The sequence below is a fragment of the Motacilla alba genome, chromosome 6 (genome assembly GCF_015832195.1).
Source record: "Motacilla alba alba isolate MOTALB_02 chromosome 6, Motacilla_alba_V1.0_pri, whole genome shotgun sequence".
In the NCBI taxonomy this organism is placed as follows: domain Eukaryota; kingdom Metazoa; phylum Chordata; class Aves; order Passeriformes; family Motacillidae; genus Motacilla; species Motacilla alba.
The window spans coordinates 2,371,632-2,510,664 of record NC_052021.1 but is presented as its reverse complement, the minus strand read 5'-3'; the positions used below and the strand labels follow the sequence as shown (position 1 = coordinate 2,510,664).

Below are 139,033 nucleotides of genomic sequence, written 5' to 3'. Positions count from 1 at the left end.
ACCCCATCAGGAGCCTGCTCATTGCTCTGGGTGACAATGCCACCACAGTGGGAGGGGGGAAAGCCACAGGAGCAAGGCAGAGATGGAGATTTAATTGGATAATTCTCACTGAAGCATCTCCTGGTTAACCAGCCAGAACCCCACCTGCATCTTCCCATTATTTTGCATGTTAACAAGGTCAGCATCCCAGGAAGGGGCTGGAGGGCCTGGGAGGTGATTAAACCTGGCAGCCACCACTTCCACTTCTTCTCCGGGGGGCTAAAGGATGGAGCTGGGGGTCTCTGCTGCTATCCTGCAGCCCTGGGGGAGCTGGGCTCTTCCTCGGCAAGCTCACACACATTTTTGGAGCAGAATGCAGCTTGGGCAGCTTTGGTGTCCTCAGGAGCAGACAACATCCAGCAGCAGGGAGAGGAATGATGGGGTGTTGGCCTGGAACTGCCATCACAGTGAATAAAAGGAGGTTTTTTGGTCTTTTTCCCTGCATTTGATCAATGCAGCATTGGTCAAATGGAGTTTATTTTGCCTTTTTCCCTGCCTTTGACCAATACCAGCACAAAGCAGGGTAGTGGGAGCAGAATCAAAGAATCATTTAGGTTGTAAAAAGGACCTTTAAGATCCTCAAGTCCAACAATTCCTCCAGCACTGCCAAACCCACCACTAAACCTTGTCCCCAGGTGTGGTAGTAGGTCTCTAGCTGGGTAATAATTAGCATTGACTCCATGATCTAGAAGGCATGAAAGACACTTTATTATTAGAAATCTACAGTTATTACAGAAACAATGGTGGGTCTAAGACTTGATTGGTCTCAAAGTAAAATCCTCTCACACACTATTGGTGGTTATCAATAACACACTCTAGAGAACCGTATCTATAAACAATGGTTACAGAAAGAGAGATGATAATTGTTTGAATTCCCTCCTTCTGAGTTTCCCACAGCTTCTACACAGCTTCTCAGGATTTTTCTGGGAAAGTCTGTGCCTGCTCTCTGTGGCCAGAGAGCTGCTGCCACATCCAGGTGACTTTCACATCCCTCCAGGGCTGGGGAGTCCAGCTCTCCTCTGGCAGCCTGTGCTGGTACTTGGTGACCCTTTCCATGAAGAACTTTTTCCTAATATCTGATCTAAACCTCCCCTGGCAGTGTGAGGCTGTTTCCTCTTGTTGTTTTGTACCTGGCAGCAGAGCCTGGCCCCCTCCCTGGCTGCCCCTTCCCACCAGGGAGTTGTGCAGAGCCCCCTGAGCCCCCTTTTCTCCAGGCTGAGCCCCTTTCCCAGCTCCCTCAACCATTCCTGGTTCTCCAGCCCCTTCCTCAGCTCTGTTCCCTTCCCTGGACACGCTCCAGCCCCTCAGTGTCTGTCTTGAAATGAGGAACAACTGAAAATGTCTGGAGCTGTTTGTTTTGCACTTCTATCCATCCAAAGCAGCCTGAATGGATGGGTTTCCTTCTCCCAAGGCCAGGCTGGGCACAGAGATCAAGCTGAGTGGGAAGGATTTGTACAACAGAGTTACAGGAACAAGCTTGAAAATCTAAAAAAAAAAAAAAAATCACTGGAAATTTCTGGAGCATTTCCCATCCCAGACAACCTGACCTTCAACTGGCTGAACTCCCTCCCCCAATTTTAAGAGCTGTCAGTGCAAACACTCGGTGGCTGTTCCTGGAAACACTGAGCCATCCCCCCAAGCCTTGAGAGAAATTCATGCTGCCCTTGTCCCTCCGAGGAGGCTTCATTCCAAGAGCTTTATTTATCTCAGGAGCATCACACTGCTCTCTGGGAGCTTGCCCTCTGCTGTGACCTTCAGGAAACACGTCCTGAAAGATGTCACTGGGTGGGGGAGCAGAAATGTGTTTGTCTGGAAAGCTGCAGAATGAAACCGAGGAACTGAGCCCCAGCAAGGTGCAGGAGATCCCCAACAGTCCTAAAAGCAGTGGGGAGCCATGGAGAAAGCTGCTGTAGGACCCACTTCTGCCACAGGACCCCTCAAGATGGATATTTTCCACATTGGAGGGGGAAAATCTGAATAAGAAGCTGCTAATTCTTATATCTGCCCAATTCTCACAATTAGTGTGGGTAGTTAATTAGCAGCAGCGAGTGGAAGGAGGTGACTCAAGCTGACTCAGAGGGAGTCACAGGGAGCATCCCTGTGCCTAGCCACAGCGTGGCTTGAAGCAGCCTGTCACAGGTGTCCTTTAACCAGAGGGGACCTCTCAGAATGCCATCAGGTTTGCCCACTTTGGTGCTGAGCCCTGATCTAAAGGTAATTAAAATTAATTAAACAGCCTGGCTCCATCCAGGGTTCAGGTTCCACAGGAGAAGTGGCTGCTCCAGGAGCTGCACAGCTCAGGCTGAGAAGGGGCTTTTGAAATCCCTGAAGGGCCCAGGTTTCAGCCAAGGAGCAGGGGTGGTGACAGGCTATCGTAATTGCTGGGAATGTCCCAATGAAGGAAGGAATGATGAATCTGACTCCATGCTCTCAGAAGGCTAATTTATTATTTATGGTACTATATTATATTAAAGAATACTGTACTAAACTATACTGAAGAGTACAAAAAGGATACAGACAGAAGGCTGAAAAGATAATAATGAAAACTCATGACTCTTTCCAGAGCCCTGACACAGCTTGGCCCTGATTGGCCAAAGGGTCAAAACAACTCACAGCAGAATCCAATGAAACAATCACCTGTTGGACAAACAATCTCCAAACACATTCCACATGTGAGCACAACACAGGAGAAGCAAATGAGATAAGAGTTGTTTTCCTTTTCTCTGAGGCTTCTCAGCTTCCCAGGAGAAGAATCCTGGGCCAAGGGATTTTTTCAGAGAATGTGAACGCCACAATAGGCACTAGAGACCACTCAGCAACCCCCACCTGCTCCACAGTCCCAAATTCCGTTCCAAACCAGGCACCTCCAGGCCCTACAGAGATGTCAGGATCTCCAAAACTCCTCAGTGGCTCTTGTTTTCATCACCTTATCTGAGCTCCAGCAGCTGCCACCCTCCCAGACTTCCCCCCTGTACCCAGCACGGGGTTGTGGGTGCAAACAGGGACCTTGAGCCCCATTTCAGTGTGTGAGGATGGAAATTAAAGCCTTAAACAGAGCTGGAGAGGCTCTTTGGACAAGGAGAGGGCTGGAGAGGCTCTTTGGACAAGGAGAGGGCTGGAGAGGCTCTTTGGACAAGGACATGGAGGGACAGGATGAGGGGGGATGATTCACATGGACAGAGGGCAGGTTAGCTGGGGTCTTTGGTAGAAACTCTTCCCTGTGAGGGTGGTGAGGAACTGGTATTCAATTCCCAGAGAAGCTGTGGCTGCCCCATCCTTGGAAGTGTTCAAGGCCAGGCTGGATGGAACTTGGAGCAACCTGGGATAGCGGAAGGTGTCCTTGCCACGGGAACAAGTTCATCTTCAACAAGTTCATCCTTCCAACCCAAGCCATGCTGTGATTCCATAGCCAGGAAGAAGACCAGGAAATGCAACTCCAGGCTCACCACAAACAGGAACGCACTGGGATGTGTGGCTGGAGACCTCCACCTGTGACCTTCCCAAATCCAGCCAGCCTGCTGGGTCCCCCTGCAGACCCCTGGGGTTGCTGGCAGGTAAAATGAAGCCAGGCTGTGCCTTGGGGAGCGCCACGTGTCACTCATCAAAGGATGTTCCCAGCGCCGGGCAGTGACACACATTGTTAGCAGGGCCAGGCTGAATCAAGAAAAACAAGTGAGATGACACTCAGAGATCAGTAATTCCTCCCCCTCACTCATAAGTCTGTCAGCCCTTTCAGCTGGATTGTCAAAATACGTTTGTCACAGAACAATTCCTACTCTTCTTTTATTTTCTGTGATTATTATTTTTTCCTTTCTTTCTGACGCTGGCTGAACTCATCCTTTTGGAACAAAACCCAATATTCATTTCCTCTCTGGGCAGTTGATTTTATTATTGGCTCACCTGCTCCAGCATTTGAAAAGCTATAAGACTGGCTGGGTCTTCAAAATTAAATTCTGCTGGATTTTTTTATTTTTTATTTTTTTTCTTTTCCCCAGCCTCATGTATTCCATGACTGCAGGTTACTGGCAGGGAATTGATGACGTACTTGGCAAAGGTACTTTCTGTCTGGGACAGGGATGAGCAAAACAGGAAGCCTTTTTCTCTCTAAGTCAGCATCTTTCCAAAGGCTCAGCCTGTTCCAGACCTTGCTTGTGCCTTGCCCAGCTTTTCCTGGGGATGGAGTGGAGCTGTGGGCAGCCACTGATGATGTTCTGTTGGCAAAAAGAGGTTAAAAGAGGAAAATGTGGGATACTTTGAGGGGTTTTTGAGGGGAGGAAAGCTCCAGCTCACCTTCAGCTCAGCAGCTGGTGATGCCTCAGGTTTCAGCTTTTATATTTTTCAGATTCTGTGCTGCTTTAGTGGGTGGGTCTGGGCTTCACGTTAGGGGATGGTGAGCTCTCTGCACAGAGCAGGGAGACAAAACAATTCCTTCTCCAGCTGGGGACCAAGGACAAATGATCCAAATCTCAGCCCAAGAGCACAAACGGCGCGGGCTGAAGAGAGAAAAACAAGGATGGGACTGCATGGGCTGGAGCTGGAACTGGACAAATAACTCCAGTATGCAAATGGAGCAGAACTGATCAAAGTGAGAGATCCCATGAGTGGTCGTGCATTTTGTGACCATTTTGGTTCATCTTGGGTGCAGCCCTGGCTGGGCTCTTGTGCTGCCCAAGGTGGATCCATGGAGGAGATCCCTTTAATAAATCCCTGCTTTATTCTTTAACTCTGTCCGGCCTCTGTTCTAGGCCAGCCTTCTCAGGGCATCACTGGGAGCTCAGCCAGGCTAGGCAGGACTTGGGATGATTCTTGGTCTTGGGTTTCTTCCCAGGTTCCCCAATTCCTGCCAGGGCAGGATGAATTTTGCTGCTTCAGGGACGGTGTTGAGGAGGCCAGGAGAAGTTCTGCATTCCACTGCCAGCTCTGCTTATTTTAGCAAAGAGAAGGGAAAGATCTTGGGATAGGAAGGGAGAAATCCATATGTCCCCATTGCATTGCAAGGATGGGCTCTCCCCATCTGTGGGAAATGGATTTGTAGAAAATTTTTAGAACTCCATAGAAGGTTCACACAGTATGTAGTTGTATGTAAACTTTGAGATAAGAAATGCTGACTTAGAAATGTTATAGAAAAGGACAGACATTGTTGAGAAAGAAATGGAAATAGAAATAAGTTTTAAAGGATGGCTTTATAAAAAAGACTGGATATTTTGGAGAAATAGAAATATGAAAGATGCACTGTATTAGGACTTAGGAAGAGTCATTTTAGAACGCTGGGCTTTAATGTATTTGTAGTATGGTGTGGTAAAAGTTAATAGGTTAAGAAATGTTCATAGCAGGAAACAGTTGACTTCTGATTGTGCTGGTGTGAATTATAACATCTGTATTGTCTCACCCTTCTCAGGAAACTGAAAATAGAATAAAAGTTTTAAATGTTCCCCCAAAAAGTTTATCAAATTAAGCCCCTTTATAACTCAAAAATAAAACAACTAAAAAAACATTTTAAAAACTTTTATTCCATTTTAAGTCCAACTTGAAGGCTGAATTTTCCACAAATCCATTTCCCACACCCGTCCAGCCCCAAAACGCTCCGAGGGCTGCTTGGAGAGCTGCGTGAAGGACTTGGAAACTCCGGATCCGCCTGTGCTGAATGAAACCCCTCACCTTTCCTGGGGCAGGTGATGTTATCTCCGTCCTGCAGCCCGAGGGCAGGAGCAGAGCCCCAGTCCCCGCTGGCAGCAGCTTTCACCTCCCTGGCAGAGGCACTCTCCGTCTCTCTTGTCCACGCACCCCTTTTCTTTCCGTGCCTGTCTTTTCCCCGGTGCAGATGTTTGCTCTCTGCCTGCAGCTGCTGAACAAGTGTTGCATTAAGTTTTTTTCTGATCTAGAGAGGTGTTTTAAAAACTTTTGTTCTGTTTTTAGTCTCATGCAAAGGGTGAGATGTTACAGATGTCAAATTCATGCCGTTACAATCAGAAGCTATTTTTAATTAACTATTAAAATTACTACATAGTAAAAAATTATTTAATAAAATAATAAAATTATTATATAATTGAATTAACCATTTTAAATTTTAATACATAAGTATTTCTTAACCTATTAATTTTTGTTACACTATATTATAAATATTTTTAAACTAATCATTTAAAATCCCTTCTCATAAATCTTGCTGCAATATATTTTTCATAATTTTATTTCTCTAAAATATCTAATCTTATTTATAAGGTTATTTGTAAAAACTTATTTCTGGTTCTATTCCTCTCTTAATAATATTTATCTTAATCTATATCTCTAAGTCAATATTTCTTATTTCAAAATTTACTTACAAATATATATATGTGTGTATATATGTTTATGTGTATATATAAACATATATAAAAATATACATTAAAATATACAAAAATATATAGTATATATATTCTATATTATAATATATATTCTATATTATAATATAGAATGTAGAATATATATGATGCATATAATATATAAAATAACAATATTTGTTTTATATAGAGAATGTAATTTGAATATATAAATATATATAGATGTGTATATAAACATACATATAAATATATGTTTATGTATATATAAAATATACATATGTATATTATTGCATATATAGTATATACATGTATATATTAATGTATATTATATTAATATATATGTATATTATTTATCTACACATACATACTTTATATATGTATAAATACTTTTATATATACATACATAAAAATGTTTATATATCTATATATAAAGTGTATATATATATATATGTACACTTTATATACACATACAAATATATACTAAATAGAAATTTTCTATTGAATTAAAAATTTCTGTTAAATTCTTTACAAATCCATTTCCCCCCCCAAAAAAAGGGGCCACGAGCTGACCTCATCGTTTCCCTGCAGGAAGTGGGTTTTGCCAACAACTGGAATTTTTCAGTGCCCTCGTGCCATGGAAGTTCTGCATCCTGTCCTACCTGGAAGTGTCAGCCACGAGGCAGCACTGGGTTTTTTTACTGGAAGGAATATTTTTAGCCTGGCAAGGTTAAAAAAAAAATAAAAAAGAAGTTTATTCCTTCAGACAGTCGTGCCTTGGTCTGTCACAGCGAGCGCAGGGATGGCAGCAGCACCATCCCAGTGCATCCCCAGCTGGGGATCCAGATGGATCCAGACCTGGGTCAAGGCTGGACACGTGTTAGGACACAAAATCAATCCCAGCTGAAAATGAGAGGAAGGGGAGGTGTGAAAAAACCTGGTGGGTGTCAGACGAGCCCCCCACCCCCAAGCCTGCCCTGAGAGATCTCCCAAATTCCAGGGAGGAGGCTGCTCGTGCACCCCTGGATTGCTGCCCTGGGAAATGCTGAAGGTGGGGGTGCTGGGTGATGCTGCCGCTGCTCCCCCAAAGTCCTCACTGGGCTGGGGTAGGCACAGGTGAGGAGGGCCGTGCACCCACCCTTCCTCCAGGCTGGCATTTCCCCAGTGGCCCTCCTGATAAGCCAGGGGCAGGAGGATGAGGAGCAATATCAGCTGTTATCTGAAGGTCAGCTGAAGAGCTGGCAGACGCTAATTACCAGCTGCAATCAAGGAGAGGGCAGGACCAGCCTGGTTGGTGGGACTGGGGTGGCCTGGGCTGTGCTTCTGTGCCTGCTCGCTGGGAGCTGGCTCCCGAACCAGCCTGAAACCCAGAAGAGGAGGATAAATCCCAGTGGGGTGTGTGCAACACCTGGATTTTAGGATGAGGAGGCTGCAGGAGGCCCAGGGGATGTGGAGGATGCCAGAGGATGTCTGTCTGGCTGGGAAAACCTCTCTGCCTGCGCCTCTGCCCCAGCATCTGCACTGTCAGGACACACAGAGCGGGTGCTGCCTTTGGCTGCTCTGTTATCAAACCCCCTGCTAAATAAAGACCTCCAGCCCCCCAAAATCAGCGCTCCCAGCCACCCTGCAGAGACCTTGGCTGCGCTGCCCAAGGCAGAAGCAGCCGGGGCAGGGAGTGGAGATGGGGTGGAGGATGGATCTGAGGCCCAGAGAGCGCCGGAGCAGGTGATTATTTTATTCTTTTGGGGGCAGGAGGGAGAAATTGCCATGTGGCACTGCCTGGCTTTACCTGGAGGGTGCAGCTGATGAATTGGAGTGTTTTACTTGCCGCAAGGCTGAGCCACGGAAAGCTCAGGAGAGTTTTTTTTTCCTGAGCTGCTCCATTAACACAAACAGACAGCAACGGGAGCTGCTGACACCGGGGTTAATTAAATCCATCTCTCCATCAATTCTTATTCAGCTATTATCGATGGTCATTAGATCAGCGACAAAGTGACAAGCAAACAGTAATAGACTCATCTTAACCCTTGGGCTGCTGGAGGAGGGGAAGTGCTGCAGGTGAGGGGGGAGGTGGCTTCTCTGCTCAAATTCTGTCTGCTCTCCCTTGGAGCATCCCAGCTGTATTTGAGTCCTCTGGGTGGGCCAGGTCACGTTCTTCCAGCAAGGAGGAGGAAGGGACACATTTTTCCTGTCCCTCTCTGTCCTTCTCCCACAGCTTCATGGCCCAAGGTCACACAACCCCAGAAGGGTTTGGGTTGGAAGGGACTTTGGGGATCATCTTGTTCCATCACCTTCCCCTATCCCAGGCTGCTGGGATACTTCCAGGGTCTGGGACACTTCCAGGGATCCAGGGGCAGCCACAGCTTCTCTGGGCACCCTGTGCACAGGTTCCCACAGGGGCTGCACTGTTCCTCAGGGATGCTGGGGACAGTGGATGTGACATGGTGACATGAAGGCTGAAAGCAGCAAGGTCCCACTGCCATGGCACAGAGAGAGGGCAGGATGCTCTGGGGTACCTGCACCTTATTGCTGGCTCACAAAATCCCCCTGGTCACAAAATCCCCCTGGTCACAAAGCTGCCCCAAACTGCCAGGCAGAGCAGTGGGATGATGCCACCCTCGGCAGAGACCCACAGAGCTGCTGTGCACACCTGAGCAAGAAAACAAACCATGGAATAAAAACCCCAGGATAACTCCACCTGTGAATGGACTGAGAAGAAGAATAAGGGACTATTCAGCTCCCAGAGCCATTCCTTCTAGCAGAAGGCAGAGCTGCTACCCCCTGCCCCCATGCCCATGTCCTGCAGGTCCTTCCAGTGCCACTCACACTTTTCCAGGCGGCCTGGCGGGGAAAAGCTGTGGCTGCTGCTGCTCTGCTCCCTCTTCCCCTCTGATTAACAGCTTAAATGAGAACTGAAGGCTGCCCAAGGGCTGCAATACATTTTCACGCTCCTGCCGCCGCAGCCAACAAGGCAATGTCCAGCTCCCTTCAAGGTCACTCACAACCTTCAAGTGACTTTCCAGTGCTTGTGTCCTGTGGTTTTAGCTCCTGGAGTGAAGAGATGGGAGTGCTGGGGTTTGGTGCTGGCCTACATGACGACAGGTTGGGAAATGTTAGCAGTAAAATAAACACGTAATTTTGTGCACGTAAATAACTCACATAGGATTTTTTTCTTGTCTGCCTGTCAATCATAGAATCACTGAATGGTTTGGATTGGAAGGGACCTTAAAGATCATTTAAGTCCCACACCCTCCCATGGGCAGGGACTTAGCTTTTCTATTTTTCAGGTTCTGTGCTGCTTTAGTGGGTGGGTCTGGGCTTCACATTAAGAGATGGTGAGCTCTCTGCACAGAGCAGGGAGACAAAACAATTCCTGCTCCAGCTGGGCACCAAGGACAAATGATCCAAATCTCAGGCCCAAGAGCATAAACAATGTGGGCTGAAGACAGAAAAACAAGCAGGATGGGACTGCATGGGCTGGAGCTGTAGTTGGACAATGAACTCCAAGATGCAAATGGAGCAGAACTGATCAAAGTGAGAGACCCCGTGACTGGTTGTGCATTTTGTAACCATTTTGGTTCACCTTGGGTGCAGCCCTGTCTGGGCTCTTGTGCTGCCCAAGGTGGATCCATGGAGGAGATCCTTTTAATAAATCCCTGCTTTATTCTTTAGCTCTGTCCAGCCTCTGCTCTAGGTCAGCCTTCACCAGGCACCAGCACAAGCGCCCCACCTGCACTGGCAGGGGAAGTGTGTGTTCCTGCAGGGTGTCCTGGGATTCCTGGACACAGTTCATGGTTCAGTGCTGGTTCATGGCTCTTCAGGACACGCTGCTGTTTTTGTGGGGCTCAGAGATCCCAGTGTGTGCTGCAAAGAACTTCCTTTGTGTTGCTCTTCACAGTGGCTTTCAACACCTGCAGAAGCTGCAGTGTGCTCAGAAGCTGGTGGAGAAACAATTTCTGAGCTGGTGGAGCCTTCCTTGCCAGAGTGGGCAGGCACAGAGTGACTACCCGGGGCAAAAGGAGGCTGGATGTTGCAGGGTGAATGTGTCTGTCTCCAAACACAGCCCTGCTGCTGCTGAAGGACCTCCTGGATGGCATCCCAGCACACAACAGGGATGATGGAATAGGTGATCTTTAATGTCCCTTCCAATCCAAGCCAGTCTGGGATTCTAGAGGTCTCTAATGGTTGGATTAAGCTTTTTTTTCTGACTCAGAGATGGAGCAACTGAGAGGTGTTTTAAAAATTTATGTTCTATTTTATAGAATTTATTCTATAAAATATCTATTGCTTATAAGAGATATTTTAATAGATATTTATAATAGATATAATTGATATTTATAATTTATTCTATTTTGACATCATGTGAAGGGTGGCACAATACAGATGTTATAATTCATGCTGTTATAATAAGAAGTTAACTATTTCTTCTATCAAACTTTAAGAATTCTCTACAAATTCATTTCCCACATCTAATCATCCCATAGCCAAGGTGGTATTTTATCCTTGCTGTTTCTCAGTGAAGGGAGGCAGGTTGGGCACATTAGGGAATGTCCTTAATTCCTGAGGCAGGAGCAAAAAAGCACAGGGGGATGAAAGCTGATTCCAGCTGAAGGGCTGATCTGAAGGGGAGAGTAATGCCCCCCTCAGCACAGCCCCTGATCCAGGAGAGCGCCTGTGTCTGGTGGGGATCCAGCCCCTTTTCCAGCTGGGAAAGGGAAGAAGTGGCTGGGTGTGGGCAGGGGACAAACACTGAGCAAAGCCCGAGCTCGTCCCTGCTCTGGGAAGGGACCGTGGCTCTGCTCAGCAGCTCAAACCTCACACACATCCCTCCCTCCCCCAAAGGGAAATAATTGCCATATTCATTTGTGGAGGGAAATAATTACTTCATTCACGACACAAAGTCAATTTTTTTGTCCTGAACCAGAGGGAGGCCTGCACTGACAGAGGGAATTTGAAGGAGAGCAAGAATCAGCCTGGCATTTGTATCCTCAATTAAAGGCGAGAAGGAGCCAGCGGTGAGTGGGGGGGGGCTTTTCTTTTTCCCTCTCCCTCTGTTTTTTTGCACATCAAATTAGATAACAGCTAAAATGTTCTGGCTTCTCCGGTTCAGGCTGAGGGGAGAGGAAAGGTCTCCTTTAACTTCGTTAGCTGTACTGAAATCAAAAGCTGACTGAGGCAGGAGCTCTTTCCCTCCCTCATTTTGGGGCAGCTGGGTGAGGACTGATGGGCAGATAGGGGCAACCTGCTGGTCCTTTAGCGGGGCCAGGAGAGGCACAGGCAAGTGCTTCTTCACCCAAGTGAAACTGTTTATAGGGATTAAAAGGGAAAAGATTTTTAAAGAAGCACCTGGGGCTAGTGTGTTGTGGGAGATGGTGTCTGCTGTGGGCCCAGGAATGTGGGAAAATGGGAGCTCTGGGTGAGGGGGAAAGGGAAGCTGGCATCCTGCACTGGGAGCACGAGTGCTCTCGTAGTAAATTATAAATGGGAGCCTTTGGAATGGCTGCAGAGCTCTGGGATGGCTCCAGATCCCTCAGAGCTGGGTGCTCAGCACCTCGCTGCAGAAGGCATCCCATGCTCCATGTGGATTGTCCCCTGGAGTCACTCCCATGTCACCTGCTCTGGAGGGAAGCTGGGGGCACTGCTGGCTCACCTGGAGCAGAGGGAAAGGGATGTCTGCATGGGCTAATTGATGGCTACTAAATTGTGTGGGAAAAGAGGAAACTGCGGGTGGGTTTTTTTTTGTGTAAATATATGTGTTTTTCCCCATCTGCACCCCCATGATTGAAGGGGCGATCTGTGATAGAAAATTGTCAAAACATTGATGAATATTTCAGAAGGAGCCACACACATTGTACAGGGCTCTTCTTAAATCTTTAACCAAATCTTAAATATTTGAGAAGGCTGTTTAGGAGTTTGTTCAGCAGCAGTGGGAGCAGGAGGCCCAAGGGGGTCTGGGCTGTTATATCCTTGTGTGAGGCTCAGTGCTTCCCTTGAGATGGGGCTGTCCAGCTCAGCCAGCACCACAGAGAATCTCATGGAGTCCTGTAACAGCTTTGGAATCATACAATGGGTTTGGAATCCTATAATGGCTCAGAAGGGCCCTCACAGACCATCTACTTCCAACCCAAATATCCTTAAGGCCCTCCATATGGCGAGCTTTTCCTGCCTCCAAAATCAAGTGCAGAATGTAAAGATCAGCCCTGGCTCCATCTTCCTCCCTGCATCCCTCAGAGCATTCCCAGCCTGTGTTTCTCCTGGGCACTGGCTAAAGGCACTTCCTGAGCCTCACATACTCGAGCACAGCCCTCTCAGAAGGATGGAGAACAGGTTTGCAAAGCTGTTTTTTTCTCCTACACGATGACTTTTCAGCGTCAGCACCTGGCTTTAAGCAGGGAGGTTGTCCTTGTTGGAGGGATCTGAACTGGAGGTTCAGGGCCAGGCTGGGAACAGCCAGCCCAATCTGTGAGCATTTGCACCACGGGGGAAGCAGGGAGCAGCTCACAGCCTGGTGAGTGGAAAAGTCCTGCTGGCTGGTAGCTATTTTGAGGGAAGGCATTAATTGAGGACCAGGGGGAAAACAATAAAGCCATCCCCGAAATAGAAGCTGTCAAAATGTCGTTGCTAGGAGTGAAGCCGAGCCCAATTTATGGTATTTTCTTCCTGTTGCAGAGCTTCAAAGCAGCTGTAAGGGGGCCCAGGTTTGGGGGTTTCTTTGCTCCCAGCAAACCCAAACTTCCCAAAGATGTCCCCGGTGCCCGGGGCCGGCGCCGGGCAGGCAGCGCCAGCCGGGCACGCGTCAGGGCTGATGCTTTTCCCTGACATTTAGAAGATGCCTTCGGGGCCCTTTGCATTTGCTGCTCCAAAGAATCGCTTGTTTATTTTGGAAATTAGCAGCCTTCAAGCTTTTTGATTGAGAAAGCCTCTAAGAAAAAGGGTTTTTTCCACATGGAGGGAGGATCGCCTGCAGGATGGAGGTTTTGCTTCCAGGAGAGGGAGAGAGAAGAGGGATTTTTTAAGGAGTAGTTTTGATGTTCCATGTACAAAAGCAGTGTTAGTGTAGCACTGGGTGCGTGGTTCTTGGAGCAGGAGCTCCTGCTGCATCAGTCCTGGAAGGTTCCCCTGCTGCCTGGGGCTGGGACCTGGGGAGGATCAGCATCCCAAAAGCACTGACTTCTCCCAGCAGCCCCAGGTGGGAGCAGGGTGGTTTGTGCTTCTCCCACCCCACCTTGCCTCTCCATAAACAGCATTTCAGCTGAAGAAGCAGGATGAACACTAGTGAGGGGAGAAAGGGAGGAAAAGGCCTGCTCTGCTTCCTGGGCTGGGCACATGTGGTGGCCCATGAGGGCTGCTGGTGTCAGAGCCCTTCCTGCAGAATCCTTTTGGGCTGTTCCCATGCCACAATTTCCAAGGACCCCTCAGTAAAAGCATTCTCTTCCCACCAATATTATCTCACAGCTCTTGCCATCTTTTTTTCTCCCCCATGAAGAAAGCTGCAAATCGAGACCCCGAGGCACCCGTGCAGCGCCAAGACAACTCTGGGATCTCTCTTTTAAAGCTATATTTTCCATTTTGCAGTGTTCAAACACCATCTGCTGTTTTGCACTGCGGCGCTTTCACAGGAGGGGAGCGTTTTTAGGTGTAAATTGTTCTTTAAAGTACATATTGACAGTGCTGGAGGCTGGAGAGGCTGGAAAAGCCCTACAGAAAGTACCACAGCCCTGGGCTGTAATGGCCACTCTCACTGTGGGGGACTTCATGGTTAGATGGGATATGGGGAAGGGATTGTTTTCAGTGAAGGAGGCCCTGGCACAGGGTGCCCAGAGGAGCTGTGGCTGTCCCTGGATCCCTGGCAGTGCCCAAGGCCAGGTTGGACAGGGCTTGGAGCAGCCTGGGATGGTGGAAGGTGTCCCTGCCCATGGCAGGGGTGTTGGAATGACTCCTTAAGGTCCCTTGCAACAAATCAAGGCCAGTGTCACCCCAAAAAGACCCCTTGGGTTTCTAACAATGAACTGACAATGCTGCCTGTGACGTGTAGCTTTTGGGGGACCGGTGTTATTCAGAGCAACAAGGCTTTGTTTCAGAGGGATACCCCTGACAAAAACCAGGATAATGACACCACCCCTCAGTTAATCCTCTGTCTCCCTTTCAAGGCAAGTAAAGCAAGAGCAAGCAACTGGTGGAGAAACTCAGTCCCTGATCTGCAGCACTTCAACCAGATATGATTCCAATAATTGCAGCAGCCGTGTGGCTGCTCTGCTGTCCCCTGCTCCAGTGTCCCTGGGATGGAATGGCTGCAGCCCTGCACTATCCCAGCACTAATTGGGTGTCTCATTGCCAGCTATCACCTTATTTATTTTAGGAGCTGCAATTTATGTCGGGCCAAGTGGCCCAATTACACTGAGGTCAGGGAGTGGCTCCTGTGAAAAGCATGAGAGGCAGAGCCAGGCGGTGCAGCAGCCTCTGGCCCAGCCTCTCCATGAGGATGCTCCCAAATCCCTGCATGGCCCAGGCTCAGGCACGCTCCCCAGCCAAGCACAGGGAAGCAAACTTTGATTTTCACACGGGATCTTTATTTTTTTCTCCCATCTTTCTATTTCATCTTCTCTTTTTAAATTTTTTTTTTCTCCTGCCGTTCCAGGTTCTTGCTGGCAACAACAGCCGTAGTGTTTTGACGAGTTAATAAACGTTTCCCCCAGGAGCGAGGGAGCTCCAGCATGCTCTGCTTCACCCGTGTTTTACGTCCTGACTAACAGAGTTTGCCGAGCAAGAGGTGTTTTTCTAATCTGAGAACTCGGTGGCTCACGTTTCCCACCTCTCCCAGGAGCTGCTGTGCTTCCCTGCTGCTGCTGTGATGCTTCTGTTATCTCCTGGAGGGCAGCCCTTGGCTGCAGCCCCCCCTCTCCTTTCTGCCACCCCCAATCCCACGTTATCACTTGGATCCCGTGCCTTGGAGCCGTTTATCAGCCTTGGAAGTTGAGATAGCAGGGTTCATCTTGCTCTGGGACCCGTGTGCTCCCATGGCACAGGATTCCTGTGCTGACAGGATTGCCTTCATCACCAAGAACACCACGAGCTGCTGCTGAGTGCCAGGGCTCTGCAGGGCTGACACACCTTGTCCTGCTCCTCCCAGGCACCTCCATCACTGCTCCACCAACACAGAGCCCCACAACCTGTGGGTTTTGGCAGCCTTGTGGACCAAAATCCTAGATTTCTTCATCATTTTCAGACCAGCATGTGAGGAAGGCCTCGGAAACCTGAAGATGGATGCTGCTCCAGAACGAGGATGCCCCTCAGGGCTGCATCCAGCTGGAGGTGGCTGCTGACTTCGTGCCTTTTGGCAAGAAGAACCGAGTCCTTGGACGTGGCATGAGGCAGTCCCGGGAAGGTGGAGCGTGGTCCACGGAGCCAAATTGCTAGTTCTGACTTGTAGAACATTATTGCTCCTGAATTATGGATGGTTATTGCACCTCCTGGACAATAAATTATTGAGCTGACATGCTGGATGGAGAGCGAGGAGTAGGGGCCCTGCTCATGGCAGGCGGGTCTGGAATGTGGTGTCTTCATGGGGAGTGGGGGATGTTTTTTCCCCCCTTTCCTTCCTGAGCAAGATTATCTCAGCCTGAAGATGTGGAAACAGCAGAGCCTTGCTCACCCTGTCTCACCCAGCCAACTATGAGGTCAGCCCCAGCCAAAAGTCCCTGGTGAGGGATCCTGGACAATCCCTGCACTGGGACATGGGCAGAAACTCCAGGGTCCCCTCTCTGCCTATCCTGCAGCATCATCATGGGCACTTCTGAGTCCAGTAACCTCTCCTTGCCCTCAGGGGGATGTGGGGCACGGTTTATTTAGCTGATTAGGTGCTATTTATCTCCCAGCTGTGCTAGTCCAGCAATCCTGGCAAGGTCTGCTGAGCCCTTGTCCGACACGTGCTGCTGGCAGCCTTGGGCTTTAGGGACTCCCTGAGGAGGCTGTTCCATCATGTTTAACAGACCTTGACAGACCCGTGTGCCCCGTGAGTTTGCCTAAATGCTTTCTGGAGGCCACTTAGGCTGCAGGTCTCCATAGCACCCTGTGGCAATGAGTTCCATAATTTAATCATGGGTGGCGTGGAAAAAGCGCCGTCTTTTGTTTGTCCCTAAATCTGCTGCCTGATAACTCGATTTGGACACTCCTAGTTCCTCTCTCAGAAGAAATGGGGAATTATCACTGCCTCTGCACCTGCTCCACAGCACTGGTGCTTTTATCCTGTCCTGCCGTGGCTTTTTTTTCCCTCTCCTTTTTTCATCCCTCCTGGCAATTTCCAACTCTCCTGTCAGCTCTGCTTCACTCGAAGGATGGAGACGGGAAGATCCCTGCATTGCTTTGTGGCTATGCTGATCTCCCTCTCCTCTTCCAGATGCTCAGGAGGCACCACTGACACCAGTCCAGGTGCTGACATCTCCCTCTGGAGCAAACACTGGTCTCAGTGAACACCCCCAAGGCGTGTCCTGGTGGTTTGGTGAAGGAACCGTGGGTTTTGGGCTGTAAATCCTCCCGGCTAGCTTGGGATTTATGCCCGCACGGATCCTACATGGACGAAGTAAAGGACGAGAAGTGCTCTTTCTCCACGTGGTTCTGATGTCCTGTTTTATTAGCTGGAAGGGGACATCTGCATCGGAGACCGTCCAGGTGAAAAAAGAGCTCCAAATCCAAGGGACATTTATACCCGCGGAATGGGAGGCGGGGACGGAAGGCCGCAGCCAAGGGGACACAAGTGAGGAGGGGCAAAGGGAGGAGCTACAGGGGACAGACCACCTTATCCAAGGGATACACCATCTGAGGGGAAGGGGAATCATGTCTAAATACCTATATAGTGCATCACAACAGTTTGGGGTGCTCACTCCTTCCCCTTGGTTCCCTGTGGACATGTGGAGCTGTTCCCAGCCACCCTGTTGGTTCCCTGTGGACGTTTGGAGCTGTTCCAAGCCATCCAGCCCAGCCCCTGCCATGGGAAAGGGTTCCTAACGTGGGTCATGGCCACCTTGGGAATCACCATCTCCTAACCATGCTTTCCTGGCCCCAGGGGAGCAGCTTTCACCTCCAGCCTCCTGTGGGACACAGATGCTGTGAAGCACCATCAAGGTGGAGGAGAGAGGTGACACGAGGGTCCAAGAGGACACAGGGGGATTGGAGGGGGAAGGTTTGTGTCTGCCCCTCCCCATGCCCAGCAGGATTTCCATCTCATCTCAAGCTGAAGCCAAGGAGACTCTGGAGTCGGGAGAAAGTGAAGCGCTTTCCCTAATCAAATCACACGCCAGCGTCACTTGTAAAGCTCTGCAAAGCAGAAAGGACTTGGGAGCCACTGAACCACAAACTCCTGCCTCCTCCCCAGTGCCTCATGGAGATCCTGCCTCTCTTCTCCATCTCTTGCCCATGAACTCAGTCTGGGAGGGAGCCAGGACTCTCAGAGACCCCCACCTCATTCCCCACACCTGCACGCCAGGTATCCTAATGGCTGGAGGATTTGGGGATATGTAAACGGTGTCTCCATTGTCTTGGTCTTCATCTTGGGGTGTTCTGCCCTCTCTGGTCATGTCTCTGACAGGGGATGCATGATGTCCTGCTAATCAAGGGAGTCTCCTCCATCCTCAGCTTCCATGAAGGTGCTGCATCTTCTCCTGAGCCTTGCTCAGCTCCCTCAGGAGTCCCCAAGCATGGAATGTGCTTCCCTGTTTGGAGGTGAGGGGCAGGAAAGCCCCTTGCCTTCAACTCCCTGCCCTGAGCTTAACCTGGGGAGCCCCAGTGTGGGGTGGGGGAGCCCATGGAGAGGGGGAAGGAAGGGAGGGTGCTGGCTGTTTCACCCTCAGGGAGCATGGGAGGATATCAGCAGGGAATCATAGAATCATGGAATGATGTGGGTTGGAAAGGACTCTACGGATCACCTTGTTCTAACCCCTGCCACGGGCAGGGACACCTCCACTGGACCAGGTGGCTCCAAGCCCCTTCCAACCTGGCCTTGGACACTTCCAGGGATGGGGCACAGCTTCTCTGGGTTCTCCGTGCCACCCTCACAGGCAGGAATTTCTATCTTACATCTCCTTTACATCTCGTCTACATCTCCCCTCTTTCAGTTTCAAACACTGCCTGCCCAGGGGAGCTGGCCCATGGCAAACATGCTGGCTCCATCCAGGTGATCCAGGTGTCCCCCAGCAACAACCTACCTGTCAAAATACACTGCTCCACCTGTTTTGCAGGAAAACCTGCTCTGTCCTCCTCCAACCCTTTTTCTGCCCTGTGTAGAGAAGTAAATTCCCTGTCCTTTTCAGGCAGCATCCAGGACTTCTCTGTGGAAGGAACAGCATCCTTGCAGCAGGTCTGTCAGCAGGAATTTCTGCAGCCTCCTCCGGTGCTCCCAGAGCTCTCAGGTGAGGAAATCGTCAGTAGTAGGGGAAAAAAATGAAATGAACCACAGCTCACTCAGTGTTTACTTCATGCCTGGTAAGAAAAAGCTCCCTGTTAAAATTCCCTCTTTACAAAAAGCAGAGGGATTTCAGCCTGGCTGCATTCCCGGAGGAGGGAAGAGGATTTTTGTGGGGCAAGAGGAGATGTGGCAGGGTGAGCTGGTGGGGAGGCAGTGCCAGGTATCTGGGCAGCAGCATCCCAGGGAAATCAGAGCTCTCTGCAAGGCTTTTCCGTGCTGGGGAAGCCCTTCCCAGAGCCTCGAACCCACGTTAGCAGTAGCTTTGCTGTGTATCTCTCTTTTTCCCCTGTGTGCTGGTCTTCAGGCGCTCTCTCCTTCCTAATGCCTGATTAGGTCAGCAGGACTGTTTGTCCTGATAGCACAGCTATGGATAATGCCATGCAAATTGCCTCCAAGACCTCTGAACCCCCAAATAAAATAGCACCTCTGGCTACCCCTGGCTGCAGCCTTTCCAGCTGACCACAGCTGCAAATAACATCTGAGGGCTTGAAAGAACAAGCTCTTAAAAAAAAAAGTAAGTAAAATTGTCCTTCTTCCCACTGATTGAAATTTTCTTTGTAGCATAAAGATGTCTAGATAAGTTGGTGCCAGAAAGCCCAGCCTTATCCCAGATCACTGAGATATTTAGTGAGGAGCAAGGTCTGAAAGGAATCAACAGAGGATGTTTCAGCCCACCTCAGGTCTGCTCTGCCTCGGAAGTTTGGGCGGGAAAATAAACCCACCCCTCCCATGACGGTGCGGTCAGAGCTGAAGGGCGCCATGACCTTGAATCCCAAACAAGTGAGTCTTTGTCTCACCTCCTGATTAGGCTTTGGGAGTTCCCTCTGTTTATTATTCATCTGATTGCCATCTTTTTTTAACGCTTTCATGCACCCCCTTCCTCCTGGCTGTGCCTGAGACCCCAGTGTCCAGCCCGGCGAGGTCCCTGCTCAGGTGTGTCACCAGTGGGATGCGCTGGTCCTGCTGCACCCCTGAGCTGGGAGCAGTCCCTCCCTTTGCCTGGTGCAGAACGCCAGGAACGCTTTCCCATGCGCCATCCCCTTCCCCTTGGCTGCACCCAGCCCCTCTGGGGCTGATGGCAAGGGCTGGAGCCTGCCCGGCGCAACTCCTCACACCTCGGGTCGGCTGCTTGGAGCGGTCCTGCCGCGCCGGGAATTTGATTGACACGTTCACGCCTGGCCATTAGAGGGAAAACGAGGGCTAGTACGTAAACACCTGGGAGGAAAAACAGCCCTTTGCCTTAATGATAGTTTGTCATGTCATATTTTTCTCAAATGGCGCAATGGGGGTAAGTGAACCCTTCATTTGCATGGCTTTAATTCGTATTTTGAATACCAGACTGCCTTAAACGCTGCCCGGTTTAACCCTCCCGCTCTCGCTTGTTTTCCACACTCTGCTTCCCAAAGCAGGCACTTTGAAACTGCACTCATCTGGCCTGATCCAGCTGGAAAACACCTTTTTGTCCTGCTTTTTTTTCCCCTGAGCTCTTACCCCTAGTGCCAGCACTGCTAGGTTTGCATCAGGTGCATCCCTTCTCCAGGCTCTTCCCTTACAGCTTCACTCCCTCTACAGCAATTGGAAATTAGATTTTTTTTTCCTGCTCTTCAGCCTTTTCCGGCACGTCCCACTGCTCTGTAAATACTGGCTGAAGTGCAGCCGACTGTGGGATGCTCGAGGTAGCACTCAAGGCAGCTGCACCACCACTGATGTGCAGGTGGCCCAAGCAGCGTGCCACGAGTTTTTCCTGGTTTTTGGGGGTGCCTCTGGCTGAGGGGGAGGGTGGGAGAAGCAGCTTGAGCAGTGGCGGGTCTGATTTTAAAATATACTGTGAAAGGGAGTAACATCCTTAACTTAAGATCGATCTTTCCTTGCGTAATTAAACTTGACACAATAGGTCATGTACACAGAGCCAAGGATCTTGAATTCTGGAGGCTCAGAAGATGCCTTGGGAAGGTGAGGAACCCACTGTTCCCATGCCTCCACTGGAATCCAAAGATTATTTGAGGATGATCCCATAAATGTGCCTGGCACAGCTTTTTGAGTACGGTTTGGGATTGACCAAACATCTGCTGGCCCACCAACCAAACAGGTGGAAAACGGTTTCTCAGGGGTTGTGTTGGACAAACATATGATATCCAAACCTGAAGCATTCACTAAAGTCACCCAAACATTCCTTTTAGGTTGGCTAGCTGGCAAGAGCTCATGACAGCTCTGGAAGATTCTCCAAGGGGGCTTTTCATTTTTTTGGGTGGCAGTTTGCATGCAACACCCCAACTGAGCAGCCTCTGCCTCTGCAGTTGGTTTTTTAGTGGAGCTTCTTCAGCCTGCGTCACTGGTTCTTGTTCTTCATCTGTGACACCAAAGTTGTCACCTTTGGGCCAGTTTGTAATTACCTCCAGAATCGCAGGGTGATTCAGTTTACCTGTACGGGTGCGCTGTGGTAAGAGCAATCCACTTGCTCCATGTAGCAGTGGTGGCATGGGGGTGGGAGGAACCTTGCCTTTGAACATCCACCCCAGCACCGCTAGTCAGGGTGCCAGGAGGAGTTGTGCTTCTGTACCAATCACCTCTGAGGCAGCTTGGACTCCTTCATAGGCAGCCAAAATTTCCTTATCTGTTGGAGTGTAGTTGGCTTCAGACCCTCTGTAGCTTCGACTCCAAAATCCCAGTGGTCAGCCTCGAGTCTCCCCAGGCACCTTCTGCCACAGGCTCCAGGACAAACCATGGCTCCCGGCTGCAGAGTAGAGCATGTTCCTCACCTCTGGTCCTGTCCTGACCGGGCCAAGGGCTACTGCATGAGCGATCTCCTGCTTAACCTGGGAAAAGTCTTGTTGCTGCTCAGGGCCCCAGTGGAAATCGTTCTTCTTGTGGGTGACCAGGTGAAGAGGGCTCACGATCTGGCTGTACTCAGGAGTGTGCATTCTCCAAAAGCCTATGGCACCTAGGAAAGCTTGTGTCTCCTTATTGGTTGGTGGAGACATAGCTGTGATATTTTTGATGACATCCGTAGGAATCTGACGTTGTCCATCTTGTTACTTTACTCCTAGGAACTGAATCTCACGAGATGGTCCCTTAACTTTGCTCTTTTTGATGGTGAAACCAGCTCCCAGGAGGATTTGGATGATTTTCTCTCCTTTCTCAAACACTTCTGTGGCCGTGTTCCCGCACACAATGATGTCATCAATATACTGGAGGTGTTCTGGAGCCTCACCCTTTTCTAGCGCAGTTTGGATCAGTCCGTGGCAGATGGTAGGGCTGCCAGGGTTTGCTCTCGCTCTGAAGGCTCGGAGCAGGCTGAGCCCTGGGAGCAAGCCCGTGGCTGGAGCAGCTCGCCGAGCCCGGAGAGCTCCGGTGCCAAACCCACGGCCCCGGCTGCACCGGGCTGGCAGCGAGGCACAGGCTGTAATTACTGCCAGGGCGCCTTCCCCCCACTGCCCTAGCCCGAGGAGCTGAGCAGCTGCCAGCAATTAAAACTAGTTAGCAGTTCCCAGGATGTTTTAACCATTTCTAGGCAGCCGTGGCAGCCCCTCCTTCCTCAGTGGAAAAGAACGGGTCCTGTTGGCACTCTGATGGCACAGACACTGCTGCAGCATGTGGCTTTGCTGAGCTTGGGGGTCTCTCTCCCCCTCCAAAAAAAGTATTGCTGAGTCCTTTTGGCCTCCCCCACCTTTCTCCACTGAGGCAGGGTGGGGTTTAAACCCATTCTGAGGAGGGACTGGAAAATCACAGCCCCACCAAAGCCTGCAAAGCTGGGAGGTTGTTTACAATTCTTTACAAGGACGGAGATTTGGGAGTATCATGGAACGGTTTGGGCTGGAAGGGACTTTGAAGATCATTCAGTTGCAACCCCTTGCCACAGGCAGGGACACCTTCCACTGTCCCAGGCTGCTCCAAGTCCTGTCCAGCCTGGGTTTGGACACTTCCAGGGATCCAGGGGCAGCCACAGCTTCTCTGGGCACCCTGTGCCAGGCCCTGCCCATTCTCACAGGGAAAAAATTCCTTCTCACATCTCTAAATCTCTCTTCTTTCAGCTGAACACCATTCCCTCTGTCCTTGTACTATCTGCCCCAGTAAAAACTCACTCTCCATCCTTTTTATTAGTCCCCCTTAAACCCAAAAGGCCACATATCAAGAAGCAGTTGCAGGATACCTCCCTCAGTGTGTGAATTTCATCTTTTATTACTTGTGTGTGTCTGCATCTGTTATTTTTATGCTCCTGCAGGTACATTCTGCAGCCTGGATTTTAATGCCCATTTTTGGGGGGGAGGTGAGAGGAGGGGTACAAGAAAGGTGGAAAGAGACTTTTAAAAAAGAGCATGTAGTAGTAATAGGACAAGTGGGAATGGCTTCAACCTGAAACAGGGCAGGGTTAGATGGGGATATTACAAGGGAATTGCTCCGTGTGAGGGTGAGAAGGCCCTGGCACAGGCTGCCCGAAGAAGCTGTGGCTGCCCGATCCCTGAAAGTGTCCAAGGCCAGGTTGGACGGGGCCGAGAGGAAGGAGATGATCTCGCAGTCCCTTCCAACCCGGCGCTGTGCCAGGAGCGCGGCAGGACGCCGCTTTCACGCCTTACAGAATTTCCGCGGGGGGCTCGGGGGGGGTCCCGGCTCCGCTGGCGTTGCGCGGCTCCCCCTGGTGCCCGCCGTTCCCGCTGCACAGCGGCTCCCATCCATCCACGCATCCACGCGTTCCCCGGGATGCCTGCGCTGGCCCCGCGCATCCCGGGCTGGGCCGGGCGGGGCGCGGCTGAGCCCGGGCGCAGCTGATGGCAGAGCCCGCCCCGGGCCCGCCCCGGCCCGCCCCGGCCCGCCCCGCCCGGCGCCGGGCAGCCCGGCAGTGTGGCGAGGCGGGCGGGCAGCGCTCCGCTCCCGGTGCCGCTGCCGATCCCGCTGCCGCCGCCATGCCGCCGCCCGGCCCCCGCCGCCTCTCCCTCCTCCTCCTCCTCCTCTCCTTCTTCCTCCCCGCGCTGCTGCTCCGCCGGGCGCTGGCCGCCGCAGGTAAGGGGGACACAACTTTGGGGGGCTGTGGGGTGGGCGGCATGCCCCCAGAAAAGTTCACTGCGGTTGAGGTGCCCGGCCTTGGGACGCCGAGTTGGTGGTTTTATTTCTTTTTTTCTGTAATATAAAGGTGGAGGGGTTGGCCGGGGGGATGCTCCCGGCGAGGATGATGCTGGCAGCGCCCTCCGCGCCGGGGGGATGCTCCGCTCCGGGGGGCATGGTGTTCTGGGTGGGTGCGGGCTGGCAGCGCTCCACGCTCCGCGGGGCATGCTCCGCGGGGGATGCTCCGCGGGGATACGGGCTGGCAGCGCTCCCCGCTCCGATGCTCCGCGGGGATACGGGCTGGCAGCGCTCCCCGCTCCGGGGGGATGCTCCGGGGGATGCGAGCTGCCAGCGCCGCTCCCTGCCCTCCTCGCCGTGCCGCTTCCTTATATTTCTCTCTCTCTGTATATAGATATATATATTTATTTATTTTTCTTGGCAAAAGCTAAACAAACCCAGCCCTGTTTGTAGTAGCGCCGGCTGTGATTCCCCGGCAGGTCAAATAAGTAACTATTCAGCCTGGATTTTTTAATATATGTATTTTTTTTTTACTGATTATTATTAAATCTACATTTTCATAAGCTGAGCGATTGATGGCCGGGCAGCCGAGTGGTCTTTTCCTATGGCTGTTCAAAGTTTCCTGTGCGCAGCCCAATCTTGTGATTGAGATGCACTTAAATCCAGCCCTTCCGTTAGCAATCACTGCCACAGACGAGAAACAGAGGCACGTCTCTCCTGCTGCCCTCTCTCGTTAGGACTCCTGTGATCAAACTCAGCCTTTCCTCCGTATATTCCCCCCCACACGCACTCCACAACTCCTGGACATCCTCAGCACTTTGTCCTTTGTCATCCTCCGGCGGTGGCACAGCACAGCCGCCCGCGTTTATTCTCCGCGTGTAAAAAGATGCTCTCGAGTGTAGAGCTCAGGAGGGCAGCCCTGTAAAGTTTGACGGTTTTTTGGAGGCTGGCAGAGACCATAGCCGTGTTGGGCAAGGTCGTTATCCCGCCGGGAATTCGGGATCTGTCGCTCCCCGCAGCTCCCGGCGAGGGTTTGAGGACGCGTCGCGAAGCACAGATCGCTCTTGTTAAGGAGTTGAAAGCGTCTCCTGACGAGCTGATTTTCTAGGAAAATGAACCAAGCCTTCTTTTCTGAAGCGTAATTAAGGTGACGAGGAATTTTAGGGAGGGAGTCTAATTAGATTAATATTTTTTCCGCCTCCGCCACACAAAGATCCAGTGTATTTCGGCAAATGGGAAACAGGAATGGCACTATTGACTTATCCAGGGGCCTGGACCTTGCTGCAGCAGCGTCCTCCAGCCAGAAGGAACTCTCTCCCTCGGTGGGAAGGGAGAGGTTTGAGAGCTGGCAGCTCCTGCTTGGCTGGGAGTGCTGCCGTGGGGATGGGCAGCGAGGGGCCCGGGGGCTCTGCACAGCACCGGGGGTTTGGGAAGGCTGGATTAGCCAGGCTGGATTAGCCAGGCTGCTGTGGGTTAGGGTGCAGCCAAGCCTTCCGTGGATGCTGAGGGGAACTGGGGGGGATATCACTGTGTTCGTGCCTGGCTCTGTCCTCTTAATTTTGTGCGAGCCAAGTTCATGCAGGGGTTGAAATAAAACTGGGCAGGAGGGAGGGAGGAAGGGAGGGAGGGAATGAAGAAGAAAAAAAACAAGTTAAACCTGACCCACCTGGCTCAGTTTGAGTCTGGGGAGCTCTCTCAAGGCACTATGTTGCTAATCTGGCATATGTACGTGTGTGTATAATAAAGTTTTTAGCTGGAGAGCTATAATTAGTGATTCTCCAGGAGAGTTGTGTAGTGGTGGCATGTGATGGTGCAGAGGAGGGAGCTGAGATGGGTGCTCAGCCGGGGTGATCATCCACTCCCTTCCCCATCCTTGCCTGGTTTTTAGGGAGAGGCAGAATTGTTTTCACCCATAATTGTTTTCACCCAGAAAACAATTTTCTCTTTCAATAACAAAGAATGCACATGTTGTTTGTGTCGGGTTTTGCAGTGCGGGGGTAGAAGTGTGGTTTTGCATGGGGGTTTGAGACCCAGAAAGCATCTGGTCCACTCATCCATTCCCAGGAGCACTCCTGGGGGAACCCAGCTCCCAGCCTGTCCCTGAGCCTGGGGCTTTACCTGCCAGGCTGCTCTCCAGGCTTCATCCTGCTCCTCTGGGTAGGAAAACAATTTGGGGTGGGGATTTGGAGCTTGCTTGAGGGTCTTTCCCCGTGGGGCTGCACAGAGGCTGTAGGAGAGTGGCTGAAATCCAGAGGGTGACGCTGGAGGTGGGGACTCGGCTGACAAAGGTGTTTTTGGACAGCTGTCATCCTGCTGAAGGAGCATCCTGCCATCCTTCTGCCCTGCCAGCAGCAGGAAAACACCCAGGGACAGGGGGTGGAGGGGGGATAGCAGCACTGCTGTCCCCCAGCAGCATGAGGACATGGGTGGCAGGAGGCTGCCTGCCTGCTGCTGCCAGCGTGAGCAGATGGCTGGGGAAAAAATGCTCCAGGACCTGTTGCCTACCAAATCCTGCCCTTTGGAAGTGGAGGCTTGAGGACAGGGGCGTGTGGAAGGATCTGCTTGGGGGTTTTCTATCTCCTTCTCCTTCAGCTGCTTTGTTGTGGAGCCCTCCCTCTCTCCCTCAGAAGCCGGTGCTCTCTGTGCGTGGTAGCAGCAGAGGGAAATACTGAAACAACAACAAAAAAAGGAGAGACATGGAAAAACACTACTTTAGAGGGGGCAGAATCGCTTGGAAATGGTAGTTGTGGGGGGCAGGGAGGAAATCCAGCTTGCATTTACTCTGCTTAGAAAGCAAAAGCTGACCCTGTAAGGAGCTTGGAGGGTTCAGCTGTGTCCTTCATCTCTGTACGGTCCCCTGGGTCCCTGGGGTGCTGGTTCCCTTTCCATCCCTGTCCTAGTCCAAGAGGAATTATATATATAAAAATATGTAAGAAGCAGATCTGTATTTTGGGGCAGTTAAACGAGCCAAGATGCTGCAAGGAGCTCTGCTTCCCTTCCATTCCCAGCTGCGGCATCCCCATGGCTTTCTCCCTCCCATTGGGATAATCCTGGCAGCCCTGTGGGGTTTTGGGAGAGTCCTGAGCTGGGCTTTGCTGGGCAAAGCCAGGCTGGCAGGCCAGTGCCAGGCCAGGAATGCTGTGAGGTGTGGATGGAGTGGGCTGTGTGGAGTCTGAGGAGTTCATTACAGCAGATGTTGGTGCCATAAAGCCACAGGTTCCTGCTGTTTCCTATTCATTTATATCTTCCCGGCTTTAGCGATGCTAATGTGAGTGAAAACATTTCCTAGGGGGGCTGTGGGGGGGGGAGATAAATCATCAGCCCATTCCCTCTGCCCCCTTCCTGCCATCCCACCCATGGGAAGGGGGGATTAACAGGGGTGCAAGGAATGCCTGAGCCGCTCAGTGGCTGCCATCAGCTCCTCCGTGGCAGTTGGAGGCCCACTGGCTCCAATTTTGGTTTTCCATAATCTGCAAAGCTGTAATTTGCTGTAATCAGTTGTATTGTGCAAGCCACCCCTGCCTGTGAGTCAGAGCACGGTGGCACGGAGCTGACACAGCCCTGGCCCTTGGGATGCTAGGCTCTGTGCAGGGGATCTGGGTCTGCTGAACACTTCCAGGAGTCTTATCCCTCTTGGAAGTGTTCAAGGCCAGGTGGGATTGGGTCCTGGTCCAGTGCAAGGTGTCCCTGCCCTTGGCAGTAGGGCTGGAACGAGATGAACTTTAAGGTCCCGCCAACCCAAACCAGTGTGTGACTCCCTTCTGTTCACCTTGGGCTGAAGGGAGCCTGGGCAATCCCTCCCTGGCTCTGCCAGAGCTCAGGACCTTAAAGAAGCATCGTGTGAGCTGTATCTCCCAAAAGCAGAGCCTTTGTGGTGAACCAGCAGCTTCTGAGTGATGCCTCCCCTCACATTAGGCCGGAGAAAATCCTGGCTGTGACCTGCAGTGGGGCTGCACTAGGCTGGGAATTCACCCTGGGCTGAAGGGAGCCTGGGTGATCCTTCCCTGGCTCTGCCAGAGCTCAGGACCTTAAGGAGGCATTGTGTGAGCTGTATGTCCACAAAGCAGAGCCTTTGTGGTGTCCCAGAATCAGTGAACCAGCAGCTTCTGAGTGATGCCTCCCCTCACATTAGGCCGGAGAAAATCCTGTGTGACCTGCAGTGGGGCTGCACTAGGCCTGGGAATTCACCCTGGGCTGAAGGGAGCCTGGGCGATCCTTCCCTGGCTCTGCCAGAGCTTAAGGAAGCATTGTGTGAGCTGTATCCCCCAAAAGCAGAGCCTTTGTGGTGAACCAGCAGCTTCTGAGGGAATGTGTCCCCTCACACTAGGCCAGAGAAAATCCTGGCTGGGAACTCACCCTGGGCTGAAGGGAGCCTGGGTGATCTTCCCCTCTGCCCGAGCTTAAGGAGGCGTTGTGTGAGCTGTATCTCCCAAAAGCAGAGCCCTTGTGGTGTCCCAGAGTCAGTGAAACAGCAGCTTCTGAGTGATGTCTCCCCTCACATTAGGCTGGAGAAAATCCTGTGTGGCCTGCACTGGGGCTGCACCAGGGCTGGGAATTGAGCAGCTTTGGCTTGGGAGAGGCAGAGAAAGCCCAGAGAAAAGCGCAGAAAGCTGCTCTGATGTCTGGCTTCACACCAGACATTCATTAAACAAGTAAGAATTTGGCCATCGATCCCCAGCAGAGAGGGGCTGAACCAGGAGGAGAGAAGACACCGAGGCCTCCACGGGATGCTCCAGCCAGGCGGGCAAGGGAAGGGGCCTGGCAAAGCCCACGGGAAGGTGGGAAGCAGAGCTCACACGCCAGACAAACACATTTTCTGCCTCTCAGGCTGTAGGACACCCTGCCCGTGCTGAGCATGGTGGTGAGGTCCCTCCCCGGGACTCTCTCGGTGGCAGCCCGGAGGCCCCTGGCTGGCTGAGCCCTCCCTGGGAGCTGCCTCTCCTGTCCCGCAGCCCTGCAGCCTTGGCTGCCGCTCCTTTTTACTCAGTAAAAATCTCAGTTCAGGGCTGTGGGGGCTCGCTGGGCTCCCTGCACGCAGGGTGATGCTGTTCCTCAGGGTCCCAGCTGGGGCAAAGCGTTTCTGCCCCCCTTGGGGAGCAGAGCCCCGGGACGGGGCAGCCCGCAGAGCAAAGCATCCCAAAGGCTGCAGCGCCGAGAATTATTTTTGAAGCCTCCTGGTTTTTCGGAGGCCTGACTCACGGCATAGGAATGCGCTGGGCTGGCAGCCCCAGACCTGCTTCTCGGCGAGGGGAAGAGCTGCTGCTGCTGCTGTCTCCTCCTCCTCCTCCTCCGGAGCCCGTTCCCCATCCCAAACCGCTGGGCTGAGCTGGTAGCAGCCACGTGTTTGCTGAGCTTGGATTTTTAGGGGATTTTTTTTTTCCATCCCTCTCATATTTGCTTTCTTTTTTTTTTTTTTTTTTTTCTTTTTTTTTTAAAGGGGCTCAACCCCAGGGTTGTTTGTTTTTTTTTTTTTTATTTATTTTTATGGGGCTCAGCACCTCTGCTGAGGGAAAGGCAGAGATCAAACGTCAGCCAGGCTGGGAAAAGCTGGGTAAAGCCACGCTGGAAAACGAGGAAAGGGAAGGGAAGCAGGAATTATTTAGCACAGGGCTTGCTCCAGCGTGTCCTGCACTCTGCCTTTAATCTCCTGCGAGTCCCTCCCTGCCTCAGCCCGGGTCTCCTCTGCTCCCTCTGCCTGGGGTGGCTTCTCCCACTCTTAGGGAGGCTGTTCCCAGTTCCAGAGGGCTCCCCCAGACCCACACAGGTGTGGTGTAGCTGGGTCAGGTTTGTAGTGAAACACCTGGGCTGGTGGGGAACGCCTGGGCCTCTTCCCCAGCTGGTGTAACCGGGGTGGGGGGGTTGGAGCTGTAAGCTTTAAACCAAACTCCTGATGGCTGGGGGGGTATCCTGGTCAAGGGACAGTGGTGGCAAGTTTGTGTTTCTGCAGGCAGCCCAGTCTTCCTCCATGGAGAAATTCAGGTGGAGAAAGAGAAGAAGCATGGAAGCAAAGCAAGCCCTGTGTCACCACCATGCTCAGCACGGGCAGGGTGTCCTACAGCCTGAGAGGCAGAAAATGTGTTTGTCTGGCGTGTGAGCTCTGCTTCCCACCTTCCCATGGGCTTTGCCAGGCCCCTTCCCTTGCCCGCCTGGCTGGAGCATCCCGTGGAGGCCTCGGTGTCTTCTCTCCTCCTGTTTCAGCTCCTCTCTGCTGGGGATTGATGGCCAAACTCTCACTTGCTTAGTGTAACATCCCCTTTTCAGCTAATTCCTTGCTGCAATGAGGAGGAATTAACAGGTCCCAGGCCTTGGGAATGGCTGTGAAGCCATGTGGGGTACGAGCCCCGGGATGGCAGACATGGCAGTGGCACTGGAGGCCCAAAATTGGCCTGTGCTCATGGCACTCGAGTTTATCCAAGTGAAATATAAATCAGGAGCTGCATCCCACTGTCTGCCATGCACAGCTTGATCTGGATGGATGTGGCTGACAGACTCCCCCAGCATTTAAAAACCAAATGGTTTTGAGCTATTTTCTCCCTTTGGCCTTGCTTGCTGTGCAAGTTTAAGGCAGTGCTGGTGTGTTGTGTTGTTTGTTGTTGTTTTTTATACCCTGGGAGGTGAAGGGTGCGAGTTGAGACACTCACTGCTTATTTTATTACCGAAGAGTAGTAATGTACCTGAAGAAGAAAAGTGAGCAGAGCTTTTCTGTCCTGGAATTCAAGGTCTGGGCTGTCCCTTTCTCCATGGAAGTAAGTCCCTTTGGGAAAGGAAGAAGACCCTATGGATTTGGGGAGCATTTTGTGTAATACCACATACAGCACAGCTGCCCTTGCTTCTCTCCCCAAGTTATTCCCACATCTTTTGGGAATAACAAAGGAGGAGGAAAAGGGCTGGTTTGTACCACGAGTCATCCCTTCCCGGCTGGAATACCCAGGGCTGTGAGCACAGGCTGTCAGTCCAGTTGTGGTGGAGCCAGACACAAAAGTCACATCCCGGCATCTCTCCTGCTTCCGGGGGGTCCTGCCGGTGTGGTTTACTTCAAGACCCCATGAGTAACCTTTGCTCCCCTCCTTCACAAGCCTGCACCCAGTGTGAGAGCTGAGGGATTGTTTCCCTTTGAAAGAGCGTGGAAAATCTCTTTTTGAGACGTTTAATGCCTATTAGATCCATCTGCCTCCCTCTTGAGTGGGGGCTGCTGCAGGAGATCTGCCCAGGACATCCAAGATGGGTTGGCTTGGGGGCTCTCTGGGAATGATGCTGGAGCATCAGCTGAGGATCCCTGCAGGTACAGGATGGTACAGAATGCTAGGAAGAGGTGTGGGGAGTGGAAAAAAGCTTCCGTGGAGGTGGGGAAATGCTCTTGGGGCTGATGTTGCTGCGTGTGACATCATTTTTGGGTGCTTTGTCTTGTGCTAGGGATGAGGTGCAGCACACCTTGATGTGTTGAACCAAAGGCTGTGCAGGTAAAACGTGGTGAGAGGGTTTGAGTGCAGGGTGGGAAATGGGGAGTGCTCCTTCCTGGAAGGCACCATGATGCTCCTCCCTACCAGGCATCCCTCCCTGTTGGAGCTGTATGGAGAAAGACGTGGTGGCTCTTCAGTGATGGGAGGTGAGGGCACAGCTGAGTGAGAGCAAGGTTCCCTGCAGCCAGACTTTGTCTTGCTGTTGCTTTGGGAGCCTTTCCTTTTGTGGAGCTCCTCTCCTCCCTGGGAGCTGCCCCTGGCGTGGAAGTGACCCCTGCTTGCCCCTTCTTGCCACATCAACAGCATTTAAACACCTCTACAGGTCCTATTTAGCCAATAAAATGGGGCAGTTTGGGCTGCCCACCTTTGGGTGGGCTCCTGGGTGTACCTGCCCCTCCTGGGGCGGTGGCAGGATGGAGGGAGGGGACATTTCCAGCCAAATCCAGGCTTCCCTGCCGGGTGGCTCTCAGGGCCGTGAGGCTATTAAAAGGGTTGTGTTGATCTGTGCAGCGTGGGAGTTCTCCTTAGGCAGGAGGTTGCAGAGCCCAGGAATCCCTCAGGACAGATTCCTGGGAGGAGGAACACGCCTGGTACAGTGGTGCTGTCAGCAGTGTCCTCAGAGCTTTCCAGGCTGTCAGGTTTGGGGCACATGTGAGGGCATCCACAGCAGTGGCTGAAGGCACTGGGGTGAAGACTTTGTTTCGCTGACCCTCCAGTGGGCTCCCATGGTGTCTGGGAAACTGCAATTCCTCCTGAGTGCTGGCTGGAAGGCTGGAGCAATTGGGATGAAGGACAATCCCATGGCTGACAAGTTGGTGTTCGGTCAAATCTTGGACTCAGTGATCCTGGAGGTTTTTTTTTAACTTCCATGATTCATACCAGGGCTTTGGAGGGTTTCGTGGAGATGGATGAAGCGAAGTTCTACTGGGTTGATGGGCTGTGCCTCCCTGCCATCTTCAGGGGGTCTGGTTGCCCCTCTTGGGGTCTGTGAGCAGGGGCTGCTCTCCCCCATGGGCTGTCACCATCCTACGCCATCACCCAGCTGCGTTATTGGCTCCATCTGTTTGGGTTGGCTTGGAGAACAGAAGGGAGAGTGTTTTCCAGCAGCCAGAGCGTGGTTGCTATTTAAAACAACCGAAAAAAAAAAAAAAAGGTAGAAAAAAAAATGCGGTCTGCTGCCTGCTTTCCGTCCGTGGAGCTGAACAAGCGTCCCCACCCTCACCTGGAGGGGCATCTCTGAGGGCTTTGCAGGGCCCTGCAAGCCAAGGCAGTAATTAGTGCTGGTCGGCAGGGAGGATCCTGCAGTGTGGCCGTGCTGTCTGCCCTGGGGCCGCTGCTGCCTTTGGGGTGGCTGCTGCCCAGGTGTGGGATCCCAGCACCTCCCTCCACCCCTGTTTATCCCAAACAAGGGGTGCAGCCTTTGCCTCCCCGCTGCCACGGCTGGTTTGGCAGTTGCTGGAGGGTGCTGTGGTGTTCCTGCTCTGGAATATTACTTTTGAAGGTTTTTCTTTCCCCCTTTGACAGATGTGAAATGTAGAGACAGGCTTAAAATGAAAGCATGGCTCCCAGAGTCCAATTACACAGCAATTAAAGGTAATCAGCGGTCTGGGTCTCTGAGCTGGAGAAGGGGTTCATGGAAGGGTTTTCTCAGCCAGCTTATCTTGGAGAAGCTTAAATGTCCTGTCTCTTCTGCTATCTGGACCCTGGCTGGGGGGCATCTTTGCAGAGTGGGTCGAGCGTTGCTGAAAATCTGAATTAGGCTGGGATTAAGCTGTTCCTAGAGCTCCCAGCTCCTCGCTGGGGCTGTGGCATCCCTACCCTGCTCCCTGGGCTCTCCCCTGAGTTCCATCAGTCTGTGTTTTGGGGCTAGGCATTTGATGACGTGGTGTCACTGCGGGGTGCACACTGTCATTCCTGGGGCCACTCTGGGCTGGAGAGAGGAAGAGGAGGTGGCACTTGGGGCTCCCCTGCCAGGTCCATCCAAGCGCGTCCCCCAGGCCTGCAGTTCCTGCCATCCTTCCCCATGTCTTTAGGAGGAGATGCTGACTCAGTTGTGGAAGCAGGCTTTCCTGCAGGATGCCTGATTCCCCTTGTGCATCATTTTGGCTGCTTTTCTGCAGCCAGAGCCTTGCAAGCGCCTCCTCCCGCGCTCCGGCGTCGGCGCTAACGGGATTTGTTACAGGAGAGGGGATTTGGCTGGGGAGCTGCTCAGGTGACTGGGATCCTGAGTGTGATGAAGTGGGGTGTGGGCTGCCAAGGGCTATAAAACTGTTTTCCTCCCCCTTTTCATTCCCTCTTTTCTTTTTTGTTCCATGCGTGTCTCTGCTTAATGGTTTGCTACTGGTGAATGACTCGGTTTGGATTTAAGGACTTAGTGCCTCGTGGCTAATCCCTATCCTGGCTTGTGGATCCTTTGGATACCCTGATATACATAAAATACATATGATATACGTGTGTGTATACATAAAACAAGGCATCAAGGCACTTATTTCATATTTCTAAAGTTTATACACCAAGATAAAAATGCTGGCTGTGCCCAAAGCTGGAAAAGCAAGATCCAAAAGCTGGGAAGAGGGTTGGGTTTTGCTTGGGCTGAGCAGTGACTAACCAGAGCTGAGCTTTTAAAACAAATGCTTGGGATAAACTGGTTATGCAAACTGGGGCGAATTGGGCAGGTTCCTTTGTAGTTTATAGCAAAACCCCGGGAGTCTGGGGCGTGTTGGGGCCGGTCCTGCCGGGGATGGAAAAACCCACACGCCGGCTTTGCAGATGGGGTCGCAGCAGACGGGGAGGGATCCTCAGGGATAAGGAGCAGGGGAAGCCACAGGTTACTGCAGGGCCTCCTCTGTTCAGCTAAAACCTTGAGTAACACCGATCCTAAACAGAGAACAGGTCAAAAATAGATGACTTTTCTTCCTTTTTGAAGTGTGGTTTTTAATACCTGCTAAGAGGAATCCGTGCTGTGTTGTTGTAGGATGTGAAATAAAATGACATGCACGCTGGAATTTCTAAGGTAAAAAAGAGGGAAGTTTAATTTTTGACTTAGACATTTACAAATTTCTAAAAGTGACAGTAGATTGAAAGATGACAGTGTCACCTCTCCAATGACACTGAACAAACCAACAGTCTGTCAAATTTCTCCTCCTTCATAAAAGACTATAAAGCAATAAGTTATTTACGTAAAATACATTAAAAAATTCGCTACGAAAGTATAAACATCAGAAGGCTTAAAAGAACTTAAAAAAACCAAAACAACAGTGCTGTGCTGGGCTCCAAGAAGCTGTTGGGCTTGCTGGTCCTGTGCTGCTGAAATTCACCGATTCAGAGGATTTGGGGTTGTTTTTGCCTCGGACACGCAGGCGTGCCAGCAATGCTCGGCATGCTTTGGGAAGGCTGTCAGGCTCACAGACCACAAGGCTTCTGGTTTCCATCACAGCCGCCGCTGTTTTGGCCAGGGGCATCCATCCATCCATCCGTCTGTCCGTCCATCCGTCCCACAGCCCTCCCAGGGCTCCTCTCCAGCGCGGTGCTTTGAGGATACTGGGAGCAAGCAGGGGGTGCGAGGGCCCTTTGGGTGGATTTTTAACTCCACCCAGCCCCGCGGGCTGGGAGAAGGTGATGCCTGGCTTTTTGGAGAGGCAGGGTAACGCTCCATAAGAATCCCACTTGCTGCTTCCTGCTGGATCAGGCCTCTGGCTCAACAAAGACCAGCTTAGGCTGCCATAGTCATTTTGAGGGGGAAGAGCCTGGCTGCTGGATGGAGCAGAAAATTAGATGGAAACTGCCTAACAGGAAAACAAAAGATCATTTTTGCACGCAGGGAGGGGAAAAGAGGAGGTGAAGTTGCTGCTTTACCCTGAACATTCTCTGAGCACTGCTGGAGCCATTCACCGTTCCTGCATCCTAAAGGATGCTGTTTCTGGCTCGTGCAGAGGGATGAGGTTGGATGTGGGGCCCTGTGAGAAACGGATTTGTAAAGAATTTTTAAAATTTGATAGAAAGTTTACAGAGTCTTGTACATTTGTATGTAAACATTGAGATAAGGTGCATTGACTTAGGAAGGTTATGGAATAGAGATGATATTGTTGAGCGAGAGATTGATTTAGAAATAAGTTTTAATAAGTTTTAAAATATGTCTTTGTAAAAGTATTAAACTAAATACTAAGCTAAAATATGAAACTGAATACTAAACCAGGAGAATTCGATATTTTAGAGAATTGAAATTGTGAAAGATGTATTGTAGTAACATGATGTGGGGTAAAATATAGGTGATTGGTGTTAGAAGTAATAGTAGTGTGGTAAAATAAGATCCTAAATAAAATCTTTTAAAGCACCTCTCAGTTGCCCCATCTCTGTAAAAGCTGGGAAAATCAACAGGACCCCAGTGGTCCCGGGTTGGCTGGGGAAGGAAAATCTTCCCTTGCAGAGCGAGTTCTTGCTGTGCTGCTCCCCCCTGCCTTTCCATCTCCACTGGCTGTGTTTTCCTCAGTATTTATGGCCTGGCTGGAAGGAAGGGGATGCTCCAGCCGGGTTGTTAATGACCCCTGCACGCAACAGCAAAGCCCACTTAGCGGTCTCGGCCGAGGGGTTTTACTGCAGCCTCTCTCCTCCCCTCACAGAGGGATGGATGGGAAGGGCTGCCGGCACCATTCCTGCTCGCAGAGAACAAGGGCTGGGGTTTGTGTGCCACGGGGAGGCGGGGGAAGGAGCCTGTGGAAAGTTTAGGGGGGGAGAATTCAAACCATATGTTCCGCCCAGGGTCGAGTTGCAGAGCTAAAACCAGCAGGGAAGCCAAAGGAGCCGGAATCCTGCAGCTTGGCTGGGCTTTGCATCCCTGTAGGTGTGGGGGGGGAACCAGCCTGGCCTGCTCAAGGATGGTTTTATAAAATAAACCCTCCCTAAAAGATGATTTGGGTCCTGTGCCTGGCACTCTGCTGTCCTGTGTGTTCAGGACTGGGGTCTCCAGTGGCTGTTTCCAAGCCTTGGGGTTCCTCTAAATAAACAACAGGGATGCTGGGAAGAAGCTTGTCTGGGTTGTCCTGAGCTCATGGTGTGTACAAGTTTGATGGGAAGTCAAAGGAAGACATTTTTGCCAGAAGGGGAGTGCCTGCAGCTCGCTGGAAAAGCAGGGGTGATGTGCCCTGCACCAAGGCTGTCCTTGTGGTCTCTTTCTAGCTACAGAGAGGAGAGTCAGAGGAAAAGTGAAAAAAGTTATGTGCAGGCAGCTTGTAGAGTCGTACAGGCATCAGACCTGAGCGATGTGATCTGGGCGAAAGTGCTTTGAAAAAGAAACCCCAAAGCAGGAGAAGCACCAAGGTTTTCCAGCAAACTTTTTGAGCTGGGAGACCTCTTTTGTTCCCCAGACTGAAGGCATGGAGACAATATCTGATTCCCCAGCCGGCTCCACGGAGCTGTTTGCAACCTGTCAGCTTGGAAACCATCTGCTCACAGCCCGTGGGGACTGTGCTGTATGTGGGACACAGGGGGAGGGAGGCACTGCCGTGACTCCCATGGGATCCAGCCCCTCTGGACCACCTTGTCCTCTGCCCCAGGAGGAGCTCCTGTGCCTAAAACACCAAAAATCCCCATGGATTTATCTTTGGGCTTGCTGGATTATTTTTTGTTGCTTGTTTGTTTGGGAAGGGGAGGGGGGTGTTTCTTTTTTTAGCTTCATTTCCTAAAAAAAAAAAACCCCAGACTTCTTTTTTTTTCCTTAGCTGCCGTGCTGTTTGTACGTCTGCATCCCTCTCCCTCTGACTCAGAAGAAGATGTCTCGTAATTAAGCGCCTGTCTGATTAGGAAATTAGCAATAAAGTTTTTATCTAGGCTGGTCGGTCAGTGAGAAGGATCTATTAATAGCCCATTGAAAAAAAAAAACAAACCAAAATAAAAACAACCCCAAAACATCAACAGCATAACACTTGCCACCTACTATTGGGGAACACAAATGCCATGTGGGAGGGAGTATTTGGAGCAGCAGATCCATGGGAAAACAGGCTTTGCTCTGCTGCTTAGGGCATCACGGTGGATGAGCAGAGATGGGACGCTTGGAAATAAATGAAAGATTGAGGAAAATGCTGGAAAAACCTTAGGCAAGGTGAGGGAAGCGCTGAAGGCCGCTCTCAGGGCATGGCAAGAGGCATTTGTTGGCAGGTGACCTTAATTCGAAGGAAATGATCCTTTCCTAATGATGTTTGAGATGGAAGGGGAAGCAGGAGAGGAGCATCCCACGCCTGGGTCAGCGGGGAGAGGTGGGGAGGCTTCCTTCCAGCTCTGCAGGAAATCACTTGGCACGTTGGATGGGGCACTGATGTCAACCACGGGGCCCAAATGTCGGAGGAGTTCGGGTTATCACAGACTCCTGGGCCAGGATTATCCTGCAGCTTTGGTTTTCCATGGTTTTGGGGAGCAGCAGGTCCTGGCCCCTCCAAAAATGGAGCACCAAGGGAAAGATGGTGGGGGGAAGAGCATCCTCCACTGAGATGGTTTCAGCTGCTCCTGCAGGTCCTCAGGGTGTCCCCGGGGTTTGATCTGGCTGGTGTTTGTCCCTGGGGCAGTGCCACAATAAACCTGGCTCTTGCCTCATTGGGTTTGGGACACTCCAGCTGCCCAGGAGATGCTATAATCCAAGAGGAGCTGAACCTGAGGGAGGACTGGGTGGTGAAAGGAGTCCTTGTCCTGTTGCAGAGTCCCCTGGGTTTTAAAGCACGTTCTTTGCAGAGACAGGCTCTTAATGCAGTGCAGGAGAAGGCTTGGAAAACCAGGAGGAGGTTCTCAAGGTGGAAATGAGAACCTGGAGCTAGGAAAGCTGAAGTGTGCTTTCTTCCAGCACCAGGATGTTTATTCCAGATAATGCAGAGAGATGGCATCTCCTTTGATTTGAAAAAAAAAAGAAAAACAACCTCTATTTTGAGACTGCTGAGAAAGTGACTGCCCCTTGTGATTTTTCACAGCTGAGATCATTTCTGGCTGAGTGAATCCACTCTGGAGGTTTTAGGCTCGATGTGTATGGGTGAGCTCAGAATCTGAATTTTTGTGGGGTGGGGGTAAATCTCAACCACTCTGGACCAAAAGACACAATAAAGCTGTGAAGATACACCAGTGAAGAGAAGACTTCCATCCACTTTTGGGGTGACCTGTGACCTGGAGCTGCTCTGCTGTGAGGGAAAACAAGAAACGAGCGTTTGCTGAGGGCACATTAGCAAAAGCCGGAAGGAATTACTCCTCTTTTCAGAAATAGGTAATGCACATCATTTTGGGAGACACTGAATTTCACCAGTGCTTATTCAGGCCCAGATTCAGTCTGTTCCCTGGACTGCAGACTTTGGGAGAAGAAATTAAGTCCAAGGCAAAGCAGGCTGCCTGTGGGAGGGACTGAGGCTCAGAGCAGGGCTTTAATTTCGGCGGTGTAGCAGTGTAATAGTGTTGTTTATAAGCTTCTCTTGCCACATGAAAGCAACGTGGCATTATCCTGCTTGGCCCTAAAAGCAGGGGAGCAGCCAGAAGAGGCCTGATTACAGAGCAGCAGCTCTTTCTTCCCATCACTACAAAAGAATAGACAATAGAAACCGGGATCCAGTTTAAGCTGCAGTAATGCAATGCCCTCCTTCTGGTGGTCATGTCACATGCTGCCTGAGTAACTCCCATCCTTGTTTTGCCTGGAAAACCAGCCTTGGAGGGAGGGAGGGAGGGAAGGAGGGAGGAAGCAATGGCTTGGGCTGGGTGATACTGGGGTCGGGTGCCCAGCTGTGGGTGGACCTTGTCTGTGGCCACCTCTGGGGAAGGTGGTGGCCTTCAGCATCTGTGGGGACAGCAATGGAGCTGGTTGGTTTTTGGGTCACCAGCCCTAGGAATGGGGGGTGGTTTGGCTGGAGCCTGGGGTGTGCTTGTGAGGCTGAGCCTGAGGCGCTGGAATAGGAACTCACAAAATCAGCTTTGTGCTTCCTCCTTGCTCCTGCCATGAGCTTCCCATCCTCGTGTGAGGGGGGCTAAGGCATCAAAACCACGGATTTATATTCTTTTTCCCTCAAGGATAACTAACTTGACCGTTTTTAGGCGGTTTGGAAGCAGGATGGGGGATGTTTCCAGCTTGTTTTGTGTTGCTTGGCCTCCCCAGGTTGGGTGACCTGTATGGGATTTAAGAGGTGAGTGGGTGGTTGCTAAGGAGAAAGGGGACCCCTCTAAGGCTGTGTTGTCATCTCCATCGTGTCAGGAGGTGTGGAGAAAATTCCAGTGGAGATAATTTTTTTTAAAGTAGCCACAGGTCACAGCCGGCTTGCTCCAGGCTCTGGCATCCCCAAAAAAGCTGGATGGGAAAGCAGCGCAGGGAAAAACCCACAGCAGAAAGCTCACAGCTCTTTGTGCCTGGGACAAAGGGCTGGTTTGGAGTTACAGGGAAGAAAAGGAGCTGTGTTTGTGGAGGGAAAGGTGTTGTAAGATGGGTATTGGGACGTAGCAGGGGAGCCAGATGAGGCCAGAATGAGAAAATACATTGTTGAGGATGATTGAGGATGCTGGCCCTGGGGAAATCTTTCACCAGCCTCCTGGTGCTGTGGATGCTGATTTCCCCACTTCTCTCCAGCTTTAAACATGCAGGAGACAAACTGTCCCTGGACACTGGAGTGGCAGGAGGTGGGTGCCCACTGTCAGCATCACCAGTGTGTGCTGCGGATGCCACCAAGCCCTGGAGCTGCTGCTGCTCCCAGCCTTTGTGGGGTTTTAACCCCATTTCCCCCTCCTCACTCAGTCTGCAGTTAGGGGCGCCTTTTATTACACCTTTTTTATGCCCAAGACTAATGGTTCAGGCTGAATATGTTATCAGAGCAGTGTCTGATAAGTTTTCTGCCTCGAAGCCCTGGGGAAGTGCTTGTTCAGGGCCACTGCAATAGATTTTCCTCCTCTTTCCCAGCTGCCTAAAAATTGTGTGATTTTTTTCACTTACTCCTTAACTGAGCATTATTACTTTAATCAGTGGGAAGAAAAATGCAGGGCCCAGCCAGTGTTGTCCATAAAGCCTTGCAATGCCTCTTTGTGCTTTCATGAACCCATAAAGGGCTGGCAGGACGTGCTGATAGGAAAGAATGAATCCCTGATTGCTCAGATGGGCTCGGACCCTGTGAGCGAGGTGACAAGGGTGGGGCTGGTGGCTCAGTCGTGGCTGTGGAAGTGATTGAGGGTGGTGGTGAGGAGGGTTTGATGTGGATGTGGAGCAGTGGAGGCACCAGGACGTTGTGGAGGGGGACGCAGAGGCCCCAGGTGAAGTCTGGAAGACAGGAGGAGGTCCCACACGGAGTGGGATGCTGAGCATCCATGGAAGTAGCCTCATGTGCATTAATCCAGGAGCTGCCTGCAGCTCCCCTTTCAAGCTGTAATAGCCCGAGCCGGGAGAGTCAATCCATATCTATTTAAAGCACTTCAATAAATAAAGATACTAAATAAAATCACAGCGGCCCTGCACTCTCTCTGTGCTTCTAGGATTTCCCTTTCCCCTCCCCGCCTTTGCTTCTGGATGCATCCGGGGGTGAAAGAAGGGAAGGGATGGGAAGGGTCAGGAGTCTTGGCTTTTGTGGGTGACCTACACCTCTCGGCTGTGGGTCTGGGAGCCAGACACCAACCTGGACAAATCAGGGAGATTGCGCCACCCAAATGAGGGATCACCACCCCAAATCAGGGCCCAAATGAGGACAGGAGAGGTGGGACACACATTTCCTCGGGGATGTTTTATTAAAGGCAGTTTTCCATGCGCGGCAGAGGAGTCCCCGAGGTTGCTGTTTCCTGTGGCAGGGAGGTGACAAGCGGGGAGCTGTCTTTGCGAGTCCTCTGTAATGCTAATGGAAGTGCAGGTTGGATTTTTATTGTTGTTGTTCGGGTTGTTTTTTTTTTTATTTCCCCCCTCCCCTCCCTTGCCGAGGACTAACCAGAGAACACTTGTTGGAGGATAAAATTAAAAAGCCCGTGGTGGTTTATTTTGAGGGCAGTGTGTTTGCTTTCACTTCATGCTGGAGGGAATCGCTCTGCTGCTGTCAGCAAATAAATAAAATAAGAGCTTTGTTTTAAATTAGACTTTCTTCTGGTAGCTAATTAGGCGAGCTGATACCTGCAGTTGCATTACCTAGGCACCGACTGTACCCAGCATATTTGAGGCATATGGCTGCTGTCGGCAGCTTCTAAACTTCATTAGCCCCTCATTATGATTTTTTAAAATATCCCCTTAATTGGCTGCGAATTCCCCGGGGCTCTGATGGCATCAGGAGTCCTTCCCCGAGCGGAGGGATGAAGCTGGGGGTTGCTGTCCGCGCACCCACGGCACGGGGTACACGCTGCGATGCTTCCCGGCCACCGAGGGCAAACTTCTGGGTTCCTAATTGTGAAAATGAGCACTCCGAGCTCTTTCGGGGTGTTCAGAGCGTGCAGCCCTCATGCCGGGGGGCAGCTGAGGGAGCGCCAGGCTGGAGCCGTGCCTCCTGTCCCACCTGGAGGGAGCGGGGAGCTTGGCTGGCTGTCTCCTCCTCTCCTCGCCGCTGCTGTCGGCTGGCTGGAAGTTCCTGTCGGTCCTGTCGGTGATGGGGATCAGCCCCGGGCAGCTGCAGAGCCGGGGGCTGAGCAGAGCCAGCCGTCCTCCTCGCCGGGGAGGAAGGCTCTGGGGTCCTGTCCCCCGGGAGGGACTGCGGGGTCCCAGGCTGCGGGGTCCCCAGGCTGCGGGGTCCCCAGGCTGCGGGGTCCCCAGGCTGAGCCCTGCGGGTCCCCAAGCTGCGGGGTCCCTAAGCTGAGCCCTGCGGGTCCCCAGGCTGCGGGGTCCCCAGGCTGAGCCCTGCGGGGTCCCCAGGCTGCGGGGTCCCCAAGCTGCGGGGTCCCTAAGCTGAGCCCCACGGGCTCGGGCTGCTTAGGGCACGGCTCACAGCTCTCACCCAGCATCTTTTGGGGTGGCAGGGGGAGAGTTAGGGCTGCCGGCCGGGCTGGGACGGGGCTCTCTCCCGGCTGTCGCCTGGCGTCCCCCCGGCTCACGCCTGGGGCATTCCCAGCCGGGCTCCCTCACCGGGCTTTGCCTCTGTGGGGAAATGAAGCAGTCATTATCCCCGGGGATAATTACCGGCCCTTGCGCAAGGCGGGGGTGCTTCCGAGCCCTGCGGCCGTGCCGGGAGCCGGGGCTGGGCACCGAGCCCTGCGCACCCCTCGGGGTCCCCCCGGCCCTCCCCAGCTCCTCTCGCTGTCGGCAGGGGCCAGGGGAGGGGGTTCTTCCTCCCCCTCCTCCTCCTCTTCCTGCTGCTGCAGGGGCAGCCCCCATCCCGCATTCCTGCTCGGGAGGAGATAAGGATCCAGTCTGGCGCCGGGCTTTCAATGCGCTCCCTGATTATCGGCAGGCGCCGGGCAGAGCCCCGGGCAGCGATAAGTGGGGAAGGGAAGCGGGGAGGGGGCTGCCCTGCTCTGGGCAGCACCGCTGCGCTCAGGCTCAAGCCCACTTAAAAGGCTTTTGCTTTATTTTCCTTTTTTTCCCCTTTCCTTTTATTTTCTTTTTTTTTTTTTTTAATTTTTTTTTTTTTTTTGCCTGTGCACCCAGGGCTGCTGGGGCCTCACACGCTGGGCTTGTGTGGGGATGGAGAGGGATGATGAGGGAAAGATGTCCCAAGCTCAGCAGCTGCGTTCACAGATTCACTGAATGGTGTGGGTCAGAAGGAATCTTAAAGCTTAAAGGCCATGGGCAGCGGCACCTTCCACTATCCCAGGCTGTCCAAGCCCCATCCAGCCTGGTCTCGGACACTTCCAGGGATCCAGGGACAGCCACAGCTTCTCTGGGCACCCTGTGCCAGGGCCTGCCCACCCTCACATGGAAGGATTTCCCCCTAATATCCAGTCTAACCCTGCTCTCTGGCAGTGGGAAGCCATTCCCCTTTTTCCTGTTCATCCCTTGTCCAAAATCTCTCTCCAGCTCTCCTGGAGCCCCTTTAGACCCTGGAAGGGGCTCTGAGCTCTCCCTGGAGCCTTCTCCTCTCCAGGTGACACCCCCAGCTCTCCCAGCCTGCCTCCTTGCAGAGGCTCTCCAGCCCTTGGAGCATCTCCATGGCCTCCTCTGGACCGGCTCCAGCAGCTCCAAGTCCTCCTTGTGCTGGAGGCTCCAGAGCTGGACACAGCTCTGCAGCTTGGGAAAGCCATCAGAGGTCATGGAGTCCCAGCATTTGGGCACAAAGATGTCACCACCAAGCACACAGGGTGCTTTCCTCTCCCTGGGAGGGGGGACATGTGTGTCCAACATCACCTGCAGCAGGCACTGTGTCCACGGGACACCGCCCCTTCCCCTTCCAGATGTTGCATTGCACATCTGTGTAGTGGGAATGGAGTATAAGAAATGTGTAAAAAGCGGTTTTACCCCCAAAGAGTTGCAGCCAGGCCAATTATCCAAGATCAGAAACAGGCTTGACTCAGTCCTATAAGGAAGAACAGTCCTATAAGACAGGGAGAACTGGGACCTAGAGTCAGTTGCTGTCTGGGCTTTGAAGAAGAAGGAGCAGTGTTGAGAAGAACCACACATGAGCAATCACTGAGAAGGTATGGGACTCTTGCAATAAGATAACAACACTTTTACATTGAGAACACAACACATCTGGGCCTCCCACATTCCCCACCAGTCCCTTGCAACTCTTCAGCCGAGGTCCCTTCTGGGTTTTAGGGGCTCAGGGCAGGGTCTTTATCAGCTGGGTGAGCCCTCCACGGGACAAAAGCTCTTATCATGTCGGTGTCAGGGCTGTGGCATCTCTGTCTGTGTGCAATTAAACCCCATGTGTCTCCTCTCTGCCAAGGAATCTGGAGGCGAGGGAAGAGCCTTATCTTCCTGCTGGTGGCTGGAATGCTCTTGCAGCCCAAAGGCATTTTTCTGCTGTGCTAATGCTGGGGATAAAAAAAACCCAAACCCAAACAAACCCCAACAAACCCAGGGAGTTTTGCCCTCTCTTTTCACTCTTAAGCTTATAAATAACAGTGCAGCATCCTGGGGAAGGGTGGTAGGGTTTGGGTTTTTTCCCTTCAGTTTTTTTCCTGCTCTAAGTGTAACTCTGGGCTGATATCCCAGGAATGTGATCCCTGGTGCTCGTAAAAACCCAGCTTCTGGCCTCCTCCTTCCTTCCCAGGCACTGAAGAGCCAGGCCTTGGGGATGAACTGGTGGGATCTCGCATCCACTGGGATACTCCACAGCACATGGGGCCTCTGGTTTCCGGTGTGAGCTCTCTGAAGTTTCCTGCATTAATATTTGATGCTTTTCCTTGGGGTGAACATTAACAAGAAGTGAGCACCGCCAAAAAAAAAAAAAAAAAAAAAAGGTGCTTTTTTAAATTTTAGTGGAGGGGAGGGAGAAGGAAGGAGGGGGAAAAAGCTGAAACGCAATCGTTTTTTATGGCTTTCCGGAAGGGCTTGGATGTGGCTTGGACAGCATCGGGTCAGGAGCAGAAGGAGCAGATAGCCCCTGATCGTCCCTGCCTACTTGCATCTTTCCCTTTCAGGTCGTAAATATAAAACCACTGCTTGAAAAACAAAAAGCTCGTTAAGCTGTCAGCGGGCTCCCTCTTGGAGGGTCGTAAATGTGTCTCCGAGAGGTGGCTTTTGTTCCTGTCCTGGCTGGGCTTAGGAACTGGGGCTGGAGGGACGGGGTCACGAAGGGAGGGAGGTCACTGCCCATAGGGGTGCTGCTGGTGGGGCTCTGACCCCACCGACGAGGGTAGTAACACCCCACTGCTGCAGATTCGAGGCTCTCCATCCCTTCTTGGCCTTCCAGGTGTTGCTCCAGGTATGAAGGTGCTCCAGGGGAGCAGGATTGGAAAGATGGGTGCTGATGCCTCTACAAACAACTCGGTGGGTGAGGGTCTTCAGGAGAAATGGGTGCTAATGTCTGCAAAATGGGTTTTATGTTTGTACCTTACAGAACCCAGGCAGTTTGAACTCCTGAACTGCAGGGTAATGGGCAAATGGATCTGCAAAGGCTATTGCAGAACCCAGACAGCCTGAACTTCTGAACTTTGGGGGAATATGACATGTTGGAGGGGGAAAATGTGCGGCAGGCTGCTCGGGCAGGCTGTACCTTCCTCGTACCTCAGCCAGCAGGGGAAGGAAGAGGCAACAGGGGGCCTGGAGAAATCTCTCAGCACTGCTGGGTGGTGGAGTCCCCATCCCCGCAGGTGTCCAAGGACATGGCACTCGGTGCTCTCCTCTGGGTGATGAGGTGAGGACGTGTCGCAGGTTGGACTTGATAGTTTTGGAGGTCTTTTCTGACTGAAATGATTCTGCCAGTCTGTTCAGGGTTGTGCTGGCAGTGCCAGCCGCGGTGACTGTCCCCTGGCGGGGCCGGGCGCCAGGGGCAGGGGCTCAGACTTCTGCCTCTGTGTCACCTCATTGATTTCAGCACAAACAGCTCGGCTCAGCTCCTTGCAGCTCGCTGAGGCAGGTGCTAGAGATGATCCGAACAGCCCACAAACAGCGGGGAGGAGCAGGAGGAGGTGATGGGGAGAGCATCCCGTTGCCTTCTCCTGGGAGGTGCTCTGCAAAGGGGCAGCCAGGAGAGCTGGTTCCTGTTAGGACTGAACCAAACTCAGGTTGTTTTGGTATGGCTTGTGCTGGTGGCGTTTTCCCTTTGTCCCTGGATAGGCAGAGCAACTTTGGGGGTCCTTGCCATGCACTGGGTGTGGGGACAGAGAGGGAGGAGATGCGGAGCTGGCACCGATGTGACCCACGAGTGCCAGGGAGCTGCTGCGGGGTGCAGGAGCAATCCATCCCGCCGAGGAAAGGATACCAGCATTTTACGGCCTGTTTTGCTTCCAGAGGGAGATTTTCCATGCTGAGAATAAGGACCCTCAGCGCTGTGATCTGGTTGTCATTTAGGGCCCCGATGTTTCTCCTGCACGCAGCCGCTCCCGCATTAACATCTAATTAGCAGCAGCTAAAAAACCCCCACGCCTGAACCGGGAGGAGAAAGAAAAGGGTGAGGAATTAAAGATGCAAAAGACCTGTTAGATCATCTGGTCCTTCCTTTGGGATTGTTCCGGCGGTGTTTTGTCCAGTCTTGTTCAAAAAGTCTCCAGGGCCATTACTGCTTCCCTCAGAGGGCTGTTTCATTGTGTACTGAGAGAAACCTTCATAAATGTAAAAGCTTTATACAATTGAGGTAAAAGAAACAGATTGAGTCATTGTATTGTTCTTTGTAATCAGCTTTGCTGTTCATTAATTTCCTCCCCAAAGCCTTATTTAGGCTGGGAATCTGAGAGAAAAAGCACGTGTGAGGGATGGTGGGAACAGGCTGCCTGGCCTCGCTGGGTTCCTGTGCATCACCCTGCTCTCCCTGGCAGCCTGGATGTGTTCAGACACCTCCAGGATCCCATCTGCCCCTGGGCTGGGCCAAATTTAGCTGCAAAGATGGGGACAGGTTCATCCTGCAGTGGGATCTGACTCTTCTGGGCAGCTCCTGACGCTGGAGCTTTCTAATGTAGCTGGTTTTAAGTAACGGCACAAAAAAAGGCTACAGGTGGGCATCAGCTGGTGCAGAAATGAGCAGAAAAGAGGAGGCAAAATGCTCACCCTTGTGCTGCGGTGGCTCAGGGGTTCGGGAGCTGTGCCCTTTGCTGCAGGGTGTGCAGTGACACGGGATGGGACACGCAGCATCCGAGTCTCTGTCCCTGACACATCAGATGCTTTTGCTGGTGGCGTGTTCTGGGTGAGGCTTCTTTAATTAGGTCTCCCTATCCTTCCGTGTCCCAGGGTTTTTGCTTTTTTAACCTTGCCAGTCTGCTGGATGATTTTTTCCTTTAATGTGCCTTGCTTGTTTCCCTTTCCAAACACTGTCCTTCCTCCTCGGGTATTTCAGTGGAAGGTGTCCCTGCCCTCGGCAGGGAATGGAATGAGATGATCTTTAAGGCCCCTTCCAAGCCAAACTGTTCTGTGATTATTTTCTTTCCTCCCTGTTTTTCTCCCATCCTCATCCCTAATGCTTCCCTTCGCTCCCCAAATCCCCTACATCGTGTCTGGGCTCTTCCAAGGGGAGATGCTCCACACTCAGGCCAGCTGCCAGCGTGGCTGCAGCACACCCCAAACGAAGCGTCCTTGTCCTTCCTGTCCTTGTGGGACACCTGGGCCACCAGCAGTGTCGTTGGTGGCCCTCAGCAGTCCCACGTGCTGCTGCCCACGGGGAATAAATGAGCAGCAGTGCCAGATGTTGTGCAGCCAGCTGCTGCTCCTTCTCCAGCGTGGTCCAGCTTTAATCCTCCCCACTGGAATACCCCAAGTGCTAATCCTGGGCTCTGCCAGAGGGAATGGCAGAGGGAATGCCGAGGAGACATTCTGGGGAGAGCTGAGGGCGCTTTGGGGTTATCTGGTGAGCTGGGGGGATCCCAGCCTGTCTGAGGAGCTGAGGGAAGCTGGCTTGCCAGGAGTTTGGTGCAGCAGTGGAGGATCAGTGGCGTTGCTCCAGGTGTCTGAGCGTGGCTGTTTGCATTTCCTGGCTGGAAATGCAGCTGGAGTTGCACAGGGGAGACAGAAGTGATTCCTGCTGTGATCCAGACCGCTCCTGAGCATCGCTGCTCTTTCCATTACACCTTCCCTCGCTGTCTAAGGGCTCTGTGGGGCCTCTTGCAGCCCCTTTTCCTTGCCCCCAGAGCAGCCTGTTGGCCGTGGGCGGGTGCAGAGGGAAGCTGTGGGCTGGCAGCCACGGGGGAATTCCCGGGTGAGGAGAGCCGGGCGCTGATCCTGCCAAGCCAGCTCTCCTCCCTCGCAGCCCGGCTGGAGCCTTCCCAAGCGTCAGGCCCTGCAACCTCCCCAGGCTTCCCAGCTCTGGGCATGGGGCAGTGCTGGGAGGCTCTTTCACAGGGCTTTTGGAGGAGGAAGAGCAGGAGATGAGAACCAGAAGGAAGAAAATACCTCCAGCCGCTCTGGCTGCCCGGCAGCACCTCCTCTGTCCTGTGCAGGAGGATGTGGGGCATCTCCTCGGGCTGGGAAAGAGTGCCCTGGTGCCAGCTGACCAACCTGCCTTCCTCCTGCAGTGCTCAGAGCCCTGGACCAGAGTATCCTAAAATTCTCAGGGCATCCTTTATTGCCCAGAGCCTTTCTCAAGGTTGGCCGGTGGTGCTCGGAGCCCTGGTCCAGGGTATCCTGCGCTGCTCAGGGCATCCTTTATGCTCAAAGCCCTATTCAGGGGATGCTCTGCAGCGCTCAGGGGGTGTCCTGAGATGCTCAGAGCCCTTTTTGGGAGGGTGCCCTGCAATATTCAGAGCCCTGGATCACGGATCTGTATTGATCAGCCCTGGATCAATATTCCTTGCACTGTTTAGGGCACCCTTAATGCTCAGAGCTGTTCTTGGAGGTTCCTGTGGTGCTCAGGGGATGCTCAGAGGCCTGTGCCCGGGTGTCCTGTGCTGCTTGGGCTGTCCATTTTCCCCTTTTGGAGCAGAGGTTTTGGGGACCTGCCCCGGCTGGGAGCTGTGGGAGCAGGTACCCGGAGCTGTGCCGGCGGCCGGGCTCGCGGCGCGGCCGGGGCCAGATGTTTCCCAGATGTTACTCACTTCCTGTCTGCCTTCTCCGCATTTAGCTTTTTATGTACTTGTTTGTTTTGGACTACAAACAAAATAAAAAGGGTTTTTATAACCCTGTTCCCGTGGGGCTGCGAGTTCAGGATATAATCTGGAGTCTATTCACTATTGTCTCCGTCTCCCCTTGCCCTCGGTGCCGTCCCCGGGCACGCACAGCCTCCCACAGCCTCACGCGCTGCTTTTGTTCAAATCCTGCCTTTCCCACATGACGTCTTCCCTCCACGGGCCAGTTTTCCTTATGACCCCTTCCAGCTCCCAGGGGAGCGCTGGGAATATCGCTGGGCAGTTTGGCGTGGAGGCTGGAGGAGGAAGCACCACGTTTCTCAGCCCCAGCCTGTCGCTGTGTTGTTAGGAGGGCTCTCCAGCATACCCGTCATCGCACTGGTGACACCCAGCATCCCGCTGGATTGCCTTCGGGAGGAATTGTAGCCACTTTGCCTGGCTGAGGATGTTTGGAGAGGGAGTGGGGTGGGATGCAGGGAGTGAGACAGCCGTGGAGACCACCTGAAAAAGGAAAAAAGGAAGTGAAAGCACGCGAAATAAATGCGTTTGTGCTTGAATCAGGTTGAAAAAGGAGTCGGGAATGGTGTTACGAAAGGGAATGCTGTCAGCTTAGGGGTAGGGAGGATGAAAAAAGTTATCTAAAAGTATTGCTTTGGCATGCCAGGAAGTTCTGCTAGTCACTATAACCAAGAGCTGTTAGAAACAAAGCCATGGAGTTTTTCTCTCTGGAAAAGAGGCGGATCAGAATCTGCCCTGCTCCGTGGGGCTGTTTGGTGGATGCTCCTCTCCCTGTCCCCCTGGATCTGGGGGCATCCACTGTAACACCAGCCTGGCCCAAACAAAATGAACCTGGCAGCTTCCCTTCAAAATGTGCGTGTTCAGCTCTTTCTGCTCTCCTCACACTTCATTTATATTTTTTTTCTGCCTGTTGGGGTTAAGGCCCCTTTTCCTCTTTTCTTTCTCCTTCGCTCTTAATTGCCTGTTAAATAATTTAAATATTTAGGACTAAAGGGCTTCAATTATCCATTAATTTACATTAGTAATTTATATATCAGGCTGAATGGACACACTGTTAGTGTAATGGGTCCCTGCGGACTGGCAGGAAGGGGGCTGCAGTGCATTTTCCTGGAAGCGTGGATGTTTCCTTACACCTCCCAGCCTGGATGTCAAGGGTCTGGGATCCCGTCTCCTTGGGATGGAGGTGTTTGGGTTTCAAAGGAGCATTTGTGGGTTTTTTTTTCAGTTTTAACTGTGCCTGCAGGGGCTTGGATGTGTTGCGTGTTGGTGGACATCGTGGAAGCGTGGAATGCTTTGGGTGGGAAGGGACCTTCAAGGGATTTTCCAGCCCCCCCTGCCACTATCCCAGGTTGCTCCAAGCCCCATCCAGCCTGGTCTGGGACACTTCCAGGGATGGGACAGCCACAGCTCCTCTGGGCACCCTGCCCGGGTGTCCTCTACTCTCACAGGGAAGAATTCCTTCCCAATATCCCACCTAACCCTGCCCTCTGCAGAGTCCTGGCACTCCCAAAGTCCCTCTCCAGCCCTCTTGGAGCCCTTTCAGGCACTGGAAGGGGCTCTGAGGTCTCCCTGGAGCCTTTCCATCTCCAGGCTGAACACCCCCAGCCCTCCCAGCCTGGCTGAACACGAGAATCTCCCTGGGCAGGGATGGGTTAATTTGGGAGGTGCAGCACAGGGCTTTGGGGGCTTCCTGAGGCTAAGCCCCTGGCAGAGCTCTCCGTGGGTGCTTTGGGGATGCCGGGAAGCAGATCCAGGCATGGGCTTAGCCTTAGAGCCCAGTGTCAGCTGGCTCTTGCCTCCTGACCGCCTGCCCCAGGACAGCGATGGGGCAGCACCTTTTTTCCTGCGTTCAGAAAACGTCTGGGGGAGGATTTGGGGGTTCCCAAGTGCTTGTACACGTTTGGTTTGAGCCCAACCCAACCCCCACCAGGCTGGGCTAGCTGGCAGTCGTGGTGACAAGTCACGGTGCGTGGCATTGCCAGTCCAAGAAGGAATTCTCAGGATCCATCCCTGATGGGCTCAGGAATCAGGCAGCATCCAGACTACAGGGCAGGGCAGACAGGCTGTGAGAAATGCGTATTTTATGATTGGCTTTTGGCAAATATTAGAATGAATATTAAATGCGTTATGTTAGAAAGTTGTGCTGTATTAATTTTCTCAAGTAGAGTGTTAAATATAGTTTTAGGTTATAACAATGTTAAAATAGAAGCTATGTATGTGGGATATTTTTTTAAAGAGAGGAATGAGGTACTCGCACCAGGGAGCAGCCACAGGACACCCAAATCTTTCAGAGAAAGAGAATTTATTGCTCCCTTATCAGAAGAAACGAACTTCTTCCCGCCTCGCTCAGCCCTGCAGACGCCGTCAGGATTCAGAGGAAGAAGCTGACACTGCCCAGACAGAATCCTTGGTTTGAACGGAATTGATGCATCATGGATGAGGTGTATGAATATGCAACAGGCTGTTGCTTGTAAGGGTTAATCCTCTGTTAACGTGGGTCCTTTTTTGGGCTTATTTTGCCCAGAAAGAGGCACCCGGACTGTCCATAACTCTTTCTTCTTATTGTCTGGTATTGTCCTAAATCCCAATTGTCCAAATGTTTATTACTCTAATTACATTACTATTTTTATAACCATTTTACTGCTATTCAACTTCTAAAATTCTAAAAACAAGCGATTGGCGTTCTTCACGAGGCCATTCAGGGCTGGGGCTCCGGGGAGCGGTCGATGGGAGCCGAGCTGCGTGCCCGTGTCCGGCCGTGCCCCGCTCCGCTCCGACCCCGCCGCTCCCGGAGCTCCCGGAGCTCGCCCGGCGCAGAGGTCGCTCAATGGCTCCCGTCACCCGCAGCACGGCCGTGGGTAAAGCAATTAGTGCCAATCGTTTATGGAAATGCAGCCGCTGCGGGACAGCCAGGGGAAAAGTACAAGGCTGGTGGGCACCGGGATTTTTCCCTGCTTTTTCCATGACGTTCCGTATGGGTGACCCTTTGCCCTTGCTCCCTTGAGAGCTTTGTGGATCACCTGGAAGCCCTGCAGTGGGATGCCCGGGATGCTGTGGTGGGATGCCCGGGATGCTGTGGTGGGATGCCCAGGATGCTGTGGAGGGATGCCCGGGATGCTGTGGTGGGATGCCCAGGATGATGAGGTGGGATGCCCAGGATGCTGCAGAGGGATGCCCAGGATGCTGTGGTGGGATGCCCAGGATGCTGCAGTGGGATGCCCAGGATGCTGTGGTGGGATGCCCAGGATGCTGCAGTGGGATGCCCGGGATGCTGTGGTGGGATGCCCAGGATGATGAGGTGGGATGCCCAGGATGCTGCAGAGGGATGCCCAGGATTCTGAGGTGGGATGCTCAGGATGCTGTGGTGGGATGCCCAGGATGCTGTGGAGGGATGCCCGGGATGCTGTGGAGGGATGCCCAGGATGCTGCGGAGGAATGTCCAGGATGCTGTGAAGGAATGCCCGGGATCCTGTGGTGGAATGCCCAGAATGCTGTGGAGGGATGCCCAGGATCCTGTGGTGGGATGCCCGGGATCCTGGGCTGTGGAGGAATGCCCAGGATGCTGCAGAGGGGTGCCCACAATTCTGAGGTGGTATGCCCGGGGTGTTGCGGAGGGATGCCGGGGATGCTGCAGAGGAATGCCCGGGATGCTGTGGTGGGATGCCCAGGATGATGCAGTGGGATGCCCAGGATGATGCAGTGGGATGCCCGGGATGCTGCAGAAGGATGCCTGGGATGCTGCAGAGGGATGCCCAGGATGCTGTGGTGGGATGCCCAGGATCCTGTGGTGGGATGCCCAGGATGCTGTGGAGGGATGCCCGGGATGCTGTGGTGGGATGCCCAGGATGATGAGGTGGGATGCCCAGGATGCTGCAGAGGGATGCCCAGGATCCTGTGGTGGGATGCCCAGGATCCTGTGGTGGGATGCCCGGGATCCTGGGCTGTGGAGGAATGCCCAGGATGCTGCAGAGGGATGCCCGGGATGCTGTGGTGGGATGCCCAGGATGATGCAGTGGGATGCCCAGGATGATGCAGTGGGATGCCCGGGATGCTGCAGAAGGATGCCTGGGATGCTGCAGAGGGATGCCCAGGATGCTGTGGTGGGATGCCCAGGATGCTGTGGAGGTATGCCCAGGATGCTGTGGAGGGATGCCCGGGATGCTGCAGAAGGATGCCCAGGATGCTGCGGTGGGATGCCCAGGATGCTGCGGTGGGATGCCCAGGATGCTGCAGTGGGATGCCCGGGATGATGCAGTGGGATGCCCGGGATGATGCAGTGGGATGCCCAGTGTCTCTGCCCTCAGAGGTGCCTCTGAGCCCTGCAGGAGCCATTCCACTGCTGTCCTTGGCATGTCCTGCAGCCACCAGAGCCCTGCTTTGCTTTTGGAGATGCTCAGCCTGTTTGTCACTGAATTCAACATGCCAAACTTCGTTTTACTCGTCAGCATTGTGTATTTTGAAGGTCAATTTTTATCAATACCTTGGGGTCTTGTCGCACCAGCAGAGGGAGAGGAAGGTGTGGGAGGAAGCGTTGGCTTGTTGCAGCATCAGCAGGGATGCTGCCAGGGGGAGTCCCACCTACATAAGGTGGCACAGACCCCCAAAATTGGGGCGTTTCCAGCCTGGGCACCTCCAGCAGCAAGGGGTACCCATGCTGAGACAAAAATGATGCTTGTGGGAGTTTGGGTCGCTTAGGAGTTCAGTTTGGTGCTGCACACCAGCAGGAATGTGTGTGCCAGAGGACAAAAGGAGGAAAGAGAAGCTCGGTGGTGTGGGAGCACGGGCTCTGTCCAGAGAAGAAAAGGTGGAAATACCCAGTGGTGAGAAAGGAAGAAACCTGTGGTGACACAGGGTCCAGTGGAATTGAAATGCCAGAGAGGGGAGGAGGGTGCCAAACAACGCTAGGAAGCTCCTGAAGGCTCCCCTCCTCCCTGGAAATGGAGCCTGAGGGGAAAAGGCTTTGTTTTTTTGTGGGGGTTTCCTTCCGTGCTCCCCAGCAAAACCCCAAAAACCTCATGGTTTTTATCAAATCACAGCTTTTTTTCCTCTGTGTTAAAGCAGGTGTGAGGTGCTGGGGGCCCAGCTGGCTGCGGGGTTTAGAGGGAAAGGAATAAAACTAATCAAGGTAATTGCTAAAATCCTTCTGCCACTGGCTGGACACCTCTCTCTGTGCCACCAAGGGGAAGCCACGATGGGCTTGAGGTACCTGCCCCCATCCCACCTGCTGCTGGCTTCAGGGATCAAATCCTAGCACGGAAAGGGGATGGGGAAGGCTTGTCGTCTAAGCTAGTCTCACTGGTGGTTTGGGGGCTTATTCTTTAATAAGGATATTGCTGAAAGAGGGGGGAGAGAGAGAAAAATCTTAATATTAGACATTCAGCATCAGCAGGGATTATTTTTTTTTCCTTAAATCTTTTTCTATCCCTGTTTCTCCCCCTCCCCCCATTTTTTTCCTTCTGTTTCTCCCCGCAGTAAAATGAGAAGGGAAGAAAAGGGTGGAGAAAGGACAACAAAAAGCAAAATATTTCCAGCCTTCATTTGTGGTGGCTATTTTTTTGTTGTTGGGTTTGTTGGTTTTTTTTTTTTTTATCATAACAACAAATCTGAAAGATTAAGGGCAACTTTAAAGACTGTTTAATAAAGAGACCTTAATCAGCCTCTCCTGTGATGTTCCTCCCCCAGCTGAATTAATGGGGAATTTGAGGCACGGAGTGGACCTTTTCTCTTGCTGTTCTTTTTTTAATGATTAAATAATAATAACAATGCCGTGATTAAAATGATTTCAAACCAGGGCAGCGTTGCTGGCAGCGCCTCCCTGGGCTGAGCTGGCCTGGCTGGGGGGCGGGAGGTGAGGCTGGGGGCATCAGGTGGAAATTCCCCGTGGTGAGGAAGGAAGGAACCTGTGGTGACCCCGGGTCCAGTGGAATTGAAACGCCAGAGAGGGAAGGAGGGTGCCAAACAACGCCGTTTGGATTCCCCATCCCCTGTTCTGTGCTAGGATTTGATCCCTGAAGCCAGGAGCAGGTGGGATGGAGGGCAGGTACCTCAAGCCCATCGTGGCTTCCCCTCGGTGGCACAGGGAGCCCCGGGAGATGCAGGAGCGGGATGCAGCTCCCAGCCCACGCCTGCCACCGAGCGAGCTGCGGGAGAAGAGTGGGAAATGCGTCGGGAAAAGTAGGGCAGCAGCTGGTGAGGGGCTGGAGAGAGGCTGGCTGGAGGCGGCGGGGAGCGTCCTTCCAGCCAGCCTTGGCTTCCCGGGAGGAGAGAGTGGGTGAGAGAAAGACAAAAAGGATGGGTGGAAAATAAAAAAAACCCAATACAAAACACAACCCTCCCCCCCAGCTTTCTGTTCCTTTTGTACTGCTGTTCCCTTCTTTGCAGCCAGCTGCCTCAACTCTTTGCTTAACCTTGCCGGTGCCTCGGCTTCCTTGGGGTGGGACGTGCACAGCCACCTCCTCTGGATTTTGGGACTGCCCAGGAATACCAAACCTCGTGAGCCACTTTTAGAGGGCCTGGCTGGGTTGTCCCCACCTCGATGGGGTGCTCAGAGGGTGAAATCTGCTCCCCTCCGGCCCGTGGTCCTGTGGGATGTGTGTGCCCAGGGAGGGATGCCTGGTGGGCAGCAGAGCATCCCTCTCTTCCCAAGGGGCACTGGGAGGTTCACAGCCCTGCTCACTGCTGTTGCTGCTGCTGCTGCTGCTGCTTTAAAGTCACTTTTCATGCCCAAAGTCGCCTCCAGATTTGCACGTTCAGGGGAAAAAACAAAACCCACCCATTGCAAAACAGCCTCCTGAAAGTTGCACTCTCAAGGGGAACGCTGGGGAATTTACATTTTGAAATATGTATGTAATTTGGGTGAAGGGGAAATCGCTCTCTGTCTGCAAAGCTGTTGACTTTCTTTCTCCCGGAGTTAGCATTTTCCAAACTGCAGTGCTCGGTTGAACACGAGACCCTTTTATTATTTTTCCCTTCTCTGTGTTTTCCAAGGAGAGTTCGCAGCTTCCAGTTGGAGTTTGCTGCAGTTTGAAGGATAATTAATAATTCTTTGGACTTTCTGGCGTTAACCAGGGCAACAAGTCCCTGTTTGTTCCTTGTTTTCTTCTCCCTTCTCTCTTTTCTTGTTGAAAAGATTATTCTTTTCACAACAGGAGCCCAGCACACGCCGTACATGTGAATAAACAGCGCGTTACCGCCTTCTCCGCTGCTGGGCCTTTGCTTTCATGGGCCAAAGCAAATAAATAAAAAGTTCATATAATTATTATATCCATTAAAAATAACGTTGTAGCTCAGTAAACAGAACAAACTCGACAAGAGGACCGTGACAATGGAATTAAAATAGCACAAAGGGAAGTGTCTGTGCCCGTAACAAGAACCAGCGCTAGATGAAATTTGGAGATAGTTTTCCAACAAAACTGCTTCCCTGAAGGGAATGTATAAAGCAGCACAAAAGAAGCCAGCACAATAGAGTGTAACAGGGATTTGCTGCATAATTCCTCCTCCTTTTTTCTCTTTCTTTCTTTCTTTTTTTTTTTTGATTTTAATTCACTCCGTTTTCCGTGGGTATTTACGGGGATCCGCGCAGCTCACGGCGCCGCTAAAACCAGAAATGAGGAACAATTTACTCCAATCTGCCTGCGTCGTGTTGTAAATCCATTTAATGAAAAATGAAGAGATTTTTACCATAAGGGATCTCAGCTGTTTACACTTCTCAGGAGGCTTCGCCTTTGATTATCATAATCATAAAGACAAACAAAAGAGTAGTGGCTCCATAAATACTCCAGTGTAAAGCACAACCAACAAGATAAATCTCTCTCTTTCCAGCTCCCAGGATGGGAGGTGCTCCCAGAGCCTGGGTGTTTCTCCCCTGGGGATTGGGGATGGTTGGAATTTGGGTTGGACTCTTAGCTGAGGCTGGCAGGGGCACAGGGATGCTGTGGAGGGATGCCCAGGATGCTGTGGTGGGATGCACAGGGATGCTGAGGTTGGATGCACAGGGATGCTGCAGTGGGATGCACAGGGATGCTGAGGTTGGATGCCCTATGTGAGGGCACCCTGCCTTAGTTTACCTCTCAGGCTGCTTTGCAAAAACCTGACCTGAGGATTTGGCTAAAAAGTCAATTTGTTTTTATATTTATTTATACAGGTGAGGTGGCTTTTGATCAACAAGGCCGTTGCATGCAGAAATATCTGCGGGGCTGCCCAGCTCCTCCTTCCCACCCTTTTCTCAGCACAGACTTTGCTTTCTTTATTCCTTTCCCTGTCCCCATCCAGTCCTGGTTTAATAAAGGTATGCAGCCAGGGAGGCCAGCTGCAGGCTCTTCCTTTAGCTGGGAGAGGAGGAATCTGCTTATTTTTTTTTTTTTTCCAAGGGTGTAATTAGGGCTGGCTGGGTGCACCCCCTCATTACCCAGGCTGGGGAGGAATGCTCTCTAATTATAAAGTTTGCCTGTCGCCGGGCAGGAGGGACAGGAGGGACTTGTAACCCGCTGGGAAATGCCTGTCTGTCCGTCCCTCTCGGGCTGGGTGGGCTCTGGGAGGAGCTGGAGGCCCTGGGATGGAGGGATGGGGCTGGATGGTGCCAGGTTTGGCAGGAAGGGACTGTGAAGCTGCTGGAAGAGGGCAGCCAGTGCAGGAAAAGGAGCCAGTTGTCAGGCAGAGATGCTTGGGGGAAAGGTTAAGTGATTCTCTCCAGGTTTAGTTATTAATAAGAGTGGTGAGAATGGAGAGGCCAGATGCAGATTCCAGCTGCTTTTCCTGGCTGGTGGGAGCCGGAGGGGATGGGCTCCAGTTTTTGGGGGGCCAGAGTGGTAGAACAACACATTCTGCACACCCCTGGACACAGCAGCACCCTGGGTGCTGGGTTTCTGTGGTCCAGCCCCTGCAGAATTACCAAGCTTGGGGTCACCCCACGAGCGCAGCATCCCCATGGGTTTTTCAGCTCAAAATCCAGCCCTACTCCTGGAGGTGGGGTAGACTCATGGAATGTTTTGGGTTGGAAGGGACCCTTGGAGACTGTGGGCTTCCAACCCCCACCGTGGGCAGGGACACTTTCCACCAGACCAGGGGGCTCCGAGCTCCATCCAGCCTGGCCTGACACTTCCAGGGATGGGGCGGCCACAGCCTCTCCAGGCAACCTGTTCCAGGGTGCCACCAGCATCACAAGGAAGAACTTCTTCCAGAAATTTCCCCTCTCACTTTGAGCTGGTGCTGGGTACCACTGGTTGTCCTTGCTGCCCCTGAAGGTTCCACACTCAGCTTTGTGCCTTCTGCTGGCAGCTTGGGGCTGTCCCTTCCCGGGAGGGAGAGGTTAATGAGCCACACTGAGTTAATGAGGCCGGGGGTTACATCAGCCAGCTGCAGCCCTGGGGACCTGTTACATTCCCTGCATCTCACACTCCTCAGCGCTTCCCAGCCTGTGTCTGAGCAATCCCAGGCTTCTGAAGGCACAGGGTTTGTGGGCTCTGTGTGAGGAGGCAGCAGGGAGAGAGCTGGGTGCGGGTTCCTTCAGAGCTCCCAAAGCCGCGCTCAGTTACAGCCCGTATCCTGGGTTCTCCTCCTTTCTCCCTGCTGTGTCTCCAGTGGGATGTAACCCCTGAGAAGGGGCTGTGGCTTGGTGTGGCACTGCTCCACCTCATGGAGACTGTGTCTCTGAAGGTGCCACCTGCTGCTGTCACCTCCTCAGAGATGGGGCTGCGTGTTGGGAGCCCGCACGGGTGTGTGGGAGGCTGAACTTGGCGGAGCAAGGGTGAGAAGGGGATGCTTGGGGAAGAGAGCATGATGTTTGGGGGAGGAAAATGCTCAGGGTGCTTTTAGGAGGGAAAGTTTGGGGGTGTGCTACCACTGGACACAAAGTCGTCCCAATGGCAGCCTGTGATGGGAAGCCCATGGGAACAGGACAGGCCTGGACTGGTGATGCCAGTTCCCCTTGAGCTCAGGGATGGGCTGGAATGTGGTGGGATGCCTTTGTGTCCCTGCAGGGCTGGCAGCAGGGATGCCCTCAGTCAGGCAGGGAGCCATGCCATGGCTCCAGTGTCAAAATTTGCTGGAGTTGAAATGGCAACAGCACTAATCTCTAAATGAGCCTGTTCATACATTCTCCCTGGAGGGAACAGGAGGGGGGGTGTGGGGTGCGGGGACAGCCCTTCTCCAGCCTTCCAGACACCTCCTGGAGCCAAGCCAGTGGCTGGAGCATCCCTCCATCTCTGTCTCTGGAGCCAGAGCCATTCCAATCCCTGCTGGGGGATTGGGAAGGGGGATTGGGAAGGCACATGACTCCTCCTGTGGTGCTGCAGATAAGCTGTCATATATTTTTTCATTTCTCCAGGAGGATTTTAACCCACCTGGCAGGTTTAACTCTTCCCTGCCAGGCCTTCCCAGGAGCCAGTGGCTGCCCTGAGGCAGGCAGGGACGTGGGGAGGTGGAGGCAGAAGGGGTTAAGCATCCACAGCCACCGAGATTTAGCTGGAGAAACCCAGGCATCCCAGCCTAATCCCTGCATCCTTACATCGCATCCCTGCCTGCCTGGGACCGGCAGGAGGGATGGGTGGCCGTGGGTGATGGGCAGCCACTAATGCTCCTGTAATCTCCCAAATATTTGGAGGGATAACAATTGCAGGAGAGAGGATTTTAACGCTTTCCTGGGGAGGTTTGCTTGGCCGTTTCTGCAGGGGGAGTTGCTTCCCGGGCTTGCCATCCCCGGTGCTGCGTGTTTGGGGTGATGGAGGGTGGGGGGTAAGGCTGGATCCCGGCCCCGGTGCTGCTCCCTTTGGGGGCTGAGGTGGGTTTGGGGTCGTGGGTCTTGACAAAGTTGCAAAGGCTGGCAGCAAACATCTGCAAATCACCCCCCAGGGAACAGATGCTGCAGATAATCCAGCTCAGCCCCAGCAGATTAAAATGTGTGATGAGGGATGGGGAGAGGAAAAGAAGTGCCTGTTCCCCTCCTCCCTTTTCCTCTCGTTGCTCCTACTACACTCATCCCCAAGGCTTCAGGATTTGGTCCCGTGGGTTGAGCTGGGAGCTGCCCCCTCTTTTTTGTCTCTCCCTGCCCACAAAGAGCTCCAGACGCCCCGTAACACCGTGCCCCGAGTCGTGTGAGATTGTGGGATGGTGACAGCCTGGGACTTCCAAAAAAAACCCCGGAAGAGATCTGGGAAGCAGGCACCCACCTCCAGCAGGAAGGAGGGAAGCCGGCAGATGGGAACCCCCTGCAGACGTCTGCCAGGGAGATGATTACAGGCAGCGGAGCGCGCTCTCAAATATTTATTAGTTTGTCACTGCTGGGAGTTTTATTGCTGGTGTGATTGCGGGACTGGAAATCCCGGCTGTGCAGGGCTCCTTTCCTGCTTTCCCATGCAAAAGCATCCTCCCGTGCCTGCTGCTCCTGCGGTCACTGGGCCACAGTGTCACCTGGGGTGGCACCGGAGCCGCGGTGGCCTCTGGAGGTGACGGAGTTACACCGCTGGGAAAGTGCCTTTTTCTGGGGGGGCGTTTTGCAGTTGTTGCTGGGCAGGCAGGGCTCTCAGCAGCAGCAGTTGCTCCTGCACAAGCAGCGTGTTCCTCCCCCCGGTGACTGTGTGTGGATTTTTTGGGGGGCCCCCATGAGTGTCGGCAGAGCGAGAGGTTTCCCATGCGGCGGGTGGCCGGGCGTCGGCAGCGGGGATGAAAGGCTGGCTTGATGGCTTATGATAAATGTGCCCAGCATGGTTCTCCTCCCTTTTCTCATCCAAAGTCCCCGTTGTTCCTATGCCTTAATTCTTCCCCAGTGTGTTTAAATAGCAGCGAGCGTTTCATGCTGCAGGAAAACGCCCTGCCCAGCTGCAAATGCTTTTTTCCCAGCTAATTTCTGAGTGGAAAAATCACCCTCCCCCTTGGTTTGCTCCCACCCGTGAGTCTGGGGAATCTGTGGGGTTGGGGTTCCACGGCATTGCCCCAGTTGTGAGTCTGCCGTGAAGAACCCATCATCCTTTTCTCCTGCCTCCTGTTAGAACTCCTTTTTTGGTCCCAGATCTTTCCTGGCCACAAACAAAAGATCTCTCAGCTGTCGTGAGTTTGCAGGGTTTTAACTTTCCCAAGGTGCTCCTGGCTTAAACCGTTCAGGTGTTTTGGGTTCAAACCTTAAACCCACCAGGTTTCTGTGGCCACCAAAAGCAGATGTTGGACCTGGCTGGTGACACCATCCCATTCCCCCACCTTCATCCCCAAAATCACTGTGCCCACGTGGAGAAGAACCTTAAAGACTCAGCGTTTATTTGGGCACAGCCCCTCTTGGAGCAAGGTCTGGATGGGATTTTTGGTACCACCAGGAGTGTCTCAGCCCCAAACATTGTTCTGGGGGCCCAAGTGGCTCCCCTGCAGCCTTCACCCTTCCCGTGCAGATGATCCCGGTGAGTCACAAATCCGGCATTTTCATCCCCATCCGGCTGTGACTCATCCCCTCCCAGCTCCCAGCTCCTCTTGGATGACCTGAAGTCTTGTTCAGCATCACCAAAGTGGTGACGAGGTGGGAGAAAACATTATCCTTGGTGTTGGCTGATGGATTTCTCCTGGCCTGTGGTTTCGGAACAGGGCCATGAGCACTTCGGGGTGTCTCCTCCAGAGGGGAAGATCCTTCCAAAAGCTGGCTCTTGAGGATACCTGTGCCCGTTCCCTGCTGCCAAGCCCAGGTCTGACTTTGCCACAGGGATGCAGGGAGCATCGTATCAGGGAGGTTTGCACACAAGCCTGTGAGTGAAGTTTTGTTGGCTGCTTCTGTTGCCAGTTCGATTATCTCCTGCCAGCCCCCTTTGCCAGGGAATTTAGAGCCGTGGCATTGAAGTGTTTTTTTGAGATTAACCAAAAAAAAAACAACACACAACCAACAGAACAACAACCCAGTGGATGAAAAATTGAGTAGCAGATTAAAAAAAGGGATATTTGCTGCTGTGACAGGTGAAAGGCTGCTCAGCAGGAGAGGGGAGCAGGAGCAGTGGCCTGAGGTGGTCACAGGGAGCAGTGTGGGATTTTGTTTCCAAGTTTTTGTTCAGGGTGCGGGGGGTCACACACCTTGGCATTCCCTGTCTCCCTGCCTGCCACGGGGCCTGAGAAAATTACAGGTCTGCAAATGAGATGGGGGAGGAAATACCCAGCAGCAGAGAGGTGGGGAAGAGCCAGGCAGAGAGAGAGAGAGAGAGAGAGAAAAATAGCCCAGAGTTTAATTCATTGTTTCCAAAAGAGCAGTTAATGGATTATGACAAATGTCCTACCGCTCTCCCTTAGTGCTGTGTTAAATGGAAATGGAAAGTCAATTTTCCTAAATGGATTTTAAACGACTGACCTCGTGCTTTTTTTTTTTTTTCCCCTCACTGATTTTTGCTCAGGAGGAAGCCTGGTCATCTTGTTTTCTTGATGCATCTGATTATATTTTTTTCTCTTCCTCTTCCTCCTTCTCCTCCTCCTCACAGCTTGGGATTCTGATTCTCTCCGTGCAGCGCCACTCCTTGCCAAGGGTGATGAAGGGAGTGGGCTCCTTTCTTCTCCCTGCCAGCTCTGGAGATGTTATCATGGGGCTGGGGATATTTACTGTTTTCCTGCACGCTGCAGTGCCTGGAGTTGAGAATCACAGCTCTGGCTGGGGGAAGAGAGGAGGAGGAAAAGCTCATAACTCCTTTGAGTGTAAAGAAAAGCCTCGAGATGTGACCTGACTGCTAGTGAGATTCCCAGGAACAACAGGTTAAGCAGCAGCATCCCTGTGCACCTGTGTGGGGGTTTTTATCACTCCTGTGATATTTGGGGTTGATCTTAATGGGCTGGAAATGGCTCTCCTGCAGATGATGCTCAGCTTCAGTCAGAGCATCCTCCCAAGCTGCTGCTGGGAATGAGGCACCCTGGAACTCCCACTCCTAAGGGATAACGTGACACCCCTTTCCAAGATTTTTCTTGGCCTGGCCTGAGCAGACACGACCTCCAGTTGTTTTTGCATTTAGATGGCTTTTGAAAGCAAACAAGCAGGAATACGGAGCTCCCCAGGGCACAGCGCCACGTTTTCTGGGATAGTGGGAATCCTGGTGGCACCTTTGGGTGATGCTCTCTGGCGGTGGCTGGGCTGGCAACCATTCAGCTCCCCTGTTGGGTGATGCTGAAATCCAAGTGTTGGCAAGGGGTGAGATCCCAAATGCAGCTGCAGTGAAGGTGTGGATGGCTGAGATTTGTCCTGGGGATATGGTCAGCATTCCCAAAATGCCCTGCCAGCACTTTGCTCGGAGCGTGTCCATGCATTCCTCAGGGCTGTGAAGAGGAGGCATGGGATAGGGGACACCAGCCCCTTTGGAGCCTCTCTGTGTCCCTGTCACTATCCATAGACCTGGGTTTGTTCTGCTTTTCCCTTGCAGTGTCCTCTAGGGAGATCACCCAGGTTTGGCCTCGGGGTATGGATGGGGGCCTGGTACCCAGGTGAAACAGGATTGATCCCACAGCTCTGGGTTGCTTTCACAGAGTCACTGGGTTGGAAGAGACCTCCAAGATCGAGTCCAACCCAGCCCCAACACCTCACCTAAACCCTGGCACCCAGTGCCACATCCAGCCTGTTTTTAAACACATCCAGGGATGGTGACTCCGCCACCTCCCTGGGCAGGCCATTCCAGGGCTTTATCACCCTTTCTGTAAAACACCTTTCCTAATGTCCAACCTCTGTTTCCCTTGGCGCAGCTTGAGACTGTGTCCTCTGCTTCTGTCAGCTTCTTTGCTGGCTTTGCCTGGTTTTGCTTTCCCACACATCCTCAGGTGCTGTTGCCACCCGTGTGTGCAGGGCAGGGAGGGAGCAGGGGGGGACACGGGCCAGCTGCTGAGCCTCTGGGTGTCCTGCAGGGCTGGAGTACAGCGATGTGCTGCCCGACTCCTTCCCGTCGGCGCCGGCCGAGACGCTGCCGCACTTCCTGCTGGAGCCGCAGGACGCCTACATCGTCAAGAACAAGCCCGTGGAGCTCGTGTGCCGCGCCAACCCCGCCACGCAGATCTACTTCAAGTGCAACGGAGAGTGGGTCAACCAGAACGACCACGTCACCAAGGAGAGCCTGGACGAGGTCACCGGTGAGCAAAGCCCTCCTCGAGTCGCTGCTTTCCAAACCCTTTTCCCTCTTGCCACATCCAAGCTGTTGGTGGTTCTCCTCCAGGCAGACCTTTGGTGAAGGCACCATTGTGGCAGCAGACAGCAGGCACAGACTTGCCCAGAAAAATCCTGGGAAGCTGTGGTGTTGTATTTGCAGGGTTCCCAGATGAAGGAAGGAATGATGAATCTGACTCCATGTTCTTAGAAGGCTAATTTATTGTTTTATGATATTATATTATATTAAAAGAACACTATACTAAAGAATAGGGAAAGGATACATCAGAAGGCTTAACAAGAATGAGAATGAAAACTCGTGACCCTTCAGGTCCTGACACAGCTGGACAGTGATTGGTCATTAGGTCAAAACAATTCACATGAAACCAATGAAACAATCACCTGTGGGTAAACAATCTCCAAACACATTCCACGTGTGAGCACAACACAGGAGAAGCAAATGGTATAAGAATTTGTTTTCCTTTTTCTCTGAGGCTTCTCAGCTTCCCAGGAGAAAATCCTGGGCCAAGGGATTTTTCAGAAAATATGACTGCCACACTGTGGGAAACTTAGAGGAAAAGCATTCAAGCAATTATCTCTCTTTCTGTAACCATTGCTTATAGATACGGTTTGCTAGAGTGTGCTGTTGATAGCTCACCAATAGCATGAGAAGTTTTGACTTTAGGACCAATCAGGTCTTGGATCCTCCACTGTTTCTGTAAGAACTAATTTCTAATAAATAGAAATCTAATAGAATCTAATAGATTTCTAATAATAAAGTGTCTTTTCATGCCTTCTGGATAATAAAGTCAATGCTAATCATTACCTGTCTGGGAACCTACTACCACACCCCCCAGAGGCCTGGGGAAGTCACCCTGCCTGATTTCACTCTTACCCTTGTGCAGGACTTGGGGTTCTTACAAGGGATTTTGAAGGCAGCATGTTTAAATCTGATAGAAAAAAAAAAGGGACTGCTTTTCTACAAAATGCCTAATCAACATGTAGGAGTCATTGCCAGGAGGGGTGGCAAAGGCTGGCAGCTTATGCAGGTTCGCAGAGGGATTAAGTGTTTAATGGGTAATGAGAGCAATTGCAGGTAGGATTTGAAATGCCTGTTGATGGCAAATGAGCTCTTTTCTGCCTCAGAGGATAAATCAGCCTCTGGCTGCCTGGAACAGGGTGAGAAGGTGGCTTAGGTATTTTAGGGGGGGGTCTTACTCCATGGGATTGGGCTCTGCAGAGCTGCTCAGTCCACGCCTTGAAACATCCTGGCATGACAACAAGATGTGGGGTTGGATATAATCATGTAATCAAGTAGATTTGCTAAAATTGGGATGCTTTAGCTCGGCACCCACCTTTTCTGCACCAGTTTTAGTATCTGAGGCTGATCAGGAAGGGAGGAAAACAGCCACATTTCCCCTGTAAGATGTGCCCTCTGCTAATCCCTGCACATGTGGCATTCTGAGGGTTTTAAATCAAGGCAGCCTTTTGAACTGCAGTGGTGTTGGCTGTGGAAGGCAGGATGGGCTTAGAGAAGAGCCTTCACCAGCCTCGAGGAGCCACCAGTATTTTGACAGAATCTCCTCTTGTCCCTAGGATTTTTCCCACCCTTGCCCTTCCCTGCTGTCTCTTGCTCTCCACCCTGTAGTGGCCGTGAGCCAGCCTGTGCTCGGGTGCATCCCTGAACCCGCTCTGGAAAGGGAAGATCCTTTCTTTGCTCTGCAGCTTTTTCAGCCTTTCCTCCTAAAGCTGCTTTAGCCATTCATGGGGTGTTTTTCCTGTAGAGGAAAAATAGTCAGAGATACCCAGGCAGGCTGTCCCTTTGCTTCTCTGGAGGCTGACAGGAGCAGGGGACACTCTTTCTCTCTTTCTGGGTACATCTCCACCTCGCAGCTCTTGCAGAGGCCAGATTTGAAGCCCTCACCACTGTGGGGCAGAGTCAGTGCTGGTCAGTGACCGAGCAGCCCTTGCCAAGGGGCTTTTAGTTTATTTATAACATCTGGCCACACTGTCTGGAGCCAAAGGTCTGTGTGCCCCACACGTGGCACTGGAGGATGCTTAGGGGAAGATCATGGAACCAGGACAAGGAGGGAGCAGTGGAGCTGCCCTGTCACCCTCCCAGCTCTCCACCACTCACCACCAGGCACTCCCAGCTCTGGTGGCAACATCTGAGCAGTGTGGTCCAGCCCTGGGTGGAATCCCCCCTTGTTAATTTGTCTAATTGCTGTTAGGACTCATTTCTCTGGAGCATCCTGTGGGATGCCCTAGTGATGTGCAGCGTGGAAAGAAACACTCTATTTCATAGACTCATGGAATGGTTTGGGTTGGAAGGGACAATAATGATGATCTAGTCCAACCCCCTGCCATGGGCAAGGATGCTTTTCACTAGCCCAGGTCATCCCAAGCCCTGTCCAGCCTGGCCTGGAGCACTCCCAGGGATGGGGCATCCATCTGGGCAACCTGTTGCTGTGGGAGCTCGCTTGCTTCGGTCCAGCATCTCCCTCTCAGATTCCAGTCTGCTGTGTGCCTGCAACCTGGGGAGGAAGCAGCACACACCTCCTTCATCCAGGCTTCAAAGATGGCATCACTGCTATCAGGGAGTGAACCAACAGTGCCTGCAGGTGATGTGGTGCATGCTAAAGCTGCTGGTGTGGGCATCTCTGCCTGGCAGCCTCCTTAAGGAAAAGGGAGCTGGAACCAAAGTGGTTTAAGGTGGTAAAAAATCTGCATTTGCAGCGCCTGGCGTTGTTCAGGAAAGCTGCTGGAAAGGGCACGGGGGAGAGCCAGGCACAAAGGCACGGGTTAACATGGTTAGTTTTCAGTGTCCTTGGTTAAAAGCTTGGAAAAAGGGACCTTTAAGAAGAAGAGGGGAAAAAAAAAAAAGGAACTTTTAAGATGACGTGTCTTGAATGAGCCTGGCTCAGTAATGCTCTGACTGCGTCTGATCCAAAACATTTCATGCGGAAGAAAGCAAAAATAGGCCAAGTCAGAGAGGATAATTCAGCTGGCTGAGGAGGGCTGGGCGGGGAGAGCAGCTCTGTTTGGGTGCCTGGAAGCCTTTAGGAAGTGACTCCTGTGTGCCACAAGCTCGGTCTTCAGTTTTGGGGGCAGAGATAGGGCATTTGCAGGATGCTTCCCACTTTTCCAGGGTGCTCATCCCACCAGAGCTTCCCAGATGGACAAGATGGATTGGAGCCATATCTGCATTCTGAGTCCTTTTAAAATCCCAAAAGTGCTTGGCCCAAATACCTTTGTTTTGGGGGTTTTCTTGTTGTGGTTCTTTCTTTTCTTTGTTCCTCCTGAATAGTGACAAAATAAATTGTATTTCCTTGTCAGCTCTTCTGCAGGAAGGTGGCAGGGAGACAGTAATTGCTCCTCACAGCACTGGGAGTGAGCTGGAACAAAATTACAGCTGGGGAGCGTGCGGCTCTCGATCACTGTGAAATTGAGGCCTTTTTAAAATAGAAACTGCAAAAAAAAAAAGGGCAGGTATTGCTTAAAATAAGGAAAAGTAAGGCCCAAGTCCCTCCTGCCCTTGGTGGTGATCATTGGTGCTCCTGCAGTCCAGGGGACCGTGTCCTGGTTGTGGTGGTGTCACCTTTGTCATGGCCCCCCTGCCATGGCCAGGCTGATTTCTTTTAGGTTTTATTTGTCTTGTTATATTTGTATTTGAATGGCACAGACAGGGGAGGTTTCTCCCCACTACAAAGCCTGGGGGAATCCTTCAAACCCTGGTGGGTGGGAAGGGGGTCCGGACAGGGATGTTGGCAACGCGGGAGAGAGCTGGTGGAGGAGAAATGGTGAAGAGATTCTGGTCCTGCTCAGCTGGACCAGGGGGGAAAAAAGAGGCACTTCCACATGATCCATAGCCCTGGCTTCATCCCCAAACCATCCTTCAGAGGGAACAGTCTCCCTGATTCGTGAGGAGCCAGCCCCAGAGGACGAGCCTCCAACCCTCTGTCCTCCAGCTTTGCACATGCACCCTTGTTGGGTGCTGCCTCAGTTTCCCTGCTCCTGGCTGCTCCTGCCCATCGGATGCCGTGCCTCTGTCCCCTTGCAGGGCTGCTGGTGCGGGAGGTGCAGATCGAGGTGTCCCGGCAGCAGGTGGAGGAGCTCTTTGGCCTGGAGGATTACTGGTGCCAGTGCGTGGCCTGGAGCTCGGCGGGCACCACCAAGAGCCGCCGGGCCTACGTCCGCATCGCCTGTAAGTGCTGCTCCTGACGCCTCAGGGCTTGGCTTTTGTGTCTTTCACATTCTGTGCTGCTTTACTGGGTGGGTCTGAGCTTCACATGAGGGGATGGTGAGCTCTCTGCACAGAGCAGGGAGACAAAACAATTCCTGCTCCAGCTGGGCACCAAGGACAAATGATCCAAATCTCAGGCCCAGGAGCACAAACAACATGGACTGAAGAGAGAAAAACAATGATGGGACTGCATGGGCTGGAGCTGCAATTGGATAATGAACTCCAATATGCAAATAGAGCAGAACTTTTAAAAGTGAGAGACCCTGTGACCAGGTGTCCATTTTGTGACCATTTTGGCTCATCTTGGGTGCAGCCCTGGCTGGGCTCTTGTGCTGCCCAAGGTGTACCCATGCAGGCCTTCTAATAAATCCCTGCTTTATTCTTTAACTCTGTCTAGTCTGTTCTAGGCCAGCCTCCACAAGGCATCACTCCCATCTCCAAATGTCCTTCTCCACTCTCTGATCAGTTTGGGATGACCCTGGCTTTCTCTCCCCACCCCAGCTGCAGCTTTGTTTCCGAGAGTCACCATGCCCCACCTGCGGGGTGGTGGCACCAGCAGGGTTAAGGCTGCAGTGCCCAGCAGCGTGCTCAGCGCTTCCCAGGTTTTTATTATCCTTAATAACCCAACGGATGGCACCTTGCACGCTCAGCGACTCCGTGTCCTCCGAGTCCCTGCTGTCACATGTCACTGCCCTGAGCTGCTCTTGGGGGTGTCAGCCTGATCAAAGGCGAGTTAGTCAGGCTGGGCCCGCCTGAATTTGCTCAATTAGCAGATGAGATGGCGGAGCTACAGGAGGACAGCCAGGCTTGCCCAGTCCCAAATGGATTTGGCTATTAGAGGGGTAATAATCCAACGTGTTATCCAAAACAGAGTGATGGATCAGCTGCGCTGCTGAAGGGTTATGCTGGGAAGACCACAGACTCAGAGAACCATAGACTCACAGAAAGTTTTGGGTTGGAAGGGACCTTAAAACTGACCTCATTGCAACCCCGTCCTGTGGGGAGTGACACCCTCCTCTAGACCAGCTTGCTCCACACCCCCTCGAGCCTGGCCTTGAACACTTCCGTGTTGTTTTTTGGAGCAGAGGGTTTAGGAGCCACATGGAGAGGTCTGGGAGCTGTAGCAGAGGATTGCAGCACCATCTAGTGATGCTCCTGCTCCTTCCCAGGCCGGAGCGGGACACTGCTGTATCCCCCACATCCCGAGGGGCTCTGCTGGGAGAGATGAAGAATCAGCGGATAAGCTGAGCTTAGCACCAAAAGGAAAAGACAGGATGGGGTATAAGCTTGCAAGCACATGAAGGAGGAACTGTATCATCCACCATGTGCTGCCCCAAATCCAACCTGGAAAACATGGCTCTTCAGCTCCTTCCTCCAGGGCACATTTTGCCCTGGCTGTCTATGCCAGAGGGACTTCCTGACTTGTGAATGCTTGGTGCTGAGGTGCTCACCAAAGTTTTGGAGGCTGCCCTGTTCCTGCTGCAGGCTGGTAACCCCTGGCCTCTCCTTCCCCTCCCAGACCTACGGAAGAACTTTGATCAGGAGCCGCTGGGCAAGGAGGTCCCGCTGGAGCACGAGGTGCTGCTGCAGTGCCGCCCGCCCGAGGGGGTCCCACAGGCCGAGGTGAGTGGCTCCTGAAGGAGTGCATGGTGGGGTATCCCATCCCATCCCATCCCATCCCATCCCATCCCATCCCATCCCATCCCATCCCATCCCATCCCATCCCATCCCATCCCATCCCATCCCATCCCAGCTGATCTCCTGTCAGCTCTCATTCAGCACAATGGTTTATTTTGGGCAGCACCCTCTCAGCACACTTCTCCCACGCTTCCTGAGGTGCCTCAGAAGGAAGATCTGACAAGAAGGCACCCAGGGAGTTGTCTGGATGGCAGCAGTCAGCAGTGGGAGCTGAGGGCTGGGAAGATCAGTTTGGATTGATTTTCCTGCCGTGGTAGTGGAGCTTTCCTTGCCCGCAGCTCCGTCAGCCGCTGGGAGCTGTGTGTTGGAGGGAGCCACAGTGTCTCATCCTTGGCCAAAACACGTGCCCCAGTCAGGCCTGGTTTGGCCCAGTTTGCAGGAGAAATAATTCCAGTCAGAGGCGAGGTTGTCCAGTCAGTGGTTGAAGTGCTGAGGACGTCTTTGGTCTTGGTGATGGCTTAATCCCCATCCCTTCCTTTCGTGCCAGGTGGAGTGGCTGAGGAACGAGGACGTCATTGATCCCAGCCAGGACACCAATTTCCTGATCACCATCGATCACAACCTCATCATCAAGCAGGCCCGGCTGCTGGACACTGCCAATTACACCTGCATGGCCAAGAACATCGTGGCCAAGCGCCGGAGCACCACGGCCGCTGTCATCGTCTACGGTACCGGCCTGGGAAGGGGACCTTTGGTGCTGGCTGTGTCCCCAAGACAAGGGGGATTATGGGCACTTCCTGGGAGTGGTAGGAGTGAATTAGTGCATGATGTTAGCCAATATCTGCAGAATAGGAGCCTCTAATGGCTTCCACAGGCAAGGAGAGGTTTGAGGTGGAGGGGTGGAGGTATTTCCGAGCATTCTCAGCTGGGTAGGAGAGTGGATGGATCCAGACAGATTGCTCTGACTCTCAAAGCAGCTGGAAAGCTGTATTTGACTGAACTCTGCTATGAAATCAAAGACCTTCTCAGGGCCAGACACAAAAAATATTTGCCCAGTGGAAAAAGGACCAAAGCAGTCTTGATCATCTCGGGCACGGGGTGGTGACACAAGAGGGAGTTTTGTGGTTCATGAGGCTGAGCTGCAACAGGGGGTCACAGAAGGGGTGAGGCTTAGCTCCAGCCCGAGGCTTAGCTGATGGATTGTGCTCCAGAGCTGACTCTGCCCATCTTCTCTGCAGTGAATGGTGGCTGGTCCACCTGGTCCGAGTGGTCTCCGTGCAACAACCGCTGTGGCCGGGGCTGGCAGAAGCGCACCCGCACCTGCACCAACCCCGCGCCCCTCAACGGCGGCTCCTTCTGCGACGGGCAGCCCTTCCAGAAAATCACCTGCACCACCCTCTGCCCAGGTTAGGAGGGGTCAGAAACTGCCATGCCCACGCTGCCTGTACCCCAAGCTGTGGTTGGGATTGTTCAACCTGGACAAGAGAAGGTTCTGAGGTGACCTAATGGCAGCCTTCCAGTACCTCAAGGGAGCCTACAAGAAACATGGAGAGAGATTATTTACAGGGGCCTGGAGTGGCAGCAGAACAGAGAATGGCTTCACACAGACAGAGGGCAGGGTCGGATGGGATATTGGAAAGAAATTGTTCCCTGTGAGGGTGGGCAGGCCCTGGCACAGGGTGCCCAGAGCAGCTGTGGCTGCCCCTGGATCCCTGGCAGTGCCCAAGGCCAGGTTGGACGGAGCTTGGAGCAGCCTGGGACGGTGGAAGGTGCCGCTGCCCGTGGCAGGGGGTTTGAACAAGCTGGTCTTTAAGGAGCACTGGGATAACGCTCCCCAAAGTGGGAAGGTTTTACTGACCCCTCCGTGTCTGTGCCCGCAGTGGACGGCGCGTGGACGGAGTGGAGCAAGTGGTCGGCGTGCAGCACCGAGTGCACCCACTGGCGCAGCCGCGAGTGCGCGGCCCCCGCGCCCCGCAACGGCGGCAAGGACTGCAGCGGGGTGCTGCTGGACTCCAAAAACTGCACCGACGGCCTCTGCCTGCACAGTGAGTGCCCAGGAGGGTGGCCATGGGCATGGGGATGTGCCACAGGAGATGCCACTCTGGCCACGCTTTGTTGGCTGTGCCTCCAAGCTGATGGAGCAGCCACTGCTGCCTGAGTTTTAAGGGGTGTCTTTAAAAAGGTGTTTTCAAGCAGATTCGCCCCTTCCAGAGTTATTTCTTACCTGGAGGAAGAGATATTGGGGATTTTGGGTGTCTGAATGTGCCGCTGGCATTGAGGCCCCTGAAGGTTCGGGGTCTCTACTGGAATTAAGCTGGTTGTGGGTAGGCAGGGCAACAGGAGGGATTTCTCAGCCACACCATGAAAACACCTCCCCTGGCTCACTGCTGGGAGTCCTGGAGTGGTTTTTTGAGAAATAAATCTATAATGATGGTAATGGTGCTGCTACCTGTGAGTGGGCATGCTGAAGGCAGCCAATGCTGCCACCTGCTGCTGTGTGACACCACTGTCCCCTTTACTGCCTGGGCACGGGGATGTCATTGTCACCATGCTTCTACATGGGTTTTGGAATGCCCCAGGGAATGATGCTGATCTCCCACACCCCCTACCATGGGCTGGCTTACCTCCCACTTTCTGTTTCATCTCATCCCCATCATCACCTTCACCTTTTTCTTTTCTAACTTTGTTTTTCCTAACAGATAAAAGAATTCTAAACGAGCCCAAAAGCCACCGTAAGTGCTCATTTCATGGCCATTTTTTTTTTTTTTTGTTTGTTCCTGTGGTTTTGTTCTGTTGAATCCATGGTAGGGATTCCCTGGCAGCTGGGTGAGGACAGGGTGGGAAGATGGAACAACTAAAGCCCACTCCAAAACTCCTGTGGGCTCCTCAGGGTTGTCTCTGTTAGGATGTGAGGGTCGCTCACAGCTTCATGAACCTGAGCTGCACAAACCCAACGTTCCTGGGACCCTTGGTGCTCAGGTGAAGTTTGCGTGAGCTGTGGCCAGGTGTCCTCCAAAGGTCTGAGGGCTTCACCTCCATCTCATTCTCTGGCCTTGCTCTTGACTTCCTGCTCTTAGAAAACACTTTCCATCCTCTTGCCAGCCTTTCCAGCAGGCCCAGGGCACGTCCTTCCACCCATGCCTGAGTCAGAGGTGGGACTGGGGAGCGATGGTGGGTCTTGACGGGATTTTCTGCTGCCCCTTTTTTCACCTCAGTGTCTTTAATCCCTCTCAGTGCTGGAGGCCACGGGCGATGTGGCCCTGTACGCCGGGCTGGTGGTGGCCATTTTTGTCTTCATCGTGATCCTCATGGCCGTGGGGGTGGTGGTGTACCGCAGGAGACGCCGGGATTTCGACACGGACATCACGGACTCCTCGGCCGCTCTGACCGGAGGGTTCCACCCGGTCAACTTCAAGACGTCCCGGCATGGTAAGAGCCATGGAGGTCCTCACCAGCCTTAGGGCTAGCAGAAAGAAAGTCACAGGAAAGGGTGGATCCTCACTGGGCTCCCAGTCCCATTTTCCCAAGAGAATATGCTGATTTTTGAAGGCTAAAGGCTCCATGGAAGTGGTCATGTGTTGATGGTGGGAATCGGGGCAGCTTGGACTACTGGAAGGTGTCCCATGGCAGGGGTTTGGAATGAGATGGTTTTGAAGTTCCCATCCAACCCAAACCATTCTGGGATGTCTCCCACTCAAGCAGTACTTCTCCATGCCCTCACTTCCACTGCTGTCTTCATCCCATCTGTGTTTGCTGCTCCTGCAGACAACCCTCAGCTGCTGCACCCGTCCATGCAGCCGGACCTGACGGCCAGCGCGGGCGTGTACCGCGGCCCCATGTACGCCCTGCAGGACTCCTCCGACAAGATCCCCATGACCAACTCCCCGCTGCTGGACCCCCTGCCCAGCCTCAAGATCAAGGTCTACAACTCCTCCACGGCCTCCTCCTCGCCGGGGCTGCACGATGGCACTGACCTGCTGGGGGGGGTCCCCGCCACCGGCACCTACCCGGGGGACACCACCAGGGACGGCCACTTTGCCAACGTGCGGAGCAAAGGCCTGGGCTCCCAGCACCTCCTCAGCCTGCCCCGGGAGCATGGCTACAGCGCCAGCGGCACATTTGGCTACCTGGGGGGAAGGCTCACTGTGCCAGGCACAGGTAAGCTGCAGGTGGGACTGTGTGGCTGCTGAACCCTCATCTTGTCCCTGTGTGAACAGTCCTTTGCTATCCCAAACGTGGCTCAGGGAAGGAAGGCAGAAAGCCATTCCCAAGCCAGACATCTCAGGCTGGAAGTTACAGCCTCCTTGGGCCTGCCTTGGTCTTTCCCTGCCATTGATCCAGGGCCAGCACCTTGCAAAAAAAACCCCAAAGATTAGGCACCCAAAGATCAGGATTTTCCTTCCTAGTGTAGAAAAAGCACTGGCCTGGCTCATCCCTGCAAGCAGTGCAGCCATGGGACAGCCCAGAGAAGCTGTGGCTGCGTCTGGATCCCCAGAAGTGTGAAAGGCCAAGATGGACAAGGCTTGGAGCAGCCTGGCATAGTGGAAGGTGTCCCTACCCAAGGCTGAGAGGCTGGAACTGGGTGATCTTTAAGGTCCTTCCAACCCAAAGCATTCCATGATTCTGTGATCTGGAGGTGCTCCTCTCGGTGCCGCCCTGGCTCCCTGCTCTCCTTGTGCTCCCTGGCTGGGGTGGAGGATGGTTTCTCCCTCTTTCCCTGTGACTGACCCCTGTGTGTGCCGTTCCAGGGGTGAGCCTGCTGGTGCCCCACGGGGCCATCCCCCAGGGGAAGTTCTACGAGATGTACCTGGTGCTCAACAAGGCTGAGACCGCCCTGTAAGTCACCCCGCTGGCCACCCACTCCTCGCTGGCCACCGTGAAGTTCCCTGTCCAACCTGTGTCCCCTGTCCCTCCCCAGGCTGCCCTCTGAGGGCACGCAGACAGTGCTGAGCCCTGCAGTGACCTGTGGGCCCACGGGCCTGCTCCTGTGCCGCCCTGTCGTCCTGACCATTCCCCACTGCGCCGACGTCAGCTCCTCGGATTGGATCTACCAGCTGAAAACACAGTCCCACCAGGGAAACTGGGAGGTAAGGGGGCAACCCAGGCCCTGCACCCAGCAGAGACCCTGGGGGGCAGGCACAGCCCCTTGGACGATGGGCTGAGCCTCAGTCTTGATGTCTCTGTAGGAAGTTGTGACCTTGGATGAGGAGACCCTCAACACTCCCTGCTACTGCCAGCTGCAAGCCAAGTCCTGCCACATCTTGCTGGACCAGCTTGGCACCTACGTCTTTGTGGGGGAGTCCTACTCCAGGTCAGCCATCAAGAGGCTCCAGCTGGCCATCTTTGCTCCCACTGTCTGCACCTCCCTGGAGTACAGCCTCAAGGTCTACTGCTTGGAGGACACGCCAGACGCTCTGAAGGTAAATATCCCCTTCCCAAAGCTCTTTGTGCTGGCAGCAGGATGCTGCCTGGTGCCTCTCAGGATGGCCTGGCCCTGGAGAGCAGGCAACCTGATGCAACTGCCTGCAAAGTGACCACAGTGAAATAATGAGGTGTTTACTGCTTTGCCTGTCCTTCTTCGTCCTCTGCTGAGGAAACAGGGAGGGTGTTGTGTAGCTCCTCTGCTGGGACCCCTCCTGCAGGCATTACACGAGAGGTTTGGCTGCTGATGGGCAGGTTTTTTATAGATCCTGCGTGGATCCATGTCTCTCCCTGCCCTGGAAGGGTTTTGTGGCATAGATAACGTTGAGTGCATCACAGGAAGCTGGAGTTTGGATGCTTTGGCTGCCCGGACCCACCAGTGCTATGGCTGTTTGGTTCCCTGTGACTTGCCCAGTGGATCCTGTTGGGATTGATGTGGTGCCTCTAGGTGGGGATATAGGCAGGGCTCTGGCTCCTGTCTTTGTCTTTTTCTCCTAAAAGCTGCTGGCGTGATGGAGGGATGGTGTTAAAAGCAGATTAAAGAGTGTTAAAGAGTGGCACCCTTCAGGGGAGTGCCTGACCCTTGTGTTGGAGCTTTGTGTTCTCCAAGGAGACATTTATGGATGCTCACATTAGGAAGTTCAAATTTTAGGTGGGGCTGGTGTATGAGATGAGCTGTTAGGTTCTGTTGGGGTGGCAAAAGCTGTTCTCCATGCTGGCTCTTCTTGGCAACTCCTCTCCCCATCCTGGCTTTGGGTGTGGAGCTGGGCAGAGGAGCAGCCCCTGCCCTTCTCCTGGGTCTCACCCTGCCTGTCCTGCTGCCCTCAGGAGGTGCTGGAGCTGGAGAGGACACTGGGAGGGTACCTGCTGGAGGAGCCCAAGCCCCTGCCCTTCAAGGACAGCTACCACAACCTGCGCCTCTCCATCCACGACATCCCCCACGCGCTGTGGAGGAGCAAACTGCTGGCCAAGTACCAGGTGAGGGGCTGACGTGGGGCAGCTGGGCTTCCAGGCTGGGAGCACCATCTCCAGCCAGGCACCACAGGGCTGTGGTGCTGAGCTATCTCCCAAAAGGACAGAGGAGGAAGGGGATCAGTTTTCTGCTCTTTCGGGTGGGATGCTCTCTGTGAGGTCTGTCGCCAGCCAGGGGCTATGTGCAAACCACGAACAGGATGGGACTGCTAGGAACGTGCCTTGAGCTGTTTTATTTTCCAGCATCAGTCTTGGTACATGGTTATGACAATGGGAAGATGCCAGCAGCTCACATCCCCAGCAGCAGACCAAGAACTCGGTGTTACAAGTTACTTTAAAAGTTTTTTGACCAGTCACACAAAGCAAAAGCACACTGACAGTGGTTCTATCCAATCACTATAAGCACAAGTGCCTTTGGTTAAAACAATGCTTGCTTATTTCAAATACAATACCTGCTTGTAAGCCTTAAAAGACCATGCACAGAGCTCCATTATTAAACTTAGAACTTCCTAATATCTCTATAGATATACTTTTCTGCAGCTTAAGGAGTTATTCTAGACAAATGTTAATACACAGACCATTGTTCTGTTTGTCCTTACTTTATGTAGTTTTTCTGCTGACAAATCTCATGGCTCCTGCTTAGCCCCAATCACAGCTCTGCTGTCTCTGAGGCCTGCCTTTTGCAGCTTTCCCAAAACCCTCTGATTTTATGGATTCCCACAAGGTCCTGCTGTCCCACCTCATCCCTCATGGGGTGACTGGAGGAGGTGGGATCTGCTGGAGCCTTGGCTGAGCCCGTGCTTTGGTGGCCCACAGGAAATCCCCTTCTACCACATCTGGAGCGGCAGCCAGCGAGCTCTGCACTGCACCTTCACTCTGGAGAGGTACAGCCAGGCCTCCACCGAGCTCACCTGCAAGATCTGCGTCCGCCAGGTGGAAGGGGAAGGGCAGATCTTCCAGCTCCACGTCACGCTGGGAGAGGTGAGCAGAGGGGAGCTGGGGGACAGCTGGGAACACGATGGGACATTTCGGCAATGTCTCACTCTGTCCTTCCTCTTCCAGCACGGCAGCTCCTCCGACACCCTCCGCTCCCACCACAGCGGTGCCACCGCCACCTCCGCCACCACCCAGGTGGGACCCTACGCCTTCAAAATCCCCCTCTCCATCCGGCAGAAGATCTGCAACAGCCTGGATGCTCCCAACTCCAGGGGGAACGACTGGAGACTTCTTGCCCAGAAGCTTTCCATGGACCGGTGGGTGTCCCCAGGCTTTGCTCTCCCTTCCTGTGCAGGGAAGGCTTCACTCTGTGCTCCCTGTCAGCTGTGGACATCCAGTGGGGTTGTGTCCAGCTGTTTAGGTCCATCCATAAATTGGGACACACCTCTGCATAGTTATATCCATCTCTATCCTTGGACATGATTTTAAGTTTTAAAAAGAGGAGAGGTTTAGATGAGATATTGGGAAGAAATTCTTCCCCTGGGGGTGGTGAGGCCCTGACACAGGGTGCCCAGAGAAGCTGTGGCTGCCCCTGGATCCCTGGAAGTGTTCAAATCCAGGCTGGACAGGGCTTGGAGCACCCTGGGACAATGGCGGGAGGTTGGAACTAGATTATCTTGAAGGTCCCTTCCAACCTAAACAATTTTGGCATCCATCTGTGCCACAGTCCTGCGTCTCCTGTCACTTTGAATGGCCCTTGTTTATCTGGGACAATGTCTGTGCCATTCCCACCTGGTTTCACCCCAGGACCAAAGGGAGAAAGGGTAATTTCAGCAAAACAAAGCTTACATTGCTTTTGTATGAAAACCAGCCCTGTCTAAAAAGTGCAGAGGGTCTCTCGAGGGCTTTGGCATTTGCGTTACAGCATTCCCATCCAAGTCCCTGTTCCAAACACGTCCACCATCCTCTCTCCTGCCATCTCCAAAGGGGCACCACAGCACAGCCCTCTCCTGCTTCTCCCTTTCAGGTATCTGAACTACTTTGCCACCAAAGCCAGCCCCACCGGGGTGCTCCTGGACTTGTGGGAAGCCGAGCACCAGGACGACGGCGATCTCAACACCCTGGCCAGTGCCTTAGAGGAGATGGGCAAGAGCGAGATGCTGGTGGTCATGGCCACAGAGGGGGACTGCTGATGGTGCTCCCCACGGCTGGGGGGCCAGGAGGACGAAACGGGGGGTGAGGAAAGGTCCTCCCCCGATGGCAGGGGGAGGCACATCCGTCCTGAGCGGGGAGGGGCCGCGGCCGGCGCTTCTCCCGCATCACTGTCAGCCTTAGAGACCCATCCTCAGCGTTTACAAGCAATCCAAGTGTTACACAGCATTCCTCCTCCTCCTCCTGGCATGGGGAGGAATTAGGGCTTCTCGAGTCGGGATGGGGGCTTTTTCCTTTTCCTTCTTCTTTTTGGGTTCCCTTCCTCCTCCTTTAATAGCATTTCTGCGTTGAAGAGATGAATACAATCCAGGCTTAACTTCTGTCAAAGGCTTCAGGCAGCTTAACGAGGCAAATAGGAAAGAAAAAAAAGGAAAAAAAAAAGTTTCTTAGGAAACGCAAATAATTTATTATCCAGATCTTTGGATGTGTCCTTTTTAAAAAAAAAGAAGAAAAAAAAGAAAAAAAAGACAGATTTATAAATCTTTTTTTTTTTTTTCGATGTGTGAGAGCAAGAGCATTGCTGTGGTCAGGGTGGCAGAGAGAGAGATTTCAATGGACACACTTTTGTAGGGAAAAGCGTGTGATCCAAGTTGAGGAAAACATGTTTACAATGTCCTGGGACCCCCAGGGAGTCCAGAGGTTGAAGTGCCTCTCCACCCCTCTGCTTCAGGGCCAGCTCAGACCCTTCCCAAGGCTTTTGTCCTTGCAAACTCCCTTTTCCCGTGCAGTGGGAATGACAGGTGCCACTCCACCTGCAAGGAGAGATGAGGGATGCTGCCCTGTATTTAGGGTTCAGGGTGGGGAGAGTGCATCCAGATATGGGTATTTTTAATGAATTCTTCCCTGGCATAGTTTGGGGGAGCTTTTTAGGATGACTACGCCTTCATTTACATAACTTCAGTACAAACCAAAGATTTCAGTCCTGCACCAACCTCCGGACTCGAGGCTAAAGGGGAGGGATGTTGTAAACCCAGCAGGATTTTGCAGTGAGCACCCCAAACCTGGGCTTAGGGCTCAGAGGGAGGTGATGAGTGGGTGTGGAGGGGTCAGGGGAGAGCAGGGGCTGGTGGGCTGGGATGTGGACACTTCAAACTGCCTCCACTTCAGGTCCCTGTGCTCCTGCCCGAATTTTGATGCAGTATTTCAGCACGGATTCAGGGAGGGATACTCTGGTATTCCCAAGCTGCTAACCAGGCTGAGCACGTTCACATGAGGGACAGCATCGTGAGCAGTGCTCAGGTTTCCATCCCTCACTGCAGCTCCTGTTTTTCCCTGGAATAGGCTTTTTATAACGATGGAGAAGCTGTGGGGTGAGTGGAAAGTAATCAAGTGGTAGGCAGGAACGAGGTTCCTCACACAGATACGGTGTCTTGATGAAGGTAAAAAATTTAGGTTGCCTGCAGGTAGAAATAGTTACTCACTGAGTGCTGTATCTTAGAAATTTGTCTGTTAAAAAAAATAAAATAGGAAAGGGGTGGTAAGCTCAGGATTAGACTAGGTCACACAGCCAGGCTGTGGATTCTCCATCAGTGGAAGTATTAGGAGCATGTCTTGCTCTGGGCTGCAGAGCCCTGGATCAGTGTCCTGTGTCATCCCACCAAGTGCTGGGCACAGGAGCACACTCAGGGAGCCTGGAGAGCATCACCTGCACAGGGCAGCTCGGGAGGAGCTTTCAGTATTGCTGGGACATGACAGGATTCCTCTGGGCAGCTCCTGAGGCCCTGCTGGAAAGCATTGAGCTGCTCCCTGCTGTGTCTCAGGGTCCCTGGGGTTCACTTCTTGCTGGGTTTTCAAGGCTGTGGGAGAGAAGGGATCTTTTCCCCTTGTGCTGGATGGGAAAACTGCTGCTGGGAGAGCTCCTGTGTCACATGGGAAGGGGCTTATCCATCCTTTGGCTTGCATTTGACCATTTCTGAGACCCTCTGAGCTAAGGAAGGAAAAGCAAGTTTGGAGAGCAATAAACACTCGGTGGATCAATCCAGCTGCCCGTGGTCTCGAGGGCTCCTTTCTCAGTTCCACGGGGTTCTCTGAGGGATGAGAAGCTCTTTCAGGTCACCTCGGAATCTCTCTCGCTCCCATTCTTTGGTTTATGGATCACTGTGCTGGGATGTGTGTCTGTCTGTCCGTCCGTCCGTCCTGCCCACGGGTGCCTCTCTCCATCCCCCTCCATCTCTGCTCACCTTCCCCTTCCTTTGGGCAGGCAGCAGCCACCTGGCTTGGCTGAAGTGCATCTTTGGGGAGCTTCTCCCCGTTTTTCTGACCAGGGAACCTGCAGCAGGAGCAGGGCGGGGGGGGATGCAGGGTTTGCTTCCATCTCCCATGGGTGCCAGCTCCCAGGAGCTCTCCACACCTCCCAGGGGTTTCTCCAGCCAGGCATTTTTGGCAAGGCAGCCCCGTGGTCTGGCAGTGTCCATCTCTTGCCCCAAAATGTGTTTCCATATTTATATGTGCAGGGGATGGGCCCGGTGGCGTCCTCTAAACCCTCGTCTGTTTATTCTGTAAACTAAAGAACTGTAAATAAAGTTTAGCATTCCTATTGTAACAAATTAATTTTTATGCAATAAATTATATTTCCTAGTCTAATAAAAAAAAAAAAAAAAAGAAAAAAAAGGAAACAATCTGCTTAATCTGCTTGCCACTCTGCTGTTCATCACTCACCGGTTCCTGCTGCCCTTGGCATCTGCAGGGATTGGGGATCCCTGTGAGATCCCTCTCTTGTATTTGCAGGGTTCCCAGAAAAGGAGGGAATGATGCATCTGACTCCATGTTCTCAGAAGGCTAATTTATTATTTTAAGATACTATATTATATTAAAGAATACTGTACTAAGCTATACTAAACTGTACTAAAGAGTACAGAAAGGATACTCACAGAAGGCTAAAAAGATAATGAAAACTCCTGACTCTCTCAAGAGTCTGACACAGCTTGGCCCCAACTGGCCAATGAGTCAAAACAATTCACATGAAACCAATGAAACAATCACCTGTGGGTAAACAATTTCCAAACACATTCCAAAGCAGGTGAACACAGGAGAAGTAAATGAGGTAATTATTGTTTTCCTTTTTCTCTGAGGCTTCTCAGCTTCCCAGGAGAAAAATCCTGGGCAGAGGGATTTTTGCAGAAAATATGACTGCCACATCCCTCCAACCTGCTTGGGGCTCCACTGCCACAGGCATGCCAGCAGGAGGGGGTTGCTGTCGGGGTCCCTGCTGGAAGTGAGCTGGAGATTGATTGATGGTTTGTTTTGGGTGCTTCCAAGGCGGGAGATGAGGGCTACAGCTGTGCCTCGTGGGCTAAGCCACACTCAGCAGCTCATTGCCATCCCTGAGGGATATCCTACAGAAAGCAATGCCCCTTCCAGGATTGGAGGGACAATTTGGGAGGGGGGAATGGAGCATGGAGCTGCAGCTGCAAGTGGGGCATCCCTGTCCTCCAGCATCCCACTTGGCTTCCCCTGCGCCTGAGGATTCCTGCTGTTTTCCCATCTGAGATGGACCATGAAGTTACCCCTGGGTGGTGACAGGAGACTCTGACAAGTGGAAGCTCAGCTCAGGTCACCCCACAGCCCAGCCAGGCTGCTGCCCAGAGAAGAGTAAAGATGGGATTTTGGATATGATTAAGATTTCACTTCATGACTTTTGCCCAGATTCTGAGATGACGTGGTATTCGCGGGGGTCCCCAGGATGAAGGAGGAATTGAGAATCTGACTCCATGTTTTTAGAAGGCTAATTTATTATTATATTATATTATGTTATATTATATTATATTAATTATATTTATTATATTATATTTATTATATTATATTAAATAAATGTTATATTAAAACTATACTAAAGAATAGAGAAAGGATACAGACAGAGGGTTTCATAAGAATGATAATGAAATCTCGTGACTCCTCTCCAGAGCCTGACACAGCTGGACAGTGATTGGTCATTAAGTCAAAACAATTCTCATGTTGGATAAACAATCTCCAACCACATTCCAAAGCAGCAAAACACAGGAGAAGCTGAGGCTTCTCAGCTTCCCAGGAGAAAATCCTGGGCAAGAGGATTTTTCTAGAAAGTATAACAGTGACAGTGACATATCTGGTCAAAACATTACCTGTTTGAGGTTGCATCAAATAAAAATTAGTCCATGACATGCCTACAGTTCACAGGTTGCATGTTTCATATTCATGGCATCATAAACATTTTCATTTTTGTGCTAGAACCAATACAGGATTTGAACCGATGTCTGCATTTCAAGTAGTTCCATGCATTAAAACAAATAGAAAAAATGTGCAAAGTAGCTATCCAGACTGGCTGGAGAGAGAACTTTTGTCTTGATAAAGTCTCGGCAAGGGAAGGAAGCCGGAAGGGTTTGCAGGGAGGTTCCAGGAGCCCACTGTCCCTGCCTGGGCCGCTCACCTCATCCAGCTCACCGAGACCAGTTGTCACCAGGAGATGGCAACATTGTCCAAGCTCTGGGCAGGAGTGGGAATTCTGCAACCAGTGAGGAAAAATGGGGATGAAATTGCTGCCCTGCCACCACAGTGATCATAACACAGCCATACGAGTATGCCCAGCCTTCCCAGATGGGCTTTCCAGCCAGGACAGGATGCTGGGGCAGATGCCTTCTCAGGAGGGAGAACCTTTTCACAGTCCCAGAATGGTTTGCTTTGGAAGGGATGCTACAGACAGTCTTGTTCCACCCCCTGTCATGGAACATCAGACCAGGTTGGTCCAACCTGGCCTGGAACACTTCCAGAGATGGTGCAGCCACAGCTTCTCTGGGCAACCTGTGCCAGGGCCTCACCTTCCTTTAGAGTGAAGAATTTCTTCCAAATATCCCATATAAACCTGCCCTCTCATCAGCTTAAAGCCATTCCCAATTGTGCCTTTCCCTACATCTGAATTCCTTTAACGTCCACCTCCCACGCTGCTTTCTCTGGGCCCTTTTTGCACCAAACTGTCTTTCCAAGGGCCCACATCCATGGGTAACTTGGACCAGTTGGTGCCCAATTCCACCTTTTCTTCTCTTGTTGAAAAACCCAGCGGTTTTGGGTTTTTTTGCTGACTCTCCTTAGAATACAGCTACCCCAAATCCCTGCAGTGGCACACTAAACTCGGGCTCAGAACCAGCAGCTGTCCCATGAAGGTTTATTCTGCAGCAGAGCAGCACAGGGGTGTCCCTAAAGCTGTCCCCAGCCCCTGTGGGGGGCTGTGCTGTGGCACAGGGGCTCTAGAGTGTGGCTAATGTTGTGGTGGCTCTGTCCCCCCTGCCAGGCTGTCACTGTCCCCTGTGCTGGTGTGATAGGAGGTGTAAGAATGTGCTACAAAACTCTCCTTTGTCCCCTTAAAAAGGAAAAAAAGCCCAGAAGTTTCTCTCCTCAATTAGGTGAAAAGACACCTCCTAGGACCTGGGGGATTTCACCTCAAGGATAGCCAACTGGACAGGAGCCAAAAAGTCCAGCCTGAGCAATTCACTAGAAGAAGAAGAGAACAAAGAAACTAATGGCTTTTGTGAGGTGCTTTACCAGGGGCAAGAACCTCTTGCACCTGGCTTGGTTTTTCTCTGTGAAGAGTTTTGTTATTTTGCCTTTTATTAAAACCTTTTTGTTTCCAGCACTACCACAGGAGCCATCCTGCTGATTTTATGCCTTCTAAGGCAGCTGAGCTATCTTGGGTGTGAAATAGATCTCCAAGAGCTTATGAAACCTGGCTCGAGGGGACCCCTGCTTCAGGGAGGATCATGTCCAGCAGTGGGTTTTTTGACATGATAGATGGCAGCAGGTCAGAAATATCAGCGCAGTCCCTCAGGGCTGCCCAGTTACTGACTCAGAGAGGCTGTGCCATCTCCTCAGGTGCTTTGCCAGCCCGGCATGCCAATGTGGATGAAAATCCCAAGGAGAAACCTCTGAGGAGTGTGAAAAAAGCTTATTTTATGATTGGCTTTCCGCAAACATTAAAATGAATATGATATGTGTTACATTAGAAAGTTATGCTGTATTAATTGTCTTAAGTAGCGTGTTAAATATAGTTTTAGGTTATAACATAATGTTAAAATAGAAACTATGTATGTAAGATATTTTTTTAAAGAAAGGACTCGCGCCAGACAGCAGCCCCAGGACACCTCAATCTTTCAGAGAAAGAGAATTTATTGCTCCATTATCAGAAGAAACGAACTTCTTCCCGCCTCGCTCAGCCCTGCAGACGCCGTCAGGATTCAGAGGAAGAAGCTGACACTGCCCAGACAGAATCCTTGGTTTGAATGGGATTGATGCATCATGGATGAGGTGTATGAATATGCAGCAGGCTGTTGCTTGTAAGGGTTAATCCTCTGTTAACGTGGGTCCTTTTTCAGGCTTATTTTGCCCAGAAAGAGGCACCCGGACTGTCAGTAACTCTTTGTTCTTATTGTCTTGTATTGCCCTAAATCCTAATTGTCCAAATTTTTATTACTCAAATTATACTACTATTTTTATAACCATTTAATTACTATTCAACTTTTAAAATTTAAAAAACAAGTGATTGGCGTTTTTCACCGGGGGAACCTATGAGGAGGAACCCACGTGCTCCTCTCAAGCATTTCCATTCCAGCACATCACCTGTGGGCTGGCTTCGTGCTGCTGCTTGTTTTGCTCACAAAAGAGGGAAAAAAACCCCTGGAGTTGGGTTTGTTGTGACATCTGTGTGGCCAAGGCCATCTGACCTGCTCTGCCTCAAGGCTCAGAGGCTGGAGATGGGTGGTGGCTACTGGGAGGCATCTGGGATGTTTCCCCCATAGGTGAAAAAAAATCCTGACTGGACCATTTTGGGGCTTTCTGCAAAAATTAAAAAGGAAAAAAACGAGTGGATTTTGCTTTAATGAAAGGTTGGATGCGTGGGCATGTCTGAGGAGCCAGACACGGCTTTGGGGAAAGAAACAGGGAAAAAAGAGGTAATGATGGTTTCCTTCACAGTCACACCACGCCCTCAAGGTGAGTGTCAAAGTGGAGTTTGGGGGGAGTCGAGGACTTTGCAGTGGAATTTGTGCTGATGGGGAAGCACGGGGAGTAAAGGAGGAGCTCGTGTCCCATCCTGCAGAAGATGCTGCCCATTCCCCACCTTCCCATCTTCAGGAGGTGATGTTTTGGTGACTTCTGACAAAAATCAAACCCAGGCTAAGGCTTCTGTGATTAACACTGCTTTTCATGGAATCGTGGAATGATTTGGGTTAGAAGGAGTGGCCTTTAGGATCATCTTGTTGCTTCCCTGTGCCAGGGGCAGGGACACCTTCCAGGGTGCTCAGAGGCCCATCCAGCTTGGGTTTGGACACTTCCAGGAATGGAGCAACCACAGCTTCTCTGGACAACCTGTGCCAGAGCCTCTGCACCCTCCCAGGGAACAATTCCTTCCCATAATCCCATCCATCCCTGCCCTCTGGCTGTGGGAAGCCATTCCCTGTGTCCTGTCCCTCCATCCCTTGTCCCAAGTCCTTCTCCAGCTCTCCTGGAGGCCCTTTAGGCCCTGGAAGGGCTCTGAGCTCTCCTGGAGCCTCTTTAGGCCCTGGCAGGGCTCTGAGCTCTCCTGGAGCCTCTTTAGGCCCTGGCAGGGCTCTCAGCTCTCCCTTTGGGCCCTGGCAGGGCTCTGAGCTCTCTCTTTAGGCACGGGAAGGGCTCTGAGCTCTCCCTTTAGGCACGGGAAGGGCTCTGAGCTCTCCTGGAGCCCCTTTAGGTCCTGGAAGGGCTCTGAGCTCTCCCTTTAGGTCCTGGAAGGGCTCTGAGCTCTCCCTTTAGGCCCTGGCAGGGCTCTGAGCTCTCCCTTTAGGCCCTGGCAAGGCTCTGAGCTCTCTCTTTAGGTCCTGGCAGGGCTCTGAGCTCTCTCTTTAGGTCCTGGCAGGGCTCTGAGCTCTCCCTTTAGGCCCTGGCAGGGCTCTGAGCTCTCCCTTTAGGCCCGGGAAGGGCTCTGAGCTCTCCTGGAGCCTCTTTAGGCCATGGAAGGGCTCTGAGCTCTCTCTTTAGGCCATGGAAGGGCTCTGAGCTCTCCCTTTAGGCCCTGGCAGGGCTCTGAGCTCTCCCTTTAGGTCCTGGCAGGGCTCTGAGCTCTCCCTTTAGGTCCTGGCAGGGCTCTGAGCTCTCTCTTTAGGTCCTGGCAGGGCTCTGAGCTCTCCCTTTAGGCCCTGGCAGGGCTCTGAGCTCTCCCTTTAGGTCCTGGCAGGGCTCTGAGCTCTCCCTTTAGGCCCGGGAAGGGCTCTGAGCTCTCCCTTTAGGCCCGGGCAGGGCTCTGAGCTCTCCCTTTAGGCCCGGGAAGGGCTCTGAGCTCTCCCTTTAGGCCCTGGCAGGGCTCTGAGCTCTCCCTTTAGGTCCTGGAAGGGCTCTGAGCTCTCCCTTTAGGCCCTGGCAGGGCTCTGAGCTCTCTCTTTAGGTCCTGGCAGGGCTCTGAGCTCTCCCTTTAGGCCCGGGAAGGGCTCTGAGCTCTCCCTTTAGGCCCTGGCAGGGCTCTGAGCTCTCCCTTTAGGCCCTGGCAGGGCTCTGAGCTCTCTCTTTAGGCCCTGGAAGGGCTCTGAGCTCTCCCTTTAGGCACGGGAAGGGCTCTGAGCTCTCCCTTTAGGCCCGGGAAGGGCTCTGAGCTCTCCCTTTAGGCCCGGGAAGGGCTCTGAGCTCTCCCTTTAGGCCCGGGAAGGGCTCTGAGCTCTCCCTTTAGGCCCTGGCAGGGCTCTGAGCTCTCTCTTTAGGCCCGGGAAGGGCTCTGAGCTCTCCCTTTAGGTCCTGGAAGGGCTCTGAGCTCTCTCTTTAGGCCCTGGAAGGGCTCTGAGCTCTCCCTTTAGGCCCTGGAAGGGCTCTGAGCTCTCTCTTTAGGCCCTGGCAGGGCTCTGAGCTCTCTCTTTAGGCCCGGGAAGGGCTCTGAGCTCTCCCTTTAGGCCCGGGAAGGGCTCTGAGCTCTCCCTTTAGGCCCGGGAAGGGCTCTGAGCTCTCCCTTTAGGTCCTGGCAGGGCTCTGAGCTCTCCCTTTAGGTCCTGGCAGGGCTCTGAGCTCTCTCTTTAGGCCCGGGAAGGGCTCTGAGCTCTCCTGGAGCTTTCCCTTCTCCAGCTGACCCCCCCAGCTCTCCCAGCCTGGCTCCACACAGGGCATGCCCAGCCCTGGAGCAGCTCCGGGCTCCTCTGGAGCTCATTCCCGTGCCGGGGATGCCACACGGGACACGGGTGAGACCCCACCGGAGCCGGGCAGAATTTGGGACAGAGGGCGTGGCCAACACAGAGGGAGCGTGACCAATATAAACCACGGGGGGCGTGGTCAATCCTGACAGGGGCGTGACCAAGGCAGATGGAGTCAGGGTCCATTGTGATGGGCGTGACCAAGCTGGGTGGGGGCGTGGTCAAATCTGACAGGGGCGTGACCAAAACAGGTAGAGGCGTGGTCAATCCTGATGGGGGCGTGTCCAAGGCAGGTGAAGGCGTGGTTAATGGTGATAGGCATAACCAATACGGATGGGGCATGGTCAATCCTGATGGGGGCGTGACCAAGGCAGGTAGAGGCGTGGTCAATGGTGATGGGCGTAACCAAAACACATAGGGGCGTGGCCAATCCCTGTGAGGGCGTGTCTCTGCGGCGGGTGGGCGTGGCCTCCCCGTGAAAGGCGGGGCGGGGCGGGCCGGCAGCCCTGAGGCGGCGGTGGCGGCCGGGCCGGGCGGGATCCCCGTGAGTGCTGCGCTGCCGGGCCGAGCGGGGACGCGTGGCTAGAGCGGGAGGCTGCAGGGAGGAAGGGAGGGGCTCTCCTTTCTGCCGAAATTCCCCGTTCGTTTGCAAAACCCGCGGTTTCCGGCATTTCCGCCCCTCCCGCGCTCTGCCCGGCCCGGGCGGGCTCTGAGGGGCGCGGTGGGTGCCGCTGCCCCGGTGGCGTTCGTGCGCCCGCTGGTGATGCCGTGTGCCTGTGTGAGTCACTCGGCACGGCCGGCTGGCGTCGCGCTGGGCCGGAGCCGCTCCGCCCGGCCCGGCTGCTGCTGGAGGAGTTTACGAGCGGTTTCCGAAAGGCCGGCGGGGTTACTGCGGCTTTGCGCCGTGCTCTGCAGGGCCCCAGTTGGTCTGGCAGCTGTTGGGTGTTTTCTGGAGCGTGGCATGAGCTAAGCGAGATTTCTTACTCCTGCACGTCCAAGGGGACGGGTTAATCATTAATTGTGGGCGGAAATGTGGGTGGTATCTGCCGAGTCTCGGTCCCTTTCCCCATGCCTCCCCATCCCCGGCTCGCTGCTCCAGCGTTTGGCTGCCGAGGCCCTGGCACAGGGTGCCCAGAGGAGCTCTGGCTGCCCCTGGACCCCTGGAAGTGTCCAAGGTTGAGTTGGACAGGGCTTGGAGCAGCCTGGGATAGTGGAAGGTGTCCCTGCCCATGGACAGGGGGGTTGGAATGACTCCTTAAGTGTCCCTGGACAGGACTTGGAGCCACCTGGGCTAGTGGCCCTGCCCATGGCAGGGGGGTTGCCGGGAGAGGGGCTTGGAGGTCCCTTCCAAGCCAAACCACTCCGTGATTCCGTGATTTGCTGGGGCCAAAGGGAGATGGAGGCACAGCTTGTGAGCAGCCCTGGTGTGACAATGTCCTTGTTGTTTTTCCCAGCGGGCCAGCACGATGCTCCCGGCAGCCGGCAGCTCTCCCCCGGACCAGGAGCCCCTGCTGGAGGATGCCGTGGGGAGCGGGTACAGCCGGCACAAGCCAAGGGACCGCTGGCATGGCGCCTACCTTATATTTTTCCTCCTGGGCATCGGGTCCCTCCTGCCCTGGAATTTCTTCATCACGGCCAAACACTACTGGAGGTACAAGCTGCAGAACTGCTCGGATGAGCCAGGCCCGGCGGGGCAGGCGGCCTCAGACCTGCGGGTGAGTGCTGCTTTGGAGGTGGAAAAGATAACCTGCTCTCCTTCCTAACAGGCTCATTTTCCCCCTCCACTTCCCCACAGGGTAAGTGAACATCTGCTAGGGTCTCCCCTGCTGCAAACCAGAGGGGAAGGTTTATTTGGTATTTATGTACAAAGAGTTGTACAGGGAAGATGCTTCAAATCATTCTGTGCTCTGCCTTTTACCTGTATTTGGACTGCTAAGTGTTGAGGTGAATCTAAAAAAATAGGGCTTAACCTTTCATAGGGCAATTTCTACAGCGCACGTTGTCTTTGTGGTGGCCTTTTTTGTGTCCTTCACAATCTGGCAGGTGTGCCATGAGTATCTCCTTGCAGTGATCAACATCTGGCTTGGCATATGGAGCAAGGAGCTTGTCACGGGGTGATGGATGAGGCAGCCTTGGGGTGGCAGGTTAATGGCCCCTTTCTGTCCCCAGAAAGGCTGCTTTCCCTTGCTCCTCCTGCCACAGCAGCATTATTTCCCTGTGCCTCCCTGACTAAGCCGTGGGTTTGTTTCTTTGTGGCTTTGTGGAAAAAGTTTGGAGCGATGAGGCTGCGTCACATCCTCCTCTCGCGGCAGAGCTTGTTCAGGTGGTTTGGGCGCTTTTTGTTTTTATATAAACACAGGGCCACGTGCGATGCCCGTGCTTCACCTGCAGTTTCTCACTCCAGTACACCCACAGCTCTTTTAATTTTCATAGTTGTTAAGTGTCAGCTGCTTTTTTGATGGGGAGGAAGGGAAGTGCTTATAGCAGGATGCTACAGGTGTGCTGCTGTAAAGCAAGAAACTGAATTAAACTGAGGTGCCCAAGCTCCTGCACTGCCTGCAGACCAAAATTATCTGTGTCTGTGCCTGTGAGGGCGCTCAGAGAGGGGTGAAAGGTGCTTTGTCACCACATGGCATGGCGTTCCCTCGTATTCCCTGCATCCCACATGTTCCTCACTGCCTCTACATCATGCTGATCCTCTTGAGAAAAGCTGGGTTTAAGCAAAGTGTGTTAAAGCGGGTGTTTGCTTGCACAGCTGTGCTCCTGGCTGGATCAGCCATTTCTTGGCTGAAAAGGTGTTGCTGCTCTTCCTGCGTGGCCGTGGAGCGATGCCTTTTCCTCTCTCCAAGGAAAAGCTGGGTGGCAGTCAAGTGTGATCAGCATCAAACCAGTCAGCCCAGTTTGTGCCCTGCTGCTGCAGCAGGAGGGTTTACCTGCACGCAGAGCTGGGCTCTGGAAGGATGCACCTCTGACTGACAGCCACCTCCTGGCTCCAGCCTTTTCTGCTCCTAATTTCATGCCCCATGCTCAGCAACACTCCAGCACCTTCAGCCACGCTCACAGACTGGGGTTCCTTTTCCAGCTGGGCAGGAGCAGAATAGAAACTCCTTAGCAAAAGCATCTTGTGTTGGTTCGCCACCACAATGCTTTGTTCTGGTTTGGGGCTTTCTAAGGCACGGTGGCAGCATGTTTGAATTTAATGTGGGGTTAAAACCTCCCATTATGTGCCTCAGCTCCGTGGCTGAGGGATGACACCTTCCCCCGTCAGACCTGGGTGCGGGAGGAAGATGTCAGGTTTGCTCTGCGGCTTATTTTAAGGGCTCAGCAGAAAGGGAGAAGACCTAGGTATGTCCTGCAGTGCCAAAAATGAAAGCGTATCTGTGAAGGGTAGGAAAACCCAAGGAGGGAGAAGAGTTGCCATTGGAGATGGATTAAAACCTAGCAAGCAGGAGAGAGGAGCAGGGAACCTGATCTTTTCCACTGGTCCAGGCTTGGATTAAATTTGCCACCCACCATTCTGCTGTTGCATTAAAAATGTGGTGCAGGGGCTCTTAAGTATTTGCCCAATTCTCTCCTCGCTGCTGGTGTGAGCCCATTTGCTGGGGATGAATGAATATTTCCCTGGGATGTGCTTTGAGTACGCGTCTGCTTGGTGCAAAGCATTAGAAAGTCATTTTTCCTCCCCAGAAGCAGAAGCAAATTAACTTTTTAAGCAAGTTTACTGAGTATCCCCAGGATGGTTGGGAGGTTTGTTATAGGTAGGTGGGTAAATAAGCTGCAGTTTTAGCAGCCAGCTTTGTGTTTTGCTTTGTCTTTTCTCCTGATTCATCATGGGGCCACAGAGCTTTGAACCTCCCGCTTGGCTGAGCTGATGCCATAAGCACAGGCATTTAAGTCTCTGCCTATCTGGACCCTCTAGGAGTGATTATTAGATTTCCTGTTGCTTCCAGTGAAGCTCCTGATAGGGAAGAGGAGATGAACGTGATTGTAAACTGATTAAAAATGATGCAAAGCCGTAAAAAATAATGAACTGTGCAGAGAAAACCTGCCAAGTGCCTTCTCCTGCTTGGATGTGATGAGACCCCCATCCCTGTAACTGGATAAGTGCAGAAAATGAAAACCTGTTGTGATAGGGGTGGACATGTAGGTCATCCTCCTCTTTGTGTGCATCATCCTACCTGCTGGCTGAAATTCCTGCAGCAAAAAAATGGGAATAAGCCCCTCGAGGGGATGGGAGAGGGAGCAGACTCACTTTGATGGTGCCCAGCACCATGGCAGCTATTTCTTTCACTGTTTATTTTTTTCCTTCTGTATTTATGTCCCTGATTTCCTGAAATGGCCCAGGGCTATGGGAGGGCAAATCCCAGAATTCCCATTGCCCTGAGCAATTTGCAACATGAGCTACAACACAGCAAGGTGGACACCTACACCATAACTCCCTGTTGTGTCATATTCAAGACCTGAAATTCATTTCTTGGTTCCCCCTACAACGCTTTTTACTTTGTTTTGGGTTTGTTTATGTTTTCCTGGCAGGACTATTTTGAGAGTTACATCTCCATTGCCTCCACCATACCCTCAGTGCTGTGCCTGATTGGAAACTTCTTGCTTGTCAACAAGTAAGTGTCGCTCTGATCCCAAGGGCCCAGCCACATTTCTCCCTGGCTTTGCTGCTGTCTTCTTTCCAGCTTCCCAGCTCAGGTGGAGACCATGGGGCATCCCGAGCTCAGCCTCCCTGTGCAGCCAAAATTCCCCTCCTTGCCCCTGCCCGAGTTGCAGCCAGCTGAGATGAAGTGGGGGAAGCACCTCGCTCCAAAAGTGCCTGCAGTTGGTTTGAGTAAATAAATTCCTAATGAATCCCTTGGTTAATTGCTTGGAAACAGTCTTCCCTCTCAAAAATACCTTTATTGTCATCAGGGGACTGGTCAACACAAGCCAGGCTGCTCATCCAACACCTTGCCCTGGCCTTACCAGCCCTTGAATTGGGATAAGAAGTGGACCAGCTGCACCCTGTTGCAAGCTTGGCTCATATCTCAAACAGCCTCCTGCCTTCATTTGTACCCTTCCTTATCCCACATCAAACTCCTGCGTGCTTGCAGGCGTGGGTTTGCATGGCTAATCTCCAGATTCCAGCTCCCTGCCTCGCTGCTTCCTCATCTCCTCCCAGCTCTCTTTGTTTTCTTTGCCCCTTCTGCCAGCGCGGGAGTTGCCCTCCCATGTTTAACCTTCACGTTGTGGTTTGAAGCACAGGAGTGACTTCTCCCCCTTGTGCCCAGGGTCGCTGCCAGTGTGCGGATCCTGTCGTCCCTCTTTGTCATGCTGGCTGTGTTCCTGGTGATCACAGTGCTGGTGAAGGTGGACACCTCCACCTGGACCACGCCTTTCTTCACCCTCACCGTGGGCTGCGTGGCCGTGGTCAGCAGTGCCTCCACCGTCTTCTCCAGCAGCATCTTCGGCCTCAGCAGCTGCTTCCCCATGAGGAACCTGCAGGCTCTGCTCTCAGGTTGGCTGATCCCGCTGGGATCGTGCTCTTGGACTTTCCCTGCTCGGCTCTGCGGTTTTTTCTCCGGGGGTTTTGTCATGTGGGGGTTTGTTTTAGAAGCTTAACTTTGCCCTGATGATAAAGGGAAGTTGCCGAAGGAGAAACTTGCTCGGTCACATGAGCTTTGGTTTCTGTAAACAGCCATAAACTGACCCTGGAGTGTTGCTGGGTGCAGGGAGAAAGGGAGGGAAGGAGATGACATCCCCCTGCCCTGCCATTTCCAGCAGAGGGATCTGCAGCTTTGCCTTGTCTGCTCCTTTCTGATCAGCATTTCCATGAGTGATGAGGGGCAGGCTGGGAGCCGTGAGTGATGAGCTCCCTGGAGCATTGATAACATTATAAATGTGCTGTGGAATGCTTGACAAACCAAGAGGAGAAGGGAGGGGAAAAATCAGGATGGTGAAATTTTTCCTGGGGCCAAGACAGGAGTGTTTTTAATGAGTTTATCTCCGAGAAGGAAAGCACCACATCCCTGAGATGGCATTCCTGCCTCTGGTGCCTTGAATTCCCATCTGGGGGAGTGCAGAAGAGACGTTGATTATGTGTGCTGGTGGAAAGCCAAGTTTAGGCTTTGGAAAAGGTTTGGACTCTGGAAAAGGGCTGGGGACCTGCAAGCCCTGAGCCCTGTGTGCTGTGCTGTGTTGGAAGGGGCTGCAGGATGGCACCTGGGCTGTGGTGCATCCCCACAAGGGCCTGAGCTGTGGAGATGGAGAGGAGGTTGTTTGTGCAGCTGCACCCTGAGCCGGCTGTGGGGCAGTGCTCCCTGGGCACCTGTGCATGTCAGAAGAGGAGCTTGTGGGTTTCCCCTCTTGTTCTCTACCCCTCACTGTGCCCACCTCTGTTGCCACACGCAGGCCAGGCCATGGGTGGCACCATCAGCGCCGTGGCCTCTGTGATAGACCTGGCAGCGGCGGCCGATGTCACCGACAGCGCCCTGGCCTATTTCCTGACCGCCGACATCTTCATCGTCATCTGCATCATGGTGTACCTGCTCCTGCCCAGGCTGGAGTACTCCAGGTGTGTGCCAGCCTGCCGGGGCATCCCACAGAGGGCTTGCCGTGGGATTGCTGGGGGATCCATGGGACACTCGTCCTGCTGGTCCCTGCCCTGTCACCGCCGCCAGCCGTGCTTCCCCTTTCACCGAAACCACAGGCTGAAACTGAGCTTCAGCTGAGTGCTGAGTTTCTGCCGAGCCTTCCCAGGGCCCCCAATGCTGCCTCTCCCAAAATGTGTGGAGTCAGCAGAGAGCCCTCACCCGGAGGCAGCCAGCCAGGAGTGTCCTCATATCCTGTCTGCCACTTGGATGTGTGTGACCTGTTGGTCTGGTTGGTGCTTGTAGTCCCCAGAGCCCCCGAGGGCCTGCATGCAGGAGGGTCCCCTCTGTGAACACTGAGGGTCCAGAGAGGGGGTGGTGGGTGTGCAAGGGTCACCTCTCTGTAGGAGGTGGGTGTGGTGCAGTTGCTGGGTCCAGCAGGCATACCTGTGTCTCCAGCTTCTCTCCTGCCCTCTCTCCAAGTTTCAGTTGCATTCCCCCATGCTTCCCTCTGTCTCTTTCTCCAGGTATTACCTGAGCAGCCAGAAGGAGAGCCCCTCTCTGGTCGCCGTGCCCCCCGACAGCTCTGTGGAGGACGAGGCAGAGCCAGGAGGCACCGTGAGCTCCTCCTTCCTCACAAGAAGTGCTGGCATCCCCCCACTCCGCCCCATCCTGCAGAAGACTGCCCTCCTCGGCTTCTGCCTCTTCTACGTCTTCTTCATCTCCATCATCATCTTCCCTTCCCTCTCCTCCAACATCGAGTCTGTCAGCAAATCCTCGGGAAGCCCGTGGAGCACCAAGTACTTCACACCACTCACCTGTTTCCTCCTGTACAACTTTGCTGACTGGTGTGGGAGGCAGGTCACCGCCTGGATCCAGGTGCCTGGCCCCAAGAGCAAACTGCTGCCTGCCCTTGTCCTCCTCAGAACCATCTTCCTCCCTCTCTTCATCCTCAGCAACTACCAGCCCCGGGCTCACATCCGGACCGTGGTATTCAACAGGGACATCTACCCCGTGGTGTTCACGGCGCTGCTGGGGCTCAGCAACGGCTACCTGGGCACGCTGGTCATGGTCTACGGCCCCAAAATCGTGCCCAAAGAGCTGGCTGAGGCAGCAGGGGTGGTGATGTCGTTTTACCTCGGGCTGGGCCTGGCTCTGGGGTCTGCCGGTGCTGTTTTCGTGGTGCACCTCGTGTAGAGGGGGCAGCTGCAGGAGGAGGATGCCCTCGTTTTGTGGTGCTGCTGTTGGGTATTCAGGGTTTGGGGTTTTTTTTCCCAAAAAAGTCAGGTAGCCTGTGGTTTTGTGGCAGCCTGCCTGTCTGGGCAGGGAGGGTAGCTGCATCCAGGGGGGATGCAGAGGGAAAGTCTCCCTTCTGGGAAGGGGCATCCCCTGTGCTTGGGGAGGTTCTGCCAGACATTGTCACTCCCCAGTTTAATGGAGCAGGGACCAAAACAGCCTCATCCTCCCCAGGGAGCTCAGGGAAGCACCAGGGACACAGGGACACCATCCCTTACCCATGTGCCAGTTGTTTTAAGCTGAGCCCAGGGCTTTTGGGGGCACCTTGGGTTTTGCTGCTGCACTGTTACGAGTTCAGCCCTTCAGGGGTCGGGTGGTCTTAGGGAGGGTTCACCCCTCACTGAGCTGTGATGGTGGTGTTGAACTAAAAGGGATTTGAGCCCTGGAGCACCTTCTCCCCACTTAGGGAACAAGTAGCAGCTGCCCCAGGGATTGGGGCACAGTTTTGCACAGATTTCATACAATCATTGCACAGAAAAAAAATTATATATATATATAAGGGAAAATGCTCCGCTTGGAATTTTGCTTGCTTTAATTTTTCCACATGAAATTGAACTGAGGGATCATCTACCTCCTAGCATGGTGCCACCAGTGTTGGGGACTATTCCCTGGCCAAGCTGAGAGGAGCATTTTCCCTGCTGTGACTGTGGGTAACCCCCAAGGCAAGTGAAGTGCTGAGCAGGCCTAACCTGAGGTTTTTAGGGTGTCTTCAGTGCATGTTCATAAAGCTCTGTGAAAGCCAGGGAGGGGTAGGAGAGAGGCCCTGGTGTGAGGTTCACAGCAGAAATCTGAATGGTTAATTCATGTAGACAGGCACCATATGGCCTCCAGATGTTTTCAGAGGGGTGAGCTACTGTGACACCCAAAAATATGGCCCACCCAAAGACAACTGGCTTTTAAACTCCCATATGCCAGCACAGCCTGCGCTAAATCCGATTATTGTATTTATTTTCTCAAATGGGCTGGATTTATGGTCTAGAAGAGGTGAGCTGATCAGCAAGGGTGTAAAGGCAGAGCTTGGCCGTGCAGTGACGCCTCAGAGATGCTGTCCGTGGAAATTGGTTCCTTTAAGGCTGGGTTAGGAGCAGATGCTCCATTCCTGGCAAGCTCTCTCAGCACCTCCTGCTTGCCCACGGAGTGGTGGAGCTGCTGGCTGTGGGGAGAACAGCAGGATGCATGCTGGTCACTGCCCCAGGGTGCCGTGTGGGTGTGCTGGACGCTGGGTTTTTAGGTAAATCCTTCCCTAAAGCAGTGTTTGGTTTGGGCCCCTCGGCAATGCGCGCACACGGAGTTTTGCTTGATGGCTGATTTTTATTTCAACGTAAAATCCGGACACAAGTGGAAAATGTGTGGGGTGTGCAGTAGTGAGGAGCAGCCTTGTGGAATGTGTGGGCTCTTCATCCTGTCCCTTTGGTGGGTTTGGAGCCCCTTGGCCTCCAGCACTTGGCCGGGGACTGCCTTGAAAGGTGTGGAGGCTGAGGGTCGGGGTGCTGGGAGCCCCTCCTGGGGGTCAGTGCTCCCATCCCCTCCCCGGTGCTGGAATAGTGCAGCAGTTGGTCAAAAAGCCCAACCTAGCCTGGTGTTGGCAACCCAAAATTCCCTTTGTGGCCTTCAGTGGGCTCGTCTTCAACCTCTGCATTTCCACCCCAGTCCCAGGAATGATGAGATTTGGCTTGGTTTTCTTACTGCTTTGCATCTCTGCTCCTCCTCTCCTTGTTACAGACCAAATTCCTCTGGAGGGAGAGCCTAATTAGCTGGTACTGTTGCTAATAAAGAGAATTCCTGATCCTGTGCAACTGCTGGTGTCTGGAATGATTTCTCTTGGAGGCGCACCGATGCCTGCAGTCTCAGCTTGCATTTTTCCTTCTGGTCATCCTTCTCTCCCAGCTTGGATTGCAGACTCAGAGAAATCCCTGGCAAGGGCTGGGTGAAGGAGCCCTGAGATCACTGCTTGGAGAGCTTGTCCAGTGGAACATCCCCAGATGACATGCAGGTAGGTGTGGAGAGCATTCCTGTGGCAGCAAAAAGGGGATTTATCCTTTGGTTTTGGTGGCACGCAGCTAAGGAAGGTTAATAAGTGAGGAGAAAAATCAATGCAGATGCAAATCGGGTGAGAACCAGGTCTGGGCATAAAGCAGGGAATGCTGGTGGGAATGCCATGATCTGGGGGTGGATGCTGCCAGGCCTCTGAGCCATGAGCTGTGGGTGATCCCCTGCAAAAAGGGGAGGGATAATTGATAGGGAATTGCAGAGAGCAGCAGGGAGGTAATCACAGTGCCTGGGAGAAGCCACATCTGCTGCTCAGCGTGGGCCGTGCCAAGGAGCTCGAGGTAAGGAAACGTGGCATGAGGAGGGAGATGGGCTGCTGGGTCTGGGATGAAATAAAAGGGCAGCTGCATCTTGTGTCTGGGTGGGTTGGGTTGGTGTCTCTGCCCGTGGCAGCAGGGGTTTGGAGCTAGGTGATCATCACAGTCCCTTGCAAGCCAAACTTATTCCGTGATCCTGGCATAAATGCATCTTTGACAAGAAGAGCAGCCGTGGACCCAGTTCCAAGGCCTGGAATGATGCTCTAGCCAGGAGGAGCACTGCAGGGATCCAAACCTACTTCCTGACATGTAGCTGGGAGCTTAACACTGCCTTCCAGTTCTCCAAGAGCTTCAGGAGAGGGAGCTGCTCCCCGGAGCTGGGGTTCCTCAGTTCCAGAGGGAGACCCTGGCTGTGGCAGGGCTGGAGCCGAGCTGGGTCCACATGTCTTCCTCACCTGCCTAAAAATGCACTCCCAGACTTTGTGATCACCACCATCCCCTCAGCTGTCGCTGTAGGACACAAAATAAAATGATGTGGACACTGGAACTTTTAAGGTAAAAAGAAGGGAAATTTAATTTTTTATTTCAACATTTATAGATTTTCAAAAATGACAGTAGATTGGAGGATAACAGTGCTACTTCTCCAATAATGCTAGACAAACCAACAGTTCATCTAATTTTTCTTCTTCCAAAAAAGAATGTAAAACAATAATTATTTACAAAAACGTGCATAAGAAAAATTGTTACAAGAATGTAAACATCAGAAAACTTAAAAAAAACTTTAAAGAACAAAGCAATACTCGGCCAGCAGGGCTGTTTTCCCATCTCCCAGCCCAGGAGGGTGGGAAGGACCACGTGCTTTCCACAGGGAAACATCCCCCTCTCTCACCTGTGGGTGTGAAACGAGCCATGCGGGCATTGCAGAATTCCTGAGGGAGAGCCCAGGATGTGAAACTGGGTCCACAAATCCCTGTGTGGTGCCCAGAGCTGCTGGCACCGTGACCTGGGCATTGGAGAGCCCCGGGCCTGGCAGCCCAGCACAGAGGGGACGCTGTGCCTGCCCCACGATGCCTTTTCCAGCAGCCTTTGGACTTCAATCCAACCGGCCAAGGGGGAAAGGGAGCTGGGAGCTGCCAAAGCAGCAGCAGCAAAGGCAGCAGGGTGCGAGGGAGGAGGAAGGGATGAAAGGGCACAAAGTGGAGGAGATGCATCTGCTGCAGCTTCTGCTCAAAGGAGACCAACTGAGCCTACGCCTGACCTGGCTTTGTCCCCCCTCGGCTCCGTGGTGCCAGCTCCAGCTCCCTGCTGCAGAGCTGGACCAGGTTAAGTGTTGGCACTGGGGGCTTTGAAACAAACAAATGTGCTGGAGGAGGAAAGGCGGCTTTTGTTATGCAGCTCTAGCTTTTGTTATGTGAGCTGTGTCACATCAGTTGCAAGTGCCTTTCTCCAAAGCCTTGCCCGGGCTGTCCTCCCTCAGTGGAGTGCCCCCTCTCCATCTGTGGCACCAGCCTTTGCTGGCAGTGCTGTGACCCCTGGGAGGTGGGAAGCACCCCTGAAACCACCTCAGCAGCACCTTGGGAGTGGCCAAAGAGCAGCAGGAACACGACGGTGTTCCATCTTTAAGGCCCCATCCCACCCAGACCATTCTGGGCTTCCATGAAACGCAAGTGGCCGCTGGGGGCTTGGGAAGGGCCAGCAGCCTCAGCAGATGAGCTGAGCTGATCCTGCCCCTCCACGGGTGCCCCAGAGGAAAAACACAAACCCCGGCTTTGAAACCTTGCCAGCCAGCTGCAGGCTTGCCCGGCTGCTGTTCTCCTTCTCCGTGTTTTATGGAGTAATTTGTACTATATTTACACAGCAGTGATAAACAGTTTTTAAAATGGAAGCAAAGAAAACGCTGCTGGATGAATTGTCACAAAAAAGCCCTGTTTGCCATTCCAGCAGGGGGAAAAAAAAAGGGATAAAAATCACCATCCTAGGGACATGCTGTTCATCAGATCTGGGTATTTTTTCCCTTGATTTGTGTGCCTAATGCGAGCAGAAGAAGTCGCAGATGCATGCTGAATTCTGCAGGGAACATATGCATGCATTTAAATCATTTACAGCATTTACTGGTGCAATTGTAAAGCACATTATTTTTCTGCATTTGTAATTAGGCTCCAAACAGATGGTGAAGGACTGTAGCTCCTGATTAGACAGCCTTGTGCTCTGTTGGACGGCGCTGCGAGAACAAACTGAGATGAGAAACTTTTCCTCCTCATTTATCACGCCGGGGCGGGGGAGTGCAGGAGCTGGGGCTGCCTGAGTTGAGGATTCCTGGAGCAGGCTGGGCAGAGCTGTGCCAGCCATCCCTCTGCCATCCCCCTGCTGATGGATGGGGCACCCGGACCCCTTTCCCAGCTCCTCTTCATCCCGGATTTTGTGACCCTGCCTGGCTGCACAGCTCGGGACAGCCGGCAGGGCGGGATGGAGCTGCTGTGACAAATGCCTCGGGAGTGAGGCAGGAGCTGGGAGGTGAGAAGGGTTTTTACAGCAGGAGTGGCTCTGTCAGAGCAGTGATCCCACCTGCCTGGCTGGGGGAGAGAGAGAGCTTTCCTACTCTCGTGGGGGCAACCTTGAGCCTTCAACAGCACCACGGGCTCTGCACTGGTTCCTCCTGACGCCTCTGGGCTTGGCTTTTGTGTTTTTCACATTCTGTGCTGTTTTAGTGTGTGGGTCTGGGCTTCATATGAGGGGATGGTGAGCTCTCTGCACAGAGCAGGGAGACAAAACAATTCCTGCTCCAGCTGGGGACCAAGGACAAATGATCCAAATCTCAGGCCCAAGAGCCTCAACAACGTGGGCTGAAGAGAGTAAAACAAGGATGGGACTGCATGGGCTGGAGCTGGAACTGGACAATGAACTCCAAGATGCAAATGGAGCAGAACTTATAATAAAAGTGAGAGACCCTGTGACTGGTTGTGCACTTTGTGACCATTTTGGCTCATCTTGGGTGCAGCCCTGGCTGGGCTCTTGTGCTGCCCAATGTGGATCCACTGAGGAGATCCTTTTAATAAATCCCTGCTTTATTCTTTAACTCTGTCTAGTCTGTTCTAGGCCAGCCTTCACCAGGCATCACCAGCACTTGCCCTCCTTCCAGCAGCCCAGGAGTCCCCCTTGCTACTGTCACCCCTGTCTCCCACTCACACAGGGGACAATTTATCTGGTGTCATTTGCCCTTCTTCCTGCAGCTTCTTATTTTCTTGACTTGCTTCCTTAATTTACAAAGGTCAAAATGGGTTAAATGAAAACCGTCTGATCAAAATGGGTTCAAGGAGAGGCAACTGAAGAGCAGAGCAAGGCAGAAGAGGAGCACGGTGTCAGGGTGAGCAGCACAGGAGCCCCCCAGGATTCCCTTGCCCAAAGTTCCTTTGTGTCCCCTTTGCTGGTCCCCCCCAGGCTGTGGAGAGGGCTGGTCACCTTCTATTGTGTTTTTATCTTGCATTCCACTGAGTTAGCAGCGAGGTTCAACACAGGTTTAAGCCCAGGGCTGGCCAGCAGGCAGCTCATCTCCCACCTGGCACAGCCCTCCGGTGTTCCCTGACCCCAAACAGGGACCAAGCAGCTCGACGGGCACGCTGCAGGGAAGGTGGCCCGGCCGAGGGTATGGGGACACGGGACACGGGCAAGGCTGTGCTGTGACTTCTCTGTGCCTGTTCATGGATTCTCCGTGCCTGTAGATGGCACCTTTTCCTCTGCTGAGGAAGAAAGAATAAACCTAAGGAGGGGAGGGAAAGATCCCAAGTAGGGCTCAGAGCTCGGAGGGGAGAGGTGCTTCAGGTGTGTGGCACGAAGCGACTCAGGGCAGTCCCACAGGTGTCCCCTCTCACTGTCCCTGTTGATCCAGATCACCTGGATCACCACTGAACCCTCTCCAAGTTTATAGGAAATCACAAGGGCTGAGTGAAAAGCGCTTCCAGCTGCACAGGGAGTTGCTCCAAAGGGGTTTTTTACCCCCATTAACCCGTCGTGGCTCTAACAAGCCCAGCCTGGGGGCTGCAGGGTGCTCTTGGTGTCCCTAAGAGGGGACAGGTCCTTCTGGTCCCACCTGGGGCTGCACAGGGGGACAATTCTGCAAGCAGGCTGCTTTGGGCTCTGCAGAGTGCAGGGCTCCAGCCAGGTACTGCAAGGCTTTTTGGGGCTTACCAAAAACCACCTTGATCCTTCTTGCCATGTGGTTTTACCACAGGAATGCCTGGCCCGGGGTAGCTGCCCTGGACCCAGCTGGAAGATCCCTGAAGAATCCCCCCCCAGAATTAGGTCTGTGCTGAAAAGGTGAGCCCAGCTTCTGCCCCTCCTGGTGTCTCCACAAGATCACCTTACAGAGATGCAATTTGAAACCCAGTACTTGTGTATTTATAAAGAAAAAAAAACCAAACAGAACAAAACCAGCTCCTCTCTCAGTGCTTTTCTTCTTCAGAGAGAGAATTCCAGCAATCCCTTAAATTTGCTTGGCTTTCTCACCAGCCTCCTTCGCTCAGAAACTCCTGAACAAACAGCGTGATCCTAATATTGGCCCTAAAATTCTGTGTGAAATGGACCTGGAAATTAATTTCACACCGGAAAAGCCAGCTCACTGTCAGCCACAGCACAGGTGGCTGAAAAGAACACTCCAAGATGGCTCTACAAATTAATTCTGTGACTTGGATGAGAGGCTGGCAGGTGGGGAGCTGCCACCATCCCAACCCACACTGCACCGTGGGCTGCTGGGAAGCTGTGGGAGAGGGAGGATGCCACCATTCCCCTGGGGCTTTGTGGTCTGGGGGGACAAAATCACCCGAAAAAGTGGGAGCAGGGGGCATGGGCTGCTTTTTCCTGAGCACAAAAACAGCCCTGCTCTTTTACACAGGTCTTATTTAATGGGGAAAAAAAAAAAAAAAGAAAAAAGGATGGTAGATTGGGAAAGCACTTCCAGGGACCCTTGTGGGAGACTCCTGGGGAAAAGGAGGTGTGAAGAAATGACTGATGGCACAACATTTCATGGGCTGGTTGTCCATGCAGACCCTGGAGGCCGTGGCAGAACGTGGTCCGTGGCAAGCAGAGCTATTCAGTGCCTTAGCAGGGCAGGATTCTGCACCTATCTGTGTTCTACCTGCTGTCCATGTGATATTTCATCTGTTTAGAGCCAAATGGTGATCCCAGCTCTCACAGGCAGAGGAGTGAGCCACCGTGGGGAGAGCTGGATGCGGGAATGTTCCGTGGCTGGGTGGAAAATGAGAGGGGGAGAAGCCCTGCAGTACAATTTCAAGGTTGAGTGAGTGGTGCCAGGAGGCTGTGAAAGGCTCTGCTGAGCTGCTCTGTGCTCACAGGCAGGATGGAGAAGGGAGGTCACGGGATCTGCCTCCAAAAAAATCAGGTTTCCCTGTAATGAGTCTGTGGAGAAAGGCTGGGATGGCAGGGAGGTTATTCCAGCCCTGCAGCTCCCTGCTTGGGGACTGCTGTTAATTTTGATCCTAGTAGCAACCGGGAGCATCTCCCTGCTCACAAAGCATCACTTTCTTCTAGTGCCTTTTTTTCCCAGCTCTCAGCCTGTGGAAAGGCACATCTCCCATGGGCTGGGTCTCAGAGCACCATGGGTTTCTCCAGCCAGGAGCTGGGGAACATCAGCTCAGTGAGCTGCTCTGAGGTCCAGCCTGCACACAGAGACTGCTGTCCCTGCCTGATTTAAACCAGCCCTGACAGGGAGGTGCAGATCATGAGACGCTGAATTCCTGTGTGTTTTGTGAACCGAGGCACTGAAATCCCCCCAGCCCTCCCTCTCCCCCTCGTGGGAAAGGCTGCAGCCTGTATTCCATCAGGAGAGGGACTGGGAGCCCAGGCCAGGAGGAACTCAGCCTTGTTAGAGCTGGCTTATTTAAAGCATCCTCAAACCAGTCAGGATGTGAGCAGAAATCCATGGTGTGAAGCCAAGGCACGGGAACCTGGCAGAGGAGAGGTGTGCCCCTGTTGAAATAAAAATCCTGACCTGAATTTATCAGCAGAGGCCTTAAGTGAGACATCACCTGGGCAAAGTCACAGCAGCTACAGGCACCCGGGGCCTGAGACGTGTCTGCACCTGTGGTTTTGCTTTGGTTCCTCCCCATTTTTGGCATTTCTTCCCCTCCTTAGCTCCCTGGCTTTGTGGACGTGGCTGGGGTGAGCGCCCGCTGCTGTGTGAGGATGAAGAGGGCAAGGAAGGGGTGAAGACCCCAGGAGACAGAAACCCCCCACCCCTGCTCTGAGCCCAGCAGGGTGCTCAGAGCCCCCGCCAGGTAACACCTGCACCCTTTGCACTCCCGGTGACCCCAAGGGCTGTGCCAGGCCAATTCCTGGAGGAACCTCACCCAGCCCAGGTGTGATGGGAGGAAATTGTCTGCCAGCACCTTAATCAGCTGCAGAGGGCTCATTGCATTCGGCTGGTTGCCAGGGACTTTGGGTTTTAGCCCCAAAGCAGCTGCAGGTGTGCCCAGGGCTGGCTCTGGGCTGCCAAGCGCCTGCAGCTGGGCCAGCTTTGGTGGGGGAATGCCCCAGCCCAGGGAGGACCAGGAGCAGACCTGTGCCCAATTCCAGCCAATCAGCCCCGGAGCTGTGCTAATGGCATCATTAGAAGAAGCTGCTCAATCGAGGTAAAGGCTTAATCACCCCCTCCTGCTGCTGCAGGGGCATTTCCCTACTGGTGCTCCAGGAGGTGAGTGGAGGGGAAGGGTCCTTGCACCCCTGGAAGTGCTGGAGGCCGGGCTGGATGGGGCTTGGAGCACCCTGGTCCTGTGGAAGGTGTCCCTGGCCATGGCAGGGGGGTGGAACGAAGTGATTCTTGATGTCCCATCCAACCCAGACCGTCCTGGGATTCTGTGATTCCCAAGCAAGGCTCCAGAGTGGGCTTCAACAGCATAAATTGTGCTTATTTCTCATTTTAATCAAAACTGGTCGTGATGGGGTGGCACAGCTCCCACGGACCCAAAGCCCTGCCCCTTCCTGGGATGCAGGAGTGCAGAGTCACCCCCTGGGTGAGAGGGTCGGTGTCACCGCAGGCAGCTTTTTGCGGCTCTGTCGCTTCCGAGGCGGCAGAAAGGGGGTGAAGCGGAGGCATTTGGCCATTTTGCCAAAAGCTGCTCGCGGGGCGGTCTGGAGGCAGGAATGTCCTGCCATGCTCAGGGGGGCACAGGAGGGCTGGGTGGGGATGGCGCCTCGGCAGCACGGCAGGTACAGCCCCGCGCCCAGCGAGGCTCCGGGGGAGCAGCAGCAGGGCAGGAACGTCCGTCCGTCCATCCGTCCGTCCCTCCCTCTCTCCGTGCGGCTCTCCGGGCACGCCGTGCCGGATCGCTTTCCCCCCGCTCATCCATGATTTATTTACGTGCTCCGAGCCCTGCCAGCTGCTCCCGCGCACAGGTCAGAGAAACAAAATATTAGCAACAAAAAAAGAAAAGGGAAAAGGAGAGAATGGAACGCGCCGAGGCGGAGTCAAACTTTGGGTACCCAGCGCCCGCTCGGGCTGAAGTTGGGTTCGAGCAGGCGGCTGCGGTCTGCGGGGGGAGCCCGGCTTTTGGGGGGCCAGCCGGGGATTTGGGGTGGCTGGGAGTCCCCAGGGAGGGGTCGGGAGGGGGGGGGGGGAGGAGCCGGCGCTGAAATCCCGGGTACCTGGACGAGGGGCGCTGCGCCGCCCGCGTCAGTGCCTCCCGCGCTCCCTCCCCTTCCTCCTCCTCCTCCTCCTCCTCCTCCCGCGGCTCACGCAGGGCGCAGGGGGGGCATGGGGGGTCGCCGCTGACACCGGGCTCCGAGACATCCACCGCAGGTAATGCCCCGCCGCTTTTCCTCGCTCCTGGGGTTTGTTCACCCGGCAGGGGTGGGATGCGGGGGGCGGGCATCACCCCCTGCCCTTCGCTTCCCGGGGGCCGGCTTGGCGGGGGTCCCCCTTCCCAAACCTTCTCGGTTTGCTTTCAGCCAAAACCGTCTTTTTTTTTGGAGGGCCGAGCCCTGCTCTTATGGTTGTTATTTCGGGCGGGGGGACTCGCCCAGCGCCGTGGTTTCCTTGGCAGGAGAGGGGGAGCCCAACCTTTGTCCCCTTTCCCCAAATATGCCGCTGTGAATGTGCGGGGGTGCCCGCTGTCCTGCCCCTACCCCCGGCTCCAATCGGGAGTTCGGGCGGCTGGGAAGCCGCAAAGTTTCTGGGATGAGCCGGGTTGGAAGTTGGTGCCGGCCGTGGGGATGCCGCGCGTGGGGGCCGAGCCGCAGTGCGAGCGGTGGGATTTTCAAATCCCTTCCGAACATCACGGCAACGGCAGGGAAAGCGTTTCCGAACGCCAAATTGCCCCGAGCCTTTTGCGAAAACACTTTATTTTGGATTATTCCCCCCCCCCCCCCCGCCCCGATTCTTTACTTGCTGCTGCTTTCCCTGGTCTCCCTCAAAACCTGCAGTCCTCCTTTCCTTTAAATTCCGCCTTGCCGGCCACTCTCCTTTCCCCAAGCCGCCTCTCCACCCATCAGCTGGAGCAGAGGGATGCCGGAACGGGACGTTTCCTATGCTGATGTGCGTTTTCTTTGTTGTTGGTTTGGGGTTTTTTTCCTTGTTTTTTTTTTCCCTTCCCTTTTCCCTTTTTCCCCTTGGCGGCAGATTGCTCCTTGGGCAGGAGGGCTGGCAGCGCCGGCTGCTCGCCCCAAGCCTGGCTCCTTCCCGGGATCTCCCCGGCGCATCCTGCCGGAGCCCGGCATGCTCCGTGCGTGTGGGATAGAGCTGGTGCAGTGAGACTTTTCAATTTTAATTTTTATGGTTTTGTTTTTTGGAGGGCGGGAGCCGGGGATAAAGCATTCCCCAGGGATGCTGGCATTTGTGAAAATCCACCCGGTTGTTTCGGCAGAGTGAGTTTTACCTCTGTCTCTCCTTCCCCCCTGTCCTGGGGAAGGAGGGGAGGAGAAAATCGCTGTGCAGTTCCATTTTCCTTCACCACCCCGCTCCCTCCCTCCATCCCCAGCACAAAGCTTTCTTGTTTCTGAAGGAGTCCTAAAAAATACAATGTTTAAAGACCAAGTTGCAAAGCACTATCTTTGTGGGAAACTGTGAAAATTGATGTTGTCCCTTCTTTTTATTTATTTATTATTTATTTATATGTTTTTTTGGTGATAAATGGGAGCAACAGTGTTGGGAAGAGGTGGGAGCAGTGGAGCTTGGCTGAGCCTGGGGAGGGCTCCCAGCCCCTGTCCCTTTTCCCAGCAGCATCACCTGGATGCAGCACCAGAGCCGTTCCTGCTGCAATCATCTCCGGAGGGGTGCCCAGGGCACGGCAGCTCCTCTGTGCCAGGAAACAGGGGCAGTCCTGCCATCCTGCCCTGAGCAGCTGGGGGTGAAAGGACCTCCTAAAAAGGATTCTGTTTATGAAGTTCCTTAGATGTTCTGTGCAGATGGTCTGGAGCACAGATTATTTTTGCGTTTAAGAAGCTTTAGGATATGGGATTGGCTTGGTGAGGGGGCTGGCCTGTGGCCTCTTGTTAGGGTGTAAAATGTCCCAGCTGCTCACAGCCAGGCTGATCCAGCTGGAACACAAACGGCTCCATGTGCGACCTAAAACTTCCCTGTTTTTCCCCTCTAAAGTATCCTGCTTCCTCCAGTAAGACTTCTAATAATGTTGCAGGTGAAATAGGGTCATTCTGGGGCTTTTGTGGCCCAGCACCTACAAATTTCCTGCCCTTGTGCTGATGTTGTTACCTCACTCCATTTCAGGGCGTAGATTCTGCGTCTGAAATGGAGAGAAACTGGGAATTCCAATGGTTAGGACCCAAATCCTGCAGATGCCCTGGATTTTGCCAGGGGTTTGGTGGAGACCAGGAACTGGGGTAGCATTTATACATAGCTTGATGTTTCAGTGTGGGCAGGAGATATTTGCCCATGGGTCCTGGTGAGGTTCAGTCCTGAGGATTAGGTGGGATATTGGGAAGGAATTTTTCCCTGGGAGGGTGGGCAGGCCCTGGATCCCTGGCAGTGCCCAAGGCCAGGCTGGATGGGATTGGAGCAGCCTGGGACGGTGGAAGGTGTCCCTGCCCATGGCTGCATGGTCATAAAGTCCCTTCTGACAGAGGGGCACTCCTGGCACACAGTGACACTTTTCCAGCATCCGTTTCAAGCCCTGTCCTGGGGCCAAGGACCAGGCTTGGGATGGGAACTGCTCGGGGTGTGGGAGGGCTGCGCTGTCCCTTGGGAGCCTCTGGGAGAGCCCGGATTGCTTCGCCCTGATCTGTGTGTTTGATAAAGCCGCTGCTCTCCTGGGAGGAGAGAGGTCCTGCTTGCTTGGAAGGCACTGGGGGCAAATTCCTGATGGAAACGGAGTGGCGTGCCTGTTCCTGAGCGTGCTGCACCTTTGGAAAGGGCATGTAGGAGAGGGACTGGACAGCTCCAAGGGCCCTCAGCCACATTTGGGGTCTCAGGAGGGCTCTCACGAGCAAGCCTGTCACTGGTGATGAACCACTGTCATTAATCCCAATAACTCCATCCCCGCTGCACGCCTTTGTCTTCCCCTTCCATCCCTGCTCTCCTTGGGACTGAGGGGGTTTCTCCTGAGGATCCCCACCTTCCTTTCCCAGTGCTGCCTGTGCTTTTTTCCTGCTCCCTCTATCAGCTGGAACAGCCAGTGGGCCTTGGAGAGGTCTGGAGCAGCAAAGTGCCTCTTGCTGGAAGTTAAATGAGCTTTGTGTGAAAGCAGCAAGGACTGCTTGATTTGGATGAGGCAAGAAATGGCCTGAGAGCCTTTGCAGCTCTGGTTCATCAGTGTGAAGGTGGTTTTTTTTTGGTAGCTTTTCTTACAGTTGTGGTTTTTTTACCCTTCTTCTGAAGCATCCCTTTCCCCACTCTGTTTTAAGATCTAAAATTCCAGTTGCCACAGGCCTGAACAAAACGGCCCTGCTGCTTTTTTTTAGTGTTGCAAACTCCCAGCCTGGAGCTCGGGGGCAGCTGGAGGCAGGGAGACGGGATAAAATCCCAGGTGCTCACAGAGCCAGGGCCCTGGGCTTGCAGCAGTGTCTGCTGAGCATTTACCAAGGGACGTGGACTTGAATAACTCACCCATCTCCTTTGGCAGGGCTTTAAATGCAGCTTGGTGACTGATTGGGAGAGCTGGTGCTGCTGAGGCCGCTGGCTTGCTCTTGAGGCTGATGCTGACTCCTTTACTGCTGTTGTGGGGGGACATCCCGGGGCAAAGCCTCCCTCCTGCTGCAAAAAGGGGCTCCTTGCCTTGGAAGCTGCAGCTGGACGCGGCAAGGAGGGAGGTGCTGAGGCAGTCCCTTCCAGCAGACGCTTTTTTTCCCCTTCTAATCCTTCACACACATCTTGTCCTCTCCTTTCCCTTGAAACCCCCTGAACCAAGCAGAGCCCGCGTGCCCAGGCGTGGAGCCCCCAGGATGTGTGGGCAGGGCTGGGTGGCAGCAGCACAGGCATGCTCAGGGATCCTGTGAGGGAGCCTGAGGATGTTGGACCCTTCTCCTGCACCCTTTGATGGCAGTGCTTGGAAGCCCATCCAGGCTGCTGCCTCCTTCCAGGCAGGGCGCAAGAAGAAAGTGTCTGGCGTCCCCTCCCTGAGCAGCCTTGCAGCCAGGCCTTCAGCAGCTTCCCTTTGCCACTTTGTCCGTTCCTGTGCGTTTTCTGGGAGCCTGGGGAGAAGCTCCTGTCTTGTGAGACCAGACTGTGGGTGTCACTTCACTGCATTCAGCCTTCCACTTCCTCCTAGAGCAAGAATTCCCACCCTTCCTCCCCCTCCTCCTTTTTTTTTCCTCCTTTAAGCCAAGCTCTGTTGCTGTTGGCTGCTTTTCCACCTTTTCATCCCACGTTAGCATCATCTGCTCCTCAGCTTTGCTGTGCTCATTCCCTGTTTTGGAGCAGCCCAGGAGCCTCTTGGCTTGGTCTCCATGCCCCATCCCAGCCTTCCTCCTTGCTCAGGAGCTGCTGCTCCAGCTCAAGAGAGGTTTTGTGATGGAAAATGGTTGCTATGATGCCTATGGTGACTAGCAACCAGTGCTGGAGGCTCCCTTGAGCCAGTGCTGCCCCACTTAAAAAGGAAGAAATTGGGAATTCCTACTTCTCTCTCCCCAAAAATGAAGCTGCCCTCGCCACGGAGGGGTGGGTGGCAGTGACTGAGGCAGCAGGGAGTGGGGGCTCTCTTCCCAAAGCTCCCAGGGTGTTATTTTGGTGCCCCATGGATGCAGAAGTTCAGTTGGATGCATGATTTGGCTTTTCCTTGGAGATGCCACAGTTGTGGTGAAATCTTTGTATGTTCCTTACGCAGAGCTGGGGGGTTATTGGGATTGTCTTGTGTCAGGGGCTTGGAAAAGCCATGTCATTCCCCATTTCATGGGAAAACCCATGTCACTGCCAAGCCCATGTCATTCCCTGTGTCATTATTCCCAAACCCATGTCATCATTTCCAAATCCATATCATTCCCAAACCCATGCCATCATCCCCAAACCCATGTCATTCCCCATGCCATCATTCCCAAACCCATGTCATTCCCCATGCCATCATTCCCAAACCCATGTCATTCCCAAACTCATGCCATCATTCCCAAACTCATGCCATCATCCCCATGCCATCATTCCCAAACTCATGCCATCATCCCCATGCCATCATTCCCAAGCCTATGTCATTCCCAAACCCATGTCATCATTCCCAAACCCATGCCATCATTCCCCATGTCGTTATTCCCAAGCCCATGTCATTCCCCATGCCATCATTCCCAAACCCATGTCATTGCCAAGCCCATGTCATTCCCCATGCCATCATTCCCAAATCCATGTCATTCCCAAACCCATGTCATTCCCCATGCCATCATTCCCAAACTCATGCCATCATCCCCATGCCATCATTCTCAAACCCATGCCATCGTTCCCAAACCCATGTCATTCCCCATGCCATCATTCCCAAACCCATGTCATTCCCCATGCCATCATTCCCAAACCCATGTCATTCCCCATGCCATCATTCCCAAACCCATGCTATCATCTCCATGCCATCATTCCCCGACCCATGTCCTTCCCCATGCCGTCATTCCCAAGCCCATGTCATTTCCAACCCAGGTCCAGCCTTCCTGCCAGGACTGGGAAGTTTCAAGGTGACACTTCCTCCTGGGCCTGGGTTTTTGGTGAAATGATGTCTTTCTGTGGCTAATGTTGGTTTCCTGAGGGAAAGCAAACGTCTGGAAGCACCAAGCAGAACACTTCCACTCCTGTCCTTGGTTTAAAATGGAAATCAACTGCTGGAAGGGAGGAAAACTTTTGGGTGTTAAGTAAGGAGCAGCTCCAGCTTTTTCCCTGGAAGAAGAAAGGTTTGAGTGCCCCAGCTGGGGCGTGCAGAACTTTGTGGGGAGAAAACACCCCTGTCTCCAGCCCCAGCTTTGGTTTTGGGGTGAAGGAAGAGGAGAGAGGGTTTTCCATGCTCTTTTCTCCTGCAAACACCCTCTCAGGTGGGCTGTGGCAGGTGCCAGCAGCTGTGCCCCTTATTCCCTGTGGGCATCCATATTCCCCCTCCCCTGTGCATATCAATATCCTGGCCTGTATTTATTTAACGGGGGAATTTTATTTCCTTTCGCTGCAGGGAATAGCAAGGAAAAAAAATTAAAAAAAAAAAAGAAGAAGGGGGCAAATTTTTTCACTGGGAACAAATCTCATTTTCAAGAGTCCTGACAAAATGAGCCATAAAATTACAATATTTCAAAGTGCTTTGTAATTCTAGCGTGGATGGCTCTTCATCATGGAATCTGAAAGCTCAGAAAATATAAAACTCATTAGATTAAAATAAACCACCTACCGCACGGGAGAAAAGCTTATTTATCAATATCAATTTACTTCTGATTACCCTGTTCTGCAATTTGTTATTTTTGGGAATTATGATTTGGGTATGGCTCACGCCAATATGGGGGTGGGCATAAAAAAAAAAAATCAGGATTAACTTGTAATTTTTTTTCCTTTTCAATCCTACTTATTGTAAAGCCCTGGCCAAGAGGCGATAATGAGGAGAAAAGGTGCATTTCTAGCAGAGCTTTTTTTTTAAGGAGCAGAGGGGAAGCTGGGGAAGCAGGAGAGGCTGGTGTTTTTGGTGTGAGGGGTGGTGTCAAGCCATCTGCTTGGCCAAAGGGGATGCCAGGGCTGGTTTTTTTGGGATGGGTGGTTGGTGGAGGGCCAGCTCCTGGCTGCTCTTCCAAGGTGGCCCCAGCGATGGAGGAAGTCTGGGGGAGAGGGGGGTCCTCCAAGTGGCACCTCAGGTACTTCCACCCCACCTCCCACATCAGATCCTCTGGGGGGGCTCTGCTGTCCCTCTTTGGGCCACTTCATTGCAGGAAAAGGGGTGTTTTTGGGAAGGCACCCCCAGTTCCCTCCTGTGGCAGCTTTGATTTGCGCTTCCATTTCTTCTTGGCAGCGCGGAGCGAGTGAAGAGGCTGGGGTTGGAAATTCTGAGGCTCGAGCATCACAGTACTGCTGCTTGGGGAAGGCAAGGCCGGGTTAGGGCACGGGGGTGTTGGGGGTGACTGAAGGTGCCAGCGTGGAGCAGCTCTGCCAGCCAGACTGCGGGAGGGCAGCTCGGGCGGAGGCGATGGCGCGTTCCGTGTGTGCAGAGCAGCACCCCCTTAAAGTTTATTTTAAGATAAACCAGTCCAGGGGCAGAGCCTGGCAGTGCTGCTGAGGCACCCCGAGAGCTGGAGCAGTGAGGTGAGGTGCCAGGAGGCTCCTGGAGCACGGCCAGGATGCAGCAGGTGGGATTTGCCACGTTTAGGGATGCAGCAGTGCTGTAGAGGCAGGGAAAAAGGCACTTCCCGGGCTTGGGAAGGAGGAGGCATTTGGAGAAACAGGCTGAAAGACCTCTGCTTGAGCTGATTCCTGAGCTTTGAAGCCCTGGATGTGTTTGCACTGTGGTGTTTCCTCAGCTTCCCATTTCTGGAGGCTCTGTCTGCAGCTCCTTGGGAGCAGCTGCCAGCGGAGGGGGAAGCCTCTGGTTTAACATCAGTGCCTTGGCAGCCGGGAGGAGACAGCACCTGAGCTCCCAGGGACATTGCCATGCCGGGAACTGCAGCGAGTGCTTCCTCCAAAGAGCCTCTTTCAGGCACAAGGTGCAATTTAATCTGCTCTTAGTCGCATTTTTTTAAGTTCTCCCCAGAGGCTTCTGGATCCCGTTCCTTAAATGTGCAGCGTTCGAGTGAAGCATCTCGAAGAACCAGTGAAGAGCTGCAATATTAATGAAGACAGAGAAAATCAAAATGACATTTCAGGCAATTACTGACATAATGAAGTGACTGACTTGGAATATCCAATATTTAGATTTATCATGGCACTCGAAAGGGGATGCTGTCAGCTGCCTTTATTCCTACATCACATAAATTGTTTCTCCACTGCCCTGGTGCTTTTTAAACATGGGCTGTGAAGCTGGGAAATATTGTTCACGCTCACTTGGGCTGATAGTGGTGCTGTTTGAGAAGAAAGTTAGTGTTTTCCTCTGGCATTTTGGCACTGCAGAAGGCAGAGGAGCTCATTTCCACCTCATCCTCTCTGGCTGCAGCACCGAGAGCTTGGGCTCTGCATTCTGTGCTGGGTGCAGGGGTCTGGAACAAAGATGCTGAGATTCCCTCCTCCCCAAAACCTATTAAAGCAAGGGGGAAAATTGAGATGTTTGGTGGTTTTTCTTAATCACAAGAATCCATTCTGCTTTGGTTGGCCAAATGTAAGGATTTACAGGGCTTGTCAGGATGCCTGGCTCTGGGGAAAGTGGCCATTTTTGTTTAGAAATTGGGCTTTTGGATGCTCTGTTGACACTGAGCAGAAGTCAGAAACTGTGGGGTGGAGGTTCTCTTCTGCCCTGATTGTGTTTTCTGGGGTGATGGGTGTGATTACACCTGAATGTGTTCTCAGGCTTGTGCTGAAATACCTGAAGATCCACAAAACACACCACAGCACCGTTTTTCTTGTCTAGGCACAGACCTCTTCATCCCAGAGAGGCTCTCCGTAGCAAAATAGCGGGAGAAATTAGAATTTCAACCCTTTCTGTGGTGACAGAGATGTTACAAGCTGTCTTCTGTGACACATCCATCAGTAAAAATAAAATAGGTGCAGCTATTGCTTTGGAGCTCCTTCAGGAGGGTTCCCATGAATCCCTGAGAGGGGGGCAGAGCCCTTCACCCTCAGCTGGGTTGGGATAACTCTACCCACAGGGTGCTGTGAAAGGAAGTGCAGCTGGCTGTCACCTCCTGTGCCCGCTGGGAGGACATTCCACTGTCCCACAGCTTGCAGGGCAGCCGGGGAAATGTGGAGAGCTTCAGACAGGTCACTGGGGCCACTCAGGAACCTCTGGGGGTTTCCTTGTGCCTTTGTGCTCCGTGTGACACGTGGGGTTCGTGTTTGCCTGCAGGGTGGAGCGTTTTAAAATCCACCTGTGCCAATTTCCTTGCAAAGGGGCTCTTGGCTGAGGTTTTCTGGGGCTGCTTTGGAAAAAGCTTTGGGTCTGATGGTCTGAACACCACCAAGTGAGGATGTGGCTGTGCTGGCAGCTCCCTGCTGCTGTTTTATTCTGTGTCCTCGGCGTGGGGAGCCATGTGCTGTGTTGAAAATCTGGGATGGGGGCAGGCTTGGCAGCCTCCCTGCCTCCCGTGCTCCTGCTCTGCGGCCACCCAGGCGCTGTGAGAGACTCCAGGGGCTCTGCTCCCACATCTTGGTGCCTCTGCAGTGATTCTGGGCCAAGCTTCTGCCAAACCGTCTCAAGTCTGGGTGCTGGCAGCTCGCTGCTGTGTCACTCCTGGGTCACAGCAGCTCACCCCAGCTGGGGCTGCTCCTCTGCTGGTCACCGTGGCTTGTCCCCTCACTGGAGAGGAGCTTGGGTATTGTATTTGTGGGGTGCCCCGATGAAGGCAGGAATGATGCATCTGACTCCATGTTCTCAGAAGGCTAATTTATTATTTTATGATCTATGTTATATTAAAGAATTCTAAACTATACTAAAGAATACAGAAAGGACACAGACAGAAGGCTAAAAAGACAATAATGAAAACTCCTGACTCTCTCCAGAGTCCCAACACAGCTTGGCACTGATTGGCCAAAGAGTGAAAACAATTCACATGAAACCAATGGAACAATCACCTGTGGGTGAACAATCCCCAAACACATTCCAAAGCAGCAAAACACAGGAGAAGCAACCAGATAATTATTGTTTTCATTTTTCTCTGAGGCTTCTCAGCTTCCCAGGAGAAGAATCCTGGCGAAGGGATTTTTCCAGAAAATGACAGTGACACTTAGGGAAGCAGAAAGGAAAAAATGGAACACCTCCAGCAGGTGAGCCCTGTTTCCATCACCAAGAGGACATTGGAAACAGAGCATTGATGTCCTGAGGGCTCCCCTGTGGCACAGCCTGGGGCAGGGCTGCACCCCGAGCCTGATTTGGGGACAGCAGGTGACATCTGTCAGTGCTGGACTTGACACTGCCTCTCCTGTTTGACAGGAACCATGAAGCATCCCGTGGCTGCTGCGGCCAGCCTGCTGCCTCTCCTCCTGCTCCTGGAGCTGGTCTCTCCAGGTAGGTCTGTCTCTGCTCTCTCCCTGCTGGGGCTGGTGTTTGCAGGGTACAAAGGTGACAATTGCTGTCTTTGTGGTCTCCTGGTGAATTTGCAGAGCTGCGCTGCTGAGGTGAAGGGGTGGGGGTGAGCAAATCTCCTGCCTCCATCAGATCTTTCATGTCTCCATCCCAGGAAGTCGTGGGGACCTGCACGTCATGCTCCCACTTTTCTTGCCGCCCTCACTGGCTGCACACTGGCTCTTGGGAGAGGGTGGGTGGGACTGGGAAGAGCCTTGGAGAAGGGTGGATGTGCTGGTGAGCCCAGCAGGGGTAGATGCTCCCGGGGTATCTCAGGGAAAAGTTGCTCGTGGAAACTTCCAGATGTGGATTTACCAAGGCAGAGCTGGTGCCGGACCTGGCATGAGGTCAATTTGCATCAACAGAACCTAAAGAAAACTGGAGGGAGGGAGGGATCACAGGCAGGGATGTAAACCAGAAGATTGTCAGCTGTGTAGCAGCAGAATATTGCTGGCAAGGCTCCCCCCCTGCTTTCAGCAGCAAAATGATGACCTGAACTGTGCTTAAATATGAGCTGGGGGGAAAATAACTCCTGTCCAAGCTGCAAAACCTCTTTTCTGATTCCAGATGGGGGGAAGACAGGTCTAGGGGCCAGAAGAACCTCAACAGGAAGCTCTTCCCACTGATGCTCTGGGTCTTTCCTGGCACGGGAGCTTCTGGCAGGGAGCTGGTGGGACAATGGCCTTTTGGTGTACAAAATGTGCCTTTTGGGACACGTTTTGGCACATCACAGGGTGCACAGGAGCTGTAAATGTGCAGCAAAGCCCCGTGAAAATTGGGATTGTTACATGACTGGCCTAACCCCCCTGGGTGCTGGTGTGGGGAGAGGGTGCCTGTGTGGCTCTTGCTGATAAACAATAGCCAGTGTCAGTCCCTTTGATAGCACTGTGCCCTTTGGAATAAAGGCTTTTTTTCCCCTTTTTTTTCCCCTCCCGAAGCCTGGAGATGGCTTGCCCAGATTGGCAGCCTGATTAAGCAGTCAGTGGATGACATTAGCTGTGAGTGACAGGCGCAGTCAATCTCCCTCTGGTGTCGAGTTGGATCAAGGAGAGCCTCACTGGAGCTGGAGCTCCTCTGGAAAGGGAACAAATAAGGGAAAAAGCAAGTCCTTTACCTCCCTGAGAGGTCACTTGCCACTCTGTCCCATTGGAAGTGGGGTCTGGCAGCCCAGCTGGGGACTTGCTCCCTCCTTGCAGTGACAAGCAGCAAAGCCCTGGACAGGCAGCACATGGAGCCAGGGATTTGGAGGCTCTGCAGCTCAGCAGAATTCCAGCCCTTCTCTCCTAAACCCTGCCCAGGGCCTGGCTTGCTATCTCTGTGATAAGCAAGTGCTGGCAGAGCTGCTGGGCCTGGGATGGGGATAAGGGATGGATGCCCTGCCAAACATCCTGGGCGCTGCAGGTGCCGGAGCAACTCTTGCCAGAAGGTTTGTAGAGCTCCTGGTGGAGCCGTGAGCTGGGATGTGATGGGCAGGTGGAGCCTGAGTGGGCTTGGAGTGTTGGGAAGGGGATGGTTCAGCCCTGGCCTGGCAGTGCAGCCTCCCTGCTCCTGCCTGGCCCCTGCTGCAGGAGGTGAGCAGAGAAAGGTCTCCAAGGTCTCCCTGGAGCCTTCTCTTCTCCAGGCTGAACAGCCCCAGCCCTCTCAGATCTTCATGGCCTCCTCTCCAGCAGGTCCATGTCCTCCCTGAGCTGGGGGACCCCGTTTTGTGCCGAGGGTTCCAGGGATGGCACGTCCCAGCTGTCCCGGGGTGGCTGTGGCAATCTCTCAGAAGGAAACTCCAGCTTCACCCTGGGATTTGCAGCCCAAAGCAGTGTCCTGCCTCCAGACCCTCCCTCAGCAGCTCCCAGCTCCCAGGTGCAGGTCTCCCTCCTCCCAGGGCACACAGATCCTGTGTGCTGGCTGGTTCAGGAACCTCCCAGCACCTGCTGCAGCTGGATTTGGAAAGTGCAACTTATTTTTAGCGTGCTGCTGATATTAAGGAATGTATTTTTGAGACAGAAAGGTTCTGCAGAAGCGAGTCCTGTGTGCCAAGGGCTGCTGGGGGTGTTTTAGCCTCATTTGCCCCTCCCAGAGCCTGCTGGCCCCAGTGGCAGCCAGTGACAAGTGTGCTGCCGAGCCCCTGGAGACGCCCTTAGCTCTCAAATAACCCATTTTGTCAGGTTCCTTCTTATTTTCTTTCCAGGTGCTTAACTCCAGAGGCTGGGATTTAAATGTGCCTTTGCAACAGTGCTGCCTCCAGTGCTTTCCCATTTCTCAGGGTGTTTAACCAAGCTGGTGCCTCAGGAAAGAGGGCAGTGCTGAGAAATCCCTGTCTCTCCAGGAGGGAGCCCTGGGCAAGCTCGGGCTGCTCCCCCATCCCGTGCCAGTGTCCCCAGGAGCTGGTTTGGTGGGATGCACACCTGGGACCTGCGTTTGAAAGGTCTCAGGAGCATCTCCTTCCCTTGGGAGCTGGGCAGGCAAAGAGGCTGCTGAAGCTTGGTGTGCTCTGGTTTCCTGAGGTGGGATGCTGAACACGCTCCACCAAACCTTCCTGGGAAATCATTGTGTGCCTCTCCCTCCACCTCTCTCCCCGCAGCAGATCCTTCCTGGTTGACTCTTTCCCCGGCTCAGGCTGCCTTTGTCACTCTCCTACGTGCTCTGCACTTGGCTCTGTCCCCTAATGAGGCTGCGGGCCAGGGGCCGGCTCGGAGCTCCCAGCGCCGGGGTGGAGAGGAGTGAGCCTGGTGATTAGAGGTGAAAGGAGGCAATTAGAGGGAAAGGCAGCCCGGTGATGGCAGAGGCAAGGAGCACGGGGCTTTGCCGGGGCGCCTGACAAGGCGAAAGGCTCTCAGCAGTGGGAACAAAGCAAAGGTATTAATCGTGGGCTAAACCAGTAATTGATGCTCCTGGTCCCTGCGCTGTCGGCTCTCCCCCTCCCCTCTGCCTTTCGGAAAATACCAAATCCAGAAAGGCTGGTGGAGGGAAGTGGCTCCCTGCCAGCTTTTATGGTGAGCATTCCCAAGCCCTTCCCAGCCTTGGGAGATAACTCCTTGTTTTTGTCCTCTTCCCAGGTCAGGGCAATCGCCTGCCATACTTCATCAACTACTTCTTCGACACCTACCTGCTGATCAACGAGGACACACCTGTGGGTAAGTGGGATGGGCACAGGCTGCCACCACACCGTGGAAAAGTATGGAAGCGGAATGTTTTTCTTTTGATTGACAGATGGAGCTTTTCTTTCTTCATTTAGCTGGGGATCGGTTTTTCCCAAATGCAGAAATCGACCCGGTCGTTCTTGGCGCCTTCCCAGGCTCTCAGTCCATTAAACTCGTGGTCTTCAATCAGGGCTCCTGACTGGCCTTTAATGGGGGAGGAATCGATTGGGAGGCTGGGATGGAGCCTTGGAGGTCCCCTCTCCCACCTGCAGCCCAAGCAGCGCCTTACTGAAGGAAGGGCTCTTACTGCACCCAGAGCTGCTGAGGAGGGTCTGGAGAGATCTCCAGGGACTGCTCAGCTGAGCCTTCTGTCCCTTCCGGGGTCCCCTTGTAGCCCCTGTGGGATTTGGGTGGTGTCTGAGCAGTCAGGCAGGACGTGGAGTCTTGGTTTGGGTGGGTGGTGGAGCGTGGTGGCCGAGCTCTGCTCAGAGCTCATCCTCAGCAGAAGCCCTGGGAAGGGAGCAGGAGCGAGAGCTGGCTGGGAACAGCTTAATGGAAATGCTTCCTCACGGAGCACCTCGCTCTCCAAGTACTTGAGCCTGAAATACCTCATGGGAATTGGACTGAACTCCTGTTTGGTCAGGAAACAGGGAGATTTCCTACAGCCTGCTTTCCAGTGAGACATTATGCCAGTCAAGCCGTTCTTGGAATTACTTTGGCAGTTGAATTTATTTAAAAAAAAACCAAAAAACCTTTGTATTGCACTGTGTGTGTGTGTATATAATTGACTCTTAAGAATATTGGCACCTTGAGATTCTGTTTCCAGATGCACCGGAGGGAAATGTCAGCCTGGGAAGTGTTGACACACACAGTTGTTTCTGTGTTTCCTGCTGTTGGTAGGTGTTTTCTGAGTTAAGGTTTATTAACTTTTAAAAAAAAAGTAGCATCTGGAAGCACCTTTCTGAGATCCTGAGTGTGAGGAGCAGAACTGTGTGTGGTGCCTGTTTCCTAGGGAAAAAAACCAATGTATTTTTTTGAGGTCTGAGCCCCCATTCCTCCCTGCAGCATCCCCTCCCTCCAAAGCCAGCAGCTCCCTGCCTGCTGCCTGCCGTGCCGAAAGGGATCTTAAGCAACAATTAAGAGATCATTCCCCCTCTAATCACTTACAAGAGTAAATTAGTCTTGTCAGGAGCTATTAAGACAGAGAGCTCGGAATTCATTAGGCGAGATTGGGCCAAGGGAGCTGCTGGCGCTGCCGCCGGTCCAGGCTGATTAATTTCTCCCAAAACATCATCAATGCCCATCTGTTTCATTTAGGTCTGGGGAGAGCAATTTTCAGGTGGACTGACCCTGTAGTCAGTTATTTCACCCAGAAGTAATGGGAACACACACACACACACACGTGCAGAGGGAGCTGGAGGTGGGAGCTCCGGGAAGGCGCTGGGGAGGGAATTGTAGGAGAAGGAGGGAGATGCCTGGAGGAGGAGGAGGATGAGGGATGGGGATTGGTTGAGTTGTGGTGCCATGGGCAAGACATGGAGAGCCCATGCCAGCTTCCAGCAGCTCTGTCACCCTGTGTTTTACTTGGAAAATGGGAGCACTGACTGGATGAAACCCCTTGGGAGGAGAGTGTGCAGGAGAGGGACTGTTCATCTCCATCCTGCTGCTGTTTGCCTCCAGCAAAATCATCCCAAGGGCCATTTTGCTTAATCACAGACCTTTTGGAGGGCTGTGGGCAAGAGGTGCTGTGGATGCCAGGTGAGTGGCCCTGGCAGGGTGTGACGTGAGCTGGGAAGGTGGCACTGCTGCCACGGGGGGTACTGCAGCCCAGGATCTGCCAGCAGCTGAGTGTGGCGTTCACAGTCTCCGAACATGATCCCTTCGCCCAGGGTTTTTCTCCTGGGAAGCTGAAAGGCAGCGAGAGAGGCCTCAGAGAAAAGGAAAACAATTCTTATCTCATTTGCTTCTCCTGTGTTGTGCTGGTGTGGAATGAGGTTGGAGATTGTTTACCCAAAGGTGATTGCCTGATAGGACTCTGGTGTGAGTTGTTTTGACTCTTTGGCCAATTGGGGCCAAGCTGTGCTGGGACTCTGGAAGGAGTCACCAGTTTTCATAATTAACTTTTTAGCTTTCAGTAAGTATCCTTTCTGTATTCTTTAGTATAGTATAGTATTCTTTACTATAATATAGTATAATAAAGTAATAAATTAGCCTTCTGACAACATGGAGTCAGATGCATCATTCCTGCCTTCCTCGGTGGCCCTGCATTTGCACTAGCTGGGAATGGGCAGGCAGCACTCCAGGCTCCTCCTGGTCAGGGTCCCTGCTGCTGCCAAAGGAGCCTCTTCTTAGCATAATGTAATGACTGGAGTCTAATTGCCCAGCAAATGGATTTGCTGTGAGCAGGACAGGAGAGGGGAAATGAAGATGATCCATCATGTCAGCTCTGTAAGTAGCCTTATAACCACCTAGCTTGGATTCACCCAGGTTCCTCTGAAAGCTTTCATGCCTCGACGCCTTGCAAAATGCGTGACAAAAGAGGCCGTTCAGACGAGTGCCATTCCACTTCCCTCCATCCTAGCGAGAACATTTCGGAATAATGTTGTCTTAAAAGAGTGGGAAACGCTTCACCCACTGCACTTGAGGTGATAACACGCACTTGGCCTTGCCCTCAGGCCGTGTCGTGTCAGGGGCACGGTCACCCAGGTGGGGACAATGTGTCCCCTCCTGCCTGTCAGGCCTTGGCAGCTCGTGCCTTGCTTAAAACCAGCAGAGGGGCTTAGTCTGGGTCTCGGCTCAGGCTGCGTGGGGCTGTGAGCACTTGGTGGGAGGTGCCCCTGGATGTGGCAGGGGGTGATCTTTTAGGTCTTTTCCCACCCAAACCATTCCATGGTTCCACGAAGGACTGGTGTCCCCTGTAAGGCCTGCTGGGGCTGAGCAGAACATGGCACAGGGAAACCCGCTGGAATGGCCATTCCCTGGGCAGCAGGAGTGTGAGGACCTGCTGGTGACAGCACCTGGGACAGCTGGCAGGTGGGGAGGCTGGGCTCCCACGGGAATCCTGCCTAGGCTGCTGTTTGGTTCCATTACCTAATCCTGGACAGGAATGTCGGCAGCTGAGGCTCTCAGCTCTCCACCCCAGCAGCTCACTGGGATGCCTGCTGTGACTGGTGAGATGCTCAGCCCCATGTCGCTCAAATTTGGCTGCCTCTGAAGGTCCTGAGTTCCTTCCTCACATGGGGCACCACTAAACCTTCCCTTCCCTTCCCTTCCCTTCCCTTCCCTTCCCTTCCCTTCCCTTCCCTTCCCTTCCCTTCCCTTCCCTTCCCTTCCCTTCCCTCCGCTTCCCTTCCCTTTTTTTAAATTTTCTTTTTTTGTTAGGATTGAGATTAAAAGTGTTTGAGATGGTATTTTATGTTTAGATTTAGATGTTTATTAGTTTTTTGTTCATATCACAGTCTTACAAGCTGTGAGTTTACAGTATTTTACTAACAAGCTACAAAACGGTTCCTTGTCTATCTTTACAAGTTTTTTTTAAGAAAAAACCATTTAATTAAGAAATGACACTTAAATTATTTTTATTTTTAACCTAGCAACTAATCTTTTATGTCTTGCAATGCAGATTTTTCTGTCTAATTACAAAATACTACTCAAAAAACTACTACTCAAACTCAAGAAGAAGGTGAAGAAGGACTAAAAACCTCTATCTTAGCTTTAAATATATTACTATACCCTAAAACTTTATACCCTAAGTTTTCTACCACACTTCTATTCAAACTACACACCTATAATTTCAGTGCTGTCGATTTTGGAAGCTTTCTCTACAGCCCCGGGTCAGACGCAGCGTTCTCTTGAGGGTCTGTGCCTTTCAGCACAGAAAGTCTGAAATTCTCAGCATCCAGGGTTCCAGTCTGAAATTCCAGTCTGAAATTCTGATCTGAGGCAGCATCCAGCTGCCTCAGCACCACACATTACCCTGGGACCACGGAGAAGCCCCAAGTCAGCAAGTCCCAGGTCAGGAGCAGCGAGGAGCGGCAGCCTCACCAGTGCCATGGCCAGTGACCTGGGCTGTGCTTGCTGCTCAGAGCCCCCTTTTCCTTCCCTGCGGCTCTCCAGGAGCCTGGGCTGTGCTCCCCATCCCGGGGTGCACCATGCTCAGAGAGCAAGGCAGATGGATGGATGGCTGACAGGGAATTTCATGGTTGCTCTGCCCTCCCTGTGCTCTGTGCAGCTTTTGCTGAGCTGGCAAACGCTGTGGCCGGGGGTGTTTCTCCACTAAATTTGAATAGGCAGAGCTGAACCTTGCTCTTTGTAAGACCTGCTTCAGAACGGGCTGGAGCAGGTGCTGCCCGTGCAGCTGTGGCTCTCGCTGTGTCCCTGCAGCCCAAGAGGGGCCAGGGATAGTGCAGTGCCACCGAGGAGTGGCTCTACTTTGCTGGCCTGTGGCCACTAAAGGGTTTAGGTTGGTGGGTGACACAATTATTTCACAAGAAAACCAAAGAGGAGCGTGGTATTTCACAGGCAGGGTGCTCCGTGGTGGCTCCTCACGTGGATCTGAGGCAGCACATCCCTCTGATATTTGTGGATGATTTAATCCTCTGTCCTAGACAAGGACTGGCCCAGAAGGCTTTTCTTCTCCAGGCAGGGAAGGCTTCCATCCTCCACATTCTGTGTCTGTCCTTTCCAAGGCAGTCATCCCTTCCAACACTGCCTTTTGCACAGGGAGATGCTTTGGCACCCAGGACGGGTCCCTGGGGGTGCTGGGCCACTCAAGCTGCTGCTGAAGATATGGTTATCAGTGTGGCACTGAGCAGGGGCTCAACCTGTTTGATCCCACAGCTGTGCCCAGGCTCCTCCAGATGCATCACTGGAAGGAGAAAAGACAAAAAAAAGATGCTGGCTCTCTGATCCCTGCCTGCTTCTGGGCTGATTAAATCGTTTCAGAGCTCGGAGATCCATTGTGGAAAACGCTAATTATTTGTTTTTCAAATTTTTTAAAGTTTAATAGTGATAAAATGGTTACAAAAATAGTAATGTAATTTGAGTAATAAAAATTTGGACAACTAGAATTCAGGACAATACAAGATAATAAAAAACAAAGAGTTACCCATAGTTTGGGTACCTCTTTCTGGGCAAAAATAAGCCTGAAAAAGGACACACATTAACAGAGGATTAACCCTTAAAAGCACTAGCTTGTTGCGTATTCATATACTCCATGTATGATGTATAAATTTTATTCAAACAAAGGATTTTGTTTGGTCAGTGCCTTTTTTTTTTTTTAATCTTAACGTCTTCAGGGCTGAGTGAGGCAGGAAGGATTTCATAAGAGACCAATAAATTTTTTTTTCTGAAAGATTTAGGTGTCCTGTGGCTGCTATTTTGGTGCAAGTCCTCTCTTAAAGTATCTTACATAGCATAGTTTCTATTTTAACATTATGTTATAACCTAAAAATATATTTAACACGCTACTTAAGAAAATTAATACAGCACAACTTTCTAACACAACACATACAATATTCATTTTAATGTTTGCAAAAGGCCAGTCATAAAATATGCATTTTTCACATCCATGCACGAGGCATGGGGCCAGCTTTGGGTGGAGGGCTGTGGTCATCTGAGCACGGCAGGGCCACCAGACCCTTTTCCCTTTGGTGTTCCTTGCTTGCAGGGGGTTGCTTATGTTCCTGGAGAGGGGATGTACCTGCTCTTGTGACCCTCTTGATCAAAATTAGGTGTTAAAGCTGAAGAGAAAATCATAAATAAATAAAAAAACCCCCATAAATCAGAAAGTACTCTAGAGGTACAATGAGGTGCTAATTGGTTAACAAGGAGGTGGGGCCCAGGATGGATTTATAATTTGGGATTAATGCCTCTGGCGAGCCAGGCTGTAGGGGGAACGCCAGGAGCTTGGGGCAGTGCAGGAGTTGAGCCAGGTGAGAGAACCCTCTCTGTATATGTGTGTTTTTGCTGCCACAGCTCCAGAAATGCTCCACAGGAAAGCCCCTGCCCAGTCAGGAAGACAAGGGGGTGTGCAGGTGGGAGGAAGGTGGGAGCTCAAAGCCGTGTTTAGATCTGTTTGTTACGGGTTTCCCCTCTACTCTGTAAAGCTGGGTTTCAGCTAGGCCAGCATTTAGGCTTAGCTGGGCTTGCAAGATGAGGTGGATTTATAGGAGTCAGGATGGTGATGCCCCATCCCTGGAAGCATCCAAGGCCATGCTGGAGAGAGCTTGGAGTGACCTGGGCTGGTGGAAGGTGGACCTGGCTGTGGGAGGGGCTGGAAAAAGATGGTTCCAAGGGTCCCTTCCCACCCAAAGCATTCTGTGATGGGACGAGGGAGGCTGCCCATCCCTCTGCTGTGGGATTGTCTCTGCTAAGCTTCAGCTCCTGGCGAAACCAGGCTGCTGCATGTAAATAATCCCCAGCTGGGAGGGCAAACACGGGGTGCGACAAGCGGCCAAGCGCCTGGTGACACTTGCTCTGGTTACAGAACTTGGGGACCAGGTGTGTTGGCACTGACACGGGAGCTGGTGGTTCAGAAGGGTAAAAAACCCCACAAAGCTGCTTTTGTTGTTTATCTGACAGAAATAAGGCGAGCTGGCAAGCTCTGGGGGACCCTAAACTGCTTGGTTTGCTGGCTGGGTGGGCTGCCCCAGGAGCAAACACCTGTGGGGTGCCTGTGTGCAGCAGGCAGGATTGATTTGGCCTTTTAGGAAGGGTAATTCCAGAGGAATGTGCCAGGCTGTGGCTGTGGGGGAGATTGCCTGGTTTTCAGCCTTCCTCACAAGCTTCCTTGTGGCCATTGCTGAGAGCCTCCTTCACTAAGGGGGCTGTGGCCACCTCGCCTTCCTCTCCAGTGTTTATCTATCACCCAATGGCTGTTTACTGCATAAAACTGAATTTTCAGGGTTCTCGAGTGCTCTCCAGAGGAGCAGCCTCATTTCTGAGTGTGCTGAGGACCCTAATGAACAGCAATATTTGAGGAGAGCTCAAGGAGGGGATCTCAGCTCTCCCAACTCAAGCCTTTTTTTCTGTCGTTTGAAGGCCCATTGATGAAATTACTTGTTGAGCTGCACAAAGTACAGCATCTTTAATGAAAACTTAAGGCTAGAAAATTAGTTATTCCCAACATCAGGAAACTTAATGTTTAAAAAAAAAAAAAAAAAAAAGCCCCACTCCCACCCAAACCCTTAACCCTGCATCATTAAATTAATCACTTCATCAATCACTTAAACTTTCATATCTGCTTTGCTAATAGGCAGTAACATTAATGCTCATGTTTAAGAAGGGGAAGAGGGAGAAGGAAGAAAGTTATTTGCAATATGGACTCATTAACATGCCAGGGTAACCTTGCTCCTCATCAAACCACCCAGAGGTTTGATCTCACCAACTTTTGAGCCCTGGCACGGGGGCCAAGCCCTTTCCAGGGAGAGGGAGAAAGATGTGGGAGTTGGGTAATGAGGGCTGGGGTGATTCTTTATGTCTGGGATGGCTTTAGCAGCATTAATTATCTGTACAGGGCTGGCTTCTCGCTGGCTGTGCCCTGTTCCCTGGGCTTGGATGTCAGCACTGCCCCAGCTCAGGAAAATTGGGCCTTCCAGGCTGATTGGAGGCATTAACATGAGTGGCAAAACTGATAAAGAGCAGTGAGTCTGGCTTAATAAAGGAAAAAAAAACACAGGAGGGGGGAAAAGCACATATGTATGGATATGTGTGTATATATTTGAGTTAGGAGACATACATATGTAAATATATATATATATACATTTGTGTGTGTGTATCTTTGTGGAGGTATTCATGTTCTAGGGGAATATTATTAGCCAAGGGTTGTTCCCTGTGCTGGAGGGAAACACTTGCATTTGCACACACTCTTAATTTAATTTTTTGCTGGGGAAGGTGAGCTGTGAATTCGCTATCAGGAAAAAAAAAAAACAGCCCTGGTTGCAAACAGTGGTGAACATGCTTGTGTGTTTCGCCAGATCAGGAACTTGATGTATTTGGGTGGTGTGAGCTTAAAAAAGAAGGAAAAAAAACCCAGACCCTAACTCCTTTATCCTCTGCTTCTAATGTTGGCACAGTCTGCAGTCTGGATCTGCCCCATCCCTGGCAGTGCCCAAGGCCAGGTTGGACAGGGCTTGGAGTGACCTGGGATGGTGGAAGGTGTCCCTGCCCATGCCAGGGGGTGGAACCAGACAGTCTTGAAGCTCCCTTTCCATGACACCCTCAATGACTTTTTTTATAGAATTTTCAGGCTAGTGAAGAAAACTTTCAGTTAAAACTTCCTATAATTGGGCACTGTGGAAGACCATTTCTTTAAGAAAAAAAAATCAAACTATCTGCCACCACCGGTTGGTGGTTGTTGCTTGCTGGTGTAAAACAATCCAAAAAATGCTGAGGGGGAAAAATCAACAAAAAAAAGGAGTTAAGGAAGGTCCAGCTTCTTCTCACACGCCTCAAAGTCATCAGAGCAATGAAAACGTGGAGAATTCACTGAGTTGAGTGCTCATTACGGGAAACTGCCCCATTTCAGAATGGAAACAGGCAGGCAGAAGAGAGCCCTTCTGGAAATGGATCCACAATTGAGGAATTGTGGAGTGCAGCTGTTGGGAACCTGCCACTCTCCTGCTGAGCATCCCCTGCGTGGGGCTGGGATGTTGGTCCATGGGTGTCTTAGTTTGGAAGGACAGGTGCCTGCTAAGGAAGGCAGGAGCCTCCCCTGAAATGAATTATGTGTACCCCCTCCCTCTGAATTGTTATAAATTTTAAATTAAGGGGCTCTCAGGCAAAAATATGGGAGCAGGAATAACAATTCTTTATTAGGGAAGAAAATAAAAAATAAAATAAACAATGCAGTAGACCAAAACAACACTGGCGGAGTCAGAACACAGCCTGACAGCCTGTAGGTCAGGGTGCTGGTGGCAGTCCCATTGGAAGTGTGGCTGCAGCACTCCTGGAGTGTCAGGTGTGGTTCTGCTGGAGCAGGGATCCTGTAGAGGGGTGTAGTCTTCCTCTGAAGATCCAGTGGAAAAAGCAGCTGTTCCTCTGGGAATCCAGTGGAAGAGGCAGCTGCTGTTCCTCTGGGAATCCAGTGGAAGAGGCAGCAGCTGTTCCTCTGGGAATCCAGTGGAGAAGCCGTGCTGGTGTTCCAGAATCTCAGATTATATCCGGGTAGGAATGCTCGGCTCCTCCCTCTGGGCTCACATCTCCCAGTGGGATGCTGTAGCTCTTATCAGCCATGCAGTGACACTCAATAGCCTCTTATCAGCAGATGTCCCCCCGGAGGGAGGAGTGGGTGTGGAGGAGATGAGGAAAACTGCCCAATTAACAGACGACAACTGCCACACAGCTGGCAAACAGAATACAACGCGCTTGGCAACCCAAGGCAATGGCGCACCGTGTAGACTGCCTGGCTGGCAGGGCCACCTCTTGGGCAGCCTGATTTACCTCATTTTCCATGGTTTTGGGGAGTGTGGGTTGCCTCAGTGTTGCTGCAGGGCTCCATCCCCTCCCTGTCCCCTGGCTTTTCAACTGATTTATCTCCGGCGTGCGCTAACGCAGCTCCTGAGTTTGAACGGCTTAATGTGCTTGACTGGCAGGGGGAGTTAAACATTGCTTCCTCCTGTCAGGCTGCCGGGGTGTGTGAAAAACGCCAATCACTTGTTTTTAAAATTTTAAAAGTTTAATAGCAAGGAAATGGTTATAAAAACAATATTATAATTTGAGTAATAAAAATTTGGACAATTAGGATTTAGGGCAATACAAGACAATAAGAACAAAGAGTTATGGGCAGTCTGGGTTCCTCTTTCTGGGCAAAATAAGCCCAAAAAAGGACCCACGTTAACAGAGGATTAACCCTTACAAGCAACAGCCTGTTGCATATTCATACACCTCATCCATGATGCATCAATTCCATTCAAACCAAGGGTTCTGTCTGGGCAGTGTCAGCTTCTTCCTCTGAATCCTGACGGAGTCTGCAGGGCTAGCGAGGTGGGAAGAAGTTCGTTTCTTCTGATAAGGGAGCAATAAAGTCTTTTTCTCTGAAAGATTCAGGTGTCCTGTGGCTGCTCTCTCAGTCTGAGTCTCCTTCTTTAAAAAAAGTATTTTACATAGCATATTTTCTATTTTAACATTATGTTATAACCTAAAACTGTTTTTAACACACTACTTGAGAAAATTAATACAGCTTAACTTTCTAACATAACACATATAATATTCATTTTTAATATTTGTGAAAAGCCAGTCATAAAATATGCATTTTTCACAGGTGTAGTGATGGCTTTTGAATTAACTGTAGCCACTCAGGGAGAGGGGGAAAGGAAGCCTTGTTGGACAACTCTGTGAAAACATCTGCTCTGTTTGCAGCGCTGGTGAGGGCCGTGGAAAAGCTCTGTGTGCTCCCTGTCTTAAAGATTTATTAATATTGCTGGGTACACGAGGGGGAAAGATTTCAAACACTTGACATTTAATGGTTAGTAACTCAATTTTATTCCATTCATCTGCATGGCTTTGTCAGGTGCCTGCTCTGGTATTGTATCACGGAGGTTGTCTTGCTGCCTGTGAGCAATTAGGAGGGTGATTTGGTACCTGAATCTGGAGAAACCTTTTTATTTTTCCTTTCTAATTGACTGTTAGCTTAGAGGTGAGAGCTGGTGTCGTGGAACGTTATATCCTTTCATAAACAGTGATGTGGTGGCTTTACTCGCTCCGCTGTTTTGGTTTCAAGCAGTTAATTTGAAAAGAAGATGGTGGGGAGAAATATTTTGAAATCTAGAAAGTCCGAGGGAGATGAGCAATTTGGGGTATGGAGAGAAGCGAGGAGCATCCTCCCAGGCAGAGATTAATGGTTGTTACTAATGATTTTGGGAAATAGAGGGGAAGGAATAAGATGTGGCAGAAGACTGCAAAATAAGTAACAGCACTGCAGAAAACCCTGACTCTGGAAATGCACCTTTTCCCACACGACGGCAGCATCAAATTAAACACATCCTGCCGGATAAAGAAGCGTTTCCCTGCCAAGGAGCACCGGTGTGTGGTGGGCTGGGGAGGCAAGAAGTGAGGGGACCACACAGAAAGCACCATCCTGCCTCCACATCTCTCCCAGCAGCTTTCCTAGGGGCATGAAAGGTGAGGGGAAAAAAAAACAAACAAACAACATCTCCCAGGATCTGCAAGTTGTTCTTTGCCTTGGAAAAATTGTCTGTGCTCCCGTCAGGTGCAGAGTGAGGAGTGGGGGCTTGCAGAGAGCATCAGCCAGAAGTCGTAGCCCACGTGCTTTCCCCCAAAAGAGTGAGAAATTGAGACTCTCTGTGGGGGGAAAAAAAAATTCCAAGCTGGTTTCATCACACTGCAACAGGGTGATCTCGTGGAGCCATGAAAATTGGCAGCATCCTGGAAGTTCACAGAACAGTGGCAGGAGAATGAGTTTCACTGGGGCTGGGATGCTCTACAAGCAGTTTCTGGCAGATATAGGTGGGAAAGGTGTCTCCTAGGAGAGAGGGGAGGCCTCCATGGATTTTAAACCAGGAGCTTGATTTTTGCATTCCAAGTTGCAAGTTGGGGGTGTATTTTTTTAATTTTTATTTTGCATCTCAAAAGCCAAAATTGCTGTGCTTGGTGTAAGCACAATTCCACTGTAAAATCAGCTGGAATCTGTTTTCCAGGGGTGGTAATCCCCCCTGCAGCCCCCAGAAGTAGAAGTTCACCCCAGGACCAGCAAATGCTGTAGGAGGCCTGGGTTTGCTCTTGGTGTATCCTGCACCCAGCGCTGCTGCCCAGGCAGGCAGAGGGACGGCTTTCACTGGGATGCTGCTCCCAGGAGTGGAGAATGCTCTTTGAAAGAAGCTTTCCTGTCATGGATCTGCACGCAGCCTCTTTTGAACAAGGTGCACGGTCACTGTTTGGGGTGCCCTGGCTGAAGGGGGTGACAGGGCAGCTGCTTTGCCAGGCGGGGGCTCATCCCTGTTTTCCATGAAACCCACTGCCGTGTGCAAGTGGCCCCAGGTGGTTGGATAATGGCATCCTTAATTGTGCTCTGAAGGAGATTAACTTCTTATCTGGCAGCCTGACATCTTTATTGTTATTAATGTGTGAATAATGCACTGTGCTGGGGTTTTTATGCATAACTCTGGTAGCAAATATTTTCCTTTTATTTACTGGTGTCTGTTACTTTGCTGCCGTGGGATTCCCAGGCTCCAAGGGTGGGGAATCCCAGAGGCCAAGGAATGCTGCTCCTATTCCTTTCCTTATTAAATGGTCACTGCCATTGCCCTGCAGCTCTTCCCCTTTATTTCTTCTGCGAGTGGAGGTGGTGGGGAGCAATTCCTCTGCTGGGTCTGGAGTGTGTTGGGACCGTGGGTGTTGGAATGGGACATGGAGAACTTGGGACCATCAGTCAGATGGGGCTTGGGAATTTGGGGAGCAGACAGGGATGGGGAGGCTTGGGATGCTGCCAGGCATGGGTGCGGGTGCCCATGGGGCTGAGGGTGCTCTGGCAGGGGCTGGATGTGTCCCTTGGTGCTGGTAGGGAAGGGAAAGGGAGCTGTGGAGGGTGGGAGGCAGCTGCAATCTGTCGACTCCAGGAAAAGCAGTTTCTGTGATGTAACTTGCTATTGAACAGGATAACAAGGTCAATAATGCCTTTGCCTGGGAGAGCTTCAGCCAACACTTCTATCAAAACCAATATTAATTTTCACTAATTAGGAGCTGCAGCTAATGAGTGTCACAGCTAATTTACCTCATCCATAACGAGGGAGAGGAGGGGGTCAGGCGCCTGGGATCAGAGCCTGCAAATCTGCCTCCTCTCTGCTCCCCCTTTCTTCCTGGCCCAACATGTGTTTGTCACCTGGGTGGCTTCTGTCTGCAGGGACGTGGGAATGTGTGTGTGGTCCTCTGCTGCCTGCCTCGGAGCATGGGAATGCTTTGGGAAGGCAGGGAAGGAGCTGGATGGGGAGATGCACTGTGCAGCAGGTGTTGGCTGCTCCAGCGAGGGGAAGGAAAAAGAGCTTGGAAGGATGTGCAAGGGAAGTCTTTGGGAGAGAAAAGAATGCCTGTTGTCTTGAAGGGGAAGTTGGAGTGGAGTGTTTGCTCTTGAAACTTCAATTTCAGAGGCCTTTATTGTGTGTTTTATTATCCCTGTTCCCTTCTATCCCCTTTCAAATCAGCTTGGAAGGCACCAAACAGTGAAGCAGTGAGTCTGTCACCATCCATAGTCTTGTGACTCCTTCTAGGGGGTCTTTCTCTTGTCTCTGATCCTGGGACAGGCTGGACAAGTGCTGCAAATGTTTGTGGGGAGAGAATTTTTGTGTGCAGGTATCTTTGATGCTGTGCAGGTCGTCTTCCTGCCCAGGTCACAGGCAGGAGCATCCCGTGGATGTTGCCAAGAGTGCCAAGAGAAAGCAAATTCCTGACATGGAATTATCCCTGTTCGGCTTGTAAACTTGGTCTGATGGCTCAGACAAGGGGAGAAAGGGCACAGTGAACATGTGAAACATCTCTGAAACATCTTTATAGTCTGCGCTTTCTAAACAAGCCGGAGTCTCAGAATTATCCACAGGGATTATTGCCTTAAATGAGAATACACTAGAGAAATCTGTGGGCTGCTGTCAGACAGCTTGTTGTTAGGGATGGCTAGAATTGACTGAATAAATGATTCACTGCTTTCATTCGTGTTGCCCTGACTGTAAACCTCAGGAGCCTTCCCTGTCAGAATTGATCTGTTCTGCGCGCGGCACGCGCGCCACCAGCCCGTCCCGACGCCTTGCAGGAGGACAGAAGAGCTCTTGCCTCGTCCAGGGGATCTTCCCTAACAAACACCCTCCTCTTTGGGGTGCCTGGGGCCTTGAGAAAGAGCTTGGCAGAGAAGAGCCTCTCCTGGAAAGCAGCTGATCCCAGAGCATCCTTTTGGGGCATCCCATGGGGTTCAAGTGGGAGCTGCCTGTGGTCCTGGCTCTCATCCACGTCCATGGTGGGCTGTGCCTCCAGTTTTGTTACCCAGCTAATCCTGCTTTGGGCAGGTTTATTTGATTTTTTTTTTCTTTAGCTGTTGGCCTGGAATTGCCATCCAGCCCACAGCAGCTCCTGGAAGGTGTTTTCCCTGTGCCTGCTCCAAGACTCACTGCACCCTTAAATGTCTGGACTTGTTGTTCTTCAGCAGCTCCTCCTGTGTCTGTCATCAGCCTCAGTGGGGAGAGGAGAATATATAAAGATTAATAATTATTCATAAGAAACATTTATTATACATTATATATATATAACAGATATATAATAATATATAATTATAATTATCCTATAATATATAATTATCTATATTCTATAGTACATAATTATAATTATTCTATAATTATATAATATATTCTTACTATATATAATAATATAATATTATACAATTCAATATTTTACAATAAATATATCAATATAAATATATATCTATAAATATATAAATATATAATATATTAATATATAGTATATATTATATATAGATAGAAATATAGATTATTATATAAAATAAATATATATATTATAATATGACCATAAATTTATATGTATATCTTTATACATCTTTATATATACATATATATACATATATATACATACATAAAATATGCGGGATAAATTTGTGCCCTGAGGCTGATCACATTATCTGGTGGCCACCCCCATCCCCTGCTTTCACTTTGTTGGGGGCCAAGGTGGCTCAGAAAGGTTCTTGGAGCTCACTGCCCAGGGAAAAGCGACCTTCAGGCAGAGTTCCTGGGGGGAAAAGCTTCCCCAGGCGTGACAGGTTGGGCTGTAAATCTCCAGGTGAATGCCCAGGTTCCCAAGGTCTGTCATCCTGCCTGGCACGTGAGCTGCTCAAAAACAGCCTGCAGGCTCATCAGTCATCTGGGAGCCTGTGGCCATGCCTGTGGGGGGACACCAGGGACAGACGGGACAACAAACTCATCTGGGGGCACACACAGGCATCCCAAAACCTGAGGAGCCTGGGATTATGTCTCAGGCAAGAGGTGGAGTTGAAAGAGAAGCAGGGGTCTTGCATGAGAAATACCTGGGGTGAGGAGATGGAGGGACCCCCAGGGTCTCTCTTTTCTCCTCTTTTTTTTCTTGTGGAAAGAGTCAAACTGGTTTTAAAGTAGATTCTTCATGAGTATCTCTTATTGGTACAGGTATTAAGTTGGTTATGAATTTCTTGCACTTTCACTCCTAGGAAAATCCTTCCCTTATTCCTTTTGCATTCACTCTTGATTGATAAGGTTTATTATCACTCTTTAATAACCACAGATACAATCTCAGCCCAAATTTGAGGAAATTATGGGAATTACTAGGCCAGGGTATCTGCATCCTGCCAAGGACAAGGGCTAGCACAAAGGACAACCAAAAAAGAAGAAGAAGGGCTCTTTTTTAATGGGAAGGAAAAAAGAGGTGCATTTCTTGCCGATGGCAGCTCACAAAGCAGCACTGCATGGAGGTGCCTGTGTGGTTGGATTGGTGGACTGAATTAATTTTGGGGGTTTTCTCTGAGGTTTTTAGCCGTGTCTGATCCCATGGGGATTGGCAGCTTCTGGGACAGTGTCCCCAGGGCTGTGGGATCTCTCATGTCTCAGCTGTGAAGCACCAAGACTCATCTGGGGAGATCCAGAAGGTCCTTCTGTGGAGCCAGGGGGCCAAGTGGCTGACGTGGATTCAGTCTGGAAATCATTTTAGGGTGGAAAGAGTAGGGTGGATTGTCTTCATCCAAGGAATGGTTCAATAGCACAGGAAAGGTTCAGCTCTAGAAGAGACTGGGTTTGCACAGGAGTTGGAGCTGCTGCTCCAAAGGGGCTGGAAAAAAATGGATGTGTGTGACATCTGTTTGGTCTCTGATGTGTACATGTAGCAGGGAGATGCTGGAGATGCTGAATTTGGTGGTCAATACCCATTTCTCCCTCAATCAGGCCTTCAGGGGGAAGAGACGCTCTGAAAGTCTTCGCTCAGAGCAATTGAAAGAAAAAAGCCTAAAACTGGGACTTATTGGATCACTTTTCTCTTCATAAATTTCCACTTTTAGAACAGTCTGTGAAACCTCAGTGATTGCTTTCTTTTTGCTTTCAAACAAGCCAGCAGCTGGGATTTAGCGTGGAGTTTTGTGTTCAGTTTGGATTTTTAAATGTGATTTGGTTTTACATGTGACTGAGGGAGGTTTTTTTTGAGCACTGGCTGATGTGGGCACTGGCTGAGGAAGGGTGTGCAGGCTCAGCCACCCCTTGCAGCTCTGACCCAGCCTGCAGAAAGAGCAGCCAGGCTCCCACAGGTCACCTTGGCCAGGGGAGTCATAGAATCCTGCAATGGTTTGGGTCAGGACATCTCATTCCAACCAGGAATCCACTACCCCAGGCTGCTCCAAGCCCTGTCCAACCTGGCCTTGGACACCTCCAGGGATCCAGGGGCAGCCACAGCTTCTCTGAGCAACTGTGCCAGGGCTTCCCCACCCTCACAGGGAAGAATTTAATCTAGAATTTCATCATATTCCATCTAGCCCTGCCCTCTGGCAGTTTAAAGCCATTTCCCCTTGTCCTGTCTGGTAGAAGGCGAGAGCTGCTCCTGTAGGAGGATTTGTGATTTCAGACATGTCACGGGTACTGCATAGCCTACAATTTGTAGTGCCCTGTCCAGGAGGAATCTGGGCTCGTTGCACGCCCAAGGGATTGCATCAGTCTCGGAAATAACCCTTCACTGCCTCCCTCTCACCCTGCTCTCTCTTGCTGCTGTGGTCAAACTCTGCACAAGCAGTTCCTAGAGCTCTGAGACAAAGGGGGCACCTGGCCAGGGAGCATCCTGAACCAGGACCCCGTGCATTCTCGCAAGGTGCTGTGGAAGTGACTGAGAGAGATGCTTTTGGGGGTGTTCTGCCTGAAGTCAGTAAATTCTGGTGTCCAACCCTGCTCTTGTTCTCTTTGTGACAATTTCTGGACTGTTACATATAAGTAAAACCTTAGAAAAGCTTTATAAAATCAGACCTTGCTATTTCAGCTAAGCTAGCAACTAGCCTAAGAAGTTCCTATGAGAGCAGAAGAATAAGAAAAGAAATCAGTTGGCATAACAATTTATTCTTGTGAGGAAACAGTTTGCACCTACATAAATAAAAAGTCTATCCCGTGAGAAATGGTGGAAAAAAACCAGTAAACATATCTAGAAAGAAAAAAATTTAATAAGCATGTACATTAACCATTGCCAACCAATAAACTGAGTTTCAATAATTTGCTGACCTATTAAATTCAAACGCAGTACCTTCTAATACCATATAAAAATAAACTGTGTACAATAAAGATTCAACTATTCTACACGAAGAAACAAGTCTTTGTCCATCTCTGTTCCAGCACTGGACCAGCTGTTGTGTGCTTTTTTGGGAAGCTGCGGCAGGCTGGATGCTGTGTGTTTGTGTGAGGATGTGTTTTTGTGCAGGTGCCTCCACAACCCCTCGGAAAGCTCTTTCCAGAGGTAGATTACATTCCATCAAAATGCAAAGGCATTCCCACCTGACCACAGTGACCATTTTTGTGGGGTGAGCTGCCAGTTGCCAACACTCAGAGCGACAGTTGTAGGAGCAATTAGTGAGAAATCCTGCGCCTGAAATATGTTTTTAATAAACCATTCACTGGATATATTCAAATAACAAATAGATCCCTGCAAACCCGAGTCTATTTGCAGACAACTCGCAAATGAGAAAGGCTAAATTAATTGAATGCTCCAGCCACTGGGGATAATGGTCCAGCTGTAACAGAGCTCTCCAGATGTTTGTTTGCAGAAGAGTGTGCTTTCATAGGAGAAGAAAAACACTCATGGGTATATTAACTCAGGAACAAGTTTACAGCTGTGTGCTCGCACGCTCTGCCTCGCTCTCCCACCAGCCACTGTGGAGCTCTGTTCCAAGGTTTCCTCTTGCAATAAACAGCCTCTTTATTTCTCACTCATTGTCCTCTTGGCCATGTTTAGACATCTGTGACGTCCAAAGTGAGGCAATGGCCCTGTGAAAGCCTCCCGGGCTTCAGCAGAGATCAGCCTTGCTGTGCTCCAGCGTGTGCCACGTGTTGCAAGTACAGCTGGGCCGCTGCTGCTCGCAGCTCAGGCTGCTGCGGTTTGGCTTTTCCCTGGTTCTGGGGTGGGTTTGCTGCCCAGGACCATGCACTGGGAGCTGTATGTGGCTGCTGGGAGCTCACAGGGATGAGTGGGAGAGCCTTGCTCGCTGGGTTAGGTTTAATTCCATCCAAAGACTGGAGCTTTGCCCGACTTCTCCCGGAGGAGCTCGGCTTTATCGGCACACTGGAGTCATCAGTGCAGCGCTCTCCATCCATTTCCCTGGGCCTTGTTTTGTTCCTGTTGTTGAGCAGGCCAAGCTGGTTGTGAAGCCCTGTAGCTGAGGTGCCCCATTACTCACAGGGAGGGGACAGTGGGACGTGGGGCCGCTCTTAAACGTCTCTGCACGTCGGCGTCATTAATAACCACCGGCTCCTAAATAGCCTCATTTATCAACAAGCAATTTACTGCGTGCCCTGGCGGGGCTGCAGATAAGCTCCTGCCTCACACACCCAGGCACCACCTGCCAAGTGTCCCCCCACCTCCTCTTTGGCAGTTCAGAGGGACAAAGAGGGAGGCACGGCAGGAAATTCTCCACTGGAGCTGTCGCCAGCCCCGAGGAGCTGGGTTGTGCCTGGAGGAGTTGGGTTGATGGGCTGCATGTGTTTGTTTGTCACCTTTGAGGAGAGACTTCCGAGGCCCTGGCTGTTTCTCTTGGTTCTCTCAAAGGTTTTGTTGCTTTCGTTGTGGCTGCCCCATCTCTGGCAGTGTCCCAGGCCAGGCTGGACAGGGCTTGGAGAAATTTGGGATAGTGGAAGATGTCCCGGCCCGTGTCAGGGAGGCTGGAACAAAGTGCTCTGTAAGGTCCCTTGGAACTCAAATCCTGCCACTACTCTATGATGCAAGGAGGAAGAGGAGCAGGAAATGTAACCTTTCCGAAACCGGCTGCCTTGGGTTTCTGATTCCTGCCCTTTGCTCAAGTCCTGCTTTTACTGCAGCCATATCTTGGAGATCAGGAGGCACTAACTCAACTCGTGAGAGATAAATCAGGAAGGGATTTCGCTGCATCTCCATTATAACGAGGCAGAATTCATCACCCAGCGCATGTTTTGAAACCTCAGAGAGTTACGGCGACAGCCCAAGGCCGGCTCACTCATGGATCTGAGATCTGCAGACAAAACCTGACCGCTGGCACCGTTTCCTCTGCCTTGGGGACCTGGGTGCTCGTACCCAGTCCCCTTCGGAGCAAAACACCCTGTGCTATTTGGGCTGAGGATGGCTGTATTTTTGTTCCCCTGAGCCATTCAGAGAGCAGAGCAGCTGGGCAAAAGCTGTAGCACGAGCAGGGTTTGTACTCCCTGTGAGACTGAGAGCCTCGGGGATGGTTCAGCTTTTGTGAGGCGCAGATGAGATTTCAAACGAGACGTGAATGAATCCCCTTCACTCGCACGAGTGTAATTTGCTGACGGGTTTGTTTTGTTGTTGGCTTTTTTTCCCCCTCTCTCCCCCATTCATATTGATCAGCTCCTCAGCTCGACAGGGCTGCTAGTGGAGGAAGCAGTTCAGCAGAGGGGCTTTCAGCAGGGCCTGTTGCAGTGGGAAAAGGGGTAATGGCTTTAAGCTGGAAGAGAGTTGATTTAGATTAAGTGTAAGCAAGGTTTTTTTGACAGTGAGTGTGGTAGGGCATCTTGTTTTAGTGCTTTATCCCCAGGTCAGGTTGGACGAGGCTCTGAGGAACCTGGTCTGGTTGAAGACGTCCCTTGGCAGGAGGTTTGGATTAGAAGACCTTTAGAAGTCCCTGGGAACCTGGTCTGGTTGAAGATGTCCCTTGGCAGGAGGTTTGCATTGGAAGGCCTTTAGAAGTCCCTAGGAACCCACAGCATCCTGTGAATTCTCCATAAGCATTGCTAATGTGCCTGCCTTACAGTTCTGGGGGTGTCTGACACCACAGAGGTGTCCAGCAGTCCTGGGAGACCTACTCCGTGGGCATTGCAACCTAATGAACTTTATCTCCCACCTCATATTAATTGCAGAACAGCTTCTCTTTTCTAATTAACACGAAGCTACGTTACCTCGCCTGGCTAAAATGCAAAACACCGCACGTGTCGCCTTACTCATAAATCATTTATTTACACCAAGTAGCAAAGCACCTCATTAAATCGATTTCTGGGGTTCTGCTCTTCTCCTGTTTGCCCTGGTGTTTTTTCTAGAAAGTGAGATAAGGCCAAAGAGAAGCACTGAGCTCAACGGCTGCATCTTCTGGTCTCCCTCCTGCTTTCCGCGCTGAGGGGGAGGTGGCAGTGGGTGTGTGCTCCTGTTTTCCCAAGCTGAGACCTGTGACAGGGTTTCCTTTGGTCTAAGTTAGTTCTAAAAATGAACATTTTTGGAGAGAGTTGGGAAGAAGGCAGGAAAGAGCACAGGAAACACTCCTTGTTCTTTCTGGGCTGTTCATGATTTCAAAAGTTAATTAGAAGAGGATATTGTATGGATTTAGGGTTTCAACTTTGTGTCAGATGTGTTAATCAAGGCTGCATTAGCCAGGCTTTCCTGGAGGA

The 139,033-nt window shown here is 52.3% G+C and overlaps 3 protein-coding genes across 6 annotated transcripts in view; all 3 read left to right on the top strand.

Moving 5' to 3' along the window:
• The first annotated feature begins 23,632 nt into the window (after positions 1–23,632).
• On the top strand, positions 23,633–81,009 carry UNC5B (unc-5 netrin receptor B). Of its 3 annotated transcripts, XM_038141061.1 has the most exons (17): positions 23,633–23,811; positions 63,753–63,974; positions 68,048–68,191; positions 69,750–69,853; positions 70,416–70,596; positions 71,107–71,274; positions 71,749–71,913; positions 72,568–72,600; positions 73,103–73,297; positions 73,634–74,026; positions 74,617–74,704; positions 74,787–74,955; positions 75,055–75,288; positions 76,118–76,267; positions 77,078–77,242; positions 77,324–77,514; positions 78,225–81,009. In XM_038141061.1, the coding sequence occupies exons 1-17, from the start codon at positions 23,715–23,717 to the stop codon at positions 78,388–78,390; spliced, it is 2,865 nt and encodes a 954-aa protein (XP_037996989.1). In that variant the 5' UTR covers positions 23,633–23,714; the 3' UTR covers positions 78,391–81,009. The 3 variants fall into 3 exon arrangements, with proteins under 3 accessions (XP_037996989.1, XP_037996991.1, XP_037996992.1); XM_038141063.1 differs by lacking the exon at positions 72,568–72,600; XM_038141064.1 differs by lacking the exons at positions 77,078–77,242; positions 77,324–77,514; positions 78,225–81,009 and adding an exon at positions 76,505–77,068.
• A 6,983-nt stretch (positions 81,010–87,992) lies between these two features.
• On the top strand, positions 87,993–96,288 carry SLC29A3 (solute carrier family 29 member 3). 2 transcript variants are annotated; one of them, XM_038141483.1, is made up of 6 exons: positions 87,993–88,066; positions 88,977–89,237; positions 92,056–92,138; positions 92,796–93,022; positions 93,916–94,078; positions 94,622–96,288. In XM_038141483.1, exons 2-6 carry the CDS (start codon positions 88,989–88,991, stop codon positions 95,289–95,291), a joined length of 1,392 nt encoding a protein of 463 aa, XP_037997411.1. In that variant the 5' UTR covers positions 87,993–88,066; positions 88,977–88,988; the 3' UTR covers positions 95,292–96,288. The 2 variants fall into 2 exon arrangements, with proteins under 2 accessions (XP_037997411.1, XP_037997412.1); XM_038141484.1 differs by lacking the exon at positions 87,993–88,066 and adding an exon at positions 88,088–88,697.
• Positions 96,289–105,360: 9,072 nt separating this feature from the next.
• Positions 105,361–139,033, top strand: part of CDH23 (cadherin related 23) — a 182,495-nt gene continuing 148,822 nt past the window's right edge. The window contains exons 1-3 of the mRNA XM_038140800.1: positions 105,361–105,506; positions 115,171–115,245; positions 118,353–118,430. Of these exons, the coding sequence (XP_037996728.1) occupies positions 115,176–115,245; positions 118,353–118,430 (148 nt within the window). The 5' untranslated portion in view covers positions 105,361–105,506; positions 115,171–115,175. The remainder of the gene's footprint in view (positions 105,507–115,170; positions 115,246–118,352; positions 118,431–139,033) is intronic.

What these genes read in the sequence shown, in the direction of transcription:
- UNC5B (XM_038141061.1), top strand. Translation starts at nt 23,715, where the DNA reads ATGCCGCCGCCCGGCCCCCGCCGCCTCTCCCTCCTCCTCCTCCTCCTC. An exon ending in AGGGGGTCCCACAGGCCGAG is followed by an intron (nt 69,854 to 70,415) that starts GTGAGTGGCTCC and finishes CTTTCGTGCCAG; the next exon opens with GTGGAGTGGCTGAGGAACGA. An exon ending in GGCCGCTGTCATCGTCTACG is followed by an intron (nt 70,597 to 71,106) that starts GTACCGGCCTGG and finishes TCTTCTCTGCAG; the next exon opens with TGAATGGTGGCTGGTCCACC.
- SLC29A3 (XM_038141483.1), top strand. Translation starts at nt 88,989, where the DNA reads ATGCTCCCGGCAGCCGGCAGCTCTCCCCCGGACCAGGAGCCCCTGCTG. An exon ending in AACTTCTTGCTTGTCAACAA is followed by an intron (nt 92,139 to 92,795) that starts GTAAGTGTCGCT and finishes CCTTGTGCCCAG; the next exon opens with GGTCGCTGCCAGTGTGCGGA. An exon ending in CCCAGGCTGGAGTACTCCAG is followed by an intron (nt 94,079 to 94,621) that starts GTGTGTGCCAGC and finishes CTCTTTCTCCAG; the next exon opens with GTATTACCTGAGCAGCCAGA.